The sequence below is a fragment of the Rhinolophus hipposideros genome (assembly GCF_964194185.1).
Source record: "Rhinolophus hipposideros genome assembly, chromosome: 15".
NCBI lineage: Eukaryota > Metazoa > Chordata > Mammalia > Chiroptera > Rhinolophidae > Rhinolophus > Rhinolophus hipposideros.
In genome coordinates, this window is record NC_138061.1 from 13,874,418 (window position 1) to 14,012,177 (window position 137,760).

General features: G+C 41.6%; 1 protein-coding gene and 1 long non-coding RNA gene across 2 annotated transcripts; one reads left to right on the forward strand and one right to left on the reverse strand.

Annotated features, from left to right (window-relative positions):
• Window positions 1-9,287: 9,287 nt before the first annotated feature.
• On the reverse strand, window positions 9,288-12,283 carry ADRB1 (adrenoceptor beta 1). The gene has a single exon (XM_081074717.1). The coding sequence runs from the start codon at window positions 12,007-12,009 to the stop codon at window positions 10,612-10,614; it is 1,398 nt and encodes a 465-aa protein (XP_080930843.1). The 5' UTR covers window positions 12,010-12,283; the 3' UTR covers window positions 9,288-10,611.
• A 681-nt stretch (window positions 12,284-12,964) lies between these two features.
• Window positions 12,965-78,086, forward strand: LOC308508277. Its single transcript, XR_013995007.1, has 4 exons — window positions 12,965-13,149; window positions 19,679-19,865; window positions 21,691-21,817; window positions 76,227-78,086. It is a non-coding gene; the product is annotated as an uncharacterized lncRNA (long non-coding RNA).
• Window positions 78,087-137,760: the final 59,674 nt, after the last annotated feature.

Genomic DNA, 137,760 nt, shown 5'->3' on the forward strand with positions numbered 1-137,760 from the left:
TTTGCTATGCTTTTGATTATAATTATCTTCCCTGGGTGTAGAGAGAGAATATCTGATCTTGCTCAAGGGAGTGTAATAGGCCTTGTGACAGCTATGTTGTAAATTATTAAATTGGCTTTCTGATGTTATGTATCAGTCTCAGGAGTTGACCCAGAGAAATGCACTTACCAAATAGGTTTCTGAGTGTTTGAGGCCCAGGGCCTGTCATGCCTCTCCTGGCGGTCTCCTCATGTCAGCCTCTGCATTGCTCCCACCTTCCCAGCCTGAAGTCTCAATATTGGGTTTCTTGCAAACAATAATTCCGGTAATGTAATAAAAATATAATGCTATTTAAAATAAGCTCTGCAATATTGAATACATACATACATTAGAAGAGAACACCAGCTAAAGTTGTCCTGCTTTGTCAAAAGACAAGAATCCATATAATTTCCCTTGACACAGCTAAAGATGCATCATGAACTCTATTTCTTGGGAAGAGAATGATGATTAATCTGTTTCAAGTGGAAAAGACCTAAGCAGAAAATACAAATTTTGAGAGGGCTATGATGTCCGTTTGTTCCAAATAGATTTTGTATGAGTATATTGTCATTTCTTACAGTATGGAAATGCAGAAATAAAATTTAAAACTGAAATCTGTATGTTAGTAAAATGGAATCTAATTTTCTTAACTATGTTAACTGTTGGGGTCCAGGGAGAAAACTTGGGGTGGGGTAAGGGCTTTTTCCCTTCTAGAGTCCAGTAAGAAAAATGGCTATAAGTCTCTCAGTTAGAAAAGAGAGAATTCCATTTAGGACAGAATACAATAAGTGACAAATAAATCAAGTATTTTACACAATGACAACTGAAGCTAGAGCCAAGAATATGTAGTTTTTATTTAATAATTTAGTGAAATGCCCATTTTTAAAGAATCATAATATACATTTTCATGCAGTGTATACTACCTTCATACTCGTTGAATTTATGTTGTTAAGGTACAAAACTCCAGCAAATTATATGCCATTTCTAGATATAAACTCATTTCTTAGAAATATTTGGGAAACAATCCCATTGTTTCCTATGACACTAGTGGAGGTTGCCTCATATACGCGTACATTACAATTTGAAACTTATCCCCTTTCTGAGAGAAACTATTCTTTATGTTTAGTAGTAAAAATCTGTATTGCAAAGGAAAGAGAGGATTACATCACATCTTACAGGGCACTGCTCTTGTTAGGCCTGTTATCACTATGTGCTTGGATCATTGCCAAAGCCAAAGAGCTTGGTTCTCTGACTGTAGAATTCAGTCAATGAACATTCACACGGTGTACCTTGTACCAGGCAAGGTGTTGGGCACTGACGAGTCAAAGACAAAAAGACAAGGCCAGTATCCTAAACGAGCTTCTAGTCTGGTGGCGACTAGAGAAGCAGTTTGCTGACGTGAATAAGAGATGGGCTTAGGAGTTAGGCACCTGGACTTGATCAGGACCACTCACCTGTTGCTTTGAGCAAACTACCTGAGCTCATAAGCCTTACGTCCACAGGGGACATGACCATTGGGCATTTACCAGGCCTTCTGCCTTATTTGCTCAGAAACCTGTTCGGTGAGGATGCATTTCTCTGGGTCAGCTCCTGAGATTGATAGGTCTGACAATTAAGCTCACAAATTCATCCTAGATAAAGTGCTACATACCTCACTGCTGAATATCACTGTGGTCACCTTCAAAGTACTCCCCTTGGGAAGCTGTGCACTGGTGCCAGTACCTAGTCCACCCTTCAAAGCAATTTTGGAACTCTTTTTCTGGAATGGCCATCAAAGCTGTCGTCATATTACCCTTGATGTACTGAATGTCATCAAAATATCTTCCTTTCAATATTTCCTTAATCTTCGGGTAAAGAAAGAAGTCATTGGGGGCCATATCAGGTGAGTAGGGAGGGTGTTCCAGTACAGTTATTTGTTTACTGGCTAAAAACTCCCTCACAGACAGTGCCGTGTGAGCTGGTGCATTGTCGTGATGCAAGAGCCATGAATTGTTGGCGAAAAGTTCAGGTCGTCTAAGTTTCTCATGCAGCCTTTTCAGCACTTCCAAATAGTAAACTTGTTTAACTGTTTGTCCAATTGGTACAAATTCATAATGAATAATCTTTCTGATATCAAAAAAGGTTAGCAATAACTTTGCAACAAGTTCGCGAACTTAATGGTCAGACCTCATACAAAACCCAGAGATCCAATTTAATAATCAGCTCATATCTATTATATGAGATCACATAAATCTTAGCTTTTTGATTTGTAAAATGTGACTATTGAATTTACTTGACTCATATTTATTGTAAAGATTAAGATGTTATATCCACCTATCATATTTGCTGATGCCAGGTTGATCTTTCTAAAACATTATTTTTATGACACTCTTGCTCATAAATCTCCATGCTTTTAGGAAGGTTAGAGTTCAATATTTTTGCATTAACCTTCTGTTCTGTATCTAAACTACTTTTCCAATTTCATCTTCTAATTACTCTATCAACATGAACTGTCTGCAATTGGCTTTTCGTTGTCTGAAAATTCATCTTGACTACCTATATCTCTATGCTTTTGTTCATGCAGTACCCCCCTCCTTAAAACTTCTCGTGGAATGGTCTCTTTCATGCCACTTCATCTCCTTATCCAAGATCCACATCATCATCAAGCTTCTAGATTATACCACACCACCACCCTCTCCATCCTCTGATCTCAAAAGCTGAAATGTCAGTACAGTAGCCACCAGCCATGTGGCTATTGAGCACTTGAAATGTGGCAAGTCTCAACTGAGGTGGGTTATAAGTGTAAAATAACACACCACATTTCAAAGATCTAATATAAAAAAAAGAAATCTCACAAATAATCTCATGTTTTATATCAATTACATGTTGAAAAGATAACACTGAATTCACCTGTTTTCTTTTCACCTTTTTTAGAAAATGTGGCTACTAGAGAATGTAAAATTAAATATATAACTTGCATTATATTTCTATCGGATAACACTGGTTTAGAGCCCTTACTTTTGGCCCATGTTTCTGGCACTCAACCACACCTGCCTCATTCTGTGTCACTTTGCACATGTGGATGGCTAATCTCCCCAGCCAGAGTGTGAGTGCTTTGGGGACAACCTCAGAGTCATAGGCTGGTTGTCGTCCATTCAGCATGCTCACTCAGTACATGTAACAATACCGTCAATCTTTTAAGAACAGTGGAACATATGAATCACAACTTGAAGACTCATCATAGAAATCCTCCAAATAGTTAAGCTCTCCAAGTGTCTTCTGAGCACACAAATGTGAAAAAAATTTGTCTGTGTAGGTATATTAACACTCAAAAGATTTGAAGAGCGTTGTAAACATTTGTCCTTTGAGGAGGGAGTTCTATTCATTGCCTGGTTTGAAAAAAAAAAATGTACACTGACTGTTTTGTCCTATACTTGCAAGGATGCTTTCTGCAGTGCTATAAGGATTTACTAATTTTCACATTACACTTGGTTGCTTTGTACAATATTTTTTCAGATCTTCACAGTTTTGGGGCTCTGGTGATATTGAAACATTTCACAGCACAGTACCAGGAAGGATGACATACATGTTGATGCCACCAAGCCAGTTGCCACACTTAACACTGTGCTGTGCTGTCTTGCAGGAGGAATCCCTGTAACAGGGATGATTCCCATTCAACAAGACAAAGAATGAAAAAAATCTGAAGTTGTTTATAAGAGTAAATGATGCAATTTAGTGCATGCTGAGGAGGGGATCATTGTTTTTCATATATTCTCATCAGAAGGATTTTTATACAAAGACTAGTGCCTCAGTCATCAGTTTTCAAATTCCACTGAGATCAGTCATGAGTCTGAAAGTGAATAAACAGAAACCTCATTTAAAATGGACTAGAGAGCTAGAAGAGAGCTCTCAGGCACGTGTCACTCAACGCACACAACTGACCCCAACTGGAAGAGAAGTACAGTTGCACCTCCCACAGGAAGTAATACCACTTGAGTACCTCAGCAGAAGGAAGAAAAGACTCCTTCTGGCTCAGTAACAGCTCAGCCAATGACTGACTGTCATAACTCAGCCAACGAAAAGTCACTGTACTTCAAACTTTCAGTTTTCTCCAATGGACTCTTTGTTTACAACAGCTCTTCCTAAGTCCATAAAAGAGCAATCCTCTCCTTTGTTTCTCTGGACTTGCATGTGGTTTAGACTCCATGCTCCGAATTGCAATTCTTTTTGTTGTTCCAGAATAAACCCATCGTGTTGGAGAAATATCGGACTATTTATTTAAACTCAATAAGTCAAAACAGCAAGAGGGATTTGGGTTAGCTATACTGGAAATATTTGCTGATAGGATGGGCTATTAAGTGGTAGACCTGTTCTTTAAATGTCAAAATGAATCTCATCAGTCTGTGTAGTCTGCATTGATCTAGGTATGTAGCCTTGCTTGAGGGGCACTGCAGACTAGACACATGAAGGTCTTTCCCGTGCTGAAGATTCTGGAATTTTCTGAGTGACTCAGTTTTACTTAGGTATACCTATTTTAAGAAACAAACAAACAAACCCCACATTATTTCAGAATTGATCACAGAATCATTTAAGCACAAGAAATTCTTTTAAAAGAGCAGCTCACTAAAATCTTACATTTAATAGCTTTAGAAAAATCCCTGGAGTGCCGAAAATATCATTGGAACATCTATTAATATTTACTCTTTAAAAGCATTTTTAAATAAGGACCTCAAGATTGTAGGTGAGTTACTGTAGTTAAAATAACAGATATTTTAAGTCAGTCAAGTTCCCTGTAGATTTGTCACTGTTTATTAAGATGGGAACAAAGAAACCCAACACCCTGCAAGCTACAAAAGAGAAGTAAGCAAAAATACAAACTCCCATTGCCCTCAGCACTTTTCATCTCTGAATTGCTACCCAAAAGAGAACAATCTAGATAGTTGCTTTTAGCATTTACAACTCAATGCAAAATAGTACAGTTGAGTAACTTTCTAAGCTGACTTACTTTTCTCAAAGTGGCTGTGGGTTAAGACCCATTAAGCAAGCACTTTTGCTTAGCACACAGCAAACAGGTCTTTCCATCTGATGTTGGGGAAAAAGATTATTTTATTTATTCAGTTGTGGTTTCTGTGGAATTTTAAGTGTAATAAAAAAAGGACTGTTTGTTTGGATGCATGGAGTATTATATGTATTTTTGCTATTCTTGGTTGTACTTTTCACTTAAAAAAACAGTAATTTTTCTGGGTGGAGTTGCAAGGAAAGGGAAGAGAAGGTAAAGAGGAAGTATTCGAAATGATAGACTTTGCAAAGCAATAAATTCCTTCTATCAGAGCATTTCAAAGGCTACTGATCCAGCTTTGTGACAAGTGAATCTGAGTAGCAGGGAAACCAACTGACTTCCCCCAAGGTCATTGGGCACAGCAACAGTTAGAGCCAAAGCAGTCAGTCTTTGGGCCATCTGCTTAAACGAGCTTTCTGCTCTCCTAGAGTTTTACCCACAATTCCCACAAATCAGCTAGTCTAAGAATGACTAGGAAAATTAATTTACAAATAGTTGACGGTGGAACAGCTCATGTTATCCTTTGCGATCAGGATACTGAAAGACTGACAAGGTCATACGATTAAGAACTGAAAAATAAAAAGAAACAAAAATAAAAAGCCTGTTAAGATAATCGCACCCCCCCCAATATTAAACTTAATGTGAAGACCTTTTATAGGACAAGTACAACCAATAGTTTAAAGTTTTTTCTAGTCATAATTATGAGCAATACTGAAATTCTCAGGAAGAAATCCAAACTTAAGATATTTAAAATGCATCATAGGTAAGTTTTGTGTAATAAATAGGAAGCAAACAGTGTGATCTTGCTCATTAACGGCTACAAGCCAGGGAACATGGAGAGAGGAAAACGGAATGCAAGCTTTGAGAGATGTTGAAAATAAGAGCTTGAGGAAACCGTTCATGAGACAGTAATGCTGCTATAAAGACAATTTATCTAGAACTAGATGTTTCTAGTTCATTCAAGAAGAACTGAAAAAGTGCTCAAGAGAAGCGTTAGGGAGTGTGATGGGTCCAAGACTAGAACCGGCTTCAGGTAGAGAAGGCAGAGTGACATTTGGCCAACATCCAAGTGAAGGCAAAGGTTTAAAGGATGTCGACAATGCTTTCTTGGATGATGCTAGCATGACTGCAAAGAGCATGTTCTCATATTGCCAGCAGAATGTAAGCTCTCCCCAGTCTGCTGTTTCTAGTCTGTCATTTAGAGCAACTGGGTTTGGAAGCCTAGTCACCGCTCCATCAAGTAGCTGCTCCATCACCAAATCTTATTGATTCACAAAGTATCTCCCTCCTCCCACATAAAGTAAAAAGACTGTTGAGGGAAATTAATCCATAAAGTACTTATTTATACTATGAATACCGCTTTTATTACATGATAAGGACTATTTAGTAGAGACTCTTTAAATGAGAGCAGGGTCAAAGGCAATTTCAGGAGAGGTGTATTTCTCAGCAAGTAGTCCAATGGAATTTGCTTAAAAATCATTGTAATGTAGCAATGAAATTTGGGACACACTGAATCACAAACTCGGAGATTCAGGAGCAATATTCTAGATGGAAATTTAATGTGGGAGGGTGTGTACGAAGGGGAAGAAAGAGAAATTAATTTAATTCCATTTGCTGATGTGACTGCAGCACAACTATTTTTAGGTATAATCCAAACAGTGCATATCTTCTCCGTTTTGATTAGTAGCAAATTGGCAGGGAGTCAAAAGAATTAGTGTTTCTCAGCACATTATGCCAGAAATGTCCAAATAAAACTAAATTATCTGTGCCAATGTGTTTAATTTGAAATACTGCTAAGGTTTTTATTTATTTATTTTTCCTTCCAAAGAACTAATGGGTCCAGTTTTGTTAAAAAAATTTTTTTTTTTTCAGCCTTTCTCAAATGGCAGCAAAACTTAATAGAATACTTTTCCTTTAGCCCTTTGGTTAGAAGCTCTTGCTAAGAAAACTTAAATGTTAATGTCATCCTGATACTTTGGGTGCAGAATTTCCGCCTGGCAATTTTACATGTTGCCAGAGGAAGTCGGCACGGTCAACAAAATGCGAAATTAAAATAAGCTAGGAAAATGTGCTTAACAAAAAAAGGTTTCACAATAGCCACTTAGAAGTTATTAATAATTCCAGTTTCAAGGAAAGTGTGGACCGATAAAATAAACTCTGTTTGCAAAGTTTTATATAGGTAAGCTCACCAAGGGACGAAGCTATATGCATTTCTACATGGAAGGGAGAACCTATAGGTGCTGGAACATACATTAGAGAACTTGACAGTGTGCAACTTAAACATAATTTCCAAGGTAGCAAATCAATGAATCTTGATCATACTGAAGTTCGCTGTTTTAATTTTAGAGCCTTTGTATGGTACTTTGTTACACCCAAACCCATGGAGGAAGGTTGATTTTCTGCATATTCACTGCCCTCCTCCTGTCACCTTTGTACGTTGTTTTACCAGATTAAATAGGATTGGTAGTTTTCTCCTCCCACTGCTTTAGCTATTGGAAGGGGCAGCCGAGCTTCCCACATTGCTGTGATAACCTAATGTCTGTCTTCAAAAAAGAAACAAAAGGTAGTTTTCATGGGTAGTTGGAATCATGGACACAGTCTGTTTCTGAATCCTTGTAATCCTTAGTTAGAGAACTCAGGGCACACAGAAACATCTTTCCTGCAAATACATATAAACTGGTCCCAAGATTATAGTGTTTTCTTCCTAATTCATGAAAGAGCTTAGACCTGTCTACTAAGTAGTTAAGTTATATATGTTTGTTATTAACATTTAAAGGACTTGCATGACGTTAAGGCCTGAGGTCTGATGGGCCTAGACATATGTTTTGGGCTGGGAAAATTTCTCTTTATTTAAATGTGAAGACTTAACTAGACAAAATAAATAGATAATCAGGAAACTGGAAAAGTGAAGCTTTAGTCCGGTACTCAGTATTATTCTTCACATGAAACTGGAGACACTGTCCATTAATTGTGTAGCAGAATTTAAAATAAAGAGGGACAAAACCCTTAACAGAATACATTTTACCTACTTGTGGTAGGGAAAGGGAAGATAGAAATGTCGGTATTTAGTTCCTAAGGGAAAGGATAGTGAGATTTCATCCTGAGATTAAGTTTACATTCTCCAAAATAAGTTTCTTTAATAAGTAGCTTTGTATTTTTAAAGAAGTGTTGCTATCTCCCAGCCTAACCCCCCCCCCCTTTTTTTTCCTGAAGGGGTTAAAATTTTCTTGAAACTGCTGCTGTTCCTGCAACCTTCTGCTAGTCTCTAAAACATCTACGTAATTGACCTTTCTCAGAAGACTGTCTCCAGGTCTTTAGAGTAACCCATTGGGGAAAAAAAAGGATAATCAGAATCGACTTTCCTTAGTAGAGAATAGTTTGTTCACGTTAAAGTTCAGGACAAGCCCAAACTGTATGCTCTTTACTTTGGTTTCTTTACTGATCATGAATTGAAAAGCTTGTTTAAAAATACAAAGATAAATACTTAAATCAACTTATTTTGGAGAATGCAGAATTAATCCCAGGATGAAATTGCACTATTCTTTCCTTAGGAACTAATTTTATGAAAACTATCCTATCCATTGGGTGTCGTAATTTTGTTAGGAAGTTTAAAATGTTCACATTTGCTTTTACCTGTGACCTACCCACCCAGAACTTCTGCTGAAATGGTCCAGTTACACAAGAGAAAAAAAAATATTTACTTTAAAGCTCTGTTATAAATTTTTGCTTAACCGTGAAAGCATTTTTCATTCTAAATGGCCACTGGATAAATTTGCATACACCGCTCATCGGTAGGCTGTGATTTTTCTATTGGAAAAGAAAAAGTGGAAGCCACTTACCAGATTCCAAGGAGGCAGTTCAACAAGTTAGTCTTCTTCCCTGCATTTCTGTGCAAAGTTGCAACTGAGTTAACCTGGCTTGATCATTTTTCTTTAGGAGATATACAATCCCAAAGGTTACTTCTTAAGTCAAGCACAGCAGATGGGATCTCGAAAACACCTACAATTAGTCTAGAATACCTTCAATCCGGTTGTGAAAATTTAGGGTGAGTCTGCAGCATCGAGGAGGTGCATACCTTATTTGGTCTAGAGGCATTTTTCTATGTTATTGAGTCATGAAAAACTATTAAAAGAGCTCTATGGGAAATCCAGCCTATATTTTTGAACAAAGCAAACTGTCTTTTCCATGATCACTGACCTCTTACAGACACACAGTACATAAACTTGATTGTGCTTCATTGGTATTTATTGCACGTGGACCAGTTCCTCACACAGTAGTTAGTTGCACCAGAGTATAAATACTTGGTAAAACACACAGAGGAAAATAGAATTTACATACAGGTGCTAAATTTTACCAGCAGATTCACGTGGGCACTTGGACATAAAAAAATAATTACAAAATCCTTAAGATAATTATATTTATAATATGGATACAATTACAGTACCATGATAAAAGAGTATAAAAAGGTATTTTTCCAATGAGTCATTAGCTAAATAACATAATAGACAACAGAAGTAGAGTTTTAATTTTATTTTAGTTTTTACGATCTCCCCCGCCCACGTTGAAAAATATTTAATTTCTTCTTGTGCAAGTAACATCTTCTGTGGACTTTACAATTCCTAACACTGTGCAAAAATGGCATTTTTAACCACTCCCTTTTTTGTTTTGTTTTGTGTTTTGTTTTTACCCACGTTTAGTAATCTGAATTGTTTCCTCTTTGTTTTCTTTTTCTATTCTGTCTTCAGTGGACAGTCACGTGTCACAGAGGCTCAGTGCCTGGTCCTTCCAACTAATATTGATACATAAATAGCTGTTTAATATAAACAAGTCTTTCTATTTTGCTGTGCAATGTGCACAGTGTGAGGTAGAAACCCCTCAGCCCGACTACCGAGGCGCACGGGGACAGCAGGCTTACCCTACAAAAGGAAAGCAAGGTGAGGCTTGTTCCAAGAATAGCTTACAATTTCTTCTAACGTGGATTTTGCATACATCCTTTCCCTTTGCTTTAAAAACAGGAGACATCCTTACTCCGGAATTAAAATGAAATTTCTCTGGAAAGCAAAAGGAAACATGTCCCGACAAATTGTCATTCCCCCTCTCGCTCCCGGCTGACGGCTCCTGTTCCCGGGAAGTCCAGTTGATAGACTTTTACCCAGTAATGCTTCTCCCTTGCCCGACCCAGTCCTCGTAGAACGTGTCAAAAACACCTGGGGGAAAACCAAAAACAAAAACAGAAACAAAACAAAACCGTAAAGATGCCTCATACGCGCACACAAAAGAAGGTCGAACCTCAAACAGGAAAAAGAAGACAAGAAAAATCAGCAAGCCACTCTCTCACCCCTCCCCAAACTTTCCTTTCTGTGCAACGATGCGTGGCTTTTCTGTTGGCCTTGGATGGTGCAGATGAGGTCTGTGGGCTTCGAGTCCCCCTGCTTTCGATCTCGAGTAAACACATCTCTCTTTCCCCTGGGAAGCCATCCGGGGACGCCGGGGCTTTCCTCCTGCAGGCGCCCAGAGCCCGCGTCCCGGCTGCGGGGTGGGGAGGGCGCCGGGTCCTACACCTTGGATTCCGAGGCGCAGCCGGGGCGGCGCGGTTCGTCCAGGCTCGAGTCGCTGTCCGCCGCCGCCCCGCCGTTGCAGCCGGCCCAGGGCTCCAGCAGGCGCGCGGGCGGCGTGGCCCCGACGTCGTCGTCGTCGTCGTCGTCCGAGGCGGCCCCGGGCGACAGCGGCGGCCCGGCCACCGCCAGGCAGCCGGAGGCGCGCGGCCGGTCTCCGGTGGCCGCGTGGCGCCCGCGGGCGGCCCGGCGCCCGCAGCAGAGCAGGCGCTGGAAGGCCTTGCGGAAGTCGGGGCTGCGGCAGTAAATGATGGGGTTGAAGGCCGAGTTGGCGTAGCCCAGCCAGTTGAAGAAGACGAAGAGGTGGTCGGGCACCAGGTCGCGGTGGAAGGCCTTCACCACGTTGGCCAGGAAGAAGGGCAGCCAGCACAGCGTGAACACGCCCATGATGATGCCCAGGGTCTTGAGCGCCTTCTGCTCCCGCAGGGCCACGAGGCGCGACGGCCGCCGCTTGCTGGGGCGCCCGTTGGCCAGCGGGCTGGCGGCGGGGCCCGGGGGCCCGGGCGAGGGCGCGGGCGAGGCCGGCCGTGCGGGGCCGCTCAGGAAGCGGCGCTCGCAGCTGTCGATCTTCTTCACCTGCTTCTGGGCCTCTCGGAACACCCGCAGGTACACGAAAGCCATGATGCTCAGGGGCACGTAGAAGGACACGACCGACGAGGCGATGGCGTAGGCCCGGTTAGTGACGAAATCGCAGCACTTGGGGTCGTTGTAGCAGCGCCGCGCCTCCTCGCCCTCAGCCCGCCACCAGTGCATGAGGATGGGCAGGAAGGACACCAGGGCCGAGATGGCCCACACGGTGCACACGAGGGCCCGCGCCCGCGCGCGGGTCAGCAAGCTCTGGTAGCGGAAGGGCGAAGTGATGGCGAGGTAGCGGTCCAGGGCAATGACACACAGGGTCTCGATGCTGGCCGTCACGCACAGCACGTCCACGGAGGTCCAGAGCTCGCAGAAGAAGGAGCCGTACTCCCAGCGGCCCCAGACCACGATGGTGGCCCCGAACGGCACGACCAGCAGCCCCATGACCAGGTCGGCGCTGGCCAGGGACATGATGAAGAGGTTGGTGAGCGTCTGCAGCCGCGGCGTCTTGGCGATGGCCACGATCACCAGCACGTTGCCCGCCACAATGAGCAGCACGATGAGCGCCATCAGCAGGCCCATGCCGGCGGTCCACTGCTGCGACAGCTGCCCAGGTCCCTCGCCGGCCGGGGTCAGCAGCGACGCGGGCGGCGACGCGGGCACCAGCAGTCGCGCTGCGGTGGCCGCGCCGTCGGGGAGCGGCGCGGCGGATGACAGGTTGCAGGGCTCGGAGGCGCCCAGGACGAGCGCCCCCGCGCCCATGCCGAGCTGCGGAGGCCGGGGGCGGGGTGTGCGGCGGGGTCGGCCCGTGTTTGGGGAACACCCCAGAGGTGGGGGCGGCCGGGCGCGCCGAGGAAGGTCGCGGCCAGGTCAGGGCAGCCGCTGCGCAGAGCCGGAGGCATGGGCGCCGGGCGCCTTCCCTGCGGGAGCCGAGCTCTGTGGCCGCCGCCGCCGCCGCCGCTGCTGCTGCTGGAGCCGCTGCCGCTGCTGGAACAGCCGCCGAGCCCACAGCATGTTTCTGAGCGCGCGGAGCCCGCAGCTCAGGCACCAGCATCCACCCCACCCCGCTCCTACTCCCGCAAGCCAACCCCTCGGACTTCGCGTCAGGCTCCTGCAGCCAATCCCGACAAAGGCACGCCCCTAGGTGGTTTCACCCCCCCCCCCGCCCCAACGCCCCGCACCCCTTCCGACCCGCAGATCAGCGGCTCTGGGGCGTCCGGGACGATTGGAGCGGTGAGCGCCTGCCCGGCGCCCGCCGGTGCCTGTGCGCGCGCCCCTTCCTGCTCCGGCCGGTCCCTGCGCCCTGTTCCCCCAAGCTCCCTACTGCGTCCAGCTCCCACCCGCGTCCCTGCCCTCCCCTAAGGCCCCCACTCTCTCCTGCGCTCCGCTCCCTTCCGCGCCCTTTCTGCCTCCTGCGTTCGGCTCCCTCCTGCGCCCCCGCGCCCCTCGCATCCCCTCGACCTCCAGCGCCCAGTTTTCCTGCGGAGCGGAGCGAGTTCTCCCTTTTGCGGGGAGGGAAGCTCGGTGTTCTCCCAGCCCCAGGACACCTTTGACAGTCTGTCCGATGGGTCTGGAGGAGATTGTTTCTCGGATCGGGCAGCCTAGCAGCGCGTATGCAAAACCCTTTCCTGGTCAAGGAGGGGACCCAGCCAGCCTGCGTCCTGCCAGCTCAGGGGAATCGGAAGCGGGTGTTAGTGGTTAGAGGAAACTTGGCAGCAGAGCGCCTTGCTAGAAGAGCAGACGACGCATCTGTCAGGAGCGCTTTCGGGGCGCTCTTCTTGCAAGGAGCTTCTGTTGTACCAGGGCAGTAGATGCAGAAAGGAAGCTAAGGTTTGTGCATCGGACAGGACAGCTAGTGCTGAGGACCACTTGGACACTCCCCAGTCTCAACTAATGAATAATGTGAGTATAATGCAACAATGAGTGTGGATGCCGTAAAGAGAGAGAGGCTTAAGGAAACACAAATGTTTAGACATAAGAGTACATGACACTGCGGTGAAGAAAGAACACATTTAATTACATCTCAGACTTTTCCCATTCAGTAATAACACCTGCGTTTTGTGTTTTATTACTGACATGATTTTATAATTCGAGCTAGGTCACTGCAAACAGGAAAGTACTGTTAGTTATGGTTGACGTAATGAACTGAGATTTCAGATTTGTTGGTGGGCTTGGTTTTCTCCTTTGTCCAAGTTCCCAGAATCTCAGAACTCTAGGATTAATTTTGGAGGGATGAGAGAACAAAATATGTAAATACTCAAGAGGATTGAAATCAGATAGCAGTTAAAATTATATCAGTGGTTTCTGAGTTGGCAAATGAATCAATTTGAAATTAGTGAGTTGTGTGCCTAGCTGTCTGTGGATTATGTGTAGGGACAAGCGGACAGGATAGCCACCAGGAACACACAATGCAGCAGGAATGCAAGCCCCCTCTCAAATTAAGGTCCTCAGCTCAACCTTGAAAATAAAAAGCCTTTAATTGAATCCCTCAGAAGTAAACAGCTTCCAATTACCCATATACGGGTGCATGAAAATGTTATGTAATGCTCACGCATCTTTCTAGCTTTTGGACCAAACACGTTCTTACCTTGCAGAGAGATTGACTTCCACACCAACCCATGTCTAGAGCTAAAAACAATGCTTATTCAGTTTATAAAGTCAAGCAGTTTTAACCACCTTCTCTTATGTAAATCTGAACATATAAATTTGTTTTAGGCCCAGAGTTGATAATCAGAGTGTTGGGGGCGTGGGTGATTTATTTGTTCATTCATCCCTGCCCTAGGACTTGTCAGCTTATTTCTGCCAAACTGGAGAGGTTGAGGAAGGGGGAGCAAAGAAAGAAGAGGGTCTAGAAAGAGGGAGGAACAGGAACTATACCCTGAGTTAACTATAATCTCTGGAGAGTCTTAGTTACCCAAGTCACTGCAAACCTGTCTCCCCCTCTGGCTTTTTTCTGTACCCCCTGAACCCCACACCCTCTGACAAGGGGTAGTCTCAAAATAGCCAAGGGATTGGAAAGAGTTGAATTTGACACTTCCCAGGAAAGGGGTTCTGAGTGCTGCTGGGCTAGGGGGTGAAGTGTAGGGAATGTGGAGAGGAGGCTTTCTATCGGAGCCATCTTTCTGTCAAGTGGTGTTATTGGAATGGTGTGCCAAGCTCAAGTGCCCCCGAAGGATGAAGGGATTGCATTTCTGTCAGCAATAAGGCCAGAACTTGGTTGTAGAGGTTCAGTGCCAAAGCCCAGATGCCAATACCTTTACTGTGTCTATAAATATGTATGTATTTGTATACATTATGTATCCATACATGTATTTGTATACATAGTATGTATAAACACACCATGTATGGAGAATTGTTGAAAAACTCTCCTGAAACTTACCCCCCTGCTCATTCGAGCTTGTCTGAATTTCTGGATAAAAAAAATTCGTTAAATCATAAATCTTCAAAACCAGAAAGTTATTTTAATAGGAGTTCCACTAGAGGGCTGCAGGGGATCCCAGGATTCTTGGGGCTTTCCTTCAGTGGTATTGATGGAAAAGTTTGGAATAGTCCAGGTTCAATTAGAGTTAGTTTTCTTTGAAAATAAAATGTTCTCAGATCTCCTTTAATTCCTACATTTTGTGGCACTCTTCTTCTTTTCTCCTCCTCCTCCTCCTTCTTCTTCTATGGACATTTTTGAACTATCACTTTTTGTACTTAGATAAGGATACAAGATCAAGAAGAAAAGGTCTGATATATCCATTTATACAAGTATTACATGTTGCAAGTTCAAAATGAATAATTTCTCCATTCCCCACTCACAACTGTTCAAATGAATCACTTCTTAGGAACCCGTGGATTTGACAGGATTTTAGAAAATGACAGAAAGAACCAACAATCAATGCTAACCAGCACACCTGAGAGCTAGTGGCCTTCTTCCTCAAAATTTCCTGCCCCCACCTCTACCTTTCCCATCCCACTACCAGCATTTCACACCTGAACTTGGTATGCATTCTCTTTGATCTCCAGGCCTCTAATCCTCCCTGCTCCATTTAATTTGGCATACCATACCAAATTAATATTTCTAAAACACTGCTTTGACCAAGATGCTTTTCTGTTCAAAAACCTTAACTCCTCAGCTTGGCATTCAGAGACTTCCACGGTCCAGTTCCGAATAGCCTTATAGCCTTTCCCGTACTGCCTTGGACTAGAACTCTCCATGTCACTCTAACCTGAACTTCTGAATTTTTTTTCCTCTTTTAGATCTAATCTCTCTCTCTCTCTCTCTCTCCCTCTCTCTCTCTCTCTCTCTCTCTCTCTCTCTCTCTCTCTCTCTCTCTCTCATTTGTACTCTCATTGCATTGCTTCCATCAAGAATCCTTTCCTCCATCTCTGTCTCAGTGGATTCAGTCTTCAAGATCTACCTTTTTTATTTTACAGTTATTTCTACCCACCTGCTTCTGGAAGTGATTTCTCCTTCCTCTACCCACAGTGGTTACTCTGATAATTGCATTTCATGTGTCAACAATATTTTGCCTTTTCACATCTGTCATATTTTTATTTAAGTTTTATAGGTTTCTCTCCCTTTTTCTTATATGGATTGTAAGATCACTGAGAGCCGGGACTATCCTGTACATTTGTATATCTCCCATGTTTACTAACATTTGCTTAATATTAATTAACATGAAGCTTTGATTCATAAATATATAATGTCTAATTTATTAAAATATTCTTATATTTACTAGTGTGAGAAATTATTGAGTGGTTTTAGAGTTATAATCTTACATCATGCTTAGAATTTACAGTAATAACTTATGTCCCTATAGCCTAGTCAGTATTTTCACACAAGCATTTAAAAATACTTTACAAATACAAGGTAGGCTCATGAAATAAATTTATACCTACTTGGTAATGAATAAAATGGGACATAAGAGGTTTTCCAAAGGGGCCATGCAGGTCCACAGCCATAAAAAGCACTACTTAATCTTCATAATTATTCAAGGTAAATGACCTTTTTTTTTAGCTTTATGATACTCTATATCCAGGCATTTTGCCCTTGGAGAATAGCTGATGATTTGAACCTGGTTTCAAGTTTTAGATTAAATCAAAGATCCACATAGCAGTAGTTAATAGGTATCCAACCCACCTATGGTTATAAGCCATGAGCTTGGTGAAGACAGTTCCACTCTTGAGTTGACTTCACTTGAAAATGAGATAAAAGTAAAAGGGATAATCTAACTAGACAACTGCTGGATGGTGGGTGTGGGGACAGAGCCCCAGAAAGCAGTTTCCAGGCTCTCGGCCTCACGTGGAAAGGTGCTGGCTCGGGTAGTAAATGGCCATCAACTGTGATTGGATGGCCATCAGCTGTGGCTAGTTGGCCGTCAGCTGTAACCAGTGAGCCATTGGCCACTAATATAACTGCTGTGGCTACGCTAGCAGAAAAATGGGGACTAGCAAGAAGATGGTGGCTGAGCCTGCAAGCAGAGCAGTGAGGGTTGCGGACAGTGTGGCTCCTACTTCCTGTGTCTCCAACCCAGCTGCCAGCGAGAATGTAGTGGTGTGACTCCCCTACTTGTGGCTCCGTGAGTGTTCCTTTTGGCCTCACCATGTCCTGCGTTCTTGTGTGGGGAGCGGGACCAGAGACCCCCCGCCTGACACCCTGCACGACAGTGGGCCAATGGAAATCTGGGGGAAATTTTCAAATAAAGCCCCAATAAATGTATCAAATCAATAAATGTTAAGTAAGCAAGATTGCCTCAAGGCTGATAATCAGTGGTGGGATTTGTTCATCAGAGCTCAAATGGCTATTTCTGAGTAAAGATAGACAACTCTTCATATAAAGCAATACTACTGCTGAAACAGTCACCCAGAACTAAGTAACAAAAGAACAGCCTGTGCCTGTGGCTGGTACTTAAGGTCATATACTGGTTTTGCAGTCATAGTTTACACAGGGACAAGCAACTCCATCCATTATGATAAGAAGGAGCGCAGAGGACAGTGGTATAATCATAGGAAAGTGTGGACTATTTGGAAACTTCCTCCATCTTTGCCTCCTCCTCCTGTTCCTGGTATGTCTAACAAGTACATTGAACAGTGCTAGAGCCAATAATAATATTTTTCAAAATTTGGGTGTTTTGGAAAGTGTTCAGACCTGAGAGGCAGAAGATCAAGGTTTGTGTCCTGGCCTTGTCACTTTTCACTGTGACCTTCAGCAGTCGCTTCCTCCGCAGATCGCACTCGCCACTCGTTCCCTCCCAGGGTTGTGCTCGAATTAAATGAGGTGATGTGTGTGAAAGCTTCTTGAAATCTCATAGAGAACCATATATTTGTAGCTCATAAACTGCTGTCTTACCGATCATTGTGACATTTCAAACCATGACAGGTGTCAGGATTTGCTTTCATGAGAAGAATCAGTTCACTTAAATAAGCTTCTCTTTATTAATCAGTTTGACTCCCTTTATTCTCACACTAGATATTAATATGACTCAGAGGCTGGATAACAGTGAACTATTTTTAAAAGCTTTTACCTTTTGCAAAGCTTTTAAAGAAAGTTTTATCCCCCCTGCCCGCCCCTTTTTTTGGTGCCTTTCCTTGGTATGTGCCCTATTCTTTTTTTTTCCCCTAAGTATTTGTTTATGTGATTCTCTGAAATAGATTCCTTTAAAGTATTTCAACAATGACATAGTAGCAGCAGATAAAGGATTTTTTTCCCCTCAAGTTAACGATTTAGTGCCATGACTAGGAACTTAAAAGAATAAAAATAAAAAGTGCTCGCTGCGGCAGCACATATACTAAGAATGGAACGATACAGAGAAAATTAGCGTGGCCCCTGCGCAAGGATGACATGCAAATTGGTGAAGCCATCCCTATTTTTAATTGTCTAACTATTACATTGTTTTGTACATCTGAAAGTAATTTTTTTAAAAAGGCAATGTAATATAAAACTTAAGCCAATTTTCAAAAATTCTGTTTTTATTCAGCTGTATCATGAATGAAAATTGAGTGATCATCAGTTGACATCTTAAAGTGCTAGAGGCAGTAGGAGCATTATCACTACATGTGAAAAACATTTGGCTAAGAGTTGTTCTTCAGCTTGCCCAAGCCCAGAGCTTGTAATGACAACGAGCTGTGCTGATTATTGAAAAGTCTCGGTTTTACTTATTATCGAAGACACTGGAACAGATAAAGCAATTATGTCGTACAAAACTGAGGAGTCTGTAGCAACAAAAATCCCCCAACCTCTTGTTTTAAGTTCCAGAAGGGTAGAAATGATACTTTTTAAACATTTTAGTTCCCGTTTATTCTGGCCATGTAGTGGGTACTTCATAAACTCCTGTGCAGGACAGGAACCATTTAAAAGCTTACGCTCGGTAGATTCTCTACAATAAAAGAAGACATGTGTTTTCCATTCATCCATAGGAGATGGCGTCTGGGCCATCCTACTGAATGCAATTGCCAAAAGGAACCAGTAGAAAAGCTGGTTGACTGCCCTGCCTCTGGATGTCAGAACAAATCATTTACATTTCTTTCTTTTTACTCACTACTTTGAGGAGACCAAACAGGTTATCTTCTTCCATATGTTTTTCCAATTCTTTGTATTGCATAGATATCGTTGTTAACTTACTAATTACTTACTGTATGAAAGTTCATCCAGACCCTTCAGTAAATAGAGACCTCACAGGGCAGAGTCTGAAGACACTAGTGAGACAGTATTTGCTGCTTCTTTGGTTTTGATAACCACTGTGGTTGGGCTTCTTGCTTTGAAAATAAATATCATACCTTTGACATGACATTTATTTTCCATAATGTCTCAGCTCTGCAGCTTCTTGAATAAAACCTGTCAGAGATCTTTATCCTATGATAGCTTTCTGTTTCCAGAGCGTTATCCGTTAATTAAATGTTAAGAGGGCAATGACCTTCTTTGCAGACTTCTTCTAAACATAAATTACTTTTCACACTAGTGGAGAAATGGTTGCGTTTCTCCTTCCCATTTTAATATGGAGAAACTGAAGCATAAGGAGAGAGATGTGCTTAAGGTTTCAAGGAAAGGGAGTTCTTCACTTTCCTGTGCCTTCAGCTAATCTTCAATTACTAGAACCTGGATCCTTAACAGATTTTGGCCCCCCTATTACTACTTGTCAGCATAAGCTAATTCCATGATTTATTTGGGGGCTTGGAGTAGGTCATGGAGTAATTTTTTAAGTAAATAGCTCTGAACAAGTGAAGAGATTCTATCATGCAAAATTTATTTGTATTTTTCAGTTGGTATAAATATAATAGAGCTAGAAGAATAATTGTATTTATCTACACAAATGAAATTCTTATTGTTAGTACATTTCTGTGTGAATTTCCAAAAGTGCCACATAAACCTAACTTTGAAGACGAAAGAACACCAAAGAAAAGCTACGCAATTAAGTAATTTGTTTTGTTTTTCTTTTTCTTTTTTTAGTTTGTAACTGGAAAAAGATGTCACAGAAGACCCTTACTGAGAATCAAAGGCCCAAAAGTTGTGACAAGCTTGGGGATTTTATTTAAGGGCCAAATGAAGCTGTTTGGGAGTTTCAAACAGAAAATTAAAAAGCAAGCTCTACTTGCTTTGTCATTTCTGCATCCTAACATACGTTGTTCCAGACCAGGTAATTAAGTTACATACATACAAGTACTAAGCTTTGAAGCTTTCTGAAAAGCCTGGGAAATGCATTAAAGTGGTATTGGCATAGTCCTGAAAAATATTGTTTGTTTTCTTTTCTGAAAACATCTAAAGTGATAATTTTACTGTGACTTGTCACCGTTTCCATCCCACTTCCTAGCTTTCCTCTCTCCTGCTGCCAGACACTCTGTAAGCAGCCATTTTTGACATTTCCCCCTGTTACTAATTAATAGAAATTAGGTGTCTTTTCATAGCTCTGTCTGGAGGATAATGATCTTGGTGAAAATTCCCACACATATATACTCATATGTATAGTTTTCATAAGTACTCATCTGGGAGATGACTTACAATAAATGTCATTTATTAAGCAACTTAAAAACCCATAATTAACCTTGCAAAAAACTAATGATCAGTATTTTATAGCATAACCAGTATTGATGGGAGATTTTGAAAATATACCTGGCCTACGCATTTTTGTTTTAGATGCTTTCTATTACATAATTTCAAATTATGGTGCTTTAGCAAGATCACACTAATGTTAGTAATTAGTTTTGACATTTACCTCTCTACATACCATAATGATTAAGAATGCAGGCTCTGGAGTCAGACTGCCTGGGTTAAAATCCAGGTTCTGCCAGTTAGTAGCTGAGTGACTCACTGAGAACAAGTTATCTGACCACTGCTGGCCTCCACTTTGTCTCTTAAATGGAACACAGTCACGCACCCCATGATGAGGATACAAATGCAGTTAGGCAATTTCATCGTTGTGTGAACATCATAGAGTGCACTTATGCAAACCTACATGGGACAACCTACCACTGTAATTGTGTGTACAACACAATTAGCAATGCAATAGTTTGTTTACACCGGCATCACCACAAACACTTAAAGCATTGCGCTATGACATTGCAACAGAGACGTCACAAGCAGTAGGAATTTTTTTAGCTTCATTCTACAGCAGGTCCTTGAATAATGTAATTTAGTTTAACCTCATTTCATAATGATGTTAATGAAAAAATAAAAATAGATTTCTGTCTGGACCATTGTCTGTATGGAGTTGGCACGTTCTCCCCATGTCTGCATGGGTTTTCTCCAGAGACTCCGGTTTCCTCCCAGGCCCTAAAGATGTGCAGGGAGGTGAATTGGAGTGTCTGAATTGTCCCAGTGTGAGTCTGTGTGAGTGTGGGTGTGTGTGTGTGCCCTTCAATGGAAGGGTGGCCTGTCCAGGCTGGGTCCCACCGTGAGCCCTGAGCTGCAGGGGGAGACTCCAGCCACCGGTAACCCTGAACTAGAATAAATGGGCTGGAAAAATCATTATCTTACTTGTTTTGGTTAATCTTTCTTACTGTATATGTAGCTCACATTTATTTCAGTGTTAAATATTAGGAGTGTTTTGGCTCTTTATTTAGAAGATTGGTGATGTTTTTGTGATCAGAAATATGCCATAGGGACTTAACCCTTGTCAATACCAATTAGCCTGTGGTAAAATTGGTATTGTTTTGTTGTTTTACTTGAAGTTGCAGTTTCCAAGAACCTATCAACCACATTAAGTAAAGACTTACTATAACTTTATGGGACCACCGTTATATTATGTAGTCCATTATTGACTGAAATGTCAATATCTGACATGACTTGAATAATCGTAACTATCTCTGAGGTGTTTAGGGGAGATCTGATGAGATAAGGCATATAACACATTTGGCATAGTTCATGTCTCATTGTAAGTATTTAATAAACATTAGCCTTTCCTTTTTCTTTCTTTTCTTTTTCTTTTTAATACCACCACCACCACCACTGATGGGGGCATAAAGCAGTAAAAAATCTCATGCTATATAAAACCAAGGGCGGCTAAGGAGCCAGCTTCCAATCAGCAGAAATTGAACAATTGAATGAATGTTCTTTTTAAAAGTGAGAGGATGTAATAAAGAATCTAATTTGGTAAGTACTTTTTTATTTCAAAGGCAAGTGTTTTCTTTTGTGGTCATTTAATCTGATTATTGTTCCGTGTGGGGAATTAAAATTTCCCAAACTAACTTTACATCATGGAAAGTTCATTCCAGAGAGTTCTACCTTATGGTATAACCCTATTCCAAATAAATGAAACAACAACAACAGCAAAACAAAGCCCCCATGGGCTCTTAATAGAGAAGCGCATTTCCGAGCTATAATTGATCCAAGCTGCTGCTCTTTATGGTATAAATTCATAACATCTCAAGGAGGCCAGAAGAATCTCTTGTGACCTGCTTTGTGTCAATGTAACACAACACTTAAGTTATCCTGAGTACAAGGGCCTGACCACCTCAGCCCCTGAGAAGAGAGGAAAGAAGTTTCTCCAAATCCACGTGGTTTAATCCCTAGGAGAGTCTTTCAGACCCTAACTCGGAACATTTTATTTCAAAAACAGTTTCAATGTCGTTTTTGTCCAGTTTCCGTTCTTTCATAACAGATTAGGAGATGCAGATTGAAGTGAAGGAATGAGGATGATGCAGAGGGGGAGAAGGGACGTCTGAGAACTTTATATTAGCAGAGAAAGCAGAGAAACCACAGATGCCCTTTACTGCAGAGACAAAGTGTTCTGTCCCTCGCAGCCACGGATGGTCCTGTGTCACTGAGAAAGGTTTTGACTATGTTTACTGTCTTCTAAGAATAAGGAGTGTGCATTTTAGGAACATTTTATTTAAAAAAATTGTAGTATGAAAATTTGGGAACTTGTTATTTTCCAGGACACTTTGTTATTTAGAAAGTGCATTTATAGGGACTATTTCATTCTCTAATGGTGCTGGATCAATGAGGTGTGAATTAATTGGTTTCTTCCGAAGGCTGGGAGGAAAGGAGCTGTTTTTCCAGGCCTCTCTCCTTGGCTTGTAGATGACAGGCTTTCCCTCTATGCATGTCTATCGATATGCCCAAATTCCTCCTTTTTATGAGGACACTCGTCATATTGGATCAAGACCTGCCTTACCTCATTTTATTTTGATTTCTTCTGTCTGGACCCTATCTCCAAATAGTCATATTCTGAGGCACTGGAAGTTAGGACTCCAATATACATTTTTGAGAGGGACACATTTCAACCCATAACAAGGCGTTACTCTATAAGAAAGCTTACCACCTTGTGCACATTCTTTAGTCACCTGTCACTCATACATGCTATGCTATATTTATAATAAGTCCCCTGGGACAGAGAGCAAACATCATGACTGGGCATGTCTCATACTAAAGATGGCCCCCCAAATAAATGGCATCCAGACCCTGAGAACAGTCAGGTGTGTAGTAGGCTTGCAGTCTGCCACAAAGTTGTGAATGCCACAGGCTGATTGTGGTCAGATCAAGTTCCCAGGTGTGCTGAGGAAGTAGCCTGGGTGTTAGCATGGGGTAGGGGAGAGTATAAGGCATATTTCTGTTTGGTATGTGATTAAAGTAGGAGTAAATATACTACCATTTTATAGCTTTCGTTACAAACCAAGAAACTCACGTTTTCTTGCAAATGGAATAGAAAAATTCAGGTTACTTTAATAATTCAAATGCAAGGTGAAAAATCTGCCAATCCACTTGGTTGTTGTATAGACTACTTTTCAGCAAGTTGTTTTGAAATTGTGTAGACATACTCAGAGTTGTTCTCCATAGCTGCATCATGCCTGTTATTTTTCCTGAGCTAGAATTAGTGTAACAGACAGCACATAAATGGGTAGGAGAGGTACAACAAATCTTTATAACTAAGGAACAAAGCTGGTCTTTGAGGCAAGATCAAACCAGTATTCACTCATATAGAATCTATTGAAAAACAGGATGTTTATGACCTTGAAGAAATGATGTTGATTGAGAGGATGATTCAGATCCTAAAATATTGGCTAGCAGAAGTTTGACTAAGAAATCATTCCCTTCAGTAGATTGATTTAGATTTATTTTGGAGTCTGAAGCTCATGAGTAGCCTAATTTTGTGTATCTTTGAGTTGTATATCAAATTATCCTTTGTCGATACTGATGACAGAGATAATAATATTTTAACCTGCACATGGCCACAGACCAAATGAGCCTGACTTTTATGTCAACGCCTTCCCCCCTACCCAATCCGACCTAATTAAGGTTTAAGAACTCAATCTGGTGACTTGCCTTGCCATTTCATATTAGGAATGGTTCACAGCTTTCCTAGATAGCTGTGGAACCAGACACGTAACTTGGAAAAACCCGAGAATGTCTAACACTGCATGGCATTCTGTGTGTTGTGATGCCAGCTCCTCCTTCCAGATAGATCTGTGTGTGTGCTATGTAAACAGCATGGCTGTAGATGTATATGAAACTATATATTTTTAAATGTCACATCTAAGTGTTTTTAATGGTGAGGTTAGTTCAGGAGAGCAACCTTATATAAGATGGTCCTTAAAGAAAAGCTCAAATCTGTGGGTCTGAGTATTATTTAGATGACTGTGCAGCTAGATTTTTAACTTAATTTATGATGAGCAAATAGTGTTTTTGAACTCCTAAGCAGGGTTTTAATACTTCCTTTGGCTTTATTTTCTTTTCAATTTCTTTCAGAACACATTACAAAGAAATTTCTTGGGAAATTTCATAATGCATCCATGCAAGTCAGCAGTGTCCGTCAGAAAGCACCAAACAAATGACCAAAATTAAACACTTGAAATAGAATCGGAGGACATATGCATTCTTTTCAATGCAGTGCAATAGAAACATATTACAGATCTATGTCACATTTTCTTTTTCTTGTTTCTTTTTATCTTTATTAGAAATGTTGTCTGTGGCTATCTTAAGCGTTCTCGCTCACACACACAAACAAGAGTTAGCTATGCTAACAGTATGAGGTGTAAAACCTCCGGCAACACTTATGACGGACAAAGAATCTTTTTTTGCCAACTGAAATATCATCATTGTTGTAATCTTGATAGTTATGTATAGCTGTGAACCCCCACTTGCCATGGAATATAGAACAGTAAGTCTGAATGAAAGACATAAACCCTGTCCTCAAGAAGTTTACCTTTGGAGAGTTTCTTTTTTAACTTCATTGAGGAATAATTGATAAATATAAGTTTATATTTAAAATTTACAGTGTGATGATTTGATATACATGTACATTGCAGAATGACCACCAAGATCGAGATAACTGACATCCATCACCTCATCCTGTTAGCATAGCTAACTCTTGTTTGTGTGTGTGAGCGAGAACGCTTAAGATCTACACTCCGTAATTTTCAAGTATACAATACCATAGTATTAACTGTAATCACTATGTTGTACATTAGCTCCTTAGAATCTAGTTTCTTATAACTGAAAGGTGTACCCTCTGACCTACATCCTTCCATTTCCGTCTTTCCCCAGCCCCTTTGTCAACCATTGTTCTTTTCTCTGTTTCTACAAAATGGATTTTTGTTTTGTTTTCAGATTCTGCGTATAAATGATACCTTGCAGTATTTGTCTTTCCCTGTCTGGCTTATTTCACTTAGCATAATGCCCTCCAGATTCATCCATATTGTCACAAATGGCAGGATTTCCTTCTTTTCTTATAGCTGAGTAATATTCCATTGTATAAATATTCCACATTTGGTATATGGACATTTAGGCTGTTTCCGTACCTTGGCTATTGTGAATAATGCTGCAATGAACATGGGTGTGCAATATCTCTTCAAGATACTGATTTCAATTCCTTTGGATATATATAATATACCCAGGGTGGAATTCCTGGATCATATGGTAGTTTGACTTTTAATTTTTTGAGGAACCTCCATACTGTTTTCCATAATGGCTGCACCAATCTACATTCCCATCAACAGCGCACAGAGTTCCCTTTTCTCCACATCCTCCCCAGCACTTGTTGTGTCTTATCTTTTTGATAATAGCCTTTCTCACAGGCATGAGGTGATAACTGACTGTGGTTTTCCTCATTGCATTTCCCTAATGATTAGTGATGGATGTCACATTCTCTTTCAAAACCCATGTCTAAACCCCAGACATTATGTGAAGGGTGTCATTTAAAATATCTCATTTATTTTTGGTCATGATGTTGTCAGGTATTATTTTTACTTTACAAAGGAGGAAATTGAGGCTGACAGAAGTTGAATGATTTGCCCAAAGTTTCACATCTAGGAAATGGCAGAACAGGACTTCCAACCCAGGTCTGTGTGACTCTCAAGCCAGAGCTCTTCACCACTCTATAGTGAGTTCTGATTTAACGTTTGTCCTGTGTTGTAACAGCTTATTTTTTTGAAACTAAGGTCTGAATTCAATTGATAGAAAAAAATCTTAAGTGAATATATGCTATAATATCACATGAATTTTTTCTATGCTTATCTTTTATTAAAAGCTTCATTTGTAAGGATGTTTTTCATGAATGCTTAGGGCTAGTCCTCCATGAGTAACCAAATTCTGCCTATTTGGCATTTCCTCTCTTCTACTGTTCCTACTATGTCAAGTCTGCCTCTCAGTTTTCTGCATAGTCAACAGTGTTACCCTTGTAATGTCTTCAAAATTGTGTTCCAACTTTCTGTGACCAATAGGAGAAAATAACCATTTATTGGGCGCCCCACCACAAGAAACAGCATTGGCAAGAATTGAGGATGCTCCCCAGGGGTACCCTCGTCTCTCTTGGGGCCCATGCAGCAAGTCAGCCTTTAAAGCTTCTTCAGCTTTAATGAGTCCAGTAGGAATCCTGTGTGCCCTGAATTCCATTAGACATAAGCCAGACTCTTCAAACGATTCTCTTAAAGACCGCTTTTTGGTTTGAGGGGGTGGGAAGGAGCAAAGCACTCCCTCAACTCTGCAAAGAGCCAAGGAAAACTACTCAAGTATCCTTAGTGACACTCATGGTGAGGCTCGGCCCCTGGGCTGTTTTGGGTCATCCCCTGCAGTGTCTGCCCTCCTCTTTTCAGCTTTGGGGACTCAGCCCAGACTGAGGCATCAGGAAAGTCCTACATTAACATTTAGGCATTTTTAGCATACAGTTGTAATAAAAACTGTGGTGGAGGAAGAGATGGAAGGGGAAGGATGCCTTAGGAGAGCATGTAGTGAAGTGAGGTGGCCAAGATGGGGACACTAGCATTTAAAGGCACAAAGGGGGAGAATAACCCCTATATATAGAAGGCAAAAAATCCCAAAATGCTGAGATGAGATCCTGGAAGGTGAGAGAAGACCTAGGAGAAAGTACTTCTGAGGAGACAAAGAGATGACAGTTTCAAGAAAGGAGATGATAATCAAGGACCAAACTCCCTGCTACTTAAAGAGCTCCTAGCAATCAAGAATAAAAGATTGTCAGCTCAACAGAACATGGACAAAGACCATGAACAGAGAGCTCACAACAAAAAGAAGGTGAATGGCCGCTGAACATCTGAAAAGATGCTCAACCTCACTCTCAATAAGGGGATGGCGGGTGAAAACTACCCTGAGATCCATTTCTCACCTTTGAGACTGGCAAACATTTTGACAATGCGCTGTGTTGGCAGCACTGTGGGGAGTGAGCACCTTCACGCAGTGCTGGTCAGAGCTCAGAATGGTTCCACTCTGGGGTAGGTGAACCTGGCAATATCTACCTGAGCCACAGACGTCGTCACCTTAGACACGGATGGTCACTCTACTCTCCTTGAAACATGTTTCTCATTTGGGTTCTAGGATAGCAACTTTCCTCGTTTTCCTCCTAGATCACAGTTCACCCCTTTTAACTTTCTCTGCTGGCGATCCCTCCTCCACCTGGCCTGTAAATATTGGAGCGCTCCGGGGTTCAATCTGGATCACCTCCACCCTCTCCTTATATCGTCTCATTCAGTCCCTTTGCCTATGTGTGTGCGTGCGTGTATGTGTGTGTGTGTGTGTGGTAAAAATACCCATTCATATAAATTCTATCATTTTAAAATGTATGATTTAGTACATTCACGTTGTTGTTCAACCACAACCTCTGTCTAGTCCCAGAACATTCTCATCACCCCAAAAGAAAACCCCACACCCAGTCACAGCAGTCACTTCCCATCCCCTTCTCTCCCAGCCTCTGGCAACCATTAATCTGCTTTCTGGCTCTATGGATTTGCTAAATGTTCCAAATAAATGGAATCATTTACTTAGTATGATGTTTTCAAGGGTCATTCATGCTGCAGCATGTATCAGTACTTCGTTTCTTTTGATGGCTGAATAATATTCCACTGTGTTTTTCTTTATCTGTTGCCCATTGACAGACATCTGGGTTGTTTCTACTCTTCGGCTCTTTTACATACATAATGCTGCTATGAATATTTGTGTACAAGCTTTTGTTTTCAGTTCTTTGAGGTCTATACCTATGAATGGAATTGCTGGTTTATATGGTAATTCTATGTAAAACTAATCTTTTCAAATAAAAAATCTATAGACGGATGACCCCCAAATCTATATCCCTGGCCTGACTTCTCCCAGCTGTCTGCTTCACATCTCCTCCGACATGCTGGTACCTCAAAGTTAACTTGTCCAACACTGACACTGTTACTCCCCACTCCTCCCCAAACTCCTCCTCCAGTCTTCCCAACTCAGGAGACTGCACCACCATTCACCTAAGGTGCTTAGGCAAGGGTCCCAGGACATATCCTCAATGCCTCTCTTTCTCCATCTCCCCACATTCAATCCATCAGTAAGCGCTATCAACTCTGCATCCACAGTGTTTTCACTTCTCCATGGCTGCCACCTTGGTCCAAGCCAGCGTCATTTCCCATTATCTCCCATCGTCCTGGCCACAGACACCAACGACTTCCATTCCTGCTCCTAGAGTTCATTCTTTACTCTGTAGCCAAGGTCATTTTTTTCAAACACATCCACGATCACTTAGCCCTCCTGCTTCAAACTTCTCACTGGCTTCACGTTGCATTGAGAATTAACACCAAACTGGCTTCCATGGCCTGAGGACTACAGGAATCTGTGTGCTGGCTTCCTTCTCCTTGCCCCTCCCCTGCTTCCTGTGCTTTATCACACTGGCCTTTTGTTCCCTAAACTAGTACCTGCCACAGGGCTTCTGAACTCGCTGTCCCCTGTCAGAAACTACATGTCCAGTTCCTTCTCACTATTGAGACTTCCCCTCAAATGTCACTTCCTTAGGGAGGCCTTGTCTGACCACTCCTTCCCCCATAGTCAACCGACTTCTACCTTACACACCAATCTATTTTTCTCATTCCTATATCATTGACGTTTTTGCATCATTGTCTGAAATAACCTTATTTATATTTATGTGTTTATTTTCATGTTTGGTGTCTGTTCCCCTCTTCCTATCCCCTCCCCCAAACATAAGCTGCATAAAGACAGGAATTTTGTTGGTTGTATTCATGGCTGTATCTCGAGTCTAGGACACTGACTGACACCTAACAAGGCACAGAAAACATGTTTATTGGATGCTATTGAAAGAGAAAAGTTCACATCTCACCGGGCCTTAAACAAATCCTCCTGATCCCACTGCCACCTCTCACCGCCCCCTATGAACGAACTTCCACAAGATAGATCATACTAGAAGGAGTAGATCACATTGATTTAGTCATTGTGCCTTCCCTCTGTAACCCTGAGCAATCCAGTTTTGGCTACCATGACTGTTCAATACTGCTTCCACAAGATTCCCCGTGACTCCATAAAAGTCAAAACCAGCTGCACTGTGTCCCTTCTGCACCCTCTGACACTATTAACCTTGTCACATTCAGGAATCTTCCTTTGAAATGTTGTCCTTTCTTGGCGTGCGGCCTGGGTCTATCTACCAGGGCCATGGGATCCTGGGCAAGCATCCGGGAGTCTCTCGGGGGCTTTGTGCCAGGGGTGTCATTCATTCACACCTGGTGAGCAGGCTGGCTCTTAGCCACATGGCTCAGAATGATGGCAATGGGTCAGCGGCACAGAGTCCCCATGAAAAGTGCAGAGGGAGCTGCTCAAAGGACCTGAAGGGAGCCTGCCCTCATGCAGATGGTACGTCGGCAGTGGCGTGCCGTGCTGGTACCTGAACGTTAGGGAGCGTGCCACCACCAAGGAGCACTGCTGAGCCTCCTGCTCTTTGTAGCTGTCTCTGGGCTGTAAACTGGTCTTTTCTCTGCAAAGCAAGTGGGGTCTTTTCCCTGCGCCTATGCAGTCTTTTGATCCATTTCATTGTGTCAAAGGCACAGTAGGTCACATTCAGCTACCTGCTGTAGCTAAACTCTTGATGTTCTAGATCACAGTCCTCTTCTTGCCCCACTCAGTTCCCACTTTGTACGAGGGGCGTGGGGTTTTGGAGTGCCCACCTCTCCCATCTACTTGCTGCATGACCTTGAGCAAGTTACTGCACACCTTAAATCCTTCAGCTCCACATCGGAAAATTGAGCAGAACCACTGCTACCTCATAGGGTTGTTCTGAGGATGAAAGGAGAACATGGCCAGAACAATGAACCATCAATGGCCCCCCACTGCCCTCCTGATTAGGTCCGGCATTCAGGCCTCCACCCTGTGTTCCTCCATGGCTCCCCACACTCGCCGCCATCCCCAGCTTGCCAGGCCCTTCTCCTTTGCACAAGCCTTCCACTGCTTATGGGAGACCATCTTCCCCTTGGGATTTGTTTTCTGTATTTTCTAAAAAACAAGAGACATTGCTTCTCAAGATCAAGTGTAAAACTCAAGAAACATGTATTAACTTTATACTCAGGAAAAACCCTCACCATTAATGTTGTTTTGAACACCTACTCATTTTGTTCTTTATTTTCCTCTTTTATAAAATAATTCTGTTTTATTTTTCAGTTACAGTTGACATACTATATTATATTAGGTTCGTTTCAGGTGTACAACAGAGTGACTAGACATTTATATAACTTACGAGGTGATCGCCTTGGTAAATCTAGTACCCACCTGACACCATACATAATTATTACAATATATTATTATTATATTCCCTACGCTATAATTTACATCCTCATGACTATTTTGTAACTACCAAATTGTACTTATTAATCCCTTGCTTTTTTCCACCCATTCCCTCAACACCTTTTCCATCTGGCAACCCTCATAATGTTCTCTGGATCTATGAGTTTGTTTCTATTTTGTTTGCTCATTTATCTTGTTCTTTAGACCCCCCAGTGAAACCATATGACATCTGTCTTTCTCTGTCTGATACTTCCCTCAGCATAATACCTTCTAGGTCCATCTATGTTGTTGCAGATATCAAAATTTCATTCTTTTGTATGGCGAGTAATATTCTGTTGTATATGCGTACTTTTTCTTTATCCATTCATCTATTGGTGGATACCCAGGTGGCCTCCATAGCTTGGCCATTGTAAATAATGATGCAACGAAGATATGGCTGCACATTTCCCTTCAAAGTAGTGTTTTGGGTTCTTCAGATAGACACCTGGAAGTGGGATTACTGCATCCCTCTTTGTCTCTTGTTACAGCCTTTGTTTCAAAGTCTATTTTGTCTGCTATAAGTATTGCTACCCCAGTTTTTTTTCCATGAAATAACTAATTTGTATCCCTTTACTTTAGTCTCTATGTGTCTTTCAATCTGAATTTGAGTCTTTCATAGGCAGTATATGTAAGGGTTTTGTTTCTTATCCATTCAGCGACCTATGTCTTTTGATTGGAGCATTTAATTCATTTACATTTAATGTAATTGTTGATAGATATGTAGTTATTGCCATTTTATTATTCATATATTTTTTAATCTTTTTCTTTTCTTCTTCTTAAACAGGTCCCTTTAACATTTCTTGTAATACTGGTTTGATGATGACCAACTCCTTCACCTTTTTCTTATCTGGGAAGCCCTTTATCTATCCTTTGATTCTAAATGATAGCTTTGCTGGGTAGAGTAATCTTGGTTGTAGGTCCTTGCTTTTCATCACTTTGAATATTTCATGCCAATCCCTTCTGGCCTGTAAAATTTCTGTTGAGAAATCAGATAGCAGTCTTATGGGAGCTGCCTTGTAGGTAACTAACTGCTTTTCTCTTGATGCTTGTCTTTAAGCTTTGGCATTTTAATTATGTTGTATCTTGGTGTGGGCCTCTTTGGGTTCATCTTCTTTGGGACTCTGCGCTTCTTGGGCTTGTATGTCTGTTTCCTTCACCAGGTTAGGGAAGTTTTCTGTCATTATTAGTTCAAATAGGTTTTCAGCTCCTTGTTCTCACTCTTCTCCTTCCAATACCCCTATGATCTGAATGTTGACACACTGATGCTGTTCCAAAGGTCCTTTAAACTATCCTCATTTTTTTTGGATTCTTATTTCTTTTTGCTGCTCTGTTTGGGTGTTTTCTGCTACCTTATCTTCTAAATCACTGTTCTGATCTTCTGCTTCATCTAATCTACTGTTGATTCCCTGTAATGTATTCTTCATTTCCATTGTAGTATTATTTATTTCTGACTGATTCTTTTTTATGTCTTCTATGTCCATTTTTATTTTTCTCATCTTTTTGTTAAAGTTCTCACTGAGATAATTGAGCATCTTTATAACTAGTGTTTTGAACTCTGCATCTGGTAGATTGCTTGTCTCCATCATGTTTAGTTCTTTTTCTGGAGCTTTGTTCTGTTCTTTCACTTGGGACATGTCTCCCCATTTTGGCTGCCCTCCTCTGATTGTTTTTATGTATTAGATAGAGCTGCTATGTCTCCTGGTCTTAGTAGAGTGCGACTTATGTACTAGGTGTCCTGTGGGGCCCAGTGGCACAGCCTCCCTGATCACCTGAGCTGGGTGCTCCAAGGGTGTCCCTTGTGTGGGTTGTGTGTGCCCTCCTGTTGTTGTTGAGCCTTGGTTGTTTCCATGCCAGTGGAAGGGACTGACTCTTGGCTGATTGGTTGTAAGGACTGGCTGTGTCTATAGTGGGGGAGCTGTTGTACAGCAGCTGACCCTATGGAGCATGATTTGTATTAGTAGGGCTGTGGTGCCTGCCCTTTGGGTATGTCATCCATGGAGGCAGCTGGGTTGTGCTCTCACTTGATCTAAAGCTGGCCACAAAGCATGCCAGCCCTGGGGTCTCCTGAGAAGGGCTCTGTCACAAGTTCAGCTAAAGCCTATGTGCTGCCTGGGGCCACCTGGAATAAGCCATGGAGCAGTTAGTAGATGGCCACCATCCTGCTGGGCTTGTAGGTGCCTAGGAGAGGCTAAACTGAAAACCAATATCAGCTGCCCACTCTTATTTTAAAAGTCATGTTCCCCATAAACTCTTTCTTGATCACCTATCATCTGTAGTTGCTCAGACCTTTGAATCACCACCGGATTTTTTAACCTCTCCTAGAGCTCGCAGTATTGCATCTTAAAGTATACAAAATCAAGTGTGTATGGGGATATAATACAAATACACAACAAATTGTTATAGAAATCAAAAATTGTAAACTCTCTGAGGGCAGATCCTCATTTGTTACTCATCTGGGTATTTCCCCCGTGGTCCACTGTTGATTATCACACTGCCTTGCCCACAGTTTCAATAAATATTTGCTTAATTGAATTGTTAACCAATGCATGTAAGAACAAGCAGGACCTACATGCCTTGCCTCTTATGAATAGAATAAAAATAACTCATGTAATTAATCAGATCAACTGATAAAAATGTTTTGTTCTTTTGCCTAGAGAGAGGGCTATAAAGAGATCATTTAGAAACTTTTCTTTTCCAAATCCAGCAGTTTAATGCCACTTGCGTGGATGAATAACAGCAGCCGTTATAATGATATATCAGTTCATATCTTTCTTTTGCTTTTTCTCCCATGAAAGATACTTGAAGTACTTTACAAGGGTCAGAGCCCATGAGGGGATGGGGTGCCACCTTACTCCCTGACTTATAGAATAGTAATTGTGGAGGAATGTCTTTCTCTGCGCAGTCTTCACTCTTAAGATTACAATCATTCACCCTGCTGTGGGTGATTTCAGTTTACCTGCCCCTCACCTCATATTGTGGGAGCAGTTTAATTATGAGGGAATGAACTCTTTCTTACAAGTTTTCCATTCCTCTGTGCAGTTAATAAAAGAGAGCGAAGTATTATTGTTTTAACCTCATTGATTAGAATGGAGGGCTGACTAAGACAAATTATCCACTATTTACTTGACCATCTGTTTAAATTTTCCATTTTCTTTTGATGTGAGCCAAAAATTCTTGTTTCATTTCTAGGGATTGTGATCATCATTACACAGGCTTCTCTAAGTACCTTCCTGTTGGGAAGTCTGTACAAATTAGGTTAATTCTGATCTAAAAGGAACTTGTAATTTAAAACAGCATAAAGGCCAGTGTTTCTCAACCAAAGGCAATTTTGCCTACCTGGAGGACATGTGCTGATGTCTGGAGACATTTTTGTTGTCACGAGTGGGGAGGGGTGCTACTGGCATCTAGTGGGCAGAGGCCAAGGATGTTGAACAGCCCCACAAAGAACTACCTGGCCCCAAATTTCACTAGTGCTGAGGTTGAGAAACCATGATAAAGATATAAGGACTTAAATGGACAAATAGTTTTAAAATAGTGATGGATTAAGAAATGTCCATGTGCTATATAAGTAGATGTAGACAAGATATTGGAGGGGCAGCCAACAACTTGAGGCGTATCCATATAGCACAATGGCACAGTTACCTTCCCTTTTTGCCACTATTGGAGCAGGCTTTATGAAAGGGATATAGAGGGTGCAAGAGATCTTTCCGGAGCCAAGAGATCCTCAGGACAGCCCATGATAAATTAAAATCATTCTGATTTTTAGCACTGTGGTTGATAAGTGATACACATGCCAGTCATTTAGGAAACAGTCACTACTAGCAAACCCTTTACATTGGAAGATGAGGACTTTATTCTCTGATTACAAAATTACTCACCAAAGCCAGAAACTATTTCAAGTTCACAATCATATTAATTCAAAGACTGAAAAAGAGGAACCATTCAGCCAGCTAAAATAAGTTATTGCATCATTTCCTTGTGTGCGGTTCAAGCTAAAAATAACTTTTAATCCTCATCAAGAGTAAACTGTCTTGTCAAAGAGAATTAGGAAATTACCTCAGAGAGAGGTTATAGGGTGGGGTAGAGAGAGCAATTCATCAAGGAAGAAATTACTTGTATTTTAAGATTAAAATGTCTGCATGACTAAAGAAAGTGTGGGGGCTCAGGGAATATGGGCTATGACGGGAGAAGGAGGAGGATCGTGCATGGAGGAGTGTTTGGGTGTTTGTGCGGGGGAGGGGGGGTCATGTTGCTGACCCCCCTCCAGGTTGATTGCTACCTAGAGTAGAGGTGGCTGGCTAGGGTTTCTTGAATTGTTGAGCAACTGGGTGTTTTCTTGTTCTTAGTTTTGGGCAATCTGCCTCGGCCTTGAGTGCTCACAGAGATTGAGGGTAAACCACAAGCTCTGTGCCTATTGGGCCAGGAAATGAAACATGGGAAAGGCTGACCTTAAACTGAGCCCCAAAGCTATCGTAGCACCTCGATATCACCACAACACACACTAGGGACAAGAACAGACATGTTCTTCACAGGATGACCAATGCACAAGCTGTAAAGGGATAGGGAGGGACAGCCCATGTCAAAAAGACTTTTTGATCTTTCAGATGAACTGTAGGTTTCAGCCAGCTGGCAGTCACTTCTGATTTGCCACTGCATTAAATGCCAGTCCATAAAGCCAAAAACCAAACGGAGGTGCTATGAATATGCTCTGAATTCTTAGTACAGGCTCTCAAATATAGGTAAATTGTCAAAGGTGGAGATGTCCTCTCCCATGGTCCTTCCAGCCTTGTAACTTGGGACAAGACTTATTGTTCCAGAGGCAATCAATAGACTCAGCTTACCCAATTGTTTCGGAGTACATGTAATGTGCATATTGTGGAAATGAATACTTGAAAGACTAAGAACTTTTTTTTTTTTTTTTTGAGGTCACGCCATACTGAAGTCAAAGCAAATCTACAATCTGATCTTTCTTTCTTCCTTGACTGAAAACCACAACAACACTGGTCATGGTTGTTAGTACATGAGCAATACCACACGGTTCTGTGTAATAAGCAAAAGAATAAGCACGAGAACTGTGTTTTACTTAGCACTCTCTAACGAAGGTGGTGTAGAAAGAACACAGGCTGGACCTGGTTTAACTCTTTCCTCACCACTTACTAGTCACATGTCCTTCAACAGTACATTTCATTTTTCCAACATTCATTTATCTCAGCAGCAGAATGGAAGTAACATGCCTTACTTTCTAGGACTCTAATGTGAAATGAATCAGCTGATGTGTGTAAGAGCTCTGCATAATGGCTGGCATTTGGTGGGTGCTTAATAAATAGTATTTATTATTTATTATCATACTTTTTTCCATTAGAAATATAGCATCTCTAAGAGATGCCGTTCCATCAGGGATTATATATCACATTACATAATATGCCACAAAATCACACCATCACCAGTAGTGATGTACAATAATTGTCAACACATTTAGCATTGGCATTATCAGCAAAACCCTCTGTGAAGCACTCACCTTGTCGAATGAAAACTGGCTCACATGCTTGTAATTTCTGTAAGCAGTGGGAAATCAAAGATATGTGTGCAGACATAGACGTAAGTCAACTGTTAGAAAAATGCACCCTAAAGAATATGACATCATTTGGTTTGAAGGCTAAGGAGGTTTGGTCAGCAAAAGTAAGCTGTAGCTCAAGGGAGATGCCGGGACTCCAGCCAATAACTTCTGACCTACAGACAGAGAAGAGACTCTGGGAACTGAAAGGTCTCTTATCACATTTTAATTCAAAAACTAAAATCTTACACTCTAGAGCCAGAATTTATAAAGGGAATAAGATATCAGGAAGAGTAGTTTTCAGGTGATAAAATAATGCATTTGGCAAAGAACTTTTCATAGGTGGCATTGGTGAAGCATGGAACTCTTTTTTTCTGTCTATTCCCACTGTACTTATCATCAAAACAGGTAGATGTCTGGAACTTAATGATAATACTGTACATTTATATAACAGTTGAAATACAAAGGCACTTTGGTATACAGGGCTGTGAAAGTGGGGAGACTTACTAACCGGTTCGTCAATTTCTTTATCCATCTATCCACCTACCCACCCACCTACTTACCCACCTAACTATCCATCCATCCATCCATTTCTATCCATCCATTCACCCATCTATCCATTCAACCAATAATAATTGAATGCACACTCTTTGCCAGGCCCTAGGCTGGAAGCCAAGGCTACAAAGATGGAAAGGCTCAGTTTTACTCGTCAAGGATCTTTCAGAGCACTGAGAGTCAGGCCCAGTCAAAAAGGAGGTGTGCTCACAGGTCAGTGAGTTACACATGGGTTGGGCATATAGTGGACTTTTAGCAAACACTGAATGAAAACAATAGAAAGAAGCTACAGGTGTGTGGCAAGAGATGCCACTTAAAGATGCCACTTTAATTATTTAATGCAATTAAATAATTGCATTATTTAATTGGAGAGTAAGGGACTTTGAGCCTGACTTTTGGCAATTGAGGGGGAATAACTGTACCAAGTAAGTAGGTGGCTCTTGTCTCTTTTTGGAGCCCACGTTTCTCAGCTCCAGAAAGAATGACTTCTGTGGCTTGAGGATTTACATGGAACCAGTTCTCTCCCACACACTGTCTTCACTCTTAGCGAGGGAGGGCCATTTACTGCATGCTTCATCACTGCCGATCCCAGTGGAGAGAACCCAGGAATCACATTCACTTTTCACCGCTGAGTGGGCTGGATTAGAGCCATCTTTGTTACCCTTCCTTTATCTGATATGTGTGTATGGGGAGTATTTTAAAAGGAAATGCTCAGAAAACTTAAAAACTAGCATGAATGTCATCCCCAGTTCCATATCAAGTTGTGATTTAGTGTTCATTTCAGTTTGTATTTGGTACGTTTTTGCCAAAGACTTAGCCATGTATACTTTGGCTTTTGTGAATTAGAATTTCAAACCGCATGGAAACTCTGGTGCCACTTCTTTTAAACAAAAAAATTGTCTGTTTTAAACATTAGCAAAACTGAAATTGATTTTCATATAATTGGAGTTGTAATCACTTTCACCTACTTGGACTTGCTTTATAGCATGGGCATGAACAAATGAGAACTAAAAAATGTGATTAAGCTTTAAAAAAATTTTTTTCTGATTTGGATTTGAGAAGTTCTGGAGGTTTGAGATTTGAAACTCATCGTTATAAAACACATCATCGTCAATCAAATTATTGAGACCACAGTGTACATGGTGTTCTATTCCAAGCTTACGGAAATCATCCCCTCAATTCTAATCTGGCCATTGTCACGGGGGGCAGACAGAGAATCCATCAAATCAACAAGTATTTATCTAGGACATAAGCACTTAGCACAGTTCCAGGGAATTATTTGGAAGCGGAGCAGGAGAATATGGAAGACGTGAAGACACATTCCTTCATTATGGGAACAAGTAAGGAGGAAAATGGCAATTGTTTCCTGAAAATGCTGTCTGCCTTGATCATTAGCCTTGAATAGCTGTATGATTTTAAGTGACAAGGTTGAAAATATTATAAGTGCTTTTGTACTTTCAGCATGCAATGAGTTATTTTGGGGAGAAAAAGCCCACACATTTATTACAGTGGTCTGGTGTTTTCTCTTTATAATTGCTGCTGATTTTGGCAGCATAGGTAGGACCCTACATCCTGTCAACTGAAAAGCACAAGAGTATAGAAAGGGCTTCAAGGAATGTATTTCCTCCCTGGCATCCCTGCTGCTGAGTGAGTGGGCAAGTGACCAGTAAGGCCCGGCTTGCCAGTTGGTATTGTGCCATCTTGAAGGCCCACGAAGTTGACCAGCAGGCAGATAGATAGACACTGATTTTCTGTCCATATTCCTGGAAAAAGTAGAAGTGGCCAGGTTATATAATAATCTGACTTTAAGAGAAGTCCAGACCCACCCTTTTCTAATAAATAAAGCCACAATTAAGAAGCATAGGGAATTTTTTTTTCTTGTAGGTCAAGCTAGGGAAGTATTTCATAGCACCTATGACTTTTCTAACAGCTTCATTGAGGTGTAATTTACATAGCATAAAATTCACCCATTGTAAGTCCACTGTCTGCGTTTTCCTAAATTTATACAGCTGTGCAACCATCATCATAATCCAGTTTTAGAACACTTTAACACCTCAAATATGCCCTCGAGCCAATTTGCTGTCAGTCCCTGTTCAGGCCTAGGCAACCACTGATCTGCTTTTGGTCTAGAAATTTCATATACATGGAATCATACAATATGTCGTCTTTTGTGTGTGGCTCTTTTCACCAATCATAATGCTTTTTTAAGGTTTATTCATGTTGTTTCATATATCAGTAATTTATTCCTTTTTTAAATTCTGGTTAGTGTTCCACTGTATGGACAGACTATTTTGTTAATCTCTTCATCAGTTGATGTATAGTTAGATGATTTTCCAGGGTTTGCTGTAATACCCAGTCTGTCACTGATAATTTTAAAAAAGACATGACATTATTGTTGAAATGGCAATTTGATCCACTCCTGATTTTGAGTTATGGATGGTCATAGCGCCAGTTCTGAAACAGCCTTACATTAGATCCATGCACTATAAAGTACATTGCAAAGTAGGAAATTACGAAGTGGATATTTCGTCCAATTAAGACCAGTTATGCCTCATGAACCAGATCGTTAGAGGCTTAAATGAGCCAACTCTCCCCCAAAGTAAGAAAAAGATGCCCAAAGACATTTTTACTTTTTTTCCCCCTTACTATATCTGTTTTCTGACTCTTCAAGTATTTCTTTTCTCGAGCTACCCTGCACTTCATTCATTCATGCATGCATTGATTCAGTCATACCCATCCATTCCGCAAATCTGTAGTGGACACTTCCTCTAGTGTCCACTACAGTCCACTACAGTGGATGTAAAAAGGAATCAAACATGAAGATTATAATCATTCTGCGCTGAACATTTTTGACGGAGACCCACAGTAAAATGTACATCTCATCCATATGTAGGTAACTGAGACAAAAGTTTCATAAAATGATACACGATAAACGATACATAAAACGATACCACCTATGATGCATTTGGTTATTTTCTATTTCATTTTAAAGAAATAGTTGATTGCAGCCCACTCAATGAATTTTACCAACACTAATGAGTTGCATCTTGCAATTTTAAAAAGTTTCTCTAAAATATTAACACTTTAGGATTAAGGAAAAGACAATGCTTAGCACAGAGGAGACATAAGAGTGAGAGAATGGAATGGGAGCTGACCTGGGCATGGATACAATATTAGAGAATGGGTGTGGGGCTATTTTAGAGACACGGACACCACTCTGAACACTTGTCTGCCCACTTTCTTCCAGGGCTTGGACCACAATCATGCTAGTAGCACATTCTGTGTCTTGAAGAAGCCAGGCCCCTGTGGTTCAGCAGAGGTGGGTGGCTGATGGGATGACAGCGAGAGGAAATTTGCTTCCTTCCCAGCGAATAGAACTAGACCAACTTCATAAAGCAAATGTGCCTAACTTATCCTAAATGTACAGCCCTTGGATTGAATAATAACTTCTCTTAGAGTAACTAAAAGTCACAAAAACTGAACAGAGTTTATGGTCTTTCTGGAGGACCAAACACCTCGCCGTGTTTCCCTCTCTTTCTGAGTCAATAAATATCTTTGGCTGTTTCTCTTTCCTCTTGGTCCAGTCCTTTAAAAATTTCTTCTCTACCCTGTTTTCTCTCATCTCTGTCTTTATTATGAAATACCTAAAACTGGGCACTGTAACAAAACAGCTCCCTTCAATAAATGCCACCAAAATCCTTTATTTGGTGGTAATTCTCTCCTTCCCTAGGGTTTAAGTGTAACGATCACTACAACACAGGTGGCTTTAGATAGGCAGGGGAGGAATTTTTTTTAAAGCATTTATTGAGAGTTTGTTACTAACTAAGCATTTTACATACTTTGTTCCATTTAATACTCAAAATGAGCCAATGAAGTAGACACCCTTACCCCCATTTTCCACTGTAGAAAATGAGGCTTAGAGAAGTTAGTTAACTTATCACAGAACTATTAAGTGGTAGAGTTGACATTCCAACTCGGGTCTTCTGACTAAAGTATATGAAGTTGGCAGAACTGATCCAGCCAACATTAATCGAGAATCTATTATGTACAGAAATAGTCCCTGTCGGAAGAGCTCATGGCATTGTACAGTATGTCCCGGAAACAGAATGACCTGGCAGCTGTGGAGAGATGGTTTGGGCAATCCATGGGAGCTAAGCTGAGGAGCTGGGCGTTTATTCTGTAGGAAGATGGGAGCTCCTGGAGGTTTCTGAGCAGGAGAGTCACTTGGCAGATGTAAGCTCCATGTGGCAGCAGGCGAGTGGTGATGGGCATCTGGCTCAGGAAGGAGGTGGTCGGAAGGTAAAGAGGAATGTTGTGAGTGCAGAAAGGAGCACGACCAGACTTGATGGCTGATTCTGTCCAGGCCTCAAAGCATCGGCCATCATAGCTGACCGGAGTGACCCCTTCCCTGGTCCATGCAAGATAACCCTTTTGGAAAAGGCCCCAAGCTAGTGGTTGCTCCTGAATTCTGCTTCTGGGAGAAGCCCTGTTGCTGTTTTTCTCTGGCTGCTGCTAGATTTGGCTGGAGGTCTATTGCCTTGGTATCCTGAACTCATTAGAGTGTGTGTGACAAGTTTAACCATTCTCTACCCAAAGAAGTTATTTCACATTTTCCCCAGTTGCATTTAAGTGATTTTGGAGCCTGTGATTTTCCTTGCATTGGTCCAAGTTCCACGGCGCGGGCAGTTGTGCAGTCCCCTTCCTGCAATATGTTCTCCCATCTGCCGCTGTTTCCCACAGCGGTTAACTTAAAAAAAAAAAAAAAAAGTGAGTAAAGGCTTCCACGTCAGTGGATTCTGATTTTCAACATTTTCCTCTAGCTTCATAATTTCTTCCACCCCAGACAGGAATTTGTGTTTCAAAAACACAGGGCTCAGCCTGGGACCATCCATCACTTTGACCTTGGTGGTTTCTGTCCCTCCCTGGGTTTGGCTGCTCCGCCCTTTCGGCCATGGTTTCTTACTGGCCTCTAGGTCTGTGGGAAAGAAGTGAAATAGTCACAGCACCCCACGATTAGGATGGGTCAGGATTTTAAAATTAAGAATGTAGTTAAGAAACAGCTTTAGTAGTTCTGTTACTAAACAGTTCTGCCTTTGAGAAATGGCATAAAGCAAAGAACCCGTTATTTTCCAATAATTTTCCAACTAAGGCAAGCAACTGGGAAAAGCCAGGATTGGTGAGTCAAAATGGGTTTCACTGGCTTGGGGATCTGGGGAAGCTGACTTAACGGTCTCTGGATCTCAGGTTCCTTGTGTATAAACTGGGTTTAGAAACATAGCTGCCTCCTAGAGTGGCTGCCACAGTTGAATGAGCTAACCTTTGCACCTGACACAGGCTTGCCATGTCCTCACTTTCTTGTCTCTTTATCCGCACTCATGTCCTTAGCTTGCCTGTCCCTTGCTCTCTCTGAGGCAGAATAGCATAGTGGTTAAGAATGTGGCTTCTAGGGTCAGACTCATTTGTAACCTGGCCCTACTTGTTAGCTATGTGTGACTTGGTGCAAGTGACTTCTAAGTGCTCGTGCCTCAGTCTGCCCACAGATAAAATGCGGCTGTGCTGAGAGTTAAGTGAGCTGATCTTCACAACTCCTTGAATCTCAAGAACCTTAGGAACCACCAGTTTGTCACTAGAAGCAGGCCTGTGCTCATCTTCCCTTTTCTTCCAGTTGCTCGTTCCTTCTCTGATGAAACATGTAACTTGAAATTTAGCAGCAGTGAGACCTAGGGTCCTCCTGGCTTCTATGTGACTTCTGAGAAAACCACAGAGCACTAGTCTCCAGCTTTAGCTACTCTTTTGGACACATTTCCTATGACAGTGAAGCTTTGTGAACAGGCTTGTTCCCTCAGAGGAAAAAAAAGGTAGGTCACTTCATATTTTTTAATTCATTTTAAAAAATGTTGGTAAAATATATATAATATAAAATGTGCCATTTTAGCCGTGTTTAAACGTATAGTTCAGTGGCATTAAGTACACTCATATCGTGCAACCATCACTAACATCTATTTCCAGAACTTTTTCATCTTGCAAAACAAAAAGTCTGTATTCATTAAACAACAAATTCCCTTTCTCCTCTCCCTCTAACTCCTGGAAACCACAATCCTACTTTGTGTTTCTGTGAATTTGTGTACTCTAGGCACCTCGTACAAGTGGACTCATACAATATTTGACCATTTTTGTCTGGCTTCTTTCTCTAGGCACAATGTTTTCAAGGTTCATCCATGTGGTAGCATGTGTCAGAATTTCATTCCTTTCTAAAGCTGAATAATATTTCACGGTATGGGTAGACTGGAGTGTGTTTATCCATTCATGTGCTGATAGATATGAATGGATATCTATCCATTGGGCTGCGTCCACCTCTTGGCTGTGAACATGGGTGTACAAATATGTGTTTGAGTTCTTTAGGTAACTTCATTTTTTGTGTGTGGTAAAAAATGCATAACCTAAAACCTTCCATCTTAGACATGTTTAAGTGTATAGTTCAGTCATGTTAAGCACATTTAAATTGCTGTGAAAAAGATCTCCAGAGGTTTTCATCTGTCAAGTCTGAAACTATATCTATTAAAAAATAACTCCCCTTTTCCCCCTGCCCCAGCCTCTGGTAACCATCTTTCTTCTTTCTGTTTCTATCAATTTGATTACCTTAAATACCTCATGTAAGTGGAATCATATAGTATTTGTCTTTTTGTGACTGGCTTATTTCACTTAGCATAATGTCTTTGAGATTCATCCATATTGTAGCATGGGGCAGGATTTCCTTCCCTTTTTAAGGCTGAATAATATTCCACCGTATGTATATACCATATTTGGTTTATCTGTTCATCTGTTGGTGGATATTTGGTTTGCTTCTATCTCTTGGCTATTGTGAATAATGCTACTGTGAACATGGGTATACAGATACCGCTTTGGGACCCTGCTTTCAATTTTGGGGGGTATATACCCAGAAGCGGGATTGCTGAATCACAGGATAGTTCTATTTTTAGTTTTTTGAGGGGCTTCCCCACCATTTTTCATAGTCTCTGCACCATTTTACAATCCCATCAACAGTGCATGAGTGTTTCAAATTCTCCACATCCTTGTAGACACTTGTTATTTTCTGTTTTTCTTTTGTTACAGTAGTGATCCTAATGGATGTGAAGTGATAACTCATTGTGGTTTTGATTTGCATTTTCCTGATGATCAGTGATGTAGAGCATCTTTATATATGCCTGTTGACCCTTTGTGTGTCATCTTTGGAGAAATGCTTATTCAAGACCTTTGCTAATTTTCTAATCAAGTTATTTGATATTTTGTTTTGAGATGTAGGAATTCTTTGTATATTCTGAATATTATCCCCTGCTTGGATATATAATTTGTAAATATTTTCTCTCATTCTGTATGTTGCTTTTCACTCTCTTGTTTGTGTCCTTTGATGCACAAAAGTTTTTGAGGTTAGTAGAGTGCCATTTGGTTATTTTTGCTAAGTAACTTCATTTTAAAATAAAAAGAAGTGTGGTTATTTTTTCTGCATATTAAGTTTATATTCTAAATAAACTTAATATGCATATTAAGTTTATATTCTAAATAAACATTTATATTCTAAATAACATTTTAAGACAATGAAACAAATCTATGATAATAATAGTAAGTCAAAACACCTCCATATCTTTTCATATGGTTCAAAAGGAAAATGGTAATGATGTTAATTTTAGAAATTAGGGTGATCGGTGTAGGGGTTCAGTGCAATCTCTACAGTTCTGTCTAGGTCCACCCTCTTCTAACTGTGTAACCCAAATAGCTTACTCTATTCTCTAAGCCTTAATTCCTCATCTTTAAAATGAGATAATAGCAGCTTCTAGGTTATTATGGGAATTAGATGAGCAAATGCTTGTAAAGTGTTTGAGAAGCACACGGTAAAGATGTGCTCAATAAACCAAGGCCATTGCTCTTCTAATCCCGTCCTGACCAATGTTCCCTATTATTCCAGATATTTCTATAAAAAAGACATACTGGCAAAACTATAGGGACAGTAAAAAGACTGGTGGTTGCCAGTGGTTCAAGGAGGGGGGCGGGGATGAACAGGTGAAGCACAGGGGGTTTTTAAGGCAATGAAAGTATTCTGTGTGGTCATGGTGTATACCTGACATTATGCCTTTGTTAAAACCCATAGAATGTACAACACAGAAAGTGAAACCTAATATAAACTATGGACTTCCATTTCTAATACTGTATTAATATTTGTTCATCAGTTCTAACATACTATGTACCACACTAGTACAGGATGTTAATAATAGGAAACACTGTGTGTGAGGGGAGAAGGGTTATGTGAGAATTCTCTGTACTATCGGCTCAATTTTTCTATAAACCTAAAGCTGCTCTAATAAATAAAGTCTATAAAAAATTTGTAAAGGTGTGGTAATAACCTGAATACAACGGGCTGTTCCCCCTAACTTCCCTCCATCCTGGGGGAAACGAAGCCTCCAAATGTACCTGCCAATAGGTGTTGTTGTTTTGAATTTCTCTCATCATCTAACTGTCCACCCCCCCCCCCATTTTATTCTTCACAAGGTTTCCCTCTACAGGCACCATCTAATGGGAAAGGGATTTTGATCAGATCTGTCATCACCCATTAAAGAAACACAGGACTGTCCTCTCCTTGGGGAGTGGACCACTGGTTCCTGGGCACCTTTCCATCTCCCGTCTCAGAGGGACTAATGTGATGCCCCATCCGAAAACTGAGGGACTGAGAGAACACTCATGACTCACCCTTGGTTTATATTTCAACCACACAAATTCATCTGTAACAGGTTCTTCTAATTATGAGTCATCATTTCTTAATAGCTGCACTACAGGTCACCAACAACGTGTAAATAATTATTAAAATCTAATATTTCACAAAGGTATTTGGGTCCCACGTAGGCTGACTCTTTAGATTGCTTTCACACACTGCGCTATTCAGCTTCTACACATCCTGACTAATATAACACTAATATGATCGTCATTTTCCCTTCTGAACCAAATGAAAAGATGGGGCAAGAAATAGCTTGCATGTAACACCAGGGAGACCAGCTAACAGCACGTTCATATAAAAATATTCTGGATCGAGCAAGTTTGTCTTGCTTACATCAGCAGTCAGCCTTTGGAACTGAAGTGCAGCCACAGACTTTTAATTATTTACAGCATTGGACACGCCACTGTCACACCAACACTGAATGGTGCCTTTTGAACATTATAGCTGTTCTACCCTGAAAGGCAAGTACATCAAGCCGAAGGCAAGTAAAATGTCCAGGGTAGAACTCTTGGGTGTTTGAGAAATGGGCATAATTAATACTGTGATATTAGATGTCTGGAAAGCGTTGAAATTTTCCTCCGGGTGCTAAGCGCAACCATCACAGCTTATCCCCCATATGCCCTTCTTTGAAGTAGTTCGCCATCTACAGCCCTTGTTGAAGGCAAGGACCGATATGGTAGTGTTTGCCTTATGTGACCGGCCCTTTGGCCACCACTGATTGGACCACGGGGGCTCCTGACCTCAGAGGACAAAATGTGAATAAGGGGACATGAAGTTGTAGTCTACGAGGGGGTCCCTGGAGCCCTAAGGTCATGTGAAGATGAGGTTTGGGCATGTATCATGGGAAGCCAGTCACTTAGGTTGGGGGTGGGGAGCAGGAGCAGACGTGCAAGGAGAGGCAGAGACAGGACCACACTGCCCCAGAGAGAGTGACAGGGACAGGGTAGTGTCCTAACGCCTTTCCAGGTCCCTGGAGGCCTGTGGAACTTCCTGTACCAGGATCCCAGGAGAGGCCTTTTGCCTCATAATAACTCCCTTCTGACTTGTGCTTTTCTGGGGAATCAATATCTGTTCCTTGCCACCAAATATTCTGTGTGGAAAGCACTCTGATGCTGTCTGGCTGTCTGTCCAATCCAAAACGGATTCCTCCAGTAACCCAATTCAAAAATGGGCAAAGGACTTTAATAGACATTTTTTCACAGTAGATAGACCAATAACCACTGAGTACATGAGAAGATGCTCACTGTCACTAGTCATTAGGGAAATGCAAATCAGAACCACAGTGAGATGCCACTTCACACCCATTAAGATGGCCACTATTTAAACAAAGGAAAATAAAAGGTGTTGACGAAGGTGTGGAGTGGGAATGTGAAATGATACAGAGCTGAGGAAACAGTTCAGAGGGTCCTCAATAAATTAAAGGTGGAGTCACTATATGACCCTGCAATTCTTCTCTTAGGAGTTTACCCCAAAGAATTGAAAGCAGGGTCTCAAACCGATATCTGCACAGGAATGTTCACAGCTGCATTAATCACAACAGCCAAAAGGTGGAAACAACCCAAGTGTCCATCAACACGTGAATGGATAAACAAGATGCGATCTGCCATGCAATGGAATATTGTTCCGCCTTAAAAAGGTGTGAAATTCTCATACATGTTACAGCACTGAGGAACCTCGAGAACATTATGCCTAGTGAATGAAGGTAGACACAAAAGGACAAATGTTACCTGATTCTACTAATAGGAGGTATTATACCTAGAATAAGGCACACTCATAGAGATGGAACATAGATAATGGTTGCCAGGGGCTGATGGGAGGGAGGAACAGGGGTTATTTTTTAATGGGCACCGCATTCTGTTTTGGATGACAAAAAAGTTCCGGACATAAATAATGCTGATGGTTGCACAACACTGTGAATGTACTAATGTCACTGAACCGTACACTTAAAAATGATTAAACTGTTAAGATTTTATGTTATATGTGTCTTACTGCAATAAATACAAAGAAAGGACAGTGGAGAGCAGACTTAATCCCTGCATCATTTTGTCATACTCACTGAACATCTGACGAATGCCACCCCATGTTTCTTCATTGGGAAAATCAGTGCTGCTGTAGGTACATGAGACTTGGTGACCCAAAAAGACAGAGCTAATTGTTGGCTCGCCTGGGTCACAACCAAGGTTGTTTTCAAGACCAACTGGAGTCATGTCCTAAAATGGTGAGAAAATGAAGGCTGATTCTGGGCTTATTCGCTGGAACTGCTTCCCTGGAGCACATAGGCCTGAATCTCAGATGGACGCACTCTTTTGAAACGTCGTTCTAATTAAGTGGTGGTATATTTTTTTTCTTACCACGTTAGCAATTCTACCCACACTGAGCACAAAGATTCTCCCCCACTTCCTGTTAAAAATAGGAAGAATGTTCATTGCAGACTTATAATCATGAAAAGTTGAAAACCATCTAAACATCTAAGGTCGGGATATAGTTTAATTATGGTATATCCATATGAGAGAATATTCCTCAGCCATTAAGAAAACCCTGTTTCTTAGGACATTTAATCATGTGGGGAAATGCTCACAACATAATGTCACGTGAAAAAGCAGGATACAAAACCGGATATTCATCAGGGTTTCAATCTTGCTATGGCCATATCTGTATAGAAAACTTCTTTAAGGAAAAACACTAACATGTTAATTGGTTGATGGTTTCCAGAACAGAAAAATTATAGTGATTTGATTTTTTTTCTTGATACTTTTATTTCTATAAGGCATCATAGGTTATTTTTATATTCAGGAAAATAAAACTTATTACATTTTTTGTTGAAAGTGATGTAGGTTACTTTTGGTGTATAGAAGAACTAAATGGTGTGTAGAACGACTAAAACACTCCTGGGACAGTGTTTTAAAAGCCCAGAGGCCCATGACCCTTGGCCCTAGACCTTGGCCTGCAACTTCAGCTGTCACATGTGTTAAGCACATTGCTGAGCGACAGTTTCCAGCCCTCTATTCCTCCTAGAGACCTCCAGTCGGTTTGTTTGCCAAAGGTTGCAGGTGGAAACGCAATCACTTGCTTCTTTTGCTAGAATTTGTGTCCAAGTTTAATCACCAACTGTCGTATTCATGCTTTTTCTCCTTCTGAAGCTTTCACTACCTGTTCACTGTTCTACATCCAAAGTTGCACAGACCCACATTCTACTCCACAGTAACCCCCATTCTCCAATGCTTCAGAATTCCTGATTGCTACTCAAAAAAAGAAGAGTAATTCATACTTGGAATTCCAGTGCTTGTTTATAATCTACAGAACAGTTATTTTAGGGAACTTCGAATTCATCTTGGTTTGAGTTTTGCGGAAAGGAATAGATTGCTCTTCTTCCCCAATAAAATACGTTCCCAGCTTGCTATTGTATGGAATAGTTAAACTACAAACAAAACAAAAACTAGTGACACACTTCCTGGTGACATACTTCCTGGTGAAAATTAAGTCCGAAATTCAATACAAGTAGCATTTCATGCCACTTATTATTGCCATTTTCTTGATGAGCAGTACTTCAAATTCTGTGGCAGTTGCTACATTTGTGTTTCATAAATTTCATAAACATGAGCCCTGGCATGGGCCTACACATCTTCTCTTTTGGAATATTTAGAATACCTAGTATGATTTGTGTGTGTTTTGCACTACATGAATCAATGTGGGATTGTGCAACACTTTACTCAAAGTTACCAAAATCTATAACCGAGTAGTGAAATATATGCTCACAGTGGCTCTGGGGAATATTGTGGGTTTTTTGTTTTGTTTTAAAAATAATAATGACAGTTCTTTGGCATTCTTTCAGAAAGCCACCATGTCTAGGCAAAAAGCACCATATTCTTTGGAGATTTTGGAAACATCACTTTCCTTAGCCAAAATAGAAACAACCAGGCCATTAAAATAATTACCTACTTTAAAACGGAGACTTGATGAAATTAAAATGTAAAATACTTCTACAGAGTCACTTAGAAGAGCAGAGCCTCGAAATAAAAATGAATCTAGAATAACTTGCTAGAAAGAGCCACCAATATCATCAAATTTGATTTCTCCCGCACAATGCACCCTTGAGAGTCTAGTTTGACATTGTTGAATATTAAGACTGTTTGGACACAATTATGGCTATTGTTGGTCACAGTTGTGGCATGACATTAAACTAACAACATGCTCGGGCAGTCATTGTCTCAAGGTCAAGTTTAGACCGTACCAGAAGCTTAGCTACAGCTGAGTGGGTGACAAGAAAGAAATAACAAGATCGAGACAATTTGCTACTGTAATGGAACACTACCATTGTAAGAACATACTTTTTAATCAAAGTGATATTTTATCCATAAGTGGATAATAAATCTAAACATTTAAAAACGTAAAAGAAAAGGATACCTAGTAGGAAGAGGCTGTGAAATTCCTCTAAGTGGAGCTCTGTCTTCTAGAGGGAAGAGCCAGGGAAAGCCCCAAAGGCACAGAAAATGTCTACCCTTGAAATGACTGATGTTACAAGTTCATCCCAGAGGCTGCTCACAGAAGATAATTACACATGGGTAATAATAATACACGAATAAAAGTCTTAGGAATGTAATCCAGCAGGTTATAAACATTAACTGTTTAGTCAACTTTTATTAATTGATTTCCATGTAATTAAAAACATCTAAATATTGATGATGGCATTTAACACAACAGTATTGATTTATTGATTTCGATTTAACATACTGAATCCTCCTCTAAAAATAGGAAGAAGAAATAAGGTAAAATAGCATAGGATTATTGCCTTTAACTTTAGTAAGACATAATTCACATATCATATAATTCACCCATTTAAATTATACAATTCAATGGCTTTTTGTATATTCACAGAGTTGCAACCATCACCACAATCGTAGAACATATTCACCACCCCCAAAAGATATTCTATATTCCTTAGCTGTCGTTCCCTAATCTTCCCCTGCCGCCATCACCTCCAACCTTAAGCAACCGCCAATCTACTTTCCATAGATTTGCCTATTCTGGGCATTTCATATAAATAGAAATAACATAATATGTGGTCCTTTGTGTCTGCCTTCTTGCACTTGGCATAAAGTTTTCAGGATTCATCCATGTTGTCACATGTATCTGTACTTCATTTCTTTTTGTGCCAAGTAATATTCTATTATACAGACATAGCACTTTTTATTTATCTGTTCATCAGTTAATGTGTTGCTTCTACTTTTTGACTACAATGAATAATACTGCTATGGACATTTGCATTCAAATCTTTGTGTGGAAATATGTTTTCAATTCTCTTGGTATATTCCTAGTAGTGGGATGGCTAGGTCATATGGTAACTCTATGTTTTAACCTTTTGAATAATAGTAGCTTATAATTATGGCACAACTTTTCTTAAATATTTCATTCAGCATGTATCATATGTCAGTCAAGCAGACAACCCTTAGATCCCTCATTATAACTACAGTTCACCCTATTAAGGCAATTGATTCAGACATTCCTAGGACATATAAGTCTCTCATTGCTCAGTATTAGAGTTTTCTCTATTGAGTTGGATTTATGCATGTGACACTTCTCTTTAAAATAACATAATGTGACATTTTGGAAATTATCTTCTGTATTGTAATAGCGACCCTGAGAGGACGGGAGACAAAGTTAGATAGAGACACTGAAATGTTAAACTGCTTATGTAAAAGACATAGCAAGTTTATGTTGGACTACATTAAGATCTTGGACCACCTGGTCACCACACCTCTGCCTAAAAGATGCAGTACATGGTTATCTCCTAACTTATTATGAGAAAGATGTTTCTCTTTATGGCTATAGATCCCTCTCATTTTTCCTTCCTAGGAATTTGACAGTATTCTCTCTCTCTCTCTCTCTCTCTCTCTCTCTCTCTCTCTCTCTCTCTCTCTCCCAATTAACTTGAAAATAGGTGTCAATTCTCTCCTTAGGTAGGTCAATGTGAATACTTTTTCAAACATGGAGTTCTGCAATTTTCAGAAATGGGTATATATGTCACCCAAGTACCTTTGGGGAAATTTTAAACAAATACTTTTCATTAGATCTAGGATTACATTCTTATTTTTATATGTATTTCCCCTGTGAAAGCCTTTAATTTTTTAAAAAACATTTTTATGTGAAAACTTGGTGCCAAAGTTTACTTCCAATAAATCTTGGCATTTTATTTATTCATTTATTTATTTCATTCATTTATTCAAAGACATTTATTTATTGAAAGCCAATGAGGGTTTTAAGGTAGTAGACGAGAGAATAAGATGGAAAGGTGGACAGAGGTGGATCCGTAGATTTGATAGCAAGGAGTTTGAATTTCATTCTATGTTTAGTGGGAAGCCAGATGGGTTTCAAGGGAGAAGTGATGTATTTAAAGATGATACGCCTGGAGTATTAGAAATACAGGGCCATTGCAACAATCCAGAAAAGAGATGCAGGTGGTTGGGATTGGGGAGGTGACTGCAGATGGAGAGAAGATGAACTGGGGGTGTATTTTGGGTGTGGCCATAGGAGTGCAACTGAGAGAGATGACAGAGGGAGAGGGAGAGAATCAAGCATTACTCCCAGGTTTGGTTCAGGCCACTGGGTGGATGGCCTTCACTAAAATGAGGAAGACTAGGGAAGAGGTGAAATGACAAGTTCATTTTGGATCTATTAAACATGGAGTGCTTGTAAGACATCCAAATGGAAGTAGTAGATGAGCATATGTGCCTGCCAGAGAAGGCACAAAGGTGTGATTTAGGCTGGGGAGACAATTTCAGGAATTTACAGCCTATGGATGATACACCTGTGGGAATATTAAGGTCCCCTTGAGAGAATGTGGAGGGAGGAGAGGAGAGGGCTCAGGGCCAACCCCTGGCAGACATTGAGAAGCTGGATGGAGGAAGAAGCTCTCTCAAAAGAGACTCAGGAGAGACAGACACAAAGTAGAAGGGAAGCCAAGAATGTGGCTGCCACAGAAGCCAAGAAAGAAGAATGCTTTGAAAGGCAGGAAGGGGATAAGAAGCTGGAGGTCTTGATCAGGTCAATTTAAGTGGATTGACAGGGAAATAAGAGTAAAAGTTGGATTATGGTGGGTTAAGAAATGAAAGGGAGGTAGATTTAGTCGGTGTGTGGCCAATTCCTTTGAGAAGTTTAGATGTGAAGAAGAGCAGAGAAATGGGGAAGTAGCTGGAGATAGCTAAAATGGGGGGTTTTCTTTAAGATCAGGGATATGAGTGTACTTGTTCACTAATGAAGATAAATGAGAGAGAGAGGGGGGCGGAGAACTGGCTAATGGCTTTTATTTTTTTAAATATGTATGGGGCAAAATTAGCAGTTGAAAGCTGGGGTGTGGAGAGAGTAGAGAGGGAAATGTTTGCAAATAGTATCTTTCTTGTTCAGTGGGAAATATGTTCACTAGGGAAAGAAGGAATTGAAATGCTAGGCTGTGTTGAGGACCATTTGAGATCATTCATTTTAAGTGAAATCAAATTACCCAATGATTGTGAGATGATTTTTGGTGGTGCAAAACACAGGGTTCAATAACAATGAATCTCAGAGTGAGAACTCTTCCAATTCTGTTTCAGTTGACTAAGAAGAAAGCCTCAGTGTGGTGAGAACACACCTATAACACTTCTTTAACTTCCATTACTGTCCTTTTTTAATCAAGAGAGAGCAGGCCTCAGACTTGGAGCTTTCCATCTGAAATTACAGCAAGCAGGAATTTAATAGCACAGCTCTACTTTCATTGTACTTAATTGTTTTATGATTATTGTAGTTCTGTCAAGCGATACTGGTTTTCCATTTATGTTGGTAATATGCAATTTCCTTTTAAAATAGGATTATTTGAGTTTAAAAAGTGAGGCAATGTAAAGAAAACTCTGTGGTAAATAAGAGTGTAGGGAATCTGGAGCATAACCAAAATGGTGACAGTGGCATAAGAAAGACTGAGAATAGGGAAACATTGCATTCCCTCCTGTTGCCTGACCTCATTTTCATTAGGTTAACAGTTGACTTCATCAACTTCTATAAGCTGGTGTCAAAGATGAGTATCAAAGTCCCTGAGGTGGGTGGGCACCACTGTGGGATGGGAACCACACGGATGAATGGAAAGCCAAACGTTCAAGGAACCATGACATGGGCCAGTCTGATGACAAGTGTTTGTGAGTTAACAGGGTGATGGGGCCAGCCAGGGCAGACGAGCAGGTGGTTGCTCCTCATGACGCTGTACTCACCCCCTCCACACTCCTCTCCAGCTGGTGCCTTCTGTTACAGGGTCACTCGTTGCTGCCATGGGCAGCTGCCTTCCCTTTGTAGCATTAATATTCTACTTCAGAACTGTTGTAGCAGCATTTAGTGTTAGCTGCTTGCCTTGCTGTGCAAGAGAGAACACAAGAGAAGTTGAGGACACATTCCCCACAAGTCTAACTTCAGCAGCACTTGCCCTTGGCCTTTCTGAGGGCATGAGCATAACCGCTGGATGAATCAGAGACTCTGGGATTTTCCACTGTGGTCAGTGGTGCCTTAACTTTTGCATGATGGTCAGATATATCCAAATGAATATATACAAAATTTTCATACATAAAAATAATGTCATTTTTATACAAAACAGCTCAGATTGTTATTATTAAATGCATAAAATAGTCAAACTATTAACTTTCGTGTGTTTTTTTGTGTATGTGGATTTCTGACACCTTTCGAAAAAACAAAATAAACCTTGAAATCAATTAACTCAGTGAAAGAGTTCAAAGAACATCATTTCCTAAGTTGAGAGTATGCCCTTCCTGGTAGAAGGAGGGAAAAAGCCCCTTTTCTTTGTTCTCTTCTATATTTCCAGCCACTTACTTCTAGCAGAATAGTATCTTATGGGGTGGCCAAGTCTTCCTGATTTGTCTGGGACTATCCCAGTTTTAAAACTGAAAGTCCCATATCCCAGGAATCCCCTCAGTCTTGTGCAAACCGGCGTGATTGGCTCCTCTAATCTCAGGTCCAGAGACAAGGGTACACTTGCAGGGTAGTGTTTGTCTTGGACACTAACAAATGTTTGGATGGTTGTGTCCAGAGACCTGTGTTTTGATAAAGTCAAAGGGAATTAAGTGATTTCCTCCTTCAGATTTAGACCACAGTGAAAATATATAAAACTGGGCTGTTTTTATTAATACAAGTTATGTAATGCATTAAGAGAAGGGTTTGTTGCATCAGCAGTGGCTTTAATTGGGCTGAGCCAGGAAAACCTGCAAAGAACCATTCTTCAAGGCATGTTTATAAAACTTGCTGTGTTCGTAGTCAAACATAAACTCCAGTCAGCTTCGTACAGGTGGCATCGATCCCATGGTACGCCTGTCTGCAAAACAGGCTGTATTTACCCAAAATATTTGAGATTTACATTTTGTGTTACCTTAAAGTAATGCTAGCTATGATAAACAACCCCAAAATATATAATTGCTCAACACAATAGAAGCTAATTTCTCACTAACATAAAGCCCAAAACTTGTTCCTGATTGGTTGGTAATTTTCCTCCAAGCGGTGATTCAGGGACCCATGCCCCTGCCATTTTGTGGTATATCCAACATGTGGCTTCTAAGGTTGTCATGATTATCTACATCAAGCCAATGGAAGAGTAAAGAATGTAGAATAAAATGAACAGGATGTTTGGGGGATGGCAGGCCTGGATGTGATATGCATTATCCATTCACATTCCGTTGGCTAGACCTCAGTCACAGGCCACACCCAACTGCAAGATGGTCTGGGAAATGCTGTCTAGCTAGGGCCCAGGAAGAAGAGGAAATGCGTTTGGTGAAAGCTAGCAGCTTCTATCACAGATGAATATCTTGTGTCTTTCTCACTATAAACCAGAGGCAGATTTAATCCTGAATGCAAGGAACCTGTGAATGCAGACTGTGGGGTTGAATTCTGTTTCTCTTCCTCTTTCTAAACATACTCCATCCTCACACTTAAGTTGTCATACTTTTTTTCCCCCCTCTACAATTATAGTTCATTTGGGTCAAATAAAAATAGAATCAGTTTCTTAATGTGTCAGCTCAAACTCTTTAGGAAAAGAGGTGAGGTCATAATTATAAACAAATATACTTATCACATGTGAATGATCTTTCTGGTTGAACAGGGCTAGAAAGTTTCCCTCCCCGTCAGGGTAACTTCATTAGACTCATAGAGGTCTGTATTCGTTTCCTATCACTACAACGAATTACCACAAATGTAGTGGCTTAAAATAACACAAACTTATCTTAGGGTTGTGGAGATCAGAAGGCCAAAATCAGTCTCAGTGGGCTAGAATCAAGGCATTGGCAGAGCTGCTTTCCTTCTGGAGAGTCCAGAGGAGAATTTGTTTCCCTGACTTTGCCAGCTTCCAGAGGTTGCCCACATTACTTTGTTCACGGCCTCACGTCATGCTGACTTCTGCTTCCACCAACACACCTCCATCTCTCTCTGGCTCTCCTGCCTCCCTTTGATAAAGACCCATGTGATTATTTTGGGTCCACTTGGGCAGTTCAGTCTGATGTCTTCATCTCAAGATCCTTAAGTTACTCCCACCTATAGAGTCTCTTTGAAAGGTAACATGTAAGATAACATATTCAAAGTTTCCAAGGATTAGGGGGTGGGCATCTTTGGGTGGGTGGGGAGCTATTATTCAGCCTCCCATAAGATCCTATGCCTCTGCTTTGAGTGAAAACCAGCAGGTCTCAATATCCACAAAGAGGGATAGGTTTGATTGTACCGTCGACCTGACTGAAGTGGGATGGGGTAGGCAGCAATATGTGGGGCACTGGAGGAACCGGACCATCAGGAATTGTAACAACCATGAAAGAATGGCATTAGCACACAATAGGAAACAGGAAAACAAGCAAACACAAATAATAATCACGGAAATTCGTGAATGTGTGGGTGGGAGCACCTCAGAGCCTTTGTGTAAGATAAAAGGAAAGCACAAAAGTGGTTTTTGTGGGACCATCTTACAGATAGGAAAAAAAAACGGATTCCGAAAGCCGATCACAGAATTGGTACAGGGCCATATGAACGTGAGGGTACTTCAGCTCTCCACATTATGTGAGGGGGTCTCATAGCTGAAACAGAGTATCTGACAATTCTTACTTTGATGTTAGTTTAATCTCCCAAGAAACCATTTTGGGGAACTGGCTGATAGGCTCAGGATCCATTTCTGGCCAATAAAGAGAATTTAATTCTATGGAAATGAAAGTAATCTTAGGGAAAAGAGATGATGTGGTATCCCTCATGTATCTGGATGATTTTGAGTGGGGCTTGAGGGCAGAGGGAGGAGAAATGTATTTGTTCTAGGTGACTTACTAAGCTAAATAATTTTAAATAATGCAAAAATTCTATAAAGTGGGTAATTGTTAGTTATCTATTACTGTGTAACAAATTACCCCACAAGTTAGTGGCTTAAAACAATAACAATCATCTGTGATTATCATCCATTATGGTTCTGAGTGTTGACGGGTTCATCTAGGGGTTCTGACCTGGTAGACAGTAACTGGGGCCGAAGTGAAACTGAAGGCTTCTTTGCAGGCATGTCTGATGCCTGGGAACCCTCAAACACTGAGGGGCTGAAAGAGCTAGTAGCTTCCGGGAAGCCAAACTTCTTACATGGTGGCTCTGGGTTCCAAAGAGGGGTTCTCATATAAAATATAGGACACTGAGTTAAAGTGTAATGTTCAGAGAAAGAAGAAATCGCTTTTTTAGTATAAGTATGTCCCAAGCAACATGTAGGACATACTTACCCTAAAAAATTATCTGTTATTTTTCTGAAATTCAAATGTGACTGGGTGTCCTGTACTTTTACTTGCTAAATCTGGCAGCCCTGTTCCAAAACTACATGCCCTGAGAGACAGCCAGGTGGTAGGGGTTTGGCCTTGTATGGCTTAGTCTCAGAAGTTGCATGGTATTCTGCCTGCTCAGATTCAGGGAGTGCCAACATCATGTTGTAAGAAGCGCATGTGGGATGGGACACACAGATCTGTTTATTGGTGTGGCCATCTTTGGAAAATACAATCCTTAGAGAAACCCTCTTTCGTGCAGCTTAGAAAACTTAGGTACTATTAATATATTCAATGACTTGGTGAGGTGAACTTACCAATCAGTGGTAGATCCAGGATTCAAACCCACGGCTGTCTGAATCCAAAAGTCCATTTCTGAGCCCATGATAGCCTCCGATGGGCAAGGTTGTTCAGCTAAAACCCACAATGTAGACTCTAGGGAAGCAGATTTCCCAAAGATCAGAGGAGCGATAAGCCAGATCTCACCCTCAAGGGCTTTCAAATGCATGTTGTCTCAAAAGGGTTGGGACACTCTCAGAAATGTCACTCTGAATCTGCAATTGCAAATGACCCTCCTATAGAAGAAAAGGGAAGGGAACTAGTAAAACCAGAGGCTGCACAGGAAATCCTCTGATGTTCTCAGACTTTCAAAGGGCAGGAACAAAAATGGGAAGGAAGAGCACTTAACCAAGGACAAATAGAAATCAGTGGCGCAGAATTGTAGGAATAGCGGCAGGAAACGTTACACCCCAAATGGTCTCAGGGAGAATGTTTGGGAAACAAGGAAGGGCTACACTTGCTGCTTCAGGTCAACGGTGTAACATTTATGGATCAGAAAAAGGAAAGAACTCTTCCAAGACAATGACCTTAAAACAAAAACAGCCTCTGGAACACAGGAGATAATCAATACATATTGGTTCAATGCATAAATGAACAAGCAAATATGTTTAGGAGGGAAATGAAGTTATGTCAGGAGGGAAATGAAGTTATGCCAGGATTGGCCATGGTAAAAAAGCGCTGAGTTCTTTTAAATGGGGCTTCTGGTACAGAAAATTTACAACCAGGTAGGATGCTAAGAACAGACTATAAAGGGGAGAAAAGGGGTTGGACGAGTATCCATCAGTCTCATGTCTAACAGGAATAATTAATGATAATGAAAATGGGTTACGGGGCAAGAATTAGGACTGCTATTCCATTGCAGAATTGGCGAATGAAGTTTGATTCAGAAATATCTTTGGTTTGAAATGGTTAAAATGCAAAACATAGACATTTGTTTTCAAAGATTGCCTTGTTTTAGTATAATTTAAGAAATCTTCTAATTTCATCTTATCTTGCTGGAAAATACTCTTAGGTCAATTTTTTGCTACCGAGCTAGTACCAAACATTAACTTTTACTCAGGCCCCTTCAGTTAGAATGTACTGTACTAAACAAAGACATTGTCCTGTAATTATTTCAATATTTAGCTCTAAGAAAAACAGGGGACTTTTTGGTGAAATGAATAGTATGATCCAATAAAAGGTTTGGTTTTGGTTTGGTTGAACTTTTAAAAATTGTTGACAAAAGTAATTTTGACTAATGTAATCAATATATTTTTTGAATTTTCCTTTATAGACATTATGAATAAATGCTGGCAGTTTTCCATTAAGCCCTTGTAAGATTTGCGTTCAAAACAAATCTTAGTTGTCGTTGAAACCATTTTAGCTTACTTTGGCATTTAGAAATCTGTCGATAGGCACCCAAAATAAAAGACATCAAATGCATTTCTTTTCACTCATTATTGTTTTGGTTCCTACCATGTGCAGTCCCTTCTCTAGGCACTGGAGATAGAGCAAAGAATAGGATAGGCCCTAGTAAACAAGTAATCAACTAAATAAAACATATGATTTCAGAGAGTAATATATTCCATAAAAAACAATTAACTAATTGACATGAGGTGGTTGTTTCTGCATCTCATGTTCCATCCTGAAGTAGCAGGACAGGAAGTTAAGAAGGCAAGATGGATGTGAAGTGAGGGACGGAAGTTTAAAATGGGAGCTGCAAGGCTGTGCTGGAACCTAATCGGTCTCTTAATGCCTTCAGGCCTCTAACCTTGGTGCCCTTTTTCTTGGGGCTAAGTAGGTACATGGCCAGGGGCTGGAACTGCTGAACGAAGATGTGCTGTGGGAACTGAAGGAGCTATGGCTCAGCTGCTGGCCAACAAAATGAGCCAGCAGATGAGCATCAATGCGAGTGAGCTCTAAGAGTACCTCGTGCCCTGCGCCGACCTTCCCAGCGAAAAAAGAATGATGCTGCAGCTTCATTTCTGCTTCCAAATCTCAGGCACACTGTGGACCATGCTAACCTGCAACTCTGCATGGAGGGGAATTCTAAGAAATGGAGTTCCAGCTTAGCCGAATTGACTCAGTACAAGCCCGTCACAGATTGTTCTCAGAACAGCAAGAGGACCAGGCAGCTCACCTCCCTCACCTTTGTTCACGTCTTGTCTCCTCAGTGTAGACCTATAAATACTGCAGCCTGTTCTTGGCCCAAACTCAACACTTCCAATTCCTCTCTAATTTCCCTTTATTTTCCATAGCACTCATCACCTTCTTATATATTATTAATTATCATGTTTAACTGCTTGCTCTTTATTTCCCATTAGTAGAATTGAAGCTCCATAAGTGCATAAATATTTTTGCATTCTGTTCCATCATGTGTCCCAAACACTTTAAACAGCTCTGGCACAGAATGAGCACTTAATACGTACTGTTGGAGGAAAGGGAACAATTCCGGGAGTGGCAGAGATGAGTCTGGAGAAGTCAGCAGTGGCCAAGTCAGGTAGCACGGATTTTATTTTAAACGTGGTGGTGAGAAGCCTTTGGGAGCTTTTTGGTAGAGGAGTCATGTGTTCTGTTTGGCATTTTTAAAAGATCACTCTGGCAATGTGTGTATGAAGGGGTGGGCATGAGGGATATGGAAGGAGGGCTGAGCCTGGAAGCAGGAAGACCAGGTAGGAAGTGATTGCAGTTGTGCAGTTGGGATGAGAGTGGCTGGGACCATGGGAGTTGCGGAGAAGTGAAGGCAAGTGGTCAAATGCAAGACGTATTTTGAGTCTTGCATGTAGAGCTGTCAGCACTTTCCCATGGGTGGGATATTGAAGATGAGGGTAGCTTAGGGTTTTATCCTGAGCTACTGAGTGACACGATGGGGCCATTTACAGTGATGAAGACTGGGAGAGGAGCAGTTTTGAGGACAGAAACCAAGATTTTCATTTATTCATTCAACAAGTATTTTACTGAGCCCCTACTGTATGCTGTGCACTGTACCAAGTCTTAGGAATACAACAGTGAACAAACTGGGCTAAAGCCCTTACCCTCGGGGAGCTTTCATTCTAGTGGGAGAAAAAAGCAAACAAACAATAAACCAGAAAGTCAGTAAGATATCAATGTTAAGAGAGGATGGAAGGTAGGAGATAAGGGAAGGTGTGGGGAGTGTGAAGGGAGGTCGTAATTTAAGCTAAGGCCTCTTTCACAAGGGGCCTTTGATAAAGGCTTGGAGAAGGCGAAGGAGGAAGCCATAAGGAGAGCTGGTGAAAGAACTTTCCAGGCAGGTGAATAGCATGTTCTCCTCGGGTGGAGGTGAGAAGCCACTGGAAGCAGAGGAGTGACAAGAGCCAACAGCTTAACCCTCTGAAAGGTTTCAGGCACCCATTGGACATCCAAGTGGAGATGTCAAGGAGGAGGTTGGCTATGGGTCTGGAGCTCAGGAGAGAAATCATGGCAGGATTGGGGTGCTATCAGTGTACAACAGTGATTAATGTCATGGGGCTAGAGAAGGTCAACCAGGGAAACATTATAGATAGAGAAGAGCAAACCAAAGGCAGCAAAAATCCAAGAAGAAAGCAGGGAGGTTCAGGCCATCTGCACTTATTCTTGGTTCTGCTTCTTTCATATTGGGGGACCACTACTGGGAACAATCCTTGATCTAATTCATATGCAGTGCTCTGAGAGTCCACAATAAAAGAAATCTACAAATTCAAAATGCATGTTATATATTATAGTTCTTTGTAAGAAAAGCGGTGACAATCAGTGATGTCAGGTGGGAAGATGTACCTGGCAGGACCCAGAGTGACCAAAGATTTTCAGCTACAGGTAATGTCTAGCCTTTGCTCCTGGGACCACACACAGACTGCTGTTGGCAGAGGATGGTGCTTTGTGCAATAAGGCAGTTAAGGTCACAGTCGGTTTGAAGCTTTTGCTCAACAATTTCTCTTGCCTGTCTACAGATGATCAGATGCTACCAGTAGTGTTCCAGTAAGCCCTCTCTCTGGGGCAGGAGGAGGTGGGAGGAGCCTAATTTGTAACATTTGCTGATTTCCGTGGTGTAAATACTCTCACCACAGCCCATTTCAAGTTACCAATGATTTAACAACTGGCTCTCAAAATTCCTGCAATTTTTTTTTTTTGATGTATCAGCTCGTTCTTGCATACCAGCCTTTTTTTCTCCATAACCTATAGCTAGATTATACTTTTAAAGCCCCAGTTCTTGTGGCTTCTCAGATTGTCTCCACTTCCCGTATCCATGCCTACAGTTCACAGTGAAGATGGCTAAGTGCCCGCAGAATTCCATCTACCTCTGGAAGGCACTCCTTCTCTGTTACAGTCACTGACAGCCATGACCCCAAGAAGACATCAAGTGTTTTCTGAATTGAACTGCTGTCCTTATTTTTTCCTACTGCGAGACACTTGTCCTCCTTTGGAGTGGGCCATATATCCATACATTATCCGTACATCTTTCTGCATTATTTAATTATTTTAAGACCTTCTGTGAGGAGGGCCCTGAACTTGACGGTGGGGATACATAGGGCACAAACCTGCCCTCCAGGCCTTATAGGAGAGTTGAGAAAAAATTGAAATACCTAGGCAGGTGGTGGTTGTTGTTGTAATTACTATAATTATTACAATAATTACAATATTGTAATTTTGTTGTAATTATTGTTGTAATTGTTATTGTTAGAGTCAGCAAACGTTCCGCAAAATGAGAGACGCAGATGGTGTATGCTGCAGGAGTTCACAGAAGGGAAACTGAGGCAAGCTTCCATGGGGGATGTGGAGCTGGACCCCGTGCTAATGCACAGAGCATTAGCTGGGGACTGGGATTCCATCTGCTTGTTTCATTTTCATTTACCACTTTCCATCAAAGAAAACACCATGCCGTAAAGTACTTTAATGATCAGGAAAGTGCCGTGGACCTCAGGATTGTACCTTGGGACAAAGACAGACTATATATATTTACTTATTTAAATCTATGCACTACTCTCTTCACCTCCACCTGAAATTCCACCCCATTTCTAAAAGCCATATATGGAAAATTCAACGTCTTGTTGGACTCATTAGTACTTAAGGGTGGGAAAGGGACGCTTTACTAAGCTAATTCACTACATTTAGAGCCCAGTGACCTTTCCCTTGTATGTATATTGTATTTGTAGAAAAGAGTCAAGTTCAATTAGTCGGTCAGTGGGTTCCCAACTCGTTACTGAAGCCGCTTTTTTCATGCTCATCAGCAGACCTGACACGAAGCATATCAGATGGGTCATGTGGCTGGGAGAAGAAAGACACAGCCACACCAAAGTGCCAGACAGGATGCATTTTGTGGTCAGTGGAAGACACAAATGTCCCCTATCACCTTTTCTGTATATCTGATGGTGATTGGGGGGGGGGGGAATGCACGAACCAGACAATATCCAGACAGAGAGGCCATTCTCACTGGTGACATTTGTGCTGCATTCTTCCTTGCCCCTGGTGTGCATTGCAACACTCAGACGGGTGACTCTGAGAGCCAAGTGGCTGATTGGGAGCCTCAGGAGGCAGCAAATACAAATTAATCTTCAGGCCCACCAGTTCCCCTGAAACACACCACTTGCTAAACTATAACTTTCAAGCCAAGAGCAGCAATTTTCCACAGCTCAAGTCTGGAAAAGGCTATGAAACCATATGGGTCAGAAAACCAAAGGTGGTTTTTTGCTATTTTGCATGAAGCACCAGAGGGACAAGTCTGAAATTCCAGATGTGCAGCAGCTGGATAAAGTGTGTGTCCACAAATCTGCATAGCAGCTTGAGAAAGACAGCTGCTGGAGGCTTCTAATAACATACCATTCATTGACTTTTCTCTATTCTCTCCCTCGCTCTCTCCCTCTCCCTCTCCCTTGCCCTCTCTCTCTGCCTCTCCCTCTCCTCTTCTCCTTTCTCCCTCCCTCCGTCTTCCTTCCTTCCTTCCCTCCCTCCCTCCCTTCCTCCCTCCCCTCCCTCCCTCCCTTCCTCCCTCCCTCCCTCCTTCCTTCCTTCCCTTCTTCGCTCCTAAAACTTATCTGAACCTCTGGACTTACTTGTTTGGAAAGAAATAAAGGAAAAAAAAAACACACCAAAAACCTGGCATCCATTCTTTTGTTTTCTCAACTTTCTTGTCAACTGACTCATGAGTTAAAAATGTCAATTTCAATCAATTTCAATTCCACAGAACAGAAAAATAGAGAATTTATAGGCAGCTATTGGAAACAAAAGAACCATCTGGTTTTTTATGTATAATTCTTCTCAGAAATCATTCTCTCCAAGTGCTAAAATCATTTATTTTTCCTCATTGCACCACTGCAAATATTCCCATTTTTCTATAAAACCACAAAGCCTAACTCAGGTGGTTTCTTTGAAAATGCCCCTCTTCCCCAGGATGGGTGGGCTTCTGGACCAGAAGGCCTGTGGGATAATCAGGACATCTGCCTTTATGGGGGGAGGGCTTTGTTATCATGGGAAGCAGCCCAGGCGACTTGTGGAGGTCATCCAACCCTGGTTATTCTGGTTCATTTGTTATTTTATAGTGACAGTTTTCACTTTCGTCCAGGAATCTCCAGGGAGGTTTTACAACATTGGGACTAAAACTCAGTCATGTGCTCACAGCTTCCACAGGCTAAAGATTTACTCTCTCTAAAGCCAGAGGTGGCTCCATCAATGGGGCAAAAAAAAATCTTTATGTAACCCATGTGACAGCAACCAGGTGTCCCTAAATCTTCCAGCCTTTGGGTTCCCTCCTTCCTTCCTGGCTCATGACTCCATCCCACATACAGAAACCATCTTGCATCCAATCTGGGGTTTCTGTAGGTTCCTGATGGAACCTTGCATTCTGCCCACCTGGCCTTGCCCCAGGGGCTTATTCAGACTTTCCTTGCTCAGAACTTGCCTTCCTGGACCCCTCTCTCTGCCTCTCTCTCTGATTCATCCAAATGTCAAATGAATGCAGCTCCCTTTCTACAAGACACCCTTTCACAAGATGGTGGAACTTGGCTGGCTTTCCTTCAGGCTGAGAAGTGATGGGGTGGAGTCCCATTAGAATATTGTACCATTCTGAACTAAGCCTGATTTTTTTCTTCAGGCTCTCGGTCTCCTGCTCTGTCGCTGGGTCCTCTTTTGTTCCCCGGAACTGGTCTATCACTCCCAGCTTCTCTCCCATTTCTCCCACCACCAGGCCATCCTATCCCTCTCCCTAGGTAACTTGGAAGTCTTCACATTCCACCCACTTCATTTTGCCCCAATGCTTTCTAAGCTCACTCTTCCCAGACTTTGTCCAGGGGGCCTTACCTCCCTCTACCAAATAGCCGATCAAACCCATGAAGATATTTTCATCCTCATGGATACAAGAGGAAAACAATAGTCTATAGCAGAAAAGAAGTATGCAGCTCTCCTATAAAGCTATGACCAATGATTTGGGTATTAGACTTCCTTCTCACTAAACTCCCATTGCACTGTTCCAGTCTAACATCGTGTGAGCTCTTTGTTGCACTGAGATTTAGGTTCAAATATATATCAAGTGCGTATTATTGCCAGATTTTCTAGTGGGCACTCCAGATAGAAGAGTGGACAAGACATACACATTCCCTGAATGCATGTAGCTGATGAGGAAAGCCACGTGAGGACTGCAGAAAATCCCGGAATGGATGTAGGTCCCTCCCTCCAGCCACATTCTACTTTACCTCTGGGAATTCAAGTTGGACAGATAGGTTAGGCCTAGAGAAGAGCTTGCACCTCACAAGCTTGGAGGCCACAAAGCTCAGAACATCCTGCAGGACTCTGGTGTCCTAGAAGCCAAGGTGAAGTTTTGGAGTTGGTACCTGGCGTCTACATCAGTTCTGGCTCTGTCCAGGGGTTGGTGGCCTGAACTGGGGCTGTACATTCCCGGAGGATGTCTGGAGAAGAGGTGATGGAGGACCGGGGACCCAGAGTGAGGTCCAAGCTGGGGCTACTACAGAAGCAGGAGGCACGAGTTTTTGTTGTGTGATCCCCCAGAATTAGGTGCAGTTACAGGGGAGCACTAAAAGCCATGGGATGGTATGATTGTGGCTCTCAGTAGTTGTGTTCTCACTACTATGATCCAGCAGAGAGGCTGAGAACATGTTCTGAGAAGAATGATCCTTGCCAGCGAAGTGCCCAAGGGCAGAGAAATGAGTTAAGTTGCCCTCAGGAAAGAGAACCAGACCCTGCCCTGACTCCATAGAATTGAGTGCATGAAAAACCACTGACTTCATCCTACATTTAAAAAATTCTATAGACCTTGCTTTCTTCTAGAACCTTCAGCTGTGCTTTCATTTCTATTTTAAATGGCATGAAAATAAAATCACTGATTACTGACAAAGAAGCCACCTAAAACTTCAATTCTGACCAACATGTGGACTAGACTAGAACTTCTCAAACTTTGACAGGAGCCTGTATTTCTGGGGGATCTCGTTCAAATGTAAATTCTGATGTAGTGACTCCAGAGTGGGACCTGAGATTCTGCATTTCTGACAAGCTCCTTGGTGACACCAAAGCTGCTGGCCAGTGACCACTTTTTACGTGGTAAGGCTTGACAATCTAATGGGCTCTTCTAATACTATGTCCACAGTTCTGAGTCACGATGAAAGGGACAAAGAGGACAACAGGAGAACCTGAGATAAGGCCAAGAGGCCTATGTCAGAGACCAAGAGAAAAACAGAATTTCTTTTCCCTCTCCTTTTCCCAAAGCTCAAGTTCATGCTTCCGTAACTGGATTTGAGCTGCTGATATTCATTCTCTCCCTTGGCCAACACCTTGTTTCTCTAGATTATTTTCATCCTTCCAGGATGGAGCCACCTCTCCAAGATCCTTTCCAGTTAGCAATAAGAGCAACTCTGAGTCCACAGATAGAATCTGGCTTTTTCTTGAACCAAAGTTTTATGGCCTTGGCCTAGGGGAGGAATGACTCGTCACATATCTCAGAACCGTAGATGTGATTTATGGAGGGCCCACTTATGCCTTGTTTATTCTTCATAACCAATCTACAAGAGGTTGTTCCTATCCCCACTTACAGATGAGGAAACCAAGGCTTGGAGAGAAATCAGGTAACCCATCCAAGATCATGCAACTGATCATTTACAGAGCTGACACCACCGGCTGAGTTCCTTCTACCATATCTCACTGTTTTTCAATTATGTAATTACTGAAATAGCTCAGAGCTTTTGGACACTGAAATCCATTATTTCTGACACTGCTACCAAACAGGGTGACTGTTAATTAGACAAGATATGGAAAAGGATCATTAAGTACCCTGCAAGATTTATTATATAGACCAATATATTAAATAAATCAATAATGAATATTTTTAATTTCAAGGATAAAGAAAAAACACAAACATATAAACATCTAGGGGAATTCCTACAAATAAACTCATGTCAATGTGACTAGATTTCTCCTCTATTACATGACACAAAAGAAGTAATTGAACAACATCGACATAATTTTTAGGGGAAATGTTTACAAACCAATATATATATTTGTGTGTATATGTGTGTATATATATATATATATATATATATATATATATATGTGTGTGTGTGTATATATATATATATATATATTCAGCTAAGTTAATGTTTATTTTGAAAAATTATCAGCTATTCTAGGCCTCAGAAAGACAACTACCTACATGCCCTGCCTAAAAAATTACCTGAAGAAGAAATTCAATTGACAGACGAGGCAAAACAAATAATTTAAGAATGAGAAGACCCAGTAAAAGTGTATGGGTGTTGAACTATGACATCAGTTAAATATAAGTAAATCTAAATAATAATTGCTAATATGGCTCTAAAACTTAATATATATATTAAAATAATTACTGAAAGAGAAGATACATATTATTAGTAATAATAATTGAAGTCAAAAATTCCATATTAAATAAACCAAAGCTGGGAATGGTTGAAAGGAGAGTATAAGTAATAATGTACTAAATATCATGCCTTATATAAGAGAAAGGCAATAAGTGCTATTTGATTCTTACTATTAATAATTAGTAAAAAAAGAATTCAAATTAACGTTACCAGTAACATAGTAGAGAAAGGATGAATTACATTGTTTCCAAATTATTAGAAGGAAAAAAATAAAATAGGACAGAAAAATATACCTTAAAATGTACATAGTTTTTGTCCCTAAATAGTGGAATTATATGTGATTTTTTTTTTGGTCTTTTTATTTTTCTTTCATTTCCCCATTTTTTATAATAAACATGAATTATTTTATTCATGTTTATAAAACAAAAACTACAAAATTATCCTAGGAAAAACGTGATCCTTTTGAAAAATTACACATACACCTGATAAATTAGTTTTATACAGTTCACCATGTCAAACAGCCATGCTGACTGGATTTCCCCCTTTTAGTCATTTGTAGTACTAGTATGAAACTTACTGGTTTGAAAATCTCAAAAGTGGGAATGAATAATTGATATACTTGGGACGTCTATGAATATATCAGACGACCTTTGCTTTTGCGTATATCATCAGATGAAGGGAAAACTCAATTACCTTATATTGAGAGCTGTGGTCAGTCAACCACCTGGACAGAACTTTCTTCTTTAAGTACTTCATTTTTAACTCTTTTAGTCAGAATTATTGCCATCACTACTACCACTACCATCACCATCACTATCACCATTCTTATCATCATCATCACCATCATCATCATCACCATCATCATCCTCATCATATCTACCTTTTATTGAGCACTTCCCATGCGCCCGGCTAGGCATGTGATACCTGACACACACAATCTCATATAATTTCTCACTACAACTTTACGAGGTAAGAATCCTGTCTCGTTTTTACAGCTGAGGGAGGTTAAATTGCTTGCCTGATAATTCATGACCCATCACGACTGATAGTGATTTAAAAAATTTATAAACACTTTATTTTAATAATAAAATAGGTAGTACAGACTTGGAGATTCGAGGAAAGAAAGAAAATGTCTAATTCCACTGTCCTCACACAGCCATATGACACAGCAACTAATTATATTACTGTGGTTCCGTCATTCATCCACTAGGATATTCAACACACACATGGTACCCCATTTGTGGGAGGCACAGCTCTAGGAATCGAGGCTGCACAGACCAAAAAAAGGCATGTTCTCTGGACAAATTTAGGAGAGTAGTTAACTGTAATGCAAGTCTAAATGAGGAAAATCTGCTAACAAAGATAAACGCAAAATGCTATGAGAGTTCAAAGAAGAAACTATGTACCAGTTGGGGATGATGACTGGCCGAGGGAAGTCTTCATGGAAGATGTAGTGTTTATTCACTGAACTGAGCAGTGACTCAATATATTCTAAACGGAGGGAATGACAGGGGTTAGAGAGTTCATTAGACATGCACAGGGGATTGCAAGAAATCCAGTCTGGCTAGAGCCAGGGGTAGCCATATGTGGGGTAGCAGGGAACGGCTGATGGTGGAGGAGGCCCTCATTGATTCACCAGAGGCATTACACCTTATGCAAAAGGGGCTGGAGGCAGACTGTGGAGGAGGACACGACCACAGCTGTGCTTCAGGGAAGTTACCTACCAACGTTAAATTATGGTGGTGGGGGATTGGATAATATGGAGAGTGGGGAATGAATCAAGAGGCATCAAGAGGGTCACCTCTGGAGCCTGAATGAATGCAGGAGCATGAAGGAGAGAGAACAGCCCTACAGTCCAAGCCTGAGTGACCAAGGCCCTAACAACGCCCTAGATGGCCTGCCACTCGAGGCTCCCATTAGCTTCTAATCTCATTTCCTTCCTGTCTCCCTGCGGCTCACTCCACTCCAGCCATGGTGGTTTCCTTAAACTTCAAATACTGGACACGTTCAGCCACGGGGTCTTCTCTCTTGGCTTAGAAGCTCCTCCCCAGATATTGCGTGGTGTGCTCTCTTGCCTCCTTCAGATCTTTGCTCCAATGTCACCTTTTTGCTGAGGCCTACCTAACCACCCCTCTCCTACACTTCTCATGCCCCTTATCTTGCTACATTTTTCTCCATAGTGAATATTACTTTCTAACGTATTACATGTTTAAATTATTTGTTACACTTTATCGTCTGGCTGTCCTCACTAGAATGTCAGCTCCATGGGGACAGATTTTTGTCTGGCTTGTCCACTGCTATATTCTCACAGTGGGCATATACCCAATGTATATTATATATAATATACATAATAGTAAGTGCTCATTAAATATTTGTTCAGTAATGATGGTGACACGAACGAAAGCAGGATGTCAGTGAAGAGAGCCGGTATGGGTAGCAAGAGAAGAGAGGGTTAGTCTAGAACGTTTGGTCTTAGGTGCTGGTGACGTGCTAGGTGGCGAGGTCCTTCAGGCAACTGGGAATGTGTGACTGGAACTGAGGAGCCAGGTCCAGCCTGGGAGCCCGGGTTTGGGAACTGTTCGGAGAGAGATAGAGATAGATAGAAATAGAGATAGATAGAGGAAGACAACTTATGCTTTGAAGACGGTGAGACAGTGAGACCACTGGAAGAACAGGATGAGAGCTGGGAATGTCAGGTTTTGTAAACCAGGGGAAGAGAAAGTTTCAAGAAGTCGGTATAATCTAACGTCACTCACACAGCAGAGACTTCAAAGATATTTTGGAGGAGGCTTGGTGCGAGCAGAGGCCATTTGGCTTAGACGATTAAGGGGTCATTAGTGCTATTCCATGAGAAATTTCAGTAGCGTGGCATAGGCAGGAACCAGACCTGCACTGTCCAAGATGGTGGCCACATGTGACTACAGAGTGCTTGAAATGTGGCAAGCTCAAGTGGAGATGTGCTCCAAGTGCAAAAATACACACTGGACGACGAAGATTCACAAAAGTTAGGGGAAAAAAAGAATGCAAGGTCTTATTAATAATTTTTACATTAGTCACATTTTGAAACAATATTTTCATTTCTCTGTCTCCCTCTTTCTCTGTCTCCCTCTCTCTCGCTCTCTTCCTCCTTCTTTTTTCTCTCTTTTATTCTCTTTCCCCTTTCCCACTCTCTCTTTTTAGAAACTACAAAATACATAGAAATTACCAAAATAATGGAGCCTTTTTTAAAAAATTAAATTTATTGGGGTGACAATGGTTAGTAAAATTACATAGGTTTAAGTGTACAATTCTATAATACGTCATCTATATATCACATTGTGTGCTAGCCACCCAGAGTCAGTTCTCCTTCCATCGCCATATATTTGACCCCCTTTACACTCTTGTACCATTCCTCCTCCCTTTTGCCCTCTGGTAACCACTATTGTCTGTGTCTATAAGTTCTTGTTTCTTTATCTGTTTGTATTATTCTTTTGTTGCTTTCAGTTTTACATCCCACATATGAATGAAATCATATGGTTCTTGAACTTTTTCTGTCTGAATAATAATCTCAAGGTCCATCCATGTTGTCACAAATGGCAGTATTTCATATGTTCCTATGGCAGAGTAGTATTCAATACTGTGTACGAGTATATACCACATCTTCTTTAGCCAATCATCTATTGAAGGACATTTTGGTTGTTTCCATGTCTTGGCCACCGTAAATAATGCTGCAATGAACATCAAAATACATGTATCTTTACAGATAAATGTTTTCAGATTTTTTTGGTACATACCCAGGACAGGGATTGCTGGGTCATATGGTAATTCTATTCGTAATTTTTTGAGGAACCTCCACACTGCCTTCCATAACGGCTGCACCAATCTTCATTCCCACCAACAGTGTATGAGGGTTCCTTTTTCTCCACAGCCTCTCCAACACTTGTTACTATTTGTCTTGTTGATGATAGCCATTCTGACTGGGGTGAGGTGATATCTCATTGTGGTTTAGATTTGCATTTCCCTAATAGCTACCGTGTTTCCCTGAAAAATAAGACCTACCTGGACAATCAGCTCTAATGCATCTTTTGGAGAAAAATTTAATATAAGACCTGGTATTATATTATTATATTATGTCATATTATACCTGGTATTATATTATATTATATTATATTATATTGTATTGTATTGTATTGTATTGTATTATATTGTATTATGTTATGTTATGTTATATTAGGAGCAGATCTTATATTATAGTAAAATAAGACTGGGTCTTATATTAATTTTTGCTCCAAAAAATGCATTAGAGCTGATTGTCCGGCTAGGTTTTATTTTCAGGGAAACACGGTAGTGAAGTTAAGCGTTTTTTCATATATCTGTTGGCTGTTTGTATGTCTTTTTGAGAAAAGTTTCTGTTCATGTCCTCTGCCCATTTTTTAATTGGACTGTTTGTCTTTTTGTTGTTGAGTTGTGTGGGTTCCTTGTGTATTTTGGATATTAGCCCCTTATCGGAGGCATTGTTTGTAAATATCTTCTCCCCTTCAATTGGTTGCCTCTTTGTTTTGTTGATGGTTTCTTTTGCTGTGCAGAAACTTTTTAATTTGATATAGTCCCATTCATTTATTTTAGCTTTTACTTTCCTTGCTTTTGAGGTTAAATTTAAAAAATCCTCTTTGAACCCATAGGTACTATAGTACCTATGCTTTTTTCTATGCTGTTTATTGTTTCAGGTCTTACGTTTAGGTCTTTGATCCATTTTGAGTTTATTTTGGTATATGGAAAGGCAGAAAGCAGTCTGGTTTCATTCTTTTGCACATAGCTTTCCAATTTTCCCAGCACCATGTATTGAAGAGGCTTTCTTTTCTTCATTGTATGTTTTGGCTATTAATGGAGCCTTTTAGTTGCCACGTTATTTTCTGAATGGATACGTTAGTAGTTGATCTTCCATTCTCAATAAAAATAGACGCTTTTTATAATATCAAATCATCACATTGCTTTAGTATTAAGTTGCCCAAAACTATATTAAAGTCAGTGATACATAGCCCATTAGCTGTACTGAGCTCTTAGCCTCCCTGAGAGAAAAAGAAATAGCATAAATGAGGTTTCTTCTACACTGAGCATCAAATAAATGAATGCATTTGAAGAAACCACCTACGTGAAATCCTGGAATTGTAATTACCCAACCCTCCAATTTGGCAAACAGAGGTTTCCTTACAATATAACTATCTCCCCAAAATGGTCCCTCTCGGTAGGAGGTAGGGAGACTGTGGGTTGCATGGGTCCAAGACAAAGACGTTACTGATTTGGACACTTGAACTGCTCTGCTTAAGAAGGAAATTCCCAATGTTCATCTTGGCTGGGGTCAGGAATTGTTCTTGGATGCTGTAAGGTCAGCCTTTAGTCTTTATGTGTCTGCTTGCAATGCAATGAATTTGCTTACTTCTCAGAAAAATAAGAAGACACAATAAAATAAATTGCTTGTATTCCCCTCTGGTTTCTATGAAAAAATAAAATTCAGCATTAAAATCAGTGCTCCGTAAAATTCACATTCAAAGATGAGAACTTCAGAGCTGGACAGGACCCAAGAGGCAATCATTTTGATAAGTGAGGAAATGTCCTGTGGTACCATGATGGCTCACTTTGTCCATCAGCAGAGCTGAAAGGAGTCCTCCTATCTGTCCTGCTGCATATTCTCCATGGCTTTCCTCTCTGCTGTGTCCTCTACCTCCCCCTCCCCAGGAAACTTTGTGGGTACCAGAGCTGCCAAGATGCTCCTATACCTTGGAGCATCTCTCTCCACCAGAGTGGTTTTCCTTTTTTTTTTTTTTTTTTGAGTTAATGAGAGGAAAGCAATTCTTTTCTAAAATATTTATTTGGGAACTTGGGGTTTAAATACACACCTATTAATAGTTACCTAATAGTCACCTAATAGTAGGTAACTATTCGTATTTTCTAATCTAGGAGCAATGAAAATAAAACCAAGACTGATTGATGCTGTCTTAGGTTTACAAGGATTTCATCTTGGTTGAAGGGCAAAGAAGGCATTCTAGAAGGTCCCCATGTAATAGTCCCTTTTCTAAAAAGGAGGAAATCATTTTGCTCCCAGAGTCCTAGCTTAGAAATGGAACTCACCTCAATATTGACTATGTCGGCTCCCAAGTGAGCCAGAGTAGAGGCTGAGGTTTTCATTCGCTGTGACCAACTCTGGCCATTTCAATATGTCCGGGTTCCTGAGAAGCAGGCCCCCAGATGGGGATTCGTGTACAAATGACTTATTAAAGGAGTCTTCCCATGGACTCGCGGAACAGGGCAAGAAGGGGGAGAAGCCAAGTGTAGGTGTGCTCTCTGGTCAGGTCGCAGCCTCAGCCTGATCATAGCAGAGCTCTCCAGGTCAATTATACCTCAGAGTTAGTCCACACCCGAGGCAGGAGAGCTGGCCTTTCATCCCTCCACATAGGACAGTCATTGGTCAAGGGTCCACCTGACCAAGGTGAGCTCTGTGAGTGTAGTCACCCAGGGTTGTCTTCTGGAGAGAGTCACCTGTGCAGACCAGAAGCAGAGCACTCAGGGCCCGGGGATGGATGCTCAATTCAGGAAGGGGAATAAAGAGGACCTCGGGATTCTCTGTGCCACACTTTGGCCCCGGACAGAATCTTGGCGTCTTTTGCTATCAATTTATGTCCTCTGGTCCTTCTTACCCTGACATCTGAGTTGGGATGTGTAGTGGACATTTATTGTTTTTTGGTTGCCCAATCTCCATTCCCCTCTTTCCTTTGATAATTGTAATTTAATTAATAGTAAAGTAATTTAGCAATACTAAAGTAATAGTAATTTCAGGAAACATTCTTCTTAGTCCATATTTTTTGGCAGAGATGACTGAGCCAGACCCCGTGGGTGGAAATGTGCCGAAGGCCCAAGTAAACAGCACATACCTTTCCCTCTAGCCCAGTGATTGGTTCGGGAATGGTTCCTTGGTCAGGAGTTGCACATGGGGAACAGAAATGACTCCTGCAGTTTTTAAACAGAAAGTTATTTAGTGCAGGGAAATGCTGTCACGAAATCACCGGAAGGGCTGGAAGAGCAGGCTCTGCCTGGGTCTACAGGAAAGCTGCCTTTTTGCCCATCAGGGATCGAGCAAGAAGGGGGAGGGGGAAGAGACACCCCTGCAACCATCACATTTGAGAATGTACCCAGTTCTGTAATCCAGGCTTCAGAAGCTTCCTGATACCCATGAAGCTGGAGATTGGACGTTGGAAAAACCACCTTTGGCCAGGAGTCACAGCTGAAGCAGCAAGGAAATGGTACCTCTCTCACTGTTTTCTTCCAGATCTCAGCCAGAGCATCTGACGGGTGGCACCTAATTTGTATCCAGAATCCGAGCTGAATGAAAGGCTGTGGATGTAGATTTTCATTTTGCAGCCTTTGCAGCACAGGCAGGAATCCTATAACGGTCAGACTGGGTTCTGAGGGCCAGTCTACCAGGACCCCACCGATGGGCACATAGCCCAGCGCAGGCAGCAAGAGTTGGGACTTTAGTTTCCCAATGATGGGGAACAGAAGCTCTCTCTGTTTCCTACTGGATGTGAAGAGGAAAAGAGGTAGGTTGGGAGCTGCTGGAAGCCATCTTCATATCATCTAATGTCTGATAATGAAGCCAGTGCGCAGTGAAGGACAGAGCCAATTGAAGAGATCTGGAAAGACCTGGTCTTGATGATGCTCTTTGAAGACCTGTAGAGGGAAGGCAACTTATTTAGTGTCACATAAGAGTGAGGGGTGGAGCTGGACCTAGAACAGCAGCCCTCTCACTTCCAATGCAGGCTTTTACCATCATGCGGTCCTTGACCTCCACTTAGAACCTGTTATCCTTTCTCTCAGCCCAGCAGCACTCCTACGAGCAGCTGGCAGGGTTTCCCAGCCTCTGTTTATTAAAGGAGCTGATTGGTCTGACCCCTCTGAGCAAGCAGAGCTGCCTGGAGAGGGGCCTTAGCAGAAAAGCACTCAGAACACATTTTCTGGCAGACCTGGTGGAGCCTGGGTGTGTATGAATAACTCATAACAGGAGCCTGGCTAGTGAGGAGCTCAGAGCTGGCTCTGAAAACACCCTAGGGGCTCTCTCTGAGTGGTACACTGAAATGTGGCCACACCGGTTCAAGCTATTTTAAGCTTCGGAAACCAAGGGAGGTGAGGCGGGGTGAACCTGAGGACTCTCAGGGCAGATGAGTTCCAGGCCAGCTTTCTCTGTGCCTCCAAGGTCACCTTGGGCCCTTCCCCTGTCACCTGTGACCTTGCCTCTGGCCTCTTCTCCCTGGAAGGCCGGGAAGGAAGGACCTTTCTGAGCTCAGGGGATGTGAGCTAAGAAGGAGCAGGAGTAGGGGCGGGAGAGCCTGGTCTGGTGAAGCTCAGTTACACAAGTAAGGTAGGCAAAGGTGTTGTCTGCCAGATCCTGAGTGCTTCCCCTGACATTTATTTATTTACATTGATTTTACTTAATCCCCACAACCACCCTGGAAGTACCGTGTTTCTCCCAAAATAAGACCGGGTCTTATATTAATTTTTGCTCCAAAAGACGCATTAGGGCTTATGTTCAGAGAATGTCATCCTGAAAAATCATGCTAGGGCTTATTTTCTGGTTAGGTCTTATTTTCAGGGAAACACGGCGGTATAACCGTATCTCTGTTTGTCACAGGAAGAAACAGAGGCTCAGAGAAAGTGAGCAGATCATCCAAAGGCCCAAGGTGACATAGCAGAACTGGGATTTGAAACCAGGTGGGTCTGCATTCCTAATTACTATCCTCTGTGGCCTCAAAATCCTGCAATACTCAGAGCTACCATTTATTACCCCTATGTTACTTTCTATTCCTCCTAACAGCTCTGAAAGTTTCGTTTCATAAGCCTCATTGTTCAAATGGGGAAACAGAAGCTCAAAGAGCTTAAGAAATCTGTCCAAGGAAATGTGGTCATACCTGGTGATGCCAGGACTGAACCCAGCCTTCTCCCTCCCTGGCCCAGTTCTTACCTTTATGCCGTACACAGACTTTTAGTTTCCTGAAACTATTTCACAGTCTCTCTTAGGACACCTACTTCAATCCCTCCTCATTTTATGCTAAGGAAATCGAGGTTCTAAAAGGTTAGGTGAATTGCCCAAGGTCACACAGCTAATGGCTGGATGTGCTAGAACCCAGACTCTTGACTTTCCAGCTGCGTGTAAGCAAATTCTTATTTCCTGACTCACATTTTAATTTTAGGCATGTTTTCTCTTTTTTGCTAACTAATCTTCACTGGGTAGTGGCTTCTGCCGCTTTGACTTTAGGTTTCTCTGTTAGTTGGCCTTAGACTCTGTCAAGGAGTCAGCGATTTGTAATTGTACAGAGGAGACTGAGTCGGGTCTTCTGTGACTGCGATCAAGCCCTCCTGCAATACAGTGTTGACACCCATCATCTTTGGCCACGAAGGCCTGAGCACAGCTACACCTCTTTGTGTTTTCCTTACAAAAGCATGTTGGAAGGTGAGAGGGTCACCTGGGAAGGTAAGCAGTGGACGAGAGAAAAGCCTAGAGACCAGGAACCAATAGGCATTTGATATGATTTGGCTTTTTTTAAAATATTTTGGATGATGCGAATATATACGTGTTTTGTGATACAGCAGATGATACAGTTCTAAGTAATGTGACAAGTATGGCAGAAAACCACATTTCAATTTTTTGATTTATTCCTCTTTTTCTGAAATCCACAAGTATTTACCAAACTTCCCTGTGCCAGTCATTATAGAAGCCAGGGGCTAAGGATCTAGAAATGAATCAAACTGGATCACTGCCCTCCTGGAGCCCATAGTCTAGCGAGAGAGACAAACACAGGTGCCCAGCTCCAAGCCGTGTGTACCGTGCTGTGACAGGGACAGCATCAGCCTCACCACAACGTGCGTGGCCGCATTTGCTTGGGTGGGGAAGTGTGAGATGCTTGAGTTTCACGCAGGCCTGGGAAGCTGCAGAGGTGGGCGATAGGGCATCTCAGGCAATGGGAATGACTTGGATAAATGTCTGTAGCTGGAATAAGCGACCTGGGGGATTTGGCAGTGACCATGGTGTGTGTGTGGGTGGGGAGGGTGAGATGAAGTTGAAAAGCTCAGCAGGTTTCATTTTGAAGAGGCCTGTATGTTATGGAAAGGAATTTAAATTGTCTCCTGGAGGCAAGGAAGAGCTATTGAAGAGGTTAAGCTAGAATGTGACATGACAGGGTTTCTATTTTAGAAAGTGACTCTGGCTGCTGTTGGAGGATGGACAGGATGATTAGTGAGACCAGCCATGGAAGTCATTTAGGGGAAGGTACCAATAATCAGAGAAAGGATCAAAATGCACCAGGTGTCTAAAGCCCCAAAGGTGGAGACCTGCATCGAGATATTTAAGCAGAAGAAAATAAAGGAGTCAAGAATGAGTGCTAATTTTTTTTAACTGGGTGTTTGGGTGGCTGACATGCTGAAAACAAAAAAGGGAGGTCTCTTAAGAAAATTTAAAAAAATTGTAAACGATTGTGGTATATAGGATGTGAGGAAAATAGAAAAAAGAAAAAAAAATACCAGTAATCCCATTATCATTAGCACAACCAGTGTGCAGGTGTTGATTTATTTCCTTCTAATATTTCCCCCTAGTTTGCAACCCCAAGTCAATTTCTTAGATGCTACTTTTTCTCTTTTTTTTTTTTTACTTGATGTGAATATTTTTTTTATTTATTCAAAAATTATTGTTGACATGCAATGTTATGTTAGTTTCAGGTAGATGATACTTTTTCTTGAGTATGGGATGGTTAATGGGAAACACTGTACTTCTTCAAGCCTGTGAAAAACTCTTTGACCCATTATTGGAGGTGCCATCTGAATTTCTTATTTCTATGGGGGCCAAATTTCTTCCATATCTAAGAGCCAGTCACTTTGATCGAGGACTTATCCATGAGCATTTTACAGTTTACATCCCATTATTTGTTCCCTTCTACCTCCCCACAGGCCATTAAAATGATCAAGATGATGAAACACCTCATGCCTTTGTGTCCTCAAAAATTCAGCCTGAGATTCCAAGAAATGACAGTGTTCAAGTTAATCCTTTCTGCGGCTTGTGAGGCCCAATTTTGGAGAAGTTGGTGGGGAGAGCATAGATTTTTCATTTAGCACTCGGGTGTTTTTACTGCCAGGATATTCTCTGAGCACAGTTCGGCTTCCAGCCTTGCTCCATGGGGAATGTCCAGCTTGGAAAATAAAAAGTAATTGATGAGAAGCCTCCAGAAAAGCTGACCTAGCTCTAGCTGGTTCTTGTGGGTCAGAACAACTTGCTGTTGGCAAACTCTGGGTTTGGGGTTTGCGTAGGCATGCAGAGAGAGCAGCAGCATTTTTGAGAGGAAGGTGTTATGCAGAATGTCAATAGTCTTGCCTTTGAATGAAAGGCATTAGGAAGACAACCAGACAATGGCCTTATTCTGTGTTATCAAGCTGAAGGGTGATTTTCAGCAAAGTAGATATTCGAGCGACAGAGGCGAGCCTGGAAGGGGAGTTAAATCCATTTGCTAACCTGGAGCATAGGTGTGGTTTCAATGGAGACTTGGCAAATATGAGGCCACTGGATTCACTCCTTGGATTCTCCCTGAACTTCATGACCGATAAAAGTCTTCTTTCTCCTGGGCTGGCTCAGGCAATCAATGATTCCAAGGCAGAAGGGTGATTAAAATAAAAGATGGTGGCTCAAGTGGTTGGACCAGCAACCCACAGGCCCAGCCGGGGATGGAGGGGAGCGCAAGGCTCCTAACACCAGCATGGGCCAGGGAGCTGTGTCCTACAAAATCAGACTGAGAAACAACTGCTTGAACCAGAGTGAGGAGGGGAGGCAGAAGAAAGGGAAGGGGGGGAAAGGAGATGGATAGTATAGAACTGGGAGAATGCTGATGACCAAAAGTAGAAATTGGAACCGTTTTTATCTCTCACATGCCCTTGTGCAGGGAGAGCAGGATGACATCCAACAGTATGTTCTCTGGGGCTCTGCCCAGGCTAATTTTACATGACAATGGTTGCTCTATGCTCTTTCATGGAGCATTCTAATAACTTTGCAGGCCCCATGTGGCCTAGCGGCCAGAGCTCCCTCCTGGACTTCCGGCCCAGCCCAGCAGCAGGCAGTGAGTTACCCAGAAGGCCCGACAAATCATTTCCCTCAGCCATTCCCACTGTTCTTACAGAAGGGGACGTTTTATCAGTCACAGGAGGGGCTGTCCAGGCCATGGCAGGTCACTGTCCCTGACCACTGAAATCTTTCATGAAGGTTGGACTTTCAATTCATATAGGTCACTGGGAGATTTTGTAAGACAGTGTGTGGGAGTGTTTGTGTGGCTTCCTGAGGGCCTACCCCTTCACACTCTGGCCATGTGAAAATGCCGAGTGCAACCAGAGAGAAAATCCGCCTGGGAGCCAATGCGAGGTTGGACCAGGCTAGCATGAGCAGGAGCTTAGTGGTCAGCTGAGTTGCAAGCTGATTTTGAAATTTACTGTTCTCTTTAAAAATAGATAGAGAAAACCAAATGACTTTTTTAAAAAAAGTAAACCACTGATAAAAGAATTGTGACATAAACAAAGAAAAATGTAAACTCTCTGTTCTTTTGTGAGCAATAAAGGCCGTGAACAGGGAAATGCCAGAAGCTGTGACCCATAATACACACTCATTTCTCGTATCTCATTTCCAATTGCACACAAAGGGGAGATTCTTGTTTTCAAGTCGCCTTCATAAAAAGATATATCTCAGTGAAGGAAATGAGCTATAATAATAATAATTATTATTTAGTTTGTTCTTTCGATCAAAACAGCTCTTCAGTAGAGTATCCCAGTGCAACTTAATCTTTTATGTCAACACGTGGCCCAGACAGCCTGCACAAAACTCACATTCACACCCAGGGCACAGATCTCTCCCAACTAAGGAAGTCAATCTCTGTTAATCCCACAAACCCTCTACTTACACTTTCCTGGGCTTCCTTTGTTTAAGTGTCTGGTTCCTGATGGCAGAGACAGAACCAAGGAGCCCCTTCCCAATTCTTTTGGTAGCAAGTGGCAGAAACCAAATTTTAACTATTTTATAAACACATGAAAAGGGTGGGAAAGTGGAGAACTTGAATCGATTTGGTCGTGTAGCTGGGAAGAGGCAATATCTCCCTCACAGTTTTTGTTTCCAGAAGAAAGAAAAAGAGGAGCAATGTGGGTAGAAATAAGAGACGTCCACCACAATCTTAGCACCAAAGGGGACAGATCAGAGCATCAGCCTCCTCCATCCCCCCACCCCATGATGCTACTTCTTATCTGTTGTCACTGTGCCATCTCCCACTTGGGAGCTCTTCTTCAATCTCTTTTTCCTCCTCTTTGAACACATGGCATACAACCTAATGAAAAGCCTGGTGTTTCTAGTGCATAGTCTATGAAGACCAAGGCCCACAAAATAGTTTTGGACTTGTAATGACCCAAGAGTACTGAATGGATAGGACACTACAGTATTAGAATATTGCAACAGGGCTGAAGTTAGCACAGCAAGCAGAGGCAACCAGAAGTTCTTCCCTTTCCATCTCAATAAGATCACCTGTTCCAAGATTCCGATCAGTGGGTTTTTGACTATACTCAGTTGGCACTGCTTCCAGTCATCCAAAACCCAGTGATTATTGACTTCTTCCTGTGCTGATTGAGGTAAGTAATAGAAGAGGAGACTAAGTTTTTTTGATTTGACTCTTGATTGCAAGAAACACAGACCTACTCAAGTGAGCTCAGATAAAGATTCCTATGGTAAAATTTCATGGCGGTCCAAGAATAGGGCTGCATGAGAATGGAGATGGGAGATGACCCAAGAGTCATGTTAGGCATGTCAATAGTAGGTTTCTTCCTCTTCATACCATGAACTAGAGGGGTGTGTGTGTGTGTGTGTGTGTGTGTGTGTGTGTTTATTTAGCTCCACACTCCTGATAGGCTATAAGAGAGGTGTTCATCTTGTTCACAGCTGTGACCATACAAGCAGCCTAGACTGTGGAGCAAAGGAAGTGTTCCTTGTATTTTTGTCCAGTGAGTTCATGGATCTTCACCTTATGTTCCACCATTTAAATGACCAGTTAACTCTGTCTCTACTTCTATCAGGTCTGTTCTCAAATGATTTCTCCAGTTCCTCAGCTTACTCAATTTCTTTTCCCATAACTCTGGATTGCGCCTCTCATCATGATCTTTTCAACCTCTTTTCTCTCATGACCTTTTGGTTTCAGCTACCGCCAGTAACTGACAAATTCTATATTAATTTATTAGTTCAAATTCTTGAGAGGGAGGGAGATAGAGAAAACGAATTTTTCAGGTCATCTATTTGTGCCCTGTCAGAGGTCATGAACCAACGAGAAGATTGACTGTCCTTGAGTATGATGCTCACTTTGATCATCAGCTAAGGTGGATGACAGAGGTCAGTGTTAACTGGTTCAAAACATAGGGTTCGTAGGCAGCAGAGTCTATGGACAAGGCAATTTCTCAAAGAATGGAGTATGAGTGTGCAAGGCAATTTTTGACCTTTCTTGTAAAATAAAACGAACACTCCAAAGAGCTTATTATAGTTAGAGAGATGACTTAAATGCAGATCGATATGAATCAATATTGAATCTGTTCTTGTCTAGCTAGCAATCCTTTGTCCCTTCTTGTAAGAGGTGTCTTCTCTGGCCACAGCAGCAGAGTTCAGGTGACTCAGGATAGCCTACTTATTGGCTCTCAACTCCTTAGCCATAGTGATTGAGTGAAGGGTGGGCATGTGACACGACAAAATCAACATGAGTTCTTTCTTGAAATTTTTAACACTGAATCTGGAAGAGAGCATTCCTTTTCTTCTCTCTGATCGTGGAGCTGCTGGGTTATGAGGCTGCGCTACCAGCAGCCATGTCCTCTATCATGTGGAGCTAACAATAAAATAATCAGTCAGAAGTGAAGACAAGACACTGAAAGGGAGTGTCTTGACAGCCATCAATTCTAATAGTCTCAAGGTGAATTCCACCCTGGTTCCTGTTCTTTCCATTGTTTGGTTCAGAGACCCAATAAATTCTCTCTCCCCCTTTCCTCTCTTTGATTATGCAAATTTAAGTGGACTTTCTCTTTTGCAACCAAGGTAGTTGTGAATTAAAACAAATGCTAAATTTGGTTATTTAAACTAAGCAAACATTTGTTAAGTGAGCAAAACTCTGAGAACTTATATAATTTCAAAGGAGAGAGAGAGAGAGAGAGAGAGAGAGAGAGAGAGAGAGAGAGAGAGAGACTACAAAGTCAAGAAAACCAAATTGCTTTTGTTAATTGAAATAAAAGATTTCTGAATGCAGTACCTAATGGTGAACATGCCCAACCCTTGAGATGTGAATCTTTCTTTTTCTTCTTTTTTTTCCCTTTTTATTTTTGAGAGCAAAGCACATGTTTTCTCCTGCGTCAGCAAGTGAAGCAAACACTGAGTTTAAGGCAACCAAAGGACATGAACTTGAACTAAAGCTTGAAAATATAGACTGTCCTAGATAGAATCTCAAGATTAGGAGACATTTTGATATAGAGCTGAACATAAGTCTTTTCTCTTCCAAAAAGCCAGTTACCCTTTGTTCTGGAAGCAAAAAGGAATAGCCTACATTTCCCAGAGTGAAAAAAAAAAACCACCACAAAAGTAATTCTCCAATTGAGCAAAAATCATAGTTTTCCCAAGACTTATTTTGGTTCTTTATCTTGGGGCAAAGAAGACATTAGACCTTGATTTGAAATGCGCATTTGTAAGAGGGAAGGTGTCTCCAGGGATGGTACTTGTAGGCTTTACTTAGAGTTTTCTAGAAATGCACAATGACCCTTGATGTCTGTGAGTTAACTTGTAGCATAGTAGCACTGTGAGTGGTCACATTCAAAAGAGTGAAGCAGGCAATATAGGAAAGAGTCACTGTCTCTGCATAGGTCCTATAACAAGACAAAAGGGATTCTAAGCGCTTCTTCTGCTACAGATCAGGGTATGGAATCTTCAGAATGAGGCCGATAGCCCAGATAGCATGTCCCAACTCCAGCTGGAATGTCAGTCTGCAGCAGAATGGACCTTTAGAGAGCATCTGAACCACCATTCTTATTTCACAAGAGGGAACAGTGAGACCTGGAGAGAAGAAGTGTTTTACCCAGGGCTTTGTGGTCACGGTGTTAGGCCGGTTCTCCAATATGCAGACTCTAAGATAGGATTCTATCTATATGTAGAGATTCTAGTAGAGAAAATACCTGAGTGTGGGAAAATGAGGAATGTGTGAGTCTGATCTGAGTGGAGGGTAAGTGGAAGCATCTTAGACTGCTGTGCAGTCCAAGGAAGATTCAGCAAGGCTCTGTGAATGGTAAGAGTTGGGGTGGGGGTCCCTCAGCCAAAGTCAACAGAGAGAGGAGTCTTGTGTCTCCCAGGAAGGGAACTACCATGTCATTCACTGGCCAGGAGCAGAACCATGGTATGTGTGGCTTCTGTGCACTTTCAAATGCTGCCCTTGGTTGATTACACTCACTGTGGTTAGAAGTCTACTGATGCATTCTCACAGCCAACTCAATGCGGTTGATGTTGGAGTCACAATTGGTACTCATCATCTCCCTCCTGCACTACCTATTCTAAATTCCTCTCACCCTCAGTTATCTCCTCAGTAGGTCTTGGTGGCTCACTTGATGGTATGGCCCAAACCTTCATTCCTGGGGCTCTCTGAATGCTTCGTAACATGTCTTTCCAGGTTGGGGTGGCTGCTTACAGAAAGGCAAGGGAGAACCAGGTGGCACCTGAGTGAATCACCTGGATTCATACATAATTCCCCTCTGTCTTTATCATGTAAAACTGTACCTCTGTCCTCTGGACTATCAAGGTCAAAAACTGCAGCCAGTTTAATGATTTCTCTACTTGCTTTCTGACCCTTAGGCATAAGGAGTTCAAAGCACACTGGTGGCAGCCATAACTTACAGTCTAACAGGACACTTTTTGTGTCCCCTGTCATGAGTGGGTCCCTTTGGGAGACCAGTATCTTCAACTAGGCAGAGTTCAGAGTTACAGGGACCGGAAGCACAAGATCCCTAGTGCATTGTTGGGAGTGATGGTAGGTGGGACCACTGCTGCTTCTACACCTTGGTTTCCAAACTCATATATCCTTCCCACTGGAGACACAGTGCCAGAGAAGAGTCTCTTACTTAATAAACATACTGCATCCTGAGCACACACCCATCCTTTCTGAGGGTTTCCTCTGTGCTGGCACTTCAGCTGCACTTCTAGAATGCTGTTTTGGCTTTCTGGGAGATAGGCTGTTTCAGAGCACGTCACCAAATTAGCTGCCCAGGCAGATATCCAATTAAAGAATGATATGCCCATCTCTCCATTTTGCAGTTACCTCAGTTTTCAAGAGTAATTTGCTTGACTTCAGGGAAGGTGTTATATTACCTATAATTTACTTTAAAATACTCTACCATACACAGTATGATACATACTAGTATTAAACTCCAGTACCTAGTCAACATTCAGGGTATACTAATTAGGAACCCACTCTCTAGAGATAGTGAATTTGCATTTGAAAGCTCTAAAGGTCATACAAGCCTTCAACCAGATGCCAGATGATCTCCACATCTATTTTCATCCTCCACACTGGTGTCTGTAGGCCCTAGGAGTTAACCTTTATGACTTGCATCAACTCAGTCCCCTTGCCTCTGGCTTCCTATAGGGTTCAGCTAGTGGAAGGCACCGCAGGAGATTGGAGGCTGGAAGGAGAAGCTGGGATGTATATCCCTATTCCACACCCACAGTCCAAGCAAGCTCTTTTGGGCTACAGATTGGCAGCAGCCTCTACCTAAGCCTGCAGCGGTGGTTGGGCAACCCTCTACTTCAGCTACAGACAGATAGAAATACGTTGATCTCCAACCAACACTAAAGAGTTTATTAATTATTAGCATAGGGATTTTTAGAAATGATTTTATATTGGTGAAATGAGTGGTATTCGAGATATGTGAATTAATGGGCTAGAAATGGTGTACAGGCATCTTTGCTCTTGCATAAATAGAATAGAAGAACCCAGAAACTTCAGCAGCCTATTCCTTTTGGATTGCCACCTTGGATCTAAGATCCACTTAGCCATTTAGCCTCTGAACATAGGAATCTTGATGATGCCTAGACAGTTGGCTGACATTTGCCAGGGAAGTACTCCTGCATTCTCCTCAAAGGAACCCAAGGACAGAGCACAGGGACTTTATCAAGCTTATCAAACATTAGATGACTATGTTTTGTGTTGTAATGCCTTCTTGCTTATAAAAGTTAGTAAATGTGTCAGAATTTGGCTAGGACTTCCAGATTGTGGGATGAGAGACTGTTAGCTCTCCCCCATCTCAAACTGTTAGAAGGTACCAATACCTGAAAATTAACCCAGTGATTGTGAACTATGAAGCTGGCTTAGACCAGATGGCTTAGACCAGACCATAACGGAGAGAAACACTCTTCTTTCCTCCCTGCTAAGGAGGGAAGAAAATCACCTTTCCCAGACACTGGGCCTCCCCAAAACCTGACGACCACAGTGGCATCATGCTTCCCATACTGTCTGTGGGCTGGCTGTGGGAGGAGGGAGGAAGAGTTTGCCATTTCTTAGTAAATGCTGGAGGGGGTGGCTGGTCCCATACGTGATGGGTCTTTTCAGAGGACGGTACAGAGCAACTCTGTGTTCATCTCTGGACCTTATTACCCATTTTGGGGGCCCCAAGTCATCTCAACACTTTGTTACAAGCTATATGACAAATACACCTCATTGCAGGAAAACTCCAGCAATATCTTATGGCTAACATCCTCAAATTGCAGAAGAGGAAAAAAGCTCAGAGAAGCTAAGCCACTTGTCCAAAGCTACTCTTATTTTTTGGACAGTTGCCCCCCATATCCAGTGTTTTGTGTGCAGCTGAGCTGACTGGTATAGCAAGTTTAAGAGTAGGGACCATGTGAACACACATTGATCAATCACAAGAGCCTTCACTCAACAGTTACTGGGTGCCCAGGACTATGCTGTATGGAACAGATGAAGAGAAGACACAGTCCCTTCCCTGGAGAGTTCACTGTCTGGTTGGGAGCTACAACTACCACCGGAAAGAGCAATGAACCAGCTCACTGGAGTGGGATAGCTCTAGGAACACTGGAGCACAAGCAAGACAATTCACGTGGTCATTAAAATGTCTGCTCCAGACTCAGACAGACCTGGTTCAAATCCTAGCTCTCCTGAGGCAAGCCGTTTCATCTTTAAGCCTTGCTTTGCCTATCTATGTGGGAAGAATAAGTGCCGCTGTCATAGGACTGTAAAATTAGTAAGAGCTCACCTGCTAAAATGCTCACCTAGAGCTGGACAACATGGTAAATGCTCTCTTGGCTAATTAATATTAATTCGTTACTTTATTTAGTAATCAAAGAAGAGAGGGAGGGTACCATAAGCGTACACCTCGCTCCTTGATCCAGTGTCACAGTGCTATGGCATCCCAAAGGGGTCCATTCAGGAGGTGGAATAACCTTGCAGGTTGCTAATTAAATGACTGACTTGAGCTGCCAAGTAAACAGGATTAGCCAAGGGTCAACCAATTATGGTGGGATTATTTGCTCGCTGCTTTGCCAGGGTTGACTGAGTGTCACATGGTATTTGGGGAGCAGTAATCACCTACTTTCCCACACACTTCATTTTTAGCCTTTCAATCGGCCACAAATGCAAGCACAGAGCTAGAAAGGACCAAGAAATCTGCTTTCAGAGTTGTCTTTGCAGAACAACTGTCATGCAGCTCTGTGGAAATGGATTGTTCTCAAGGTTCCTGTTTGCTCATCTCTTTAACAATTTCACAACTCCCCCAAGGCATGTTTAAATTCTAGATTAGCCTATTGTAATGCAACTCCAGGGCAATAATATCAAGAGCCTATAGTGTACTCCTGTCCCTGGGTTCTTCAGGAGTTAATTTAAAAGGTGATCACCAGGGTACCCATGCAAAGGGAACCAGAAAGAGAATGCTTATCTGTCTATCGAGGGATAAACATTTACATATAAGGAAAAGGAAGTCAAAAGTTCCAGAACCCTGAAAAGGTAACTGGCTCAAAAGCCAATACGATTTTAATCTAAAAGATGTTTTCACCAGACAGCAAAGCCTTAATCTGGTATCACTGCAAGAAGCACCATGGTTCAGAATCAATTACAAATTCAGGGTATGAAACAATTCAACTTTGGTTTAGTTAGGTCCATAATCTGACTACTAACACAGAGAAGGAATTTATAGTTCTCTCGGTAGCTTAGTAGCTGCAACGGTGACAAATCTGTGGCCTTTTAAACCTATCTATGAACTGACACTGAGTTAAAAAAATAAGAACGAAATTTGCTGTGAAAAGAAATTCCATTCCTGGATTTGCCCTGAGAGCTTCCTGACTTACCATCCACTTCTAAGAAAAGTTTTTACTTAAAATAATCTAACTTTTTCTAGTCATTAGCATTGCAATTTCTCCTGGGAATCCTATTTTTCTCCTTTACCTAAAACAAGATTAACTTAAACAAATCAATGTAATAACCAATTCACATCCATTCCGATGGGTACTATACAAAAGCAAAAAAGAAAATAGTAAGTGTCTGTGAGGATGGGGAGATATGGGAACCCTTGGTGGGATTGTAAAATGGTACAGCTGCTATGGAAAACAGTGTGGAGGTTCGTAAAAAAACTGAAAATAGGACCATCATATGATCTAGCAATTCTGCTTCTGGGTATATGCCCCAAAGAATTGAAAGCAGAATCTTAAAGAGATATTTGCCCACCCACGCTCACAACAGCGTTATTCACAGTAGCCAAGATGTGGAAGCCACCCATATGTCCACCGATGGATGAATGGATAAAGAAAATGTGGTGTATCCATGCAATGTAATATTATTTAGCCTTAAAAAGAACGGGAATCCTGTCACATGCTTAAGGATATTATACTAAGTGAAATAAACCAGTCACAGAAGGACAAACACTGTATGACTCTAGTTATATGAGGTAGAGTAGTCAAAATCATAGAGACAGAAAGTAGAATGATGGTTACTAAGGGTGGAGGGAAGGGTAAAAGGGGAGCTATTATTTAATAGGTATAGAGTTTCAGATTTGCAAGATAAAAAATTCGGGAGATCTTTTTCACAGCAATTTCTATGTGCTTAACACTATGGAACAAAATGGTTAAGATGATAGATTTTATATTATGTGTTTTTTACCACAATAAAAAACAATCAATGTAATAAATGTCTCAAAAAGCTAAGGTAAATTGATAGATGGAGGAATATAGAGATGGACAGACAGGTAGGTGATAAAGCAAGTATAATAAAATGTTAATTATAGAATCTAGGTGGTGGGTATGTAGGTGTGTACTGTAAAACTTCAACTTCTTTGTATGTTTGAAATTTTTCATAATAAAATGCTGGCAAAGAATGAAAACTTCATGTAGTGATTAAAATTTATGTACATGCACTCTACATATGATACCTATACTTTACTTACTCGTATGTAGCTAATACTCGTATAATTGTGCACATTTTTCTTAAAAATAATTAAACCTCTCTGAAAGAGAGGTAAAAATAAAAGGGGGAACTCTTCATAATATTAGTTTGCTTAACATTTTTTTTTTCCTATCAAATAACACATACACATTGGTTTTCAGAAAATCAATCAGGGTAGAAAGGCTCTTAGAGTGACACCATCTGACCTGTGCTCAACTCTCTGCAACCCCAGTTCTGCTCCCCAGAGTGAACTAGCCAACTGCATTTTTTCACTTCTGTTTTGTGTTTGGTGGTTATTTCCTTATCTTTAACAAAAATGCTTATACCACTATTTCTCATTTTATCAATTTTAGACATTGTCTGTTGACTTCTTGTCCTGAGAGATGTGGATTTGGCTCCGACACACGAGCCCCACCCACCCTCCACTCCACCTCCTGAATCTCTACTTCCTCCCTCTTCCTCCTCCCTGCCAAATACACTACCCTCCGTTCCTCCACTGGTTATTTCCCCAACTTCTAATGTATACCTAGACCTCCAATTCTTTATGCCATTAACCATCTGTATCATCTCCTGATTCTCTGTAAGGTGGAATTTTGATATTCCCATCCTCCTCCATCTTTCTCCTCCAACTCACCTTCCATCCCTCGGATGGTTCACCATGCCTTTACCTTTATATCATTACAACAGTTTGTGCGAAAACAAAACCAAAAACCCCACAACAACTCCATGTTGAAAATCCTATTCCAACATGCTGAACAAGCACAGTGCTAAGGACACAGTATAGGCACTTTATGAAATGCCTGGACAGTTGGTTGGTAGTCATGTTTGCCAAGGCTAAACTCAAAAAGCAGGGGCCTAACCATGGCCTCCTTATCCCTGGGAGGCAGATAGCAAGCTCATCATGATCCCAAGTGCAAACAAAGACAAAAGGCATTTCACAAACTTTTTTCTATGTTAAAAAAAAAAAAAAAAAAAAAAGCGCCACCTCCAGTCTATACCTTTTTAGGGTTCTGAAAGGTCTATACAACTGCATTACATTAAAAAAATGAGAATAAATAAATTAAAGCAAGATAGAACCATAATGGACAAGTAGATGGAAATTAGGCAAATTTAGGGGATGTGCTCACTTTGTATGAGCTGTCCCCCAAACTGTTTTTTTGTGTGTCTCTATCACAGACACAAAATGGCCTGGATGGACCACAGGCATGAGCCATGTAGCACATTCCTCCCCTATTTCATCCTGCCATGCATGTGCTTTGCTGCCTTCACTAAATTATATATAGCTTGAATCCATGGGTTCAAGGGTTTCAATCGTCTTTGTTTTCCCATCAGCATTACTTCACTGTCACCATGCTAGAGCCCAAGTCTCATGAAATTCAGGCAAGTTCACTCTACCTACCACCTTACTCAAAGGTGTCAAACCCAACATATTGATCAGGTAGCTATTTTATCAGAAGCTGGTTGGTAATGATGTACTGACGTGCTTTGGATTCTCTCGGTACCATTTCCCCTGCAAGTGGCTTCATCCCAGGATTTCATATTATGCTTCAGGAGTATGACAGCCACATATTGCTATCTAACATGGTAAATGAAGTAGAGAACCACTCCTATTTTTTTTTATTTGACTAGAGGAGAAAGCAAAAGTTTAGAGCAACTCCATGCTTTATTCTAGTCATGCAACAGTTCGCTGATATTTCTTCAGTGTGACTTGACCTCTGTTAATTCCAAGTCTAGAATCCTGGCCACTACCTGCCCTCCAATGATATCCACCTCTGAATCCCTGGAATCTCTGAATATGGTAGTGTACAAGGCATAAGGGACTTTCAAAAGTGATTAAGGTTAGGGACTTTGAGATGGGAAGAAGTGTCTTGATTACCCAGGTGAGTCCAATCTAGTCACATGAATCCTTAAAAATAGAGAATTTTTGCGTCTGTGGAGAGAATGAGATGTGACTGTGGAGGAAGGGGTCCGATTGATACAATGTGGGAAGGACTCAGCCTACTATTGCTGGCTTTGACGATGGAGGATGGAGACCATGAGCCAAGGAATGTGGGTGGCTTCTAGTAGCTGGAAAAGGCACGGAAACGGTTTCTTCCTTACAGTCTACAGAAAGGAACACAGTCCCAATAACACACTGAATTCAGTATGACCTGTTTTGGACTTCTCACCTACAGAACTGTAAGATAATAAGTTTGTGTTGTTTTAAATGACTAAATTTGTTTTAATTTATTTTTTAGCAGAATTAGATAACTAATACACTACCGTAATCTAGATTTGGCACGAGTAACCAATTCTCCATAGCTGTTAGGTGCTTGAGAATTCTTATAAATCATGTATGGGGAAATCTCAGTTACCTGGGACGCTTGCAAAATATGTTTTAGTGATACCTGAGTTTTTCCAAATAGCTGAGGATTTACTGATTTAAGATGCAAAACTTTTTTATCTTAAATATTTTGTAAGATGAACATTTTTAACTTTCAGGAGGTTTAAATTTTAACATCTTAAGTTACACATTCAAGTTTAACATTTTAACCTTTAGAAAGATTAAATCTTTTATAAATCATATATTCTTATATATTCCTTCATATATTTGAGCATACAGATATATACATATACATATGTTTTCCTTTCTACTTAAACAGAATACATTAAACTTTATTTAACGTTATCATGATGCATGGGGGAATTTCTTATTTTAAGCCTTTGTTATTACACAATACTATAGCATTGCTCTTGGGGATGACGAAATATTGGAAAGCTACCATATATTGCAGATTGGGAAACTGGAGTGATCCCAATTTTAAATATTTTGTCTTACTTTCCTTGTCCTTGTTGGGTTACCTTTCCTGATTTGCAGCTCAATTACCACGGTCACTATGGCTATAAGTCTACTTGCCTTCACAATACATGGCCCTAACTACCAGTCAACTGGAAATCCCAAGCCATGCTCTTACCTTGAATAAATTAAAAAATATGTATTTTGCAGCCTCCTGTTTGTTACCTTTCAAACCTGATAAATAATTTTCTGCACAAATTTTTTAGCTGGTAGCATCATCCATATTGGGCTGCTGGCATGGTGAGAATACATACCCGAGGCCATGAGAAGTTAACTAGCAGTGATGTAAAGTAGTGGCTCTGTAGCAAGGCCATAGTGGAAACTCAGAATCCCTTAGGTCTCTGTTCCTATTCCTGGTGACTTACCGTCTTGCTTTGGACTTATGTAGCAAAGCCTGTATGTATCTCCCCTTAGGGGTCCTTTAAACAAGACTAGAATCAGCAATCAAACAAACGAGTATGATTATGATCTCCCCCGTCAAAATAATGCTTCCTTTCTAAACCCACACTGGCCTCCAAACTCCAACCACAACGGTCTTCAAAAGGCATATAAGATGTTCCATTTCTTAGCGGTCTCGCTGCTGAAGTCACCACCTGCTCAAATGACTAATATAAGAGGCTCCTTTCCAGGGGGTGATGTGGCTGGAACCCATTTTATATATGAAGCCCCCCAGCTTACTAGCCCTTAGACCTATTTGATTAACTGAGACACCCCTATGGTTACTAATAACTCTTAATACAAAGAGGTGTCAACAAGCCAGCGGGTACCAAGCTAGTCTTCTTCTGAGGTTACTTAGCGTGGCCTAGAGAGGGAAGCGTGCATGTGTGTGTTTGCATGTTTCTGTGTATGTGTGAGTGTGTGACTCTGTGTGAGCATAAGTTGCGTGGGAGGGACTGCATATATGTGCCTGTGCGTACTATATGTGCCTGTGTATATTGCATGTGCATGTATGTATGTGTTCATGCATGCAGCCAAAGGAAAAACACACAGAGAGGAAGAGATGGAAGCACAGAAGGAAAAGAGAGCCAAGAGAAAAAGGCAGAAAAATAGAGATTTGTGGAGACAGAGAGAATGAGTGAGTATGAGAATCAAGGATAGGGGAGACGAGTGACAGGGCAAAAGCGGTGAACAAGAGAACAGAAAAGAAGACAAAGCATGAGACACAGAAAAAAGGAAAGACTCAGAGGTGTGAGGCCTGCATCATTTCCGGGGTTAAGGAATGACCTTTAGGGGAGGCAGGCAGACTCCAAAACTCTCAGAAGAGTAATGCCGTTCCCTTGCCATTTTTCTGTCTCCTTGTCACACGCTTACTGTCTTCATGTGCTGATAGTTCTTGTCACCCAGCCTCAGCCCTGGCTCCAACCCCCATGGGAAATGGTACTACCCAGACATACCTAAAACCTCAGTGTGTAGCCTGTGGTTTTATTTTTTTCTAATAACTTAGCAACACCAAACAAAGGAAGTCATGCTCGTCCTCTGCCCCAACAAGGCAAACAGTGGCTGCCGCAGGCTGGGTGCCTCCCTCCAGGATACACACGGGTGAGGCCAGGGGCCAGAGGGGCCCATGGGGGACCTTTGGTTTGTGAGGCTGGTGCAGCAGTGACTTTAGTCTGAGAACAGTAAAAACCAATTCTGGCCCTTAGTGCTAAGCAGTGACCAGGGAGAAGGGTTGTCCTGGGAAGGGATGTGGCCCCCGCAGAAGCCTCAAGCCTGGGGGACAGGCCGTCTGCTAGGGCACTCAGGAGGGACAGAGGCCCAGCTTCCCCACAGATCATTGTTGGAAGTGTTGCTTTCCGTTTCAGACCTGGGTATTTTTCATGCACAGAAAAAGGAGTTGCAGTGGATCCGTGGTTTCCAAATGTCTCTGGGGACTTTAAGGTGATCCACAGAGCTCCCTCTGGCCTCTGGATGGTGTGCGCGAGTGAGCAGGGAGTCAGGTCTTTCCTCTGCCGTGACCTGAGCTGACCCACGTTTATACTTTATGTTTGTTTGAAGACTGCTAAGCAAAAGCAAGTGTGAAGTCCATCCCCCAACCCCGACCTGCATGATGTCAGCATCCCTGCCAGTCCCATACGTTATGACTCACCTTTCTACTCCAGAGGGTGGAGCAGGGGGATAGGTGGAGCTATTGGGACCCTGGAATAGAGTTGGTGATGAACTTCGGCCGGGGAGAAGGCTCACTTATTCATGTAATTAGGGGGTCTAGATGCTTCTTGGCTGGCCTTTAGGGCTGGAAACTCACCCACAGAGGCTGATTCCTCCAGGCTCAGGCACATCTGTAGGCCAGTTGGTGGAGGTCAAAGGGTGCTCCGCACGCTGAAGGGCACATTCTCGTCACTTTGGAATTTCTGGGCTGGGCAAACCATTAATTGACACAGCGTTCATCCACAAGGAAACAGAGAACTTATTTTCTTGAAATCACTGCTACCTTGATAATGTAAATCCTGCAGGAAACCAAGGGAAAACCCAGATGAGATGACTCATTGGGTTAGAAGGTCAGAGTCATTCTCCATCAGGTGGCAGTGGCACTGCCGTCCTGCCAGCTGGCTCTGTTTTGTGTGCCAAGTCCAGCCCAGCTCTGTCCTTCCACACCTCATTGTGACCCACCCACTTAGTCTACTCGTAGGTGTTATCCCTCAGGATATGTCATTTAGGCATACGTCATTTCTGGGCTCCTGAGCTGGCCACCTAATGTCACAGAGGATTGGCCATTGCAGGTTCTGGAATAATCAGAAAGCAGGCAATGGAAGGAAAAATCAGCTGTCCCCTGTTAGATTCTCTTTGAGAATTTCTGATGGACTTGGGAGCTATGGGGGAGACCTGCCTGTTTGCTGAAGGTGGAGCGGGGGGCCAAGACATTCGCCACTAAACTGAAAAAATGACCAACTGCTCAAAAACCAGGTGGATAAATCTGGCAAATCAATGAAATGGCATCCTGTTCCATTGGAGAGTACAGCCAACACAGATGTACAAAGCAGAGTGGTAATTACGTCTCAGAAGAAGATGCTAAATATTTAAATGCCTGCCTGGTGCCGATTCTTATTAGAGGGAAGTTTTTGATGTTGCATTTTACAGACACTAAACTTGTATACTGAGTTATTTTTTTCCCTCTCTCTTATTTTACCACATGGCAGGTAATAGCTGTGTTCCCCTTATGTAAATCATTAGTTACCTCCAACCTAAGCCTCAGTTTTTGTTTGTTTTTTAAATTAAAGTTTATTGGAGTGACAATTGTTAGTAAAGTTACATAGATTTCAGTTGTACAATTCTGTAATACATTATCAATACCTCACATTGTGTGTTCATCACCCAGAGTCAATTCTCTTCCCATCACCATATGTTAGAACCGGTTTACCCTCTTCTAGAGCCTCCCTCCCCCCTTACCTTTTGGTAACCCCTAAACTATTGTTTTTTTCCTCCATTTGTTTGTCTTGTTCTTTTGTTGTTTTCAGTTTTATATACCAAGTATCAGTGAAATCATATGGTTCTCTACTTTTTCTGTCTGACTTGTTTTGCTTAACATTATACTCTCAAGATCCACTCATGTTGTCACAAATGCTCCTATATCATCTTTTCTTACCCCCGAATAGTATTCCATTGTGTATATATACCACAACTTCTTTATCCATTCATCTATTGAAGGACATTTTGGTTGTTGCCTTGTCTTGGCCATCGTAAATAAAGCTTCAATGAACATTGGAGCACACATGTCTTTATGGATAAATGTTTTCAGATTTTTGTGTAGATACCCAGGAGAGGGATTGCTGGGTCATATGGTAATTCTATTCGTAATTTTTTGAGGAACCTCCACACTACCTTCCACAGCATGAAGCCTCAGTTTTTGCACTGGAACATTCTTTGCCACAGCTGTTTCTTTGCTAGGTAAATCTCTTCATAATTGGACCATAGTTTATTTCTGTTTCTAGGGGCAACCACTTCAGATTTCAAGCATGTGGGTGGTTTGCATGCATGAGTCATGCAGATGTTATGTTCCTCCTAAAGAACTAGCCACATCCTTTTACCAGATCGGGGCCTTCATCACCCAGCTGTGTGCCTGGGCAGCTAGTTCCACCCCTGCAGGGGGCACAGAGACCTTATCTCAGAGGACAGTGTGACTGCCATATGGTAACACTCCAGTGACTCTTGTGTTTCAGGTCACAGCTCACCATTACCTGACACCCACTTTTGCTCTGCCTTCCTTCTCTCACTCCCATAGGGGTTTCCTGAAAGGCACTCCCTCCATAAACTACATGCCTCAAATTCCTTTTCTGGCTCTGCTTCTGGAACCTGAACTAAGACAGAAGGTCTCCACATCCATGGCCCTGAAGATCCTGGCATGCCAAGGGCTCAACTGGTGTCACAGACAGCTCCCACTAGCCAGAACACTGTCAGGGCAGTGGAGGCTGATTGCGGCAGCTCCACTCCGGCACGTAACAAGGGACAGCAGATCACATCAGTGGAAAGTGCTCTGCCAATTGACCTCCGCTTCAGTAAATGAATTCTTTCTAGGATGTATCCACAAGCAAAAGTGTTTTACATCTGAAGACTACAGGCGTAAGGAGACAGACAGACACGAACCCATTGCTTTGTGCAGACATCTAAAGGGCTGCCGTGTCTCCCTTACCAGCCTCCAGCTTGTGTCTCAGCCCCTTTGGGCTGCTGTAACAGAATGTCATGGACTGGGTGGATTATAAACAACATAAATTTATTTCTCTCAGTTGTGGAAGCTGGGAAGTCCAAGATGAAGACGTTGGCAGAGTTGGTGTCTGGTGAAGGCCCACTTCCTGGTTCACAGGTGACTGTCTTCTTAGAGTGTCGTCTCATGGCCAAAAGGACAAGGGAACACTGAGATCCCTTTTATAAGGACACTAATCCCATTCATGAGGACTCCATCTTCGTAACCTAACTACCTCCCAAATGCTCCACCACCAAATACCATCATCACATTGGAAGGAAATTAAGTTTCCACGTATGAATGTTGGTGGACACAAACATTCATTGTATAACAGGCTGTCATCTGAAATTCTACTTTTAGAGATTAATTCTTTATGTTAAATTAGTTTGTTCTAGAGCCCAATGTAACACTTGTGCTAGGCAGCTTTGGATAGGGGGTGGGGGAGGAAAATCAGCGTTTCTCCTCTCCTTCTCCAAACCCTTCCCTGCAATGGCTCTGCCCACATTCTGTCTTTCTGTTCCCTTTGCCTTCTAAGATGTTCACTTTTGCTTTTTCTCTAAAGCATATCTTGTTCATTGCTCTCACTTGACATGGCTTTCATTCATTAATTGATCAACATAAGGCCCAGAGATTGGTTTGGGGGTATTTACTGAAATCTTGGCCAGGTCAGGATATAGAGGCCACTGGAGAAGGAATAGTGAACATACTTTGTAAAAGACAGTGAATATACTGCCTATACAGTATTTTTTTTTCCTGTCCAGTTAGGGCTTTTGTCCTTTATTTCTCAGATTTTATGTGTTTGGGTCCTTGTTCATATTCTTATGAAGTGGTGGAATGCAGTTTAGTTCACCAAATTCAACAGAACTTATTGGAACCTACTGTCTCCAGGGTGCCATTTAAAGAGTCTGAAATGCATCAGCCCTCCAGGTGCTTATGGTCTGGGCAAAAGGGCCCAGGTGGTACATGGGGGATTCTTCCCAAGTCACACTTAGTCTGGTGACTCAGTTTCAGTTGAAGCTCTCTAAGTAGAAAAGAGTCTCCAGAATATGTCAGTTTGTTGGAATGGGACTCTTGTGCCCTAGTTTTGATGACTGGTGTTTCTCCAGGAGAGGGGTCTCTACTGACATTTGGGGCAGTGTGTAGGGGTGTCCCATGCATTTCAGGACATTTAGCACCCCTGCTCCCAGGCACTAAATGCTAGGAGGAATTCCGCAGCCCGATGTTTAGCAATACTGCAAAAGGTCCTCACACACTTCCCCATCATTCCTAGGGGTCGGTGCTGCCTGATTGACAACCACTGGACTCGGGGGTAGATATAGCTCCCTTCCCATATGTAGCTTTCCAAAGGACGTGAGCCTAGGAACTGTTTCACAACTCTTAGACCCCAAAGCCAGAAGAAAAATAAAAAAGAAAGGATGAGGCATGGTAGAATGCGTGCTTGGGCAGCAACAGGGGAGACTGCAGGGATACCCTGAGGAGGTGAGGGTGGCCTGATGAAGAAGGCCACTGGGAATAGGGATGTGTCTCTTCCATCAAGAGAGCTGCAGGAGAAAAGGGCCAGCAAGGACCCTGCAAGTATATCAGCCTGAACTCTGCCAGGCCCAAGAGCTGAGGAGCCCCCAATGCAATAGGAACTGTCCTCTCCCTGGGCTTCTCTCCTCCTCCTCCTTCGACTCCTCACCTGGCAGGTGAGTGGAAAGAGAGTAAAGATCAGAACAACCCTGACCCCCCTCCCTATCAGGCTGCCCAGCCAAAAATAATTCCACAATGAGGAGGCAGGGAGAACATTCTGTTTACCAAATTGAGTCTGTGTTTGGGCCTCCAAAGGATTGTAGGATGCAGAGAAGCTTGAGCTACTGTGGGAGTTCTCACCCAGATACTGGTGAAGATCACTCTCTCTAGACAAAAATCAAAGAGATGAAGAGAGGAAAAGGAAAAGTTGTATTTGGATCACAATCCCAATGTCATGCGAGTTTATGTAGGTTCCACATAGATTCATTTCAGAATAATTATTCTAACTCTGTTCCACTGTGCTCTTCAGAGAAACACACACAACGAGCTTGCTTAGTCGTAGGCAGCAGAGATTTTGGCAATAGCACAGGTTTTAGAATCGCCTCCCCCTTCCCTGCAATTCAGGCAATTAGGCCTTATCAGCGTTCATTTGGATGAACAGTGCCAACTTCTGTAATTAACATATTGTCAACTAGAATGCCTGCCCGGGCCATAAAACGCAATGTAATTTATTGTGACTGGTTTTTGTTGAATGGGATAGAAAGAAAAAAAAAGTAAATTTGCCATAAATTTAAAGCGATAGTACGTGGTGAAACCTGATGGGAACTGCAACATTAGCAGCCAGAGAAAAGGCCAGCTCCCGAAAACACACAAGAGGAAAATTTTACTTCCTATGTAGCGCCACCAAATCCTGTGAGTGTAAGACATGCTGGTGTGAGCTTCAGATGTTTAAGGACTGGTGGTTCTAGGGAGAAAGAAATGACATGGTGAAGGCTCTGGTATCCACAGGGCTGAAACGGGCTACACCAGTCACAGGCACTGAGCAAGGAGCTCATGAAAACCCATCAGAACTTTCTGTGGTCCATGCACTTGACTTGCCAAGGGGGTGGAGGCAAGACCCACGGGGAGGTTAGACCTCCAAGGGCTGGCCAGTGCGATTATGGTGTCTTAGTCAGCTCTGGCTACAATAACAAAATACCACAGACTGGGTGGCATAAGCAACATACATTTATTTCTCTAGTTCTGAAGGCTGGGAAGTCCAAGGTCAAGGCACTGGCAGATTCAGTTCTTGGTGTGGGTCCACTTCCTAGCTTGCAGAATACCAGCTTCTCACTGTGTCCTCACAGGGTAAAGAGAGGAAGTTCTGGTGTCTCTTCCTCTTGTTATAAGGGCACTGATCCCATCTTGGGTCTCCATTTTCATGACCTCATCTAAATCTGATTTCCTCCAAGAGGCCCCACCTCCAAATACTATCATATTGGGGGTTAGGGCTTCAATATATGAATTGGGGTGGGAGGTGGTGGGGGGACAGAAAACATTGCATCCATAACCCACGGTAATTTTCCTGGGGCATAGATAATGGACCTTCTGTCGGATGTTCTCTTTACTCCACCTTTGCCAACACCCAGTTGAGAATATAGAGGGTTAAGACTGAGCTGATTCCTTTCTCACACTCCAGTCTTTCAGGAAGTAAAATGGAAGGAAGAAAAAAGCCTGCGCAGTGGTGTGATCAAAGAGGGCCTTCAAATATTGTTTGTTGGGATGAGTGTGTCTCTATGTGTGTCTTGTTCCAAAAAGGATTGAAGGTGGCTTGCAAAGATAAAAACATTAGAAGTCGATAAGAGAGATGAGGTAAAAAGATCATGAGAATAGGGACAAAATATTGGGCCAAGCCTTAAAATAGAAGGGAAATTAAATCCATTATGCTGCAGTAGGGAAAAATGCCATGTTTTCTGGGAAGCCAGTGGCATTCTGTTCCATCTCTTTTAAATTAAGAGTAAGCAGTGTTAGTCTCAATTTAGGGGCCTGCATTTTGATGAGTTTGTTCTGTTTTGGTTTTTGTTTGGTTCCCTGACCTTAAATCTCCATTTCAATGAGAAAATCAGACTCTATCACAGTCAGTTGACAGTTTACTTGTAACTGCCTTCCTCTAGGGATCTTTTGGTGGGAAAGTTGGCAACTCATGAGGGTAGCAGAGGAAGTCAAAGGTTAAGAAAGAATCCAACGGCCTGTACAATACAGGAATTCAACAAAAGAAAATTGTGGAAGGAACATTCATTTTACCTCTAGCATTAAATGGCTCAGGATTTAATTCTTTTCTGAAAGGGAATAAGACTAGGTAGACCACCCCCCCCCCCCCCACTAAAAGCTCCATAAATAAAACAGGATGATCTGGATAATTGACTTGTCTTCTTGCTTTGGCTGTGTAACAGTGAAGCAGAGTAGTGTTTATTCAATTCTGTGATATTTTTATTTGATGGAACAAAGGCTATCTTTTCTTTCAACTCCATGACTTGTTTGCTAAGATTATCTTTATTTAAATGCTCCATATTAATAAGCAACACCTCTGTAGTCTCACGTAGAATAGTCACTTTTAGCCTCCAGAATTTAAAAACAAAACAGATAAGAAACAAGGAAGTGACACCAGTATGATATCAATACTGTCTAATGATTCCCCATTACCTAGAGGGTCAAGTTCAATTTCTTAGCCAAGGATGAAAGGATTTGCTGCATTCTGACTCTTCTAACCTGATACCTCATTTTTCCTCCAAAAACTTCCCTAAAGAGACCGTGGCTCCATTGAAAAGTCTTTGACGTTGTCTCAAATCAAAGTACTGGCTCTTATCTCCTCAGGCTGTCAGACATGGTTGGGGGTGGGGAGTGGTGACAGGAAGTGCCAGAGAATTAACACTTCTCTCTGCTCCTCCACCATGATCAATCGGGATCACCTGGGATATTTTAGGTCGGTGGAATCATTGGGATGGGTATTGTTATGGGCTGAATTGTGCCTGGGCGAATTGTGCCCAAATTCGCATGTTGAAGCCCTAAACTCCCTAGTACCTCAGCATATGACTGTATTTGAAGATAGGGTCTTTAAAGAGGTGATTAAGTTAAAACGAGGCACTTAAAGTGAACCCTAACCCAATATGAATGGTGCCCTTATGAGAAGAGAAGATTTGGACACACAGAGAGACATCAGGGGTGCACACACCCAGAGGACAGGCCACGATAGGACACAGCACGCCAAACAGAGGCTTCAGGAGAATGCAAACCTGCCGACACCTTGACCTTGGACTTCTAGCTTCCAGAACTGTGAGAAAATAAATATCTGTTGTTCAAGCCACACAGTCTGTGGTATTTTGTTATGGCGGCCCTAGCAGACTAACACAGATGTCCTCCACAAAGACTTTCTTTTCAGCTCAAGTATATTATAATTATTCTTCCACTCAACTCATCACAATTATTTTCTATACCATGCATTTGAAATGTAAACCTGAGGTTTCAAACTTATTTAAGTCTTCATGATTTATTTTTTTCTCTCCAATTCTTCCCTTAATCATTAACTAAATCTTTTTCTGACCACTACTATGTCCTGTTCTAAAGCAAGGAGATTGCCAGATTCTCCAGTTCAGCTATGAATGCACCACAGAACCAAATAAAGCCTGGGACACCGTAGGGCTTAGAAAAGTGCAACGAGTTTCTTTTTTAGAACTCATCATTTTTCTGATTAAAGTAATTAGAATTAGTAAAGAATTTGTAAAATACATAGAAAAGTACAACTGTGAAAATAAATATCTCTCACAAATGCCACTACTTGGGGAAAACTACTGTTAAGATTTTGAAGAATTTTCTTCCAGCTTAAAAAATAGATATCAGGAACACTTCCCCATGTTGTGAAGTAGCTGTTTAAAGCAATTTTTATGCTGGAACAATATTCTATTATATGGATTTACTCTATCTATCTATCATCTAGCTATCTTTCATCTTACCATTCTCCTGTTACTGGAGATGTGACTTTATTCTTATTCTTATTTTTATTATTCCATGTTAAGTATCCTGGCTTACCTCTCCATATAAAATCTTTGTTTAAATTTCTGATAACTTCCTTATGATGGCTTCCAAAAGGGGAACTACAGGCTCATGGGAGAGGAACTTTGCACTTTTTGATAGGCATGACCAAACTGCTACCCTGGGACGATTGTACAAACCAGATAGGGTTTTTATTATGAAATAATTAGGTACATGGTAGAAGGTCTTGTACGTTCTATTGCTTTTCTTTGACAACCCCAGACTTAAAAGAGGAAAAATCTTTATAAGATGGTCAGAAAACTCCTGCATAATATTGGAAAGTTGACTACAAAGAAGTTCACTATTTTTATTATTGCCTATTAATTATGCCATGTCATTAAACTTGATATAATAATGATGCAATCCTGAAAAATCCAGTGTTTTTAGGTCCAGTGTTTTAAAATTCTAGAATTTTAAATGTAGTACAAAAGGTAGAAGGAATTTTAGAAGCCACCTGCCAACGTACAGATGACAAAATTTTGGCGCAGGGAGGTGGATTTCTTAAGGTCAAAGAGCTGGTATTGGGTGTTCACGTCTCACAAGAAATTTCTCTTAGGAGATTCAAGGAAGGGCAGCACGTAGCAATAAGGATATGACTTATTCTTAAACATTTCCTGCCAGAGCGATCCTTAACTTTGCTGCTGTCCCAGTGCATTCTGTTCATTGGCTTATTAGGAGAACAGTGGTTTTACAAAGAAGATTCTGAAATTATGACTATTCCTAAGTAAGAGGCACTGCTGGAAATGAAGGTCGCCCACCGGCAGAAACTATGGCTTGCCTGCAGAGAAAAATGAAAATGCAATTCCTTTTGGAGCTTTTGACAGACTGATGAAAGCCGTGTGCTCACCTCCCTTCTTAGGACTTCTGGAATGAATAACTAAGTAAAAGAAGTAAAAGATTGCTCTTGCTTATCTTGCAACCTGGGAAAAATGAATTGAATATCCAAGGAAGGAGGGCAAGTCAAAATGTTGGTTTTCCTTGTTTGAAATTAGAGGCTTAGAAATAATTCTAAGAAAACCAAGTTCTATATCAACATGATCCAATAGAAAGTAATGTGAGCCATGTAAGTAATTTTAAATTTCCTAGTTGTCATTTAAAAAGTAAAAATTAATTTCAGTAATATATTTTATTCAACTCAATAGATCGCAAATTTATCATTGTGACATGTAATCCATAGAAAAATTATTAAGCTGTTTTACATTTTTTAAAATCGTATTAAGTCTTTGAAATCCAGTGTGCATTTACACGCACAGCCCTTTTCAGTTTGGAATAGCTACATTTCAAGTGCTCAGTGGCTGAAATGGGGCCACTGGCTTCCCTATCGGACAGCAGAGCCTTATATACTGCAGAATTCAGTCTCTGGTGGGTCCATGCCTGTGGATTTTATTACCAAATAGGAAGCGGTATCTTAGAATCAAAAAGATGATATGGTTGTTTTTATCTTTTTTTAACGTCTAGCAAGCAATGTGCATACGTTGTTATTAAGAAGTGGATTTGGGAGAAAGAGAGACAGAGAGAAGAGAGAGAGATTGAGAGGAAGTTTGGGAGAGAGAGAGAAGTTTATCAGCCTCAGCTGGGCAATTTTGCACACTTGGCTGACAGCTTGAATTCACGTCCCTGAGTCCCAAAAGTTCATCTACTGCTGACCTTGTAGCAACCACTCTAAGGTCACCCAACCTCCCACCACCTTTAATCACACTCAGAGAAACCCCAAGGGCCTTGCCACAGAGAGGAGTAGCAGGGCAGATCTAGAACAGGATGCCAGAATTGGCAGAACAATTTTCTTATCAAGGACTCACAGTCAGAGAGAGAAAGTCTCCCTGTTCAGGGAGGGTGTCTTTTGTTTGTTTTTTCTTTTCTCTTTTAGCTGAAGGGAGTTCCTGGAAAAGATGAATGCCAGTAGAAACGGAAATTCTTGGCAATAAGAAAAAAAACTACCCAATACAGACCATGCTCCACCCAAGCGACGATCTCAGCTTCAAAGGATTCAGCAAGTGTCCAGGCCCTGCTGCTTGGGGCTGCACAAGAGCCAGTCCCAGGAGAGCTGGCGGGGCTGCCAAAGCTGCTGTTCGCTGCACTTCCTCTCCCTGGGCCTGGGCTGCATTGATTGCAGCTGCACCCAGAGCCGCCCCTGCTGGTTTGGATTAGGTGTAACAAGGAAGGCCAGGGAGACCTCGAGGTTCTTGGATTGTGCAAGTCAGGAAGCCTGGAGGCCAGGACTGAGGAAATTGGGAGAGGCTTGCAGACCCCCAGGCCCAAGAGGAGAGTCCAAAGGGGCAGAGGGCCTTGTTTGCCCAAGTCACATAACTAGATCACAGCCAAGTGGAGGCTTAAATATCCCTTTGACTGGCAGCCGAGCATTTCCTTCTAATTGATGTGGCACCTACATGCAGAAGTAGAGCCCTTGCTGTGATTTGCTGCTGAAGTGTCCCTGTATTTGTGGGTATTGGGAGTGGGGGCTTAGAGAGGGAGGGCTGTTCACTGGAAGTCCCACGCTAGTGCATCGGCCCAGGCCAGTATGGGGTGCTGCTCACAGCCACCAAGGCAACACTGAATCTGGGACTTGCAACTTCATTAGTCAATAAACATTTGTTTGCGCCCCTGTGTGCCAGGCACTATTCCAGACACTGGGGTACAGCAGTGAACAAAATGGGCAGAACCCCTACCCTTGCTTTTCCCCTAATGTGGGGAACAAATAACGCAAGAAGTAAATTATAAAGTAGGTTAGAAGGTGACAAGCTGAGAAGGGGGTAAGGAGTACAGAGAAGAGGGAGGGTTGCTACTTAAATAGTGGTGCAAATAGTGGTCAGGAAAGGCTTCACCAAGAAGGTGACATGTGAGCACAGTCTTCCTAGATATGGGATGTTGAAGCAGACTCCTTACCCTTCGGAACTCTTACAAATTAATGGTAGTGATAATAATAATAACGATGGGCAAATCCATGTAGAGTCCTTACTCTGCACCCCTCAAATTTCTTTATATGTATGGAACTCACTTAATCCCCATAACCCCGGGAGACAGGTGCTGTTATTAACCCCATTTTACGGAGTAGAAAACAGAGGCAGAGACAAGTGAAGTGAGTTTGCCTGAGGCCACACTGTTAATAGCTCAGGTGGGCAGGTTGACTCCAGACCCCGCCCCTTTCTTCATTAGCCTTAAAAGGGGGTGGTATTGACCCCAGCAAGATCTCTCAGGTCCTTCCCAGCTCCAAGGAGGAGAGTCAAGAGGCAGCATTTCCAAGCCGAGTGTTGTCTGTGGCCCGGGATTCACCTGTGGAGGGAGCTTTTGGTGCTTCCATTGATCTATCTCCAAAATCAAGTGACGAAATGCTCTGCAGATGTCTGCTGTTTCTGAAGCCATCCTGCTGAACTTTGCAGAGGATACAAAGATGTGGCATTTGTCCTGAGAAGCCAGTCCTAAAAAAACAGGTCTTCGCTTTGGGCAGAAAGAAGCCACCAAAAGCTGCACAGCCCATGTCCAAGGAGGTCAGACCCTGTGGGACAGAGGGAACATTGGCAAGTCTTGTTCAGAGGCTTAAGGGGGGCGGGGGGGTCCTGGCTGCCAGGAGCGTGTGAGTGGGAGGGAGAACATCGCACAGTTGGGAACAGCACAAGGTATGGGTGGAACCATGTAAGGTAAGTTAGGAGAAGGATGAGATTATCACCTATTCTGAAGTCTATTTTCTAGAGGCGTTGAGGTTCATATGCACAAAATTGCTCCCCAATCCTGATTATCTGCTCTGATTTAGGGGGTTAAGAAGCTGCAGAATCAACATCAACATCAACAAATCTAAAAGCAATTCCAGTGACTTCCCAGATACATTGCCTGCCAGGGTGCACATCGCCTTGGCCAGATGGGAAAGCCTCACGGACAGCGAGGGGAATCCATTTATGTGGTTGAGAAGGAAGAGCCTGCAGGACAGAGCACAGCGTGGTGAGTTCTGCATGTCTTGTTATCCACATTGAGTGTGTGACCTTGGGTACAGCTTCTCTTTATCTGAGCTTCTCTGTGCTGTAAATGGAGGATATAACCCCTCCTGCCTTCGCGTGGTTTCAGCACCAGGTGACCTAGCCTTAATGTGGCAGACACTGTCCGTGCTGCACCCAAATCTCCTTGGAGCAGCACCCTCACTGGTACTGTGTGCTCGCCCCCCAGATCCTCAGGGCTTGGCTTCCAAAGGCTCCTACCTGAGACCTCCTTTGAGGATGCTGGGGCCACTTCTCCCACCCCTCCTGCCAGTTTCTCATGGGGGCATCTCCATTGTAAATGACATGCACATGAATCGGCTTCTGGGGAACCTGACGGAAGACAGCTTACAAAAGCATTTTGAAAATTTGCCACTGCAACTTACTTGTAAGGAATGACCATTTGAAGTAACTGCAGAACTGTATAAATCTTACATCCCTGAATTATTGGGGTGAGGACAGACCAAGAGGCCAAAAGGAGAACCGAAGCTAGTTGTTCTATAATTTAGCACAATTGGCCTCCATGACAATGCACACTCCTGACTTTGTACAAGCCGCCCCAATCACCAAATCAACCGGGAGCCTCATCCTTCTGGGCCTCTGGGGGCCTCCATCACTGCTCGGTCGGCTAAGGCTGCTCCATTTTCCACCCAGGGGTCGTCAGCTTATTCCCACTACACTCCCTGCATGACCTTTCTCAGGGCTCCAGTTGAAAGCCAAAGTCCTGCGTTCAGGACATGGGCCCAGGCGACAGTCAGTTTTGAGAGCTGTATAAGGAAGGCACGTGTTTTTGCAAATTGTCAAGGGGGCACATCATGAACCCAGACTTTTGATCAACAATACTTAAATAGAATCTAAGGCCATCCATTCATTATATCACCAGATTTTGTGTATTTAACAAGAAACACACATGCTTTAAAAATAGGTCCTCAAAATTCAAAGTCTTTTTTTGATAGCTCTCCTGTGGCTGATGAGTTTCCATGTTTCAGTGACATCCATGGGAGCCTGGGGACAGGATGAACCTGTCGCCATGATCAAATCCTCGGTTTCCATCTTCCTTATTCAGTGGGCACATTTTAAGCCCCTTTCTAAACCAGATCACTTTAAAGACATTAATAAATAATCAAACTTACCTTATGAGACCCAGCTGCCTTGTTTTCTAAAGGTCAAATTCTTCGTACCCTGTCCTATATACCTCTCATGCCAACAACCAGAGAAATAATGCATGTGCTTGCATATATGCCTATGAGTATGCACAGCATTTCTTTAAATCATGTGTGTCTAATCTGGCCCTGTTGACTTCCATAAGGCAGGGTAGGCTTAATCTGGAACTGGACCCACCCAAGGTTTGAAAGAGAAATGGGGCCTGAGGAGTGGAGGCCAGTCGGGGGCAAACCTAGCTGAGTTTGGGAGGGAAGCCAGAGAGCTGTTTAGTCTAGTGGTACCCAATCCTGGGAGGACGTCCTCTTGGGGATCTGAATGTATGCAGATATAGACAATCAGAATCACAAGGCACTTGATGCCAGCCCAGCCAGGTGAGCCTTCAGTTCTGGAGAGGTTGAGCTTAAGATTGCCCTGGGTCCCAAGAGGTGGGCAGGACACAGGGAATTCAGAACCCAGCACTATGGACATCTGTCATAGATGGGTTGTGGGGAAGAGAGCAAGCAGGGAACCCAGTAGGGAATGCCTTGATAGGTTACCCCTTAGCTGCGGGGGAGCAAAGTTTGGATACCAACCTAGGAAATATGGGCAGTTAGCGTGAGTTGAAGCAGGGAGCTGAGAGATTAAATCCCTCCTGGCTTCTAAAGGTCAGGCCAGGACTGAGCCTTCCTGAGGGAACTAGTCAGGGATTGACCAAACCCAAACTTGAACCCAAGTCCCTGGACTTTGGTTCAGTGAGTCCATTAAGTGAAGTCCCCGAGACCAAATACCAGAAAATCCTAGTTCTAATCTGCTACCTCCGTCAGCCTGCCTCAGGGGACCAGAAGGCATTTGTCACATGAGACCTTTCTAGGGGTGCAGAAACAGAAGAAATGGGATGTTTGTGGAACATTTGCTGAGCATGAATCTGGTATAGGAGTACAAAACACTCAACTGGGGTGAGCTAAATAAACAGATCGCTTATAGATTAGTAAAAAATCATCTTTTTCCAACGGAACACATCAAACCACATGAATGCACATTTCAAAATCTCTAGGTTCTGCTGGAATTTTGTTGTAGCAAATATTGACCATGTTGGTGGGCTGCTGGCAGGGTCTTGTCAATGTTTTGGTTATCTGGAAACTGACGGGTGGTAGTGGGAAGATACGATCATAGGAAGTCAGAAGGCGGGGCTGGGTTCTGGCCCCGTCTGTTACCAACAGCAGATGCCTTTTGATGACCCTCTTCCACTCACTGCCCCACCCTGGCCCCACCTCCCAGCCACCCAATTTTCTCCTTGGTAGGTTGAGAGCGTTGACCTAGAAGATTTCCAAGATCATTTCTAGCTCTAAAAATGCATGATTTTGTGACATTAATGGAGGAACCATGGCTAAATTCATCTGACCTTAACTTGGACATAAAATCATTCTGATAAATGTTTTCAGGCTTGGGAGGCAGCCAGCAGTGCACTTGCCGGATCCAAATTGACCTCTTCCAAACCTTGGGTCTATATGAGGCTCGTGGCTTCGGGGAGCCATTTGGAGTCTCCGGGCTGGCCAGATGGTACAGAATCTGGTGCCACTGACAATAAAGTTTGGTCCCTATCTGGCTGGACCCTGTAGTAAATACACTGAGTATTTTCTTTCCTTTTTTAGTTGGACGGGGCTCAGTGCAAACACAGACTGGAAACTCCAATGAAGACACAAGTATTTTAATAGATAGTCTGTCAAGAATATTAAAACTCCTTTAAAAGAAGTTCCAGACCTCAGGCTGCACTGGCATAGGTTGGAGTCCAAACGGTCCCAGGGGACTCTGAGACCCTGCTTGGAGACATTAGGGAGAAGGAGGACAAGGCCCACCGGGCAACTGTTTTGCAGAGAAATTGGTCTCCAGCAGCATCTGACCCTCATCTCAAACATCTGCTGCTCTCCTATTTTAAAAAAGGGAGTTGAAGTGAAAACATGTTTTTTCTTGTAGTGGAATATCAAAGCAGCCATGACAATGGGTGGCTATCGTTTTGAATGAGCTTTTCACAAACCATCCGGTGCGATTATAGAGGGAACTCTTCTTTACACAAACACTATCCACAAAAATTTTAATTCACAAAATAAAGAGTAAAAGGTGAAGGGGATTTTTCTCTCCTCTGAAGGATGTACTGTAAGTTCACTGCAGTAGGGTGGGGTTCCCCAACAGGCTCCCCAAAGGCAGAAAGGAAGCCCATCTGCCTGGATGTGGCGAGTGGCAGCTGTCTGGGTTCAGGATACCCAGAGGGAGGCTTGGTAGTGGCAGGTGCTGGGCCAAGCACCAGGGCAGCCTTGGGTGATGCTGATGGGTGACGAGCTTCCTCCAATGCTCCTGTGTGAGGCCATCCCTTTGCAGCGCCTACTGTGTGCATTTACAACATGGGAAAAGACTTTTTTCCAGTTGTAAAAAGGCTATACAATGTACAGAATGTCCCAGAGCTTAAAATGGGCTCACTGAAACACTTGGACACCTCTTATCCACAATGATGGTGGTGAAGTGACCTAGATATTTCAAAACCATAGATAGTCCAAAAATAATTTATATCAAGCACACCTATGATTGTCTTGTATTGTGTCTAGAGTCCTATTATAGGATCACATAGTTTTAGAATAGGAAGATTCGTCTGATCCCTTTAAAAAAAATAAAAATTATGGTTAAAAAGATAATAACAAATTTACCCATTCAACAGTTTGTGAGTGTACATTGTAGTATTGTGAACTAAAGGCACACTGTTGTCCAAATCTCTAGAACTTTTTCATGGTGCAAAACTGAAGCTCTGTACCCATTGAACAACTCCTCTTTTCCTGCCTCTTCCTAGCCCCTGGCAACCACCCTTCTACTTCCTGTTTCTATGAGTTTGATTACTTTAAGATATCTCACATAAATGGAAGCATGCATATTTTTCTCTTTTGTGACTGGCTTATTTCACTTAGCATAATATTCTCAAGGTTCTTTCATGTTGTAGCATATGACAGAATTTCCTTCTTATTTAAAGCCAAATAATATTACATTATATGTATATACCACGTTTTGTTTATCCATTTATCTGTTGATAGACATTTGGGCTGCTTCCTCCTCCTGGCTATTGTAAATAATGCTGCAGTGAACATGGCTATGCACATATCTCTTCAAGATCCTATTTCAGTTCTTTTTGGATAAATATCTAGAAGTGGAATTACTATGGTAGTTCTTTTCTTAATTTTTGAGAAACATCTATACTGTTTTCCGTAGTAGCTGCACCAATTTATGTTCTCACTAGCAGTACACAAGGATTCCCTTTTCTCCACATCCTTGCCAACACTTGTTATTTCTTGTCCTTCTGATAATAGCCATTGTAACAGGTGTGAAGTGATGTCTCAGTGTTGTTTTGATTTGCATTTCCCTGATGATTTGTTGAGAACCTTTTCATGTACCTGTTGGCTGGCTGTATGTGTTCTTTGGAAAAATGTCTATTTAGATCCTCTGCCAATTTTTTAATCAGATTTTTTTCCCCAATTGAGTTGTATGAGTTCTTTATATGTTTTGGATGTTAACCCTTTATCAGATAGATGATTTGCAAATATTTTCCCCCATCCCATAGGTTGCCTTTTCATTTTGTTTGTTTCCTTTGCTGTGCAGAAGTTTCTTAGTTTGATGTAGTCCCACTTGTTTATTTTTGCTTTTGTTGCCTTTACTTATGGTGTCAAATCCAAAAAATCACCACCAAGAATGATGAAAGGAGCTTACTGCCTATGCTTTCTTCTAGGAGTTTCATGGTTTCAGTTCTCCCATTCAATTGTTTCATTTTGAGTTAATTTTTGTGTAGGTGTCCAGTTGCATTCTTTTGCATTTGTCTGTCCAGTTTTCCCAGCACGATTTATTGAAGAGACTGTACATTCTCCATCGTATATTCTTGGCTGCTTTGTCATAAATCAATTGGCCACATAGACATGAGTTTATTTCTGAGTTCTCTATTCTCTTCCATTGCTCTGTGTGTCTGTTTTCTGCCAGTATTATACTGTTTTGATTACTGTGGCTTTGTAGTATAGTTTGGAATCAGGATGTGTGATGCCTCCAGTTTTGTTTTCTTTCTCAAGATTGCTTTGGCTGTTTGGAGTCTTTCGTGGTTTCATACAAATTTTAGGATTGTTTGTTCTCTTTCTGTGAAAAATGCCATTGGAATTTTGATAGGGATTGCATTGAATCTATAAATTACTTTGGGTAGTATGGACATTTTAACAATATTTATCCTTCCTACCCATAACCACAAAATATCGTTTCATTTCTTTGTGTCTTCTTCAGTTTCTTTTATCATTGTCTTATAGTTTTCAGTATACAGGTCTTTTACCATTTTGGTTAAATATATTCATAGATATTTTATTCTTTTTGATGCAATTGTAAATAGGATTGTTTTCTTAATTTCTCTTTCTGATAGTTCATTATCAATGTATAGAAACACAACTGACTTTTGTATACTTTATATCCTGCAACTTCACTGAATTTGTTTATTAGTTATAACAGTTTTTGGTGGAGTCTTTAGGGTTTTCTATATATACTATCATGTCATTTGCAAATAGAGACAATTTACTTCTTCCTTTATGATTGGATGCCTTTTATTTCTTTTTCTTGCCTAACTGCTATGGCTTGGACTTGCAATGGTGTGTTGAATAAAAGCGGTGAGAGTGAGCATGCTTGTCTTACTCCTGATCTTAGAAGAAAAGCTTTTAGCTTCTCATCATTGAATATGATGTTGGCTGTTGGCTTGGTATATATGCCCTTTATTATGTTGAGGTGTATTTCTTCTATACTTACTTTGTTGAGAATTTTTATCATAATCCTTTTTTTTTTACATGCAAGGATGGATGCTTAGTTGGGAAGGGATTCAGAGAAAATTTCTTAGCTAAATAGTTAGATAACTGTGATAGGCCCTTAGTGGGTAAGGAAACTGGAGCTTGGAAACCCTCAGACATGGAGATAAGGGTCTTGATGGAGAGGGACCCACCAAGAAAAAAGGGCAAAGAGGGAGACTTGGTGATGGGAATGGATATATCAGGGAAGTGATGCCTGATGCTGAATTATTACTGATTCCTGTGCTATTTTCTAATCCATTATGTTCAAACCCTCTAGCTGATGGTTTGAGCAAAGGGACCCAGGGGCAGACAGTACCTGTGCCAATAACATGTTCTTGCTCCACGGGGGAGATGCAGGGGCAAGTATTTATGGCCAAAGCTATCGTTTGTCAATTACCTGTCGAGCAACTATAAACTTTATATGGAACCAGAATGGGTAACACCATTGTCTGGCCATTTTAAGACCTTATGAATATTGAGTGCCTCATATAACTTCTGCATTTTAATATATCATGAATATTTGATGCCTTGTATGCTTTACGTGTGTTATGAATACTTAATGCCTCCTTGGTCTTTTTGTCCTTTTTGAGTTTTTTTGTTAAAAAGCAATTTCTTAACCTTAAAATATTACAGAAACAAGAGAAACTCTCACTATTATTACTCAAGCCATTTGCTTTACTGACCACACCTTTGCCACATTTTTACCTCGCCTAGCATGCCTTCTGCCAGGCCTATCAAACTCCTATTCATCCTCCAGAACCCAGCTCTATTCCCACCTTCTTCAGAAAGCCGGCCCTGGCACTCCAGCCAGTGGTGTGCTAGAATTGGCTAATTCCAGTTCACAACAGCTAATTGGTAATTTTTCAGGAATTTGGAGAGCTGGTTATTGAACACAGGCATTATTAAAAATTAAATTATATAAACTTACAATGAAATTATACTAAAGACAAAGGTAGTAAATGTTCAAAACTCATCCCTTCTGAATTATTATAATACATTTGACTATAATTTATTCTTGAATTTATTTATATCTTTTGAATTTACTTATATCTTTATGAGGCAACTACTCTATAATGGTGTGCTCTTGTGCATTTCTTCCCCACTCCACGTTTCATGAAGTCAACGTGGTGACTTGAAATGGGTCATGATGGAAGTATGGTATTTACACCATGGAAGGTGGCAAATGCTACAAAGTAGCACTTTTGTTTTCTTCCAAGGGAGGTGGTTGTTAAACGTTTACCAGCGCCACCACTGACTCCAGCCCAAGTAATTCTAAACTCTGAATTCTAAATTCTCAGAGCACTTCCTGTCTTCTCTGCTCAGTGAAATGGATATTTTAGCATTTGCTACATTAGTTACTAGCTACATTTCCTGGGTACCTCTCCTCCTACCTGGGTTGTTGCCATCTTTAGGGGCAGAGACAGTGCCCCCTTTAGCCTCCCTGAGCCCCCTTTTCCTTAAATAACTGAGCAAAATGCATCCTTCTCCCCAGCGTGAGACCCAGAACCATGTCTAGACTTCCTGGCTCTCCGCTCCATGCCAGCACAATGTTTCTTCTCTAATTCCAAGCCAGCAACCCTAAGCCAGAGCTGGGAGAGGAAAAGGGGCACAGTGAATAGATTCATTGCCTGTGATCTCAGATGATAAACATTATAGGACACAAGCAGTGGTACATGAGATTTTCTTTTTTCTTCCATGTGAGAGGCCAAAGATTATAATCTCTCTGCCCTTCTCCCCTCATGCTCTTGAACTTGAATGCACTTGGAGCAATTTGCTCACAGCAGCTCTGTGTATGTGTGTAGAGTTGTTGCTGGTCTCTGCTGCCTCATAATTGTAATGGTTTATATTAAGAAGCGTAGGCCAGATTTCAGCTGGAAAAGCAGTGGGTGTGGTGGGATGGCTGTGGGACATGTTGTTCTTTGCATCCACATTGGCAGGTTCCCACAGAGGAATCGCAGCATTGTGCGAAAGGAGAGGGAGGCTAAAAGAATGTTGTTCGGATTCAATGCCATGGCGTGGGGCTTGTGCTCAGGTTTGCAGATTTTTGAAATGCAAGAATTTCCTCCTGTAGGAAGACAAATAGCTCATCATGTGAATTATGCTTAATGTTTACGGATTATCCTTAAAAAGTGCTCAAAAATGAACTCTCCAGCTGATCTCCTGGTGAAAGTGGCTGTACCCCCTGTACTACGTGTGTTCACCAAGGCCCAATGACTAGAAAGTCCCAATTTTGTGGTCCGATAGACTCTCAAAGTACCTTAGAGATTATTTAGCCTTCTACCACTAAAGCTACTCCTGTGGCAGACAGAGAAGCAAAGGCAGTCTCCTCCTTAGAACCTTTCTGGTCCTCCTGCCAAACCAGGTGGCCCCTGAGTTCTCTGCTCTCCATTTGTCTCCCTACTTGCATCTCAGCTCTGTTCTTCTTAAATCCACATCTGCCTGTACAGTCTTTGTCCCTACAACACCTATAGTTTATGTTGTGGGCTCTGGTGGTTGTGTGTATCCATCCATCCATCCATCCATCCATCCATCCATCCATCCACCCATCCACCCATCCACCCATCCATCCATCCATCCACCCATCTATCCATCCCATATTTATCAAGCGAATTGTTATGGTTTCACCAGTGTAAACTACGGATGTGGAGATTATAAGGATAAGATTCTTGCTATCAATGAACTTATAGTGTAATCGGAGAGATAAAACTTGAATGCAAGTTACTAGAGCTCCAACTAGACTCCTTCAGTGGAGTACAGATGAGCTCCACACCTCGCAAACCATTTGCCAGAAAAAATTGTTACTAGAAGGCATGGTTAGTTTTATAAGTAAAAGTTAGTGAAACTTATATTTGGCAACCATATATCCTGAATTTTTCAAAATATCTCTGATTTAAAATATTCCATTCTCTTTTCAATTGGTGTGTTGATTGTTGGTCGGGAAAAGCTGAATGTCCTGCAGTCAGGGTTTCCTGTGCCCAATCCACCTTCTGCTCTGCTACCTTCCTTCTCTGCCTCAGACAGAGTCAAGCTTTGGACTTCCATCTTATTACAAAGTATCTTATCCTCAGAAGGGTAACACCCTAGGCTATATATCAGCTACATCTTCATCAATCACTTGAAGCCCCATTTTGGACGAGGTTCTGCATAGGTGAGACAAACGTGCTTAGGCATATTTGGGAGCACTCGGCTATGGAGCTGAACGGGAGACAGAATCTTATGTATCATATCATGAAATAGACACGAATAGAATGCTTAGAGGATATTATCACTGGGACTTGGAGCAAGTACTGGGGATGAGGGGGAAGGAACTATGAGAAGACCCTAGGGAGCAGGAGACGATGAGAGAGATTCTTTCATCCATTTCATAACTTTACCAATTGTCAGCTCTGTAAGGCAGAAGCTCACTGGCTAGGGGGCCTGGAGACCCAAACTGTTATAAGCAGAAAGTCCTTAAAGTCTCTGAATTTCAGTTTTATAAGTAAAGGGAGCCCTGCTCTCTCTTTCCCTAACAGCTTAGAGAGGAAAATAAGTCAACATTGCTTTTCAGATTAGTACAAACACCTTTTCTTTATGTATGGGGACAAATGGCTCCCCGAGAGACAAATATTCACTGAATTATGGACAGATTTAATCAGAAATTAAGAGGCATGTCAGAGAATGGCCTCAAGGCATCCAGGGCTTTATCCAGCCTGGTAGCCCTGACACATGTCCCTATGCCTCACAGATGTTTTCCCTGCTCCTCCCCAAGCAAAGACTTTGACTTACTGGTGTTTCAACTCCAATTAACAACGTGATTTAAAAATATGTTATATTTGAAGCAGATATATAAATTTAGAATCGATTTGTGATAAAGAGACATCTTCCCTCAATACAACTTATTTTATTCATCCAAACATATGTTGAGCACCTACTTTATACTGAAAACTAATGGGGCTGAAGAGCCAAGAAAGGTGAGGCTTGGCACACCAATCTTCTGAGAATGAAGCAGGAGTTGTGCTTCCTCGCTGCTGGGGGTAGTTTCCTCTTTAGATTTAAAACCTACTCTATAAGCCACGTCATCAAGAAACTCTAAGGCATTGTCCCAATACTCTTCTTGATGGATATTGTCTGAAATGAGGTTAAAAAACCCTGTTTGATAAATATTGTTTTGGACATCAAGCATTTGATGTAGTGCTTTTTGCAGCAGTGCTTCCAGCCCTTAATGGACTTGTGTTCTCCCAGCCCTCCGTCTTGTCCGTGGATCATAGGAAAGACTCAGAGCGAGGCCTGGAGACATTCGATGGCCTCGTCCAGGTTGGACAGTGGTTTAATATGCCATTTCCTCCAATATACGCGCGTTTCTACCATCTCAGGTTGGAAGAAAACCTTAGATCCCTAATTTGTGTCAAGGTCTTCATTTTCCACATAAGGAAAGTGAGACCCAGAGTGGGTTGTTGCTTGTCAAAAGCCATGGTATTCTAGAGTCTTAGAGTTGGAAGGCACCATTCGTCTTTTGTTACCTAGTTTTACCTCCAACCCAAGACGCAGCACTTTCTACACGCGCTTTGACAGTTGATTGCTGAGCCTCTGCTTGAAAACTTCCAGCAATGGGAAGTGCATGATATTTTCTCTCCATCCCATTTATAGGCATGTCTAATTGTTGTCCAGCTCTTCTGTATAATAGAGGGGATCTGCTTTTCTGCTGCATCCACTGACAACTGACATTCAGAGTTATGAGAACAAAACCAGAACCTTCAGTGTCTCAAGAGAGTTACTCCCCTCACGGATCCCTTTACCTGACTAGACCATTTCAGTATGCACTGCCTTCGTTTCCTGGAAGGGTTAAGTCCACACTGACTTTCTTTAGCGTGGCTGAGTTCAGTATGTGTGTTTATTTCGCTTCTATAAATTAATGATAACCATCACCTTCTGTAAGTCCCACCCACTTCCCCTCTTGTTTTCAGGAGCACGAGGTTCTCAGTAGAACATCAGTAGGTTCACTGCACTCTTTAAAATCAGAGCAACACAAAAAGCATGAGTGTGCTTCCCTTGACAAGGCTGCTTAAATATAATCATACATCTGTCACAAAACATGCAGGCTTATGAGGGGTTGTCAAAGTCTTTCCTGAAGTGCGAGATGTTTGGGAACATACATTTTTTTAAGTTAATTGAAAAGGAACAAAGAGGGCAAAATCAAGGATGAAGGGATTTTATGAAAGTGTGGCATAGCTGCCATGTTGCAAACTTTACCTCGGTTAACGATAATGCTGACGGTTCCTGAAAGAGAGAAAAACGAAGTTCTGAGCTGCAAGTGTAATTGGTCTTGATGTTGCCATTCTATGAGGTTTTTATTCTCGTAACCTAGTCAGGAAAGCACATGAGGAGAAAGAAGTAAAAGTGTTCATTCTCAGTCATCCAGATTGCAACCTATGGCCTGATAGGGAGGACAGCTATGGGCAGCTGCTCAGTAAACGCTCAGGTTTCTTTAAGCTGCGTCCTGCTCAAATGATTCCAGCCATTGGGTTGCATTCCACACCATGACTCAACGAGGTTTATGGACTCTAAAGCAGTTCTTTAAAAAGAGTTTTAAATTTCTTTTTAAAGCCACTTGGATTTGTATCTCGACATGAAGGAGAAGAATTCAGGTCCCGCTGGACCCTGTAGATGGGATCAGTGGAGGGGGTTCTAGTTTTCTTCGTTTCTCAGCAGCCTCTCCGAGGTCCTGAGGACATCTGCCTGTGCCTCCCAGTCCAGAGCGGGTTTCTCTCTGGCCTGAGCATTTGGCTGCTTCGTGGGCTCGCACAGACACGGCCTCACGTGACACGGCATTCGGAGGAGCAGATTCAAGGAGATGCGATAACTATACCTGGTGCTGCGATTCCTCTGGGCTGTCAAACTTCTAGGTGGGACTTTTATCACTTCACTCACTTCTCCTCCTCTGAGGTTGACTCTCCCAGTCACCCCAGTGATTTCTAAAACTTCTGCAGTTACTCAGCACAAAGAAGACTGCAGAACTCTTCCTGGAGTAAGATGGATGGGCTTTCCACTTTCTCACCAGAGCTCTCACCCCGCCTTGCCCCAATCAGTACCTCAGCAGAAAGAGCCACGGGCCCTTTATCTGCCCCTTGGCACATTTCTCTCTTCTCCAGAGAAATTCTCCTTCCCTATTCACACCCCCGGGCTAAACAAGAGCATTATATTCAGATACAGCTAAAACGCCCTTGAAAATCAGCTTACCCTTTCCTCCAAATGAGAAAGCAATCCCAACCCTTTAAAATCCCCAGTAATTGGAATGGGGATTATGAACAAGCGCTGCAGAGATCAATTTTCAAATGAAATGTTTAAGTACTCTTTCCAGGGCCCTACCCTAATTGTAGACTACGGCAGTATGATTGAAGTTGGTTTTAAAAACCAGGTTGATGATGCCTTAAATTAAATTACATTGTACTTGCACATGGGAAAGAAAGGGACATCAAAGAGAGAGAATCAGTTTGGATGGCAAACAGAAATAAATGCCAGTCACAGACATTGAAGACATCTGGCTTTTCTGGAGCCCTATGTTTGTTTCTCAGGCGAGGACAATTAGTGACTTTAATGAGAGCTTGGCGTGGCCTTGTTATGTCCTCCTCTAGCTTTACTGTGAGTCTGTTATTGAAGCTGCCTTATTTCCTGCAGAAAGGATATATTGATTATCTTATTTGGTACTCTTTAATACTTTTTCTTGTCTTTTAATAAAGAAAAGTCCTCTTTCAGATAAGAAGTCAAGGTTGACCTGAATGCATGCAAAGTCAGGATTAGGCTATTATGAAGAAAATGTAGCTCCTCTTGCTTTACAACCTGAAGAAATAGAAAATCGCTTAGAAGAGTGAGGGCTTTTGGGGTTTTGTTCAAATAACAAATATTTGTCATTGCTATGTCCTTTGTCTTTTTTATGGACTCTGACACATTTTGAGTACGTTCTTGGATATAATTTCAACTGCCTCCTAAGATCTTGTCATACTTTGATTTACGTCCCTCTAAAATGTGTCAGATTCTAAACTGACAACATTTTAATAAACAGTGTTTTGTTGCCCACTACGAAGCAGGATTGGTGACTGTAGAGTCGCATGGGCCTGAGTTTGAGTCCTGGCTTGGCCGCACTGTCGGGGTGACACAGGACACATCATTTAACATCTCCTTGGTTCTGTTTCCTCACCGGTAAATGGGATAATGACAGTCCTCCCTTCCTGGTGATATTGTGAAGATAACACAGTGAGCACAGGCACTTATACCAGGGCTGGGCACATACGTAAAGAGCATTAGCTGGTATCCAGGGATTGCTGAGAAAAGTGGCAGAGTCTCTGATTCATCAGGCAAATGTCTCCATCTGCAAAGGTCTCTGCTCTCCACCACCCTTCCTAGGAGGAAGCCAGGCAGCCAGGACACCTCCCGTGTGGCCAGGTTTAAGCCCTTAGTAAATAACAGATTTAATCTCAAGGGAAGCAAGCGAATTTTGTTATGGGTACCGAAACAGTTTATCAGTTTTCAGACAGAGTAAATAGTAGGTAAAAGGACATCATTTTCTGTACCTTTCAGAGGTGTAGGGTGAGAAAATGGCAGCGTGAGTTTCTCAGTAGCCTTAGACGTACCTGTGGTACAGTAAATAAAGACCGTGACAGTGTCCACTGTGGAGTAAGAGCCCTGGATGGGCCATTCTGGATGTCTAGGTCCTCAGCCCAGTTCTGCCACTAACAATGGGACTGGATAAGTCACAGGCTCTGTGAACCAGATTCCCCTGAGAACGTGATGGCTCAGCTCGTATGTCCCCACAGTCCTCTGAATTCCCGAGTCCTCAAACCAGCTCTCATTATCAGCAGGCTCTCATGTCCCACTTCGGGAGTTAACAAAAGCATTTTATGAGAGCAGACCCATCTAATAAAACCTAGTTTACGTAAAGGCCCAAGACAAGATGTGTTTTTCCTCCCAGATATTTATGTCCAGAGGAAAGAACCCAACTGGCTGTGGTCTAAGGTGACGACGCAAGGTGGGCCAGCTATCTCCTGGGGGATTCATTTTGGGGATGTTCCTTTCAGGGCCGCTGCCCAGTATCAGGTTGATGAGAGCTACGGTTAAATAGTGGGGAGGAGGTCTCTGTTCAGAAAAGCGACAACTTGAATCAAGTCTGCAGTGAGGATCCAGATACCTTACCCAGTGCTCCTTCAGAGTGACGGAAGGTCTTTATAGGCAGTTGTAGAACTTTCCATGTTGAGTTCCGGACTGCATGTCCTTGTCTCCATTTCCCAAGCGGGCCAGCTGTCTCTCAGTGGGAGTGCGTGCTGCTGCTTCTTTCTGATGTGGGTTTACTTAACACTGTCGTGGTTGCTCCACTTGAAAACAGAGTCTACTCACTCTAACGAGAAGCACTTGAAAATCAAATGCGGATCTCTTGGTTTTAGATAAGGAAGCTGTCTTTTGTTGGGAAATGGGCCACCAGTTCTCTCATGCGTCTGGTTTAATTGCTCATGATTTGTCAATGTATAGCTATCATTCTGCTACATAAGCAGAACAAAAGCTCGGTCACAAACCGTGAGAATTCACACAAAGAATGCCTTTCCCCCCTACTTCGCTCCACAAGCATGCTGCTTTCTTTTCATCATCACCAGCGACCATGATATTTGTGGTAAGGATACCACAAGAAGTCCAGGCTTTGTTGCCATGAGGGGCTTGTTTTCCACAGAGTGAGTGATGCTCTTGCAGTTCTCTTAGTTGTACTTATTTTCACTCTTTACATTAAAAAACTGGACCTTAAAGGAAGAAGGCCTTTTTCACCCACCATTTTTCAAAAGCAAAGGCTGTGTTACCCAACCCAAATTCGTGTGCCCAACACTTTGAAAGGCCAAAACTGAAAACATCAGAGTTTGGAGTAGGGAAGGGTTGATTGATCAAGAAGTCACCAGCCAAGAAGATGGGAGACCTAATGGGGCCTCAAGTCCATCTTGCTCTCTGGACTAGGTTAAGGGTGTTTAAAGGGTTAGGGGGGAACAGGTGTGTAGAAGTGCTGGTGTGGCAAGTTTTCGTTGGAGGACCTTGGAACTTGGCCATTTATGGTAAACGATTGTAAGCACCAGATCTTCCTGGACAATGGACCCTTTGCTTCTGAAAGGGTTCTTATGTTCAAGTTCTGATTTTGTCCTGGTTCTTTGGTACCATGTAGGGTGTGTGTGTGTGTGTGTGTGTGTGGTGGGGGGAGACTGGTTCTGGGTACAGCTGGAGGTCAGAGTTCTCTCTTCTGTGCATACTTCAGCTGCAGGACTTGTGGTTTTGGTCTATTGTCTCTGGAAATCAGCTCAGTATCTCATTAAACAGGATAGGACCATACTGAATTGGTTCTGCCGTTACAGTTGTGTTGAGATTTAATGTAAAATGTGCAGTTATAAATGGCACACCTGTGTATGGATGGTCTCCGTCTTCAACGCACGCTTTTTTGACTTTACGATGGTACAAAAGTGAAAAGCATTCAGCAGGAACCCTACTTCGAATTCTGATCTTTTTCCGAGCTAGCGATGTGCAGTACAATACTCTCCCCCACGACGCTGGGCAGTGGCAGCGAGCTGCATCTCCCAGTCTGCCAGGAGATCACGAGGGAAGACAGCTGGTACTCTACAGCGTATTCATTGTGTTAGAGGACTGGGCCTGCTACAGGCTAGTGTAAGTGTCCTAAGGACGTTTACAGTGAAAGCTATGAGGCTCGGTAGGTTAGGCGTATTAAATGCATTTTTGACTTAATGATATTTTCAGTTTATGATGGGTTTATGAGAACGTAAACCCATTGTAAGTCGAGGAGCATCTGTACTGGGTGAGGGTGAATGCAAGATGACGGTAAGAAAGAAAATACTGATCTTGGGAAACTATGACAAACCATCCAGGAATCAACCGGTGCTTTCAGCCTAGGCCAGGTGCTTGAATATGGAGCACATAACCCAGCCTTAAGACTGACCTTCCTATCCTTTTTAAGGTGAGCAACTTTATCACATAGGTTGATTGGATACTCACACCATTGCTGACCTAAGGCGGGAGAGGCTCTGAGGCATGCTTTTTTTTTTGTCTCCCTCCTTCTCTTCTTCCTTCTTCCTTTTTTATAAAGGAAAACCTCCCACCTGTATCAGCTTTCTATGCCGCTGTAACAAATTACCACCAGCTTCCTCGCTTAAAACAACACAAACTAACCATCTCACAGTTCTGGAGGTCAGAAATCCAAAATGTGTCGTCAGGCCAAAATCAAGATGTCAACAGGACTGTGTTCCTTCTGGAGGCTCTAGGAAGGAATCTGTATCCTTTTCCAGCTTCTAAGGGCCACCGACATTCCTTGGTGAAACATTCACAGGTTCCAGGATTAGGATGTGGGCATCTTCGGGGGGCATCATTCTGCTACCACACAGCCAGCATCACTGAGTGCTGCTGGGCGAGAGGTGGAGGGCTGGCAGGGATAGGACACTGACTGCACATGGCAGTGATGTTCACGTCACACTTCTTTAGCTGTCGGAATCAGGTAGGAGTCCAGAATTTATGGAATGGATTTGGACCAAACCTATCATTCTGGTTTCCTTCTTGCCAAATCACACAGTTCACTGCATTTTACCAAAACATTAACTCCACCAACACTACAGAGACAAGTATACATCAATAATGTAAGAAATTATGCAGGGGCGGCCGGTTGGCTCAGTCAGTTGGAGCGCAGTGCTCATAACACCAAGGACACCGGTTAGATTCTCACATGGGCTAGTGAGCTGCGCCTTCCACAACTAGATTGAAAACAACAACTTGACTTGGAGCTAATGGGTCCTGGAAAAACACACTGTTCCCCAATATTCCCCCAAAAATTTTTTAAAAAAAGAAGAAATTATCCAGAATATTTTACACATCTGAGAGCACCCAGAAGACAAAAGGAAAAGATTTGCTGTTGAATTTAGCTCTTATTCTTCACAGTCTTTCAGGTGAGAGTTTAGGAAGGGGGTGGTGTCTGTAGGAGAAGATAGGAACAATCCCAGAGTGCTTTTGAAGTAAAGGGAGTTTCATCAGCAGCTGTGTTTACTTTTGGCCCTGCCTATATTTACTGTTGTCTGCACCTATTCCTTACCCTCCAGAAAACATAATCAGCTGTTTCCTTAAGAGAGACCTTTGCTGGGTTTCCCTCTGTGAAACAAATAGCCACTACTGCTCCCCAAAATGTGGAACAGCGACATTCCTATGCCTTTAGGACAACCCACATTTTTAAAGAAAATATTTTTTGGGGAGGACCTAAAGTTGTCTTTAAGAGATTCCTTCCCTTTCCACCCTGCTTTTCCCCCACAGAATCCCAATCTCCAAAGGAATATTCTAGTAGAAAGGTAGGTGGGATAAATGCTCATGAAACTTCCTCTAGGCCTTTCTCATTTTTCCAAGGGATGCTGGTGAGGAGATTATGTTCATTTGTGATAAAGTTTGAGGCTTGGAAGAGGCAAGCTAATAGTCCTTTGACAAAGACTAATTTTATGTCCTTTTTTAAATCTTTAATCTGGTCACCATATGTTGTCTCTGAAGGATTAATTAATTAAAAGACCTTATTTTCAGAACAAGCTGGACTCACGTTGGCAATATGCCAGAAAATGAAGGGAGAAAAAGTAAATTTGTCAACTGCAGAAATGTTTGAAAGAAATGTTTAATACTTTATTATTAATATGTATTTTTAAAAATTAATCTAGGCTTGAAAGAGAATATAGGTTTTACTCCAAATTCATGAGCATTTAACCCATGAGAAATGAATACTCAACAGTTCTTTCACGAAACATAATTAAAGATCCACTGGTAATAATAAACAGTACCAATGGGATTGGGACACCTTTAAATCAACTGTGTTTTTTAGGTAAAATTTAAACCAGCAAGTAAGTACTACCCAGTTAGAAAACAATATTGCTTTGTTGTTATTTTTCAAAACAATAGTAACTATTTGCATAGAGATAATTTAAATAGTTACTGTGGTAGTTTCCTAAGGCTGCTGTAGCAAAGTACCACGAACTTGGTGGCTTAAAACAAGAGAAACGTTTTTGCTCCTCGTTCTGGAGGCTGTAAGCACAAAATCGAGGTGTTGGCAGGGCCATGTTCCCTCTCGGGTTCCATTTCTTTCTCCCTAGCTCTGGGGGCTCCTGGAAATCCTTGGTATTCTTTAGCTTTTGATGCATCACTGCAATCTTGACCTCTGTCTTGACGTGGCTTTTTCCCTGTGCATCTCTGAGTTTCTATGTCTTCACATGGCCCTCTCCTCTCTTGTGCATCTATGCCCAAATTTCCCTCTTTTTAGAAGGACACCAGTCATTGTATTAGTACCACCTTAATACATTGTGGCATCATCTTAACTAATTACATCTGCAAAGACCCTATCTCCAAGTAAGGTCATAGTCTGAGGTGCCAGGGGGGCATGAAATTGGTGGTACGCTATTCAACTTAATACAGTTACCACTTCACGCGCTCAGCTTCTCTGAAGATCCACCAAGTGGGAATCATATTGCTTGTTCACGTTTCATTGTAGTGTAATGGGTCCCTTAGTAATCATTCTCCAATAAGATTCGTTCTTTGAGCCTTATTCTAGAGATCTAGTAAGACTGGAAAGCTAAATGTCCTCTGGGATTATTTTTATGTAACCTGAAAATTATTAAGCAAGGAATCTTTTTTCAGGAACAGATTAGCATATCCTGGAACATACCTTGAAAAACATGAATTTAATAATTTGGCCTTTGTCAAATAAAAATAATAAAACTAGAGATGTAAGTACTATGGTCTGAATTGTGTCCTGCCCACCCCCCAAATTCATATGTTGAAATCCTGAATCCCAATGTGATGGCATTAGGAGGTGGGGCCTTTAGGAGGTGCTTAGGTCATGAGAATGGAGCCCTCATGGATGGGATCAGTGCTCGTATAAAAGATACCCAAGGGGTAGCTCTCCCCCTTCCATCATTTGAGGGCACAGTGAGAAATTGGCAGTCTACAGTCCAGAACAGGGTTTTCACCAGAGCGTGACCATATTGGCACCCTGACCTTGGACTTCCAGCCTGCAGAACTGTGAGAAGCAAATTCATGTTGCTTATAATCGACCCAGTCTGTGACACTTTTCTATAGCATCTTTAACAGACTACTAAGACAACATGTAAAATTCTTATCTTCAAGTCCTGTCCTACACACACACACAGACACACACACACACTTTGAACCATTGAACGCCAGATGAGTTTTTGGCCTCAGAAGGGCTATTTTGGAATTTCTGCAAGTGCTGCTTAACATTTTTATTAGCAATCAGAGAAAAGCCTTCTTTCTTTGACAACATTACATACGCAGGAGGACCTTGGAGATGACTGCAATAGATAATCATAAAGGAAAGAAGAATCTCCTGAATACAAGTCAGGCAATGAAGGTCCTTGCCTAGAGCACAACACAAGATAATGGAAGAGGAGATTGGCTCCTCAGTGAAACCGGTGAAAATTATGTAAAAGCAACCATTTAAAGCCTCTGGAAATGGTCCTAAGTTCAAACTGTAAATCTGCAAAAATGTGGTAAAAAGTTGAAACATTTGAAAGAAGACTTCTCTCTCCTTCATCCCTCTGGCTGAGCAAGGTGAGGACTCCACTCCAGACTGCCTCGCCCGGCAGCAGACTGGCCCCTCAACGCCCTGCCCGTTGGAGGGCCTGCTTCCTGGGAGGAGCAGGACTTCAGTGTTTCTGACCCCCAGCTACCTGTTGCTGAGGCTCCCTTCGGCCTAGCTCTGGCTCATGGGATGGAGGCTCTACATGGGATAAAGTGCACTGAGAACCCTGGGACCCTGAGTGCCCTTCCCCTGGCTCATTGCGTGGTGGCTCCATGCCAGGAGAAGCAAGCCAAGGGACCACGGGCTGCTGTTTCCCCGCCTTGCACTGGACGCTCAGCTCCTAGAGCAGGGATGTCACTTAGACAGAAGCTTGCCATTGTGCCATTCCCAGTGCTAGAGCCCTGGCTCAGAGAATTTTTTTGTCTGGGGGAGATGGGAGAAGCAGGCTGTAAAACAGTTAGCTCCTAATCTCTTCCCAAAGGAATTGATTTCATTTACAACTGAGGGTGAAAACATTCAAACATAAAGGCACTCTCAAGAACAGTGGAGATTGTGATTAAAGCCAATTGAGAGGTGATTCATAGATTTAATGGACAGCCTAGACTTAAAAAAATATAGCCTAGACTGTAGGCAGGAGGGTTTGCAGGAGAGAGCTGAGGAATTGGACAGCTGGGAGGAGCCCTCCTGATGTCAGAACAAATATCAGACACCGACCTCAGAAGCGATTCCTTCAAAGGAACCACAATTTTGGTTCCTTTGTAGAGCAATTTATGACCCAGGGCAGTTGACAACAGTAGAGCAATCAGCTGGAAATCAGCAGGAGTTTAACAGTTGGGTGTGGTTAGTGAAAGAGAAGAAGAAATCCCTACTAATACCATAGTCAGTACAAACTGTTGGCAGTCAAAGCTGAGCCTCCCCAAGGAGTAACATTGAGGCTTAACAATTTCGTGTGTGTGTGTGTGTGTGACTTCAATAAAATAATACAGCCAGACACTAAAGTTAAAGAAGCAGGTAACAATACCAGGTGGGGTGCCAGTATCCAGAGTTCTACATACAATATGTTATCTAAAATGTACAGTTCCCAACAAAAGATTATGAGGCATGCAATGAAACAGGAAATTATGAGCCATACACCAGAAAAACAAAAACAAACAAAAACAGAGAAAGACTAAAGGAAAGTGTGATTAAAGAACTAAGGGAGGGTATGATGATAGTGTTGCATTAAATAGAGAATATAAATGAAGGGATAAAAATTATGAAAAAGAAGCAAACGCAAGTTCTGGAGTTTAAAAATACAATGATTGAAATTAAAAAATCACGAGATCAAGAGAATGATAAGATAAGCCACAGACTGGCAGCAAATATTTGTAAAAGATGTATCTCATAAACGACTAGTATCTAAAACTCAACTGTAAGAAAATGAAGAAAATAGCACCCCAATTTTAAAAAGGGCAAAAGACCTAAACTGACACCTCACCAAAGAATATATACAGTTGGCAAATAAGCATATGAAATGATGCTTATTATCACAGTCACCAGGGAAATGGAAATTAAAACAACAATGAGATACCACTATACACATATTAGAATGGCCAAAATCTAGAACACCAACAACATCAAATGCTGGTGAGGATGTGGAGCAATTGGGACTTTCAATCATTGCTGGTGGGAATGCAAAACGGCACAGCCACTTTCGAAGACAGTTTAGCAGTTCCTTACAAAACGAAACATACTCTTACCACATGATCCAGCAATTGCACCCCTTGGTTTTCCCCAAATGAGTTGAAACCAAATAACGACACAAAAACATGCACACAGATGTTTGTCGCAGGTTTATTCATAATGGCCAAAACTTGGAAGCACCCTTTAGTAGGTGAATGTCCTTCAGTAGATGTCCTTCAGTAGGTGAATGGATAAACTGTAATACAGCTAGACAGTGGAATATTATTTGGCACTAACACAAATGAAGTATCAAGCCATGAAAAGACATGAAGGAATCTTAAATGCATACTACTAAGTGAAATAAACTAATCTGAACAGGTTATGTATTATGTGATTCCAACCATATGACGTTCCGGCAAAGGGAAAACCATGGAGACAGTGAAAAGATCAGCAGTTGCCAAGTGTTAGTCAGGCAGAAAGAATGAATAGGCAGAGCACAGAGGATTTTTAGGCAGTGCAACTATTCTGTATGATACTGTAATCGTGGATACATGTCATTATACATTTGTCAACCTATAGAATGCACAATACCAAGAGTGAACCCCAGTGTGAACTATGGACTTGGGGTGACAAAGATGTATCAGTGTAAGTTCATCAGTTAGAACAAATGTACCACTCTGTTGCAGGATGTTGGTAGTGGGGGAGGCTGTGTAGGTGTTGGGATGGGGAATATATGGGAACTACCTGTACTTTCTGCTCAATTTTACTGTGAACTTAAAACTTCTCTAAAAAAATAAAATCTCTTTAAAAACTCACTAGATGATTTGAACAAGTAGAAAAAAGAGTCAGTGAACTTGAAGATAAATCAATAGAAATTATGCCAACTGAAGCACAGAAAGCAAAAAGAATGAAGAAAATAAACAGAGCCTTGGAGAAATGGGGGACACCATAAAGCACATCAATATACACATAAAAGGAATACCAGAAGGAGAGGAGAAAGAAAGCAGCAGAAAAAATAATACAACCAAAGAAATGAAAAAAATTCCCCAATTTATTGCAAAACAATAACCTAGACATCCAGGAAATTCAACTAACTCCAAATACTATAAATGAAAAGATATCTATGAATAGATACATCATGATAAAAATGGTGAAAGTCAAAGATAAGATAAAAATCTTGAGAACAGCAAGAGAAAAATAACTTATCCCATACAAGGGTATCCTCATAAGATGAATAGCCAACTTCTCAGCAGAAACAATCGAGGCCAGAGACAGCGGAATAACGGATCAAAGCGCTCAAAGACAACAACTGTCGACCAGACAGTTAGTATATGTGTAGACCCCACAAGTTAAAGGGCCTGGTCCACAAAAAGACTGATCTCATGTCAGATCAACTGGCCATAAGCCCAGGGGGTTCCTATGACCCCCTTGGGTTTAATTATTCACAGATCTAGGGAAAACACTATACTTGAAACCAAATGAAGAGATATGTAGGGTAAGATCTGGGAGGATCCCAAACACAGAAGAATCTCCATGGAATCTGTCACCTTTCTGGTATATTGATTTGTTCACTAAGACACTCCACCAATTGTGTCCAGAGTTTTTATTAGGAATTCATTTCACAGGATTGATTTAGTTCACATGGGTCATGTGATTGAACTTTATCTCCAGCCCTTTTCTTTCCTTCTCTCCTCTCCTCTCCCCTCCTTGGAGGTTAGGAGGTCAGGCTGATATGTGGCTCAAAATACAACCCTCTAATCACATGGTTGGTCTTTACAGCTTGAACTGCCCCATCCTGAAGCATTAGTGTAAAATTAGATATGATCCAAGGGTTCATAAATAACAAAGAGACTTCATCAGGAAATTCCAAGGGTTTTAGAAGCTCTATACCAGGAACCTTGGGTAAAGGCCAGGCAAATTTGTTAGTATACAGTGGTCATGGCATGCCATTTTTTCTATATGTTGCTAGATTCAGCTTGTTAATATTTTTATTGAGGATTTTTGCATCTATATTCATAAGAGATATTGGTTTGTGGTTTTCTTTCCTTGTGATGTCTTTGTGTTATTTTGGCATTAGGCTCATAGAATGAGTTGGGAAGTCTTCTGTTATCTTTTTGGAAGAGTTCTGTGAAAAATTGGTATTAATTTCTCCTTAAATATTTGGTAGAATTTCCCATTGAAACCATTTGTTCTTGGGAATTTCTTTTGTGGGAAGTTTTTAAATGCCTAACTCAATCTATTTTAGAAATCTTTTAAGATTTTCTATTTCTTCTTGAGTCAGTTTCAATCATTTTTGTCTTTATAGAAGATTTGCCATTTCATCTCAGTTGAATTATTCAGAGTATTCATTCATAATCCTTTTTATTTCTGTAAAGTTGGTAAGACTACCTCTTCTTTCATTTCTGCTTCTCTGTATTACTGTTTTGAAGATGGGAGTGGGGATTGTGCCCTGCTTTTTGTGGATTGACACTCATGCTTTGTGAGCATGGTACTGGGTGGGGCTGTCTTGGCTACGGAACCTCTTGTGTCTTCTGCTATGGAACCTTTGTCCTATGAGGGAGGTGGAGTGAAGGTGTCCAGGGCCCCGGTATTCTTGGCTTGCCGTGCCTGGGGTAGAGCCTCCATTGTGTGAGTGGGGCTGGGTGAAGGAAGGGAACCCCTGACCTCTTGGCTGTACTCACCGGGAATTTAGTCCTTTCCTCACAACGGTAGTGTGGGGAGGGGATGAGATAAAAATCCTGGCAGCCTGCCCTCCTGAGGAACCATTGCAGCCCCTTACAAGGAACTAGGGGGAGGGAGTTCAGTCTTCTTTGCCACACCCACCTGGAGCAGAGCTTCTGTTCCACCGATCTGTGGCAGACAGACTGGGTAAGGCTCTAGTGGCACAGATTCTCGAGGTTTTAGATTTTCTTGAAAACATGTTTCTTCATTTGCTGTATGCCCTTGGGACAATTTACAGAGATTTTAGATGGCTACTTATAAATAATTTTCACTAATTATAGTTGTTCACTGGAAAAATGGTCCCCAGAGCTCCTCATGTGACATTCTGGCAGTATGCTTAATATCCAGCATTAGTTTCTCTAATGCGCTGCTTAATTCTTGGCTTTATAACTTTAGGTGACCGTGAACAGTTCAGGGAGGGCTGACAGGAAACAGAAGACTGAGAGAGGGAATTTAGGCGGCATGTATGTGGAGAATTAATATTAAAGAAAATGTTAAAATATGAAATGATGAACTTTGATTAGATAGGTTAAGGTTATCAAGAGCTAGTATATGTGTTCATGGAGTAACAAATGAAAAGCTTACAGGCAGAGCAAGGTACATAGATTAGAACGCAAGAAATAGTCTCTTTGCAAGGTTGTTAAATAACAGAGTGTAGCACTCAGAAAGACTGCAGAGTCGCATTTCAAAATAGGTTAGATGCTTCAGGTGATCTCACGAGTGACTAAAATGCAGCTTCCCCATTACCTCATTCACTATAGAATTTGGCAGAGGCCCTTTATTCACACAATTATTAAAGTAGCTTCAATATTGTACCTTTCACCTACCACACTGAATAGCAGCAAAACACCCGAGAGTATTTGTAATAGCAAGGTGCCAAGGAAGCCAAATAAAGCTCTGGGCAGATGATTATTTTGTTCTTCTTCCAGAAAGTTAAAACAAATAAAAGCTTCTGTCCTTTCTACTTGACTTTCTACAAGGCTGACTGAGGTGTGTTTCTGCTCCAAGACTGGGGCACAGGGTAAACAGCCGCATTAGCTCCCCTGTGATGCTTGGATTCCTAGGGCATGTCAGTTTCCTGAACATGGGCAAGCTATTGTTTTTCCCTTTCCAAGATGGGGAGATAAACTATATTTCAAATATTTATCCTCCTTATCTTGCTTACTCCAATAAGGGAATTTGGTTGCATTGTCATTTCAAGTGAAATGCCAACTGCAGAATGATTTCAATTTAAAGAGATAGCTGTTATTTTAATGAGCTCTTTTCAAATTAACATCTTAAAAATATTAGGGGAAACGAATGCTCTCATGTGTTGGCAGGATTATAGAACTTGGTCTTTCTTGGGGATCCTCCCACTCTTCTCATGGCAGTTCAGTGATTTCTTCCAGAAGAGGCAGAAATAACAACAGATACAGTGATACTGTCAAGCTTCTCTTAGCAACAAAATTGAAAGATGCTGTCCATATATTTAAATTGTAATTTGCAAAAGTATGATCAAAATTTCTACTTATTAAAATTAGGCTCTAAGATTGACTAGAATTTGAAATTGAATTTGGGTAAAAAAGGGGAAACTAGAAACTACAATTGGTCAAATATACACTTAATTATACATACTAAATTATATATATATGCCACAATTGTCTATCTATAATTTATTTATTGATCGATTGACAGTGATAAACTGATTGGAAGTAATCCTGTTTGTTTATTTTGAGGGGTTTATACTCCTCTTGGAAAATAATTAGCACTGGCAATCACTGGGCTGCTTTACACATTAAAAGGCAAATTTCAGATTGTAGAAGTTTGGAAATGCATTTGCGTGTCATTTCAGTTATCCAAGTTCCTTGACTGTATCTGCTCCTTAACACTAGCTTAGAATTGAGCACAAAATATCATCAATGTCTAGATGTATTCCACGTGTTGTGAAAAAAAAAATCACATAATAATGAGCAGTACATATATTTTTTTGGAAAGTTTTAAGATTAAGGTCACAACTCTATCATATAGAACAATTACGACATGTGTGGATAGCCCATGATTTTTTATAAACCTTCATTTTAATGATGTTTAAAAATGTCCTAAATAAGGTTTTATATACTTAAAGGATATTTCAAATCTTTTTTGTGGCATATTCATAATAAAAGGGAAGGGGATGAATATCCATTTTTTTTCCTTCAAGACCTTTTTCTTAGAAGTTTCTTACCTAGTTAGGAGTTCAAAATGCAATTGGATTAGCTAGAGATTGGAGTTACACAAAATTATTTACACTAACAGGCTGAATTTGGTTAGCGAAGTGTTTAAAATAGTTTTCTGAGTCTTATTAAAAAATCTGTGAATGTTTAAATGTATGGATATTTGAGTTGGATTGTAGTGTTTTATTCTAAAAAAATATTCTCCTGAAGTCTTAAGGCATAACAAATTTTTATTATTTTGAACTAAACAAACAGATTTTTCCCGTACGTATTTCAAATCACAGAATCTTCGAGTGGCTTAGAACTTGAGGTCATCTAATTCCATTTCCCACCCACTGTGATAAATACTTGGATCAACTATCTTCGAAGACACTCATAGTGTGTCTGTCTCTATTCGAAGACACTCACAGGCAGAGAACTCAGGGCTCTCCATGACATGAATGACTCAGTGTTTGGAGCATTCACTAATTGTTAGTCACTGGGCTACGTGCTTTTCTAATATTATCATGAAACAATTGGGAGGTATTAATATCCAGTTTAACAGATGAGGAAACTGAATGTTGATGGAATTGAAGTAACTTGCTCAAGGCCATTCTGTTATGAAGTGATCGTGTCAGGTTAGGTGGGATGGAATTGGTGTTTGGGACACGATATTTACTCTCATTTTTACGATTTCTCTTCACATATTCTGAGATAACCATCATAGGCTGCCCCCACCCCCAACAAACATTTATTTATTCAACACTGTTTCTCATTACTCTTCTGCTGACCTTTTCTAGGATGCACACAGAGCAAGTAATGCGATTGTGGGAAAAAGAAATATCTTTTTCCCACTTTAGTTCGCTCTAAAAAACTCACAATATTAATTCATAAAATGTCCCACAAAATATAGGTAAATACTAGTCCCTCCCTATCCCCTGTATTCAACTTTATATACTCATTAGGAGTTTGTTGTGTCCTTCCATTTATCCATTTTATATGTGCAGGTAGTCCTTGCTTTAAGCAATTCTGAAGTGCACAATCTGTTACTAGTTTAAGTAACACCAGCCCCCCAACAACACAATTTCAAGTTGTTACCACGGTATATTAACTGAGCGATTACCTAAGTATAAACGTCACTGTTAGCTCTTCAGTTCACACACTGCTGTGTAATAATAGATGTGTCCGGTGACCAGTGACAAATAATGTCACTTCTTTCCAAGTGTGTTGGTGACGGGTCACTGCATGTTATTCAGTTAGCGCACAGCCAGCAAGTTGTGTAGTTGTGTCACCTTCTTTCCTAGTGGTAGAACCACGTGGCATTTTACAAAACTGGGTAATCAAAAGAGGGAATTGGTCTTCAGGACAAAAATACAGCAAAGAAATGAAAAGTGCAAAACCCTGGAAGTGAAATTTGAATTGGATGAAGTGGAGTTGCACGTAAAGTAGCTGACCATGGGAATGTTTACGAGGCACTAGATACGCAACCAGAGAATCTTGGTTGAGGGTGAACTGACATAAATCAGGAGAGTGGCTGTGATGAAAAGGATGATGATGTCCCAGAGGAAGTGACTCTGGCAAAAAACTTCACATTAAAGGAACTCTTGGAAATATAGCACAACATTGAAAGGATGAGGATTAAAATGGTAGCGGATCCAAACTTGGAAAGGAGTATGATCGTTTGCCAGGGCAATGATACTTGCTCTGCAGTCCACATTTTATGATGAGAAGCAAGCAGGCACTGTTCAAATTCTCTCGATGAGTTCTCTCACAAAGAAATCAAAACTTTAATTCTCAATAATTGTAATGTGTTAAGTGACAGTGTACTAAATATTAGCTGTTTTTTTTCCCATTTCCCCATACATTTGTATTTGGCACTGAGTTTTTAATATTTTTAGCAACCATTTTTAAGGTCATGGGACAATCATTTTCCCCATTAAGACTGCTTTGCAGTTTCAGCTTGCATGGTCATTTTTATGGTTTTACTGTACAAAGTAAGGACTTTTGACATATTTATGTGTGTATGTGTAAACGTGTAGAGCTTTGTTTTTCAATGAAAGTTTGTACCTTTTGTCCCTCTTCACTCATTTTGCCTCCAGCCTTCTCTACCACTGGCAACCACCAATCTAGCCTCTATTTATGATCAAGTTTATTTTATTTTTTTGTTTTAGATCCTCACTCCCAACACTATATTCTCCTTCATTTCTTCTGGCATTTTTTTTCTTTTTATCGTGTTATTAATTCCATTCAAATTCGCTATATAGTTTCAAGTAGAGATCTGTTTTTTTTCTTTTCAAATATTCCCAATACCATTTACTGAATGGATCACCTTTTCTGAATGTATTTTTTTAAAAATCTGTTGTAATTATGATTGCATTTTATTTTGACTTACATACAGAGTTTTTAAAAATAACTCAGTATTATGCTCATTTTTCCAAAAGTTTAAATAAGAAATCATGACTTACAGTTTTCTAAGCAGTAAAATTATCTGATATATTTAAAACAGAAAGCATGTTAAAATCAGAAACATGGCTTTAGAGAGAAAATATTTAATCTGTTTCATGAAAAAATGTACAAAGCTTTAGAAAAAGAGTCATTAGGTTTCAGTGTACAGTATAGTATAAATACATCCTTGCTTTCTACAATCACATACATTACACTTCTTTTGAGTTGGTGATGAAGATCACTGCACACTCATTCCAAACCATCTTCTGTTCACACATGCACTTGAAAAAGTCACTGAAAGTAGTCTTGAAATAAATGTAGAAATAAAGTGTACAAAAATATATTAATCTGTCTACATGAAATGCTTGAAAAATGCAAACCAACTAAATTCTTTTAGAACTAGACCATGTCTAGAAATATCAATATGTCCTTGTAAATTAAATTTTCATTGCATTTTTTATTTTTGGAGAAAAAACATAAATATAATCAAACCTTTGGATTGACAGATATGAAGTCAGTATAGCAGACCAACTCTATTCTCAGAAATAAAACCACAAGTTCATCCACACAAGAGAGGGGAAAAGTTTGTCTCTAAAATTTGACAAATTTATGAAACGTTACAATTTGAAAGTAATTACATATATACATATATATCATAGATAAATCAGTTTTCTGTGTGAATGATATTACACAGAAAACTTTGATATGTCCATCATCCAGATGTAAAGTAATGAAAACATATCCAAACTGGCTCTCAGTGGATCCTAACAGTGAGAATTTCAAACTTCTGTTTTCTATATTAACCTATGTAAAACGTAATTAGGAAGTACACCTCAGAGTAGAGAGAAATTAAAGTCACATAGGTACTGTTCTCCTCCTTTGGAAATTGAGATAGTAGGAATTCTAGAAAAAGAAATTTACAACAAAATCATTGTTTTTTCTGTTGTGTGACCACAGTTCTTCACTGAAACGTGTACAGAAACTACTATTGTTTTTAAAGAGAGGGAAGCCTGAAGTGTGGGGAGGAAGTGGTAGTATATTCTTTGCAGAGAAATTTGGATGACTATCAGAGGCATGCAGGAACAATACATTTCAACTCTGTACAAATAAACTTGTTAGCGTTTTGAATACTGTAATGAACCCAACAGTCAACACTATATCCATGCTCACAGAATGAATGTATTTCTGGTGGGACTAAGAATAATGACTACAAATTCTAAAACTAGAAGCGAGTTACATGGCAGAGTCCTACTATTTTCAGAGAGGAACAAACATGTCTATTTTTACTCTTCATTACCATAATTTACCAACTGATGTTTTGCCCGATATATTTTAGCATGTATTTTTCATGAACACAGCGCAGTAGGTAATCAGAAAAATACTGTTTAAATTGGGCCTATTTAAATCTGAGGGCTATTTTTCCCCTCTGCTTCTCAGTATTCTGAAGCCTCATCTCACTTTATTTCACATGTAAGTATGTAACCAAGCGTATTAAAAGCAAAAGGGAATACATTCCGTTTTGTCCATCTAACTCATAGTTTCAAATTTCCAAACATTAGAAATAATCTGACAATTTTGCCTGGAAGTTGGTGCTTAGAGGAAGGAATGCCTGCCATACCCGACGTTGATAAAAACGCCCTGAGCTACAGGCTGTTCAGTGCTGCTGCACTGTGCTCGGGGAGTGCTTTTCAGTGTGCGGTCCAGGCTGGGAAGTGCATGGGGCGATTTTTTCCTTTCGACTGTGGAGCTTTCAACAGAATGAACTGTCCTTAGGTACACTTGAGAGCGACATACCAGCAAAAAGGAACATACCAAACAATGAATAACTACACCAGGCAAACATTCCACAGAGAGTATCTAGGGTTTTCGCTTTCTAACCTTTGAAAATAATTAACTCCCATCAGCACACTAAGAAATGGAAGGGGTGCCGCCAGAGGAGCTGAGGGGTGCTGCCTCCTGTCCCACTTCCCCAGGCTCTCGGGACACCTCGGGACAGCCAGAAGCTGGCCCACTTCACCTGCAGTCTGGTATCTGAAGGGCCGAGGCTTGCTGGACATGGGATCCAGACAGATCAGTTGAGTCTCTAACTTGTAATACCCATCTTTCTACTGCCCTACTGCAAGGAAATGGGAAAATGCAAACTTTTAATTATTCAGAACGAAATAGTGACCTACGGTTAGTGTGAATTCTTTACTTAAATAAACTACGTATGTGCCACTGGAGGAATAAAGAGAAAATCTGGGTGAACAACAGTGAATTCTACTTCTAAAGTATGACACTATCGTTCCTGTTTTAAGTCGACGTATAATTCCTTACAGATTCCAGAAATGGGATTTTACAACAAAATTAACAAATTCTAATGTTTCTTAATTTAAACTAGCGAACTGTTTAACAAGGAAAAAATGTTTACATTGTTTTACCTGGATGATCATGGACCATGACCGGTGGTAGATAGCATTTTACTTCACTCCTTTTACTAGTAGAATAATAAATAGGCTGACCCAGTGTGTGAGGGGTGGGGTCCACCTACCGCAGTGTTATTTATGAAGCAAGTAAGTTCTTACGCGTGTTAACAGACTGGCCAAGTGTTATGTTTCTAGAACTGACTTGGGTTATTAAAACAACATTTTCTTAAAGAGGCTTTTTGAGTTTGAGACAGTTCTATGCTAAGAGTTCAGTTGTACTTTGTGACAAGGTCTAATAATTACCTTTTGAAGACCAATTAAAATAGCATTCATTGTTGGAACTAACACGGAAAAGATATTTAATTCCTTAATATATCCATCTGCCAAGAAAAACTTTGGATAATAATCTGAATTTAAGAAAGAATGGTACAGAAAATCTTTTGGGGGAACAACAATAATCAGATTGTTTCAAACCCTGAAGGATGAGAGTGTGTAGAATGAAAAGTCCAAAAATACAATATAATTAAATGGATTTAATTTAAATCTCAAAACCAGTGATCACTAGGACTTTCTGGATTCTTTGGATTGATTCATTACTACTTAAAACTATGAAAGATTTATGTTTTCAAGAAAACTACTTTAAGAGGCAATGCAGCACGGTAGTTAA

Bases quoted from the DNA above. Each gene is read 5' to 3' on its own strand.
- ADRB1 (XM_081074717.1), bottom strand. From the start codon at position 12,009: ATGGGCGCGGGGGCGCTCGTCCTGGGCGCCTCCGAGCCCTGCAACCTG.